We start from the raw sequence: 131,060 nt of genomic DNA on the forward strand, positions 1-131,060 counted from the left end.
GCACCGCCGGGCTGCCCGCCAGCCCCTGTCCCCGTGCCCCCACAGCCGGCTGAACGGGAATCGTGTCAGGCTTTGCCCCAAAACCAAAAGGGTTCGGCTCCAGGCGTGCGTCCCGCTGCAAGCGTCTCCAAAGGCAGGATGTTTGGCTTAAAGTCCTGAAATCAGGGCGCATTTTGAACCACCACATGGCATCTTCCCATAAAATAAAATAAAATAGAGTGATGTGGCAGAAACAGCCAAATTTTGACTTTTTTTGAGCCACGTAAACAGCCCCGGGGCCCCGTGTTCAGCAGCACTGGAGGAGAAGCCCAGTGCCTCGGCCAGGAAAGCGCTGCCGGCCTCTGTGGGACACGTGGGGACCGGTGCGGCTCCGGGAAGCTGGACCAAGACCCGAGCCCCCAGCTGGGCACACGCTGGGCACTGGGGCAAGCAGTGGGCTGGCAGCCACGCGCAGGCAGGCTCGGGAAGGTATTTTCTGCAGCAGTGATCTCAGCCCCGATCAGATGCCTCCAAACGTCTGCGCAGCGGGCAGCTGCCCGTGTCCAGCCCGGGGACATCTTCGCTCCTGCAGTAAATTTCCAGACCTACAGCAGCAGGGAGGGACAGGTCCGGAGCTCCCCAAGGTGTCCACGTGGTCGTGTAGCAGCCCAGAGGGGGCTTCGGGGAGAATCCTCCCTCCTGGAGCCCCTCAAGCAGCAGGGGAGCTGCAGCAGGTTGTGTCCCCCCAAAGCTCCTGCCCCTCATATCTCATGCACCCCGGGGATAATTTGGGGCCGTGTTCCCAGAGCAAATCACCTCCTTCACCTGCCTCCCTCACGCTCCTCCCCATGGCACTCGTGGCACAAAATTGATCCCAGAGGCGATTGTTCAGCCCGAGACCGAGCTGAAGCGCCTGTCAACCTTTGCTGTGAAAAAAAATAACTAAATAAATAAAGATGTTTTCCAGGAGTTTAATCACTCAGCCACTCGAAATGGTGTTGGCTGGGAAGTCAGGACGACATTTATCAGACAGGATTAAACACAAAAATACATGAAATACGAGGCAGTCCGGGGGCCGGGCAGCAGCGAGGGGTCGGGGTCCAGGCGGGGGGTGCTGGCAGAGCCCCCCTGGAGGCTCTGGACCCAGGCGCATTTGCTGCGGGCAGGAGTTGGGCCCTGGGGGAACAGTTTGACGTGGGCTCAGAGACGGGGGAGGAGAAGGAATCAAAAATAAATAAATAAATAAATAAATAAATAAATAAATAAATAAATAAATAAACCCATGTTTTCCTCCTTTCCTAGCAGCCCCAACCCCTGCTGCCTGCGTCTCTGCCATCAGCAGAGCCTGACACCATCCCCGGCAGCCGCCGCAGCGTGACGGGGACGGGGCAGGGACGGGGCATCCCCGGGGAGCACCCTGCTGCCAGCCCCGGCTCTGCACCAGGCTGCCGAGATCCCTGCACCCTGCCTCCGGGGCTGGACGTGAGCGGCGTCTTCACTGCTGGCAGCAAACCCACCTCGTGGGCTGCTCTGGGGAATAAGGGACGCGGGCACGCTGCGCGGGTGCCTCGGTTTCCCCGTGGGGTGAGAGGTTTGGCTGCCCCCCCCCGCAGCCGGTGTCAGCTCGGGTTAGCCGGGACAGGCTCTGGAAGAGGAGCTGGCGTGCGGCGAGCGCTTCCTCGGCGCCCCGGGCTCCGGATCCTGATTGTGGCTCCCAGCACCGCGGCCCCGCAAACCTTAATGGCAACGGTAATCGGAGGAGACTGCGCCCAGCTGCGGGCGGGAGGGCTGCCGTGCCCCCCTGCCCTCGCCCCCCCTTTACTGGAGCATCCCCCCCCCAGCCCTTGCTGCCTCAGCCACGTTTCCTCGCTCGGCGGGGAGCTCCCGAAAGCCTGCGCCAGCTTCCTGAGAAGCCAAGGCAGAGCCCAGCAAGGCGCTGCCAAAATGCAGGGCCCCCCTCTCGCCCTGGGGGGACCCCACACCTCTCCTCGGGGACATGGCTGGCTGTCCTGCACGGGTCCCCGCAGCGAGGGCTTTTCCTAGCCATTAGCAGGGTGTAATTAATACGAATAAATGAGACGAGCCAGGCGTGATGAAGGGAAACCTGAGCGGCGTGTCCGCCGGGAATCATTTATTCTGCGCTTTTCCCTTTTGAAATCCTATTTCCTTCCCTGCACGTTAATCACAGGCTGCCTGGGCCCAGGGGCAAGGCTCTGCGGCTCCGCAGCGAGCCCGGGCGATGCCAGCCCGGGGGGCGAGCAGCTCCCCAGCCCCTGCCTCAGTTTCCCTCAGCCTGCAGGCCCCGCAGCCCCCCGGCCACGCACAGCCCACCGCCCGCATCGCCTCCCAGAGCCCACCAAGGGATGGGGCTCCCATCTGCTGGGCCTCTGCAAAAAGCAAGCGCTGGGCACCCAGTGAAGGGTGCTGAGCCCCTCGGGGGTCCCAACCCTTGTGGGGCAGGGGAGAGCTGGACCAGCCCCTAAAAAGGCTCCCCACGGCGGGGCAGGGGGCAGGGCGCTCAGCCGGACCCCCCATCCCCATCCCATCCCTCGGTCCCATCCCGCTGCTGCTCCCCGGGACACCCCACCACGACCCCCAGCTCCCGACCCCGCACCCCGGGGGCCCGGCTCCTCTCCCCCCAGCCCCGGGGGTCCCAGGGGAGGTGTCCCCCCACCCTCCTTTCCCCCAGGACCGCCCCGTCGGGTGCCGGTGCCCGGCGGCGCTTCCCCGAGCTCCGGGACGGGCGGAGAGGGGGCGAGGGGGTGGGCTTCGGGCTCGGAGCCCCCCAAAAAACGCTGGAGGGGGGCCGGGGGCGGGCGGCTCCCCAACGCCGTGCCCGCCTCCTCCCCCGCCGCACCGGGGAAGCTCCGCCCGGCTCCCGGTGGCCGCAGCCGGCCGGCGCCCACCCCGCTCGCCCCGGACTATGAGGAGCGGGGCCGGCCGGGGGAAAGAGGAGGAGGAGGAGGAGGAGGAGGAGGAAGAGGAGGCGGCGGCGACCCCGGTGCTGCGGGATCGGGAGCGGGGGAGCCGCCGCCGCCGCCGGCCGGGTCATGCCCGTGAGCCCGGGGCGGAGGGGCTGCTGCGGGCTGCGGGATGGGAGCGCTCCGAGCCGGCGGCCTCGCCTTCCTCCTCCTCCTCCTCCTCCTCCTCGGCTGCCTCCTGCCCCGGCGCGGCCCGCTCAGGTGAGCCCCGTGCGCCCCCCCCCTCCCCGGTGTCCCCCGGTTCTCCGCCGGGACCCCCCCCTCCGGGCTTTCCCCGCCGGGACCCGCAGCCACGGCCCCAGCCCGATGGCCCCTCCGGGAGCTCGATGTCCCCCGGGACACCCCTGGGGACACCCCTGCCACCGGACCCTTCCCGTGGGGCCCCCTGAAAGCAGCCAAGCCCCCGCCCCCCCCCCGGAGCAGGGCACAGCCCTGGTGCATCACTTTTGGGTTTTGTATTTGGGGGGAGGCTCAGGGCGGTCCTGCCTCAGCCCCCAGGTGGCCCAGGCCAGTGGGTGCCCATGGGTGCGGGAGCAGCCCCCCGGGTGCAGGACCCAAAGCCCCCAAATCCCTTTGTCCCCTCCCCACCAACCTGGGTGCCACCGGGACGGGGTGGGACGGGCAGGGGGCTGCCAGGGGCCCCGTGTCCCTGGGGAGCAGGGAGCGGGCTGGGGGGGCTGCGGTGCCCCCGGGGCTGAGCCCACTCCCCGTCCCAGCACTCGGTCCCCGTCCCAGTACAGCACGGGGGGGACTGCAGTGCTTGTGGCGGGGAGGGGGGGGCTGTATCCACATGTCACTGCTGCACAGGCACTAATTGCCGGGATCAGGATGTTCCTGGGTGGCTGTGAGCCTTCTCCAGCCCCCCCAGCACAATGGTGCTGAGCTGTGGGGCCTGGCAGTGCCCTGCTGGGTCAGCAGCAGCGTCCCCGGGGGAGGCAGTGCCCCAAAATCCCAGCGAGGTGCCCAGGGGAGCTCCAGGGAGAGCCCTCAGCTTCCTCCCCAGCGGAGGAGGACACGGCTCACGGCCGTGTGGCTTAACTCCTTGCTACCTGCCCTCCTGCAGCCCTCCTCCTCCTCCTCTTCCTCCTCCTCCTCCTCCTCTCCCAGCCCCAGAGGCTCCGAGCTGCTGCAGGCACAATTTCTCCCAGCCTTTTGCTCTGGCCCAAGCCCAGACCCAGGCACTCTCCACCGCCCGTCCCCAGTTAAGAACGGGAAAACCTGCACGGCCAGCTCATTTTGGGGTGGCTGTCGCGGCTGGTTTTGGCCAGCAAGGCTGCACACAAGCCCCTCGGGATGCCCCCTGCTCCCCCGAGCAGAGGTAGGAGCACGGTGTGGGTTTATCCTGCCCACGATCCCAGAGGTTCCCGGCCCCCAGCACGGTGCCGTGCTTGTGATAAGGGGTGCGTAGCCCCGAGCAGGAGCAGGACACACCAGCAGCGCTCTGAAAGCTCCCTTTGTGCCCGGAGGTCTCCAGCTCATTCCTCCCCACCGCAGCCGCATGCCCGGCCATGTGGTGAGCGGCTTGTCTCTCGCATTGTGCCTTGAAATGATCGGTGGAGACTGATGGAAGGAGGGAAACTGGCAGGCTGCGAGGCGTCCGCCAAAATATCCCCTCCAAGGTCAGCTTCAATAAGCCTCCATCATCCCCGGGAGATGCGTGGGAGAGCTCCTGGCAGCTCCTCGTGCTGCTCCTCCTGGCCCCAGCTGGGCTGCTGCTCGATCCGAAGGGATCCCAGAGGCTCTTCCCAGCGCCCAGAGCCCACGGCACGGGGCCATCGCCGCCGTGCCCCATCCCCACCGTGGGTACCCGGCCCCAAACAGCCTTCCCGGGGGCTCCCACCTCTTTGGGGCACCCCAGGACATGGGTGAGAAACGTCTGAGCGGCCTCCTCCGCCCCGCAGGCTGGTCTCGGGGAGGGAGGAGATCAAAGCTGCCTCCCGCAGCTCGCCCCAGCCCATGTCGCCCTCTGATTTCCTGGACAAGCTCATGGGGCGAACGTCGGGGTATGACGCCCGGATTCGACCCAACTTCAAAGGTAAGGGCAGGGCGGGGGGCTTCCAGACCCGACAGCCGCCCCCACGCAGCCGCTCGGCCCCAGGGGACGGGCACGGACCCCGGGGGCTGTCCCCGGTGGGCTGTGGGGGTCCCCACAGGGTTGGGGTCCCTGCCCGCGTCCCCGTGGTGCTGGGCTCTCCGTGCCAGCCGCGGGAGGTTGCTCGCCGCCTGCTTGTTTTCCAGGCCCGCCCGTCAACGTGACGTGCAACATCTTCATCAACAGCTTCGGCTCCGTCACCGAGACCACCATGGTGAGGGGATCGCCGGGGGCTCCTCTCCCCGGGGTGCTCTCCCGGGGAGCGCGCGGGGCCCGGTGCTCACAGGGAGTGCTGCAGGAGGCGCCTCGCCGCTCCTCCTCCTCCCCTCCTTCCTCCTCCTCCTCCTCCTCCTCCTCGTGCCCTGCTGATGCTGTTTCTCTGCCCCAGGACTACCGGGTGAACGTCTTCCTGCGGCAGCAGTGGAACGACCCCCGCCTGGCCTACCGCGAGTACCCCGATGACTCCCTCGACCTCGACCCCTCCATGCTCGACTCCATCTGGAAGCCCGACCTGTTCTTCGCCAACGAGAAAGGGGCCAACTTCCACGAGGTCACCACCGACAACAAGCTGCTGCGCATCTTCAAGAACGGCAACGTGCTCTACAGCATCAGGTGCCGCGGGCTCAGCCCCTCTCCTCCGGCGCAGGGCTCGAGGGAGGGAGGAGAAGCTGTCCTCGTGCCCCCCGTCGGGCAGCTTTCAGCGAGCCCCTCCTTTGGTCTGCCCCCTCCAGGCTGACGCTGATCCTGTCCTGCCCCATGGACCTCAAGAACTTCCCCATGGACATCCAGACGTGCACGATGCAGCTGGAGAGCTGTGAGTACCTGGTTCAAAGCCTGTTTCACCCCACCCCCATCCCATCCCATCCCATCCCATCCCATCCCATCCCATCCCATCCCATCCCATCCCATCCCATCCCATCCCATCCCATCCCATCCCATCCCATCCCATCCCCATCCCATCCCCCTATTTCTAGGGGAGGTGAGGGTGAAGGAGGGGCCATTTGGGGCGGGGGTCGATGGGTGCACGTCCCCCTGCCCCACGGCTCCCTCCGTCGCCTCCCCAGTCGGCTACACCATGAACGACCTGATCTTCGAGTGGCTGGAGGAGCAGGAGGCCGTGCAGGTGGCGGAGGGCTTGACGCTGCCGCAGTTCATCCTCAGGGACGAGAAGGACCTGGGCTACTGCACCAAGTACTACAACACAGGTCAGCACCCCGGGGACCCCCCCTGCCGCCCCCCGGCACGGCACGGGGCCCCCCACGCCCATCGGGGCCGTCTATTCCCCCGCAGGCAAGTTCACCTGCATCGAGGTGAAGTTCCACCTGGAGAGGCAGATGGGCTACTACCTGATCCAGATGTACATCCCCAGCCTGCTCATCGTCATCCTCTCCTGGGTCTCCTTCTGGATCAACATGGACGCGGCGCCGGCGCGGGTGGGCCTGGGCATCACCACCGTGCTCACCATGACCACGCAGAGCGCCGGCTCCCGCGCCTCCCTGCCCAAGGTGAGCGCTGGGGACACGCTGGCGGCCCCACGGCCCCGGGGAGGGGACAGCCGTGTCCTGGGGAGGGGTCCCCAAAGCCTCGCCGGCTGCGTGCCGGTGGGGGGGACGCGGTGCCGCTTGGGTGGACGAGCTCTGGCACGCGTGGTCCTGCAAGTGGTGCTGCCAGCAGAAACATTCGGGTTTTTAAGACCTCTGCAGGCAGCATCTGCACCCCAGCGCTGAGTGAAACACCAGGAAAAAAACTGATTGCAAGCCAAAACCCCCAGCCACATTCCCCTGAGTTTCTGGGCGTGCCGCTGCAGGGGACGGCCTCTGAGAGCTGGGCATGGTGTCACCCAGCGAGGAGGGCACGGGGGCGGCAGGAACAGTGCCGGGCCGTGGGGACACCCCCGTTTCTAACCCCCCGTCCCCTCGCAGGTCTCCTACGTGAAGGCCATCGACATCTGGATGGCCGTCTGCCTGCTCTTCGTCTTCGCTGCCCTGCTGGAGTACGCCGCCGTCAACTTTGTGTCCCGGCAGCACAAGGAGTTCATGCGCCTGCGGCGGCGCCAGCGGCGCCAGAGGATGGTGAGCGCCTCCCCGCCGCTGCCACCACATCCCCGGGGGCTGCCGTCCCCGTGCCTGTAGGGCCGTCCCCTCCGGCACCTCGCCGCCCCGTGGGCACGGAGCCCCTCTGCCCGCCCGCAGACCCCCGAGCATTTCCCTGCCCCGCGGGGCTGAGGCACGCCGAGCTCCCTGGGGCAGGCAGCAGAGGCAGGGCAGGGAAACAGCAGCAGGACCTGGTGGCACCGGGGCTGTGCTGCCCGGGGACAGGGCGCCTGGGGCCAGGCTGTGTGGGTTCGGGCACCTGCCCCGTGCCCCGCTCAGGGAAGGCAGGCGGCACCCTCCTGGCACGCCCTTGGTGGCACCGCTGGGCACGAGCCCTCCTGCTCCGGGGGCTTCCTCTGCCCCTCGCGTCCCCGCGGCCGGGGCAGGGCCATGGGTCACCCGCTGTCCTTATTTCTGTTTGGTGCGCACCAAAAGGGCCTGAGCAGCGGGACGGCCAGCCTCGAGTCCCTGCAGCAGCTGAGCAGCCAGCACAGCGGCGAGCACACCTACGCGACGCTCTCGCAGCTCTCCAGCTCCAGGGTAAAGCACAACCCTCGGGCAGCCCCCCCCCGGGCAGCGCAGCGCAACCCCACCGCCCCCCCACTGCCCCAAAAGGAGCCCCCCGGGGAGCTCTGCCGGCCGGCGGGGGTGCGAGGAAGGAGCAGGGCCGTGATCCACGCAGGGCACGCGGCCGTGGGATGGAGATACCCGTCCCGGGGCTGAAAGCAGAGCTGAGAGGGAGGGGACGTGGCAGATTTTGCCGGCTCCCTGGGGACACCCAGCTCCGTGCCTCAGTTTCCCCTTCTGTAAAATTTCTGTAAAATGCAGTGGCATGAGCCAGGCTGGGGTGATGGAGGGAGCCGGTCTTAGGCTGCTCCTCGGCTTCCTGCCAGCCCCCAGGGCAGGGCACCCAGCGCAGGCAGATTCGGGGCGTTTCCTCCCTGCAGTGACCCCACTGTGTGTGTGTGCTCGGGCCACACGGGCACTTGGCAGCCGGAGACGTGGGGAGGAGACCAGGCAGGGGCAGGGGCACAGGGCAGGCTCCCAGGCTTGCGCTAGGACGCTTGGGGACAAGGACATCCAGCCTGGAGCTGCCCCAGCCCCCTCTGAGCCCCCCCACGGCCAGCCCCACACCCCTGCAGACGCAGCAGGGGTGAAGCCCCCGTGCTGGTCCCGTTGGGGTTGGGGAATGGCTGCGGCCCCCCAGGGGCACGGGGCAGGCAGCTCCATCCGTCAGGGGAGCGCACACACCTCAGCTGCTCACGAGGACTCGTCTCAGCGATTTAAGCCTCTGCTGCTCTTCCCACCGGGAAATCTTGCTTAGCCGGCAGATTGCAGAGATAAATAAAGATCTGTGGCCGCCGGCTCTCCGCATGAGAGCCCCCCTGGCCGGCCGGGTGCCCACGCAGGCCGGGTGCTGCCCTTCACCCGGGCCCCTCGGAGGGCAGCACTCGGAGGTGGCACCCACGGTGTGTGGGCACGGAGCGAGGATGGGGCTCTGTGGAGAGCCACACGCAAAGCCCCACAAAGGGTGAACGAGCAGGCTGGCGTGGCTTGCTAATGAAGCAGCTTGCTAACGAAGCGTGGCTGTTGGGGAGGAGTGCGGGTGCTGCTGGCCAGGACTCCACCTCCCCCAGTTCACCGCCGAGAGCCGGGCTGCCCAGGCACGCGGGTGTGCTCTGGGGGTCCCTGTGCTGGGCTGCAGGGCTGGTGGGTGCACCTGGAAGCCTTCAGAGCACCCTCGCACCCCCATGTGCCAGATCCCAGCCCCGTGAACCACCACACCCCTGGGTACCCCTGCCAGCCCCGTGCTTCTGCCTGCACGCTCGAGGCACCCACAGGGGCGTGCAGCGGGGCTGGCACACACGGGGCTGGCACACACACACACACACAGGGCATCCATCCCCTGCTCACACCCGCTCCGTTTGCTGCCTGGCTGACGGCGCTTTCCCCCGCCAGGAGGAAGAGCTCGTGCGTGAGAGCCGCTTCTACTTGCGAGGCTACGGGCTGGGCCACTGCCTGCAGGCGAAGGAGGGTCCCGGGGAGGGTCCCGGCATCTACAGCCCCCCCCCGGGCAGCGCGCTGCTGCGGGAAGGGGAGACCCTCCGGCGGCGCTACGTCGACCGCGCCAAGCGAATCGACACCATCTCCCGAGCCGTCTTCCCCTTCACCTTCCTGGTCTTCAATATCTTCTACTGGATCGTCTACAAAGTGCTGCGCTCGGAGGACATCCACCCGGTGCCCTGAGGCCCGAAAATGAGGGACTGCCTCTCGGCCAGGCCCCGCTGCGTGCCTGTCCCTCTGGGTGCTGGGGGCAGCCCCCAGCCCAGCCTGGCCATGACCAGGGCCCCTCTGGCCCCCTCCCAGCCCCACGGCTCACCGAAGGGTCGGGGCCAGGCAGTTTCCCTGCTGCAGAGCCCAGCGCTGTCCCTATTCTAGGGCACGTGTCCCAGGAGCGATGTCTGTGACGTCCTTCCCCGTCCCCGACTGCCACCCGCCCTGCCAGGGCCCCGGTCCCACGGATGGAGAAGGAAGGCGGGTGGCACACGCAGCCCATGGCAGGAGCTGCTCAGCACCCTGGGCAGGATGCTGAGGGGGGGTTTTGGGGTTGGAAGTGTGGGGGCAGCTCAGCTGACCCCCTTGGAGGAGCAGAGCCGTGGTGGCATCTCTGCAGCGGCTGCCACCACAGGATGCGGCCGTGCTGCTCAGGAGGAGGTGGTGGCACGTCACCACGGTGCCAGCAGCAGAGAGCAGGAGGTGAAATCGCCCCAGCCTTGCTGACCCCGGCCCCCAGTTACCCTCTGTCAGCCCCAGTCCACCCCCCAGGTGTGGTGTCCCCGGGCAGGTTCACCCCGGCTGCTCCTCCACCGGAGAGCACCCAAACCCTCGACTTCAAACTCCAGCAAGGCTTCCAGCCCTCCGAACCCGGATGTCCTCCGTGCTTAGCTGGAAATAAAAGCAGTAGGCAACGTTTCTGTAGGTCCCGCAGTGCGAAATGTGTTGCTGCTCTCCTTTCCCCCTGCTCACATCAAGCCCAGGCGGAGCTCGCGTCCTCTGTGGGGTGGTTTGCTGCAGCCCCCCGGCATCCATCCCCCGGCAGCGCCAGGAGCAGGGCACAGGCAGGGCAGGGCCCACCAGGACGGGCTGGGATGACTCCAGCCCATCGCCACTGCTGGGTGCCCCCCACACTGCTGTCCCACCTCAGGCAGCCTTCAGAGACTTGTTTTTTGGGGGGAGCCCATAAGGAGGTGATGCCGGCACGTGGGCAACACCCACAGGTGTTTTTAAACAGCCTCCTCGGTCTTCCTGCACAAATAAACCCTTCCTGGGATTTTCAGCGGTGTGCTGGGGGTTTCTCTCTGCCCAGGACCCCGTGGCCTGATCCGGCTCCAGCTCCCGGCTGCAGGAGGGATGCAGGGACGAGGATGCTCCAGCCCTGCAATTCTGCCCAGACCTCGTTACCCCCATGGGTGATTTGTCTGCTGGGGGTCTGCCTGCGGGACGGGACCCCAGGTGTGTGTGTGGGGACAGATACGGGGTCAGGGGGGTCTCCAGCTCCACGGTGGAGCTCGGACACCCCAATACATCGAGTGTCCCAGCCTCCCTGCGTGTCCTGGGCCGGTGCCAGCCTCAGAGCACTGCCAGCTGTGCCGGGGGCTTACGCCAGCCCCGCGGTGCCACCCCGGGCCAGCGCTTCTGTCCCCAGCTGGCGTGGGGGCAGGCAGAGCTCGCAGCTGACGGCCGAGCTCGCAAGCAAGCATCAATCTCCCTCTGTGCTCCTGGCCAAGTCGCACAGATCGGCTCTGTTGGGCACCCCGTACCTCGCAGCCCCATCGCCCCAACGGCCCCCAGCGAGGGTTTCTGCAGTGGGGAGGGGAGCAGGCAAGGCGCAGGCAGACGGGCTGGGAGCCTGGGTTGCTCTTTTGCTGGGAAAAAACAAACCTGCGATGCTCCTGTGTTCCTCCCTGCCTGGCCTCGCTGCTCTCCTTTACCGAGCAGCAGGTCAGGGCGCATGGGGTCTGTTTGGGTAGAAAAGCTGGGGTCGGCCCTAAATCACCCTGATTCCAAGAACTGGTGCTTCCCAGAAAAATGGAAAGAGTAAAAAACTGACACCGCAAGATGAACTGCATCGACTCTGGTTGCAGCCAAGCAGAGAGGGCCCTCGCTTTTGGCACCATGCTGGTGAATGTTTAGGGGAGCACTGCCACCCCACGGCCCCATGGGCACCCCAGGAGCATTTTTGGGGCCAGCAGCAGCCCTCAGCCCCTGCCCAGTGCTCCCAGCTTGAGCCAGGAGCCACCAGGACACCCTCACTGCTGCTCTGGTGTGTCCCTATGCCTGGGGGCAGCAGCAGTGCCCAGGCTGGGGGTGCAGCGCGGGCAGCAGCCAGCCCAGGAGGCTCCATCCCGCAGAAAGCCCACAGACCTCAGCTGGGGCCATTTTTCCCTGCCCTGCACGGTGCTGCATGTTCGGGACACGTCCTGGCTGCTGCAGGAGGCAGCCGTGGGCATGGGACCAGCAGCCGTGGCTGAGTTAATTGCCGGTGTAAATTGAAGTTAATGGAGTAACACCGGGTTAACGTGACTCCCAGACAGAAAAATCAGCATAATGGGTGCCGGCAGCTCCCTGCCTGCCTGCCAGCACGATGCTTACAGCCCCACTGCCACGGACACGTGTGACCTGCCTCCTCCTGCCCCTCTGCACCCATGGGTGCTGCCGCCTCCTGCCCTGCTCCCTGCCAGCCCCGGGGCCCAGCACCCTGCAGGAGGACCAGCAGCACCATGTGGTGCCTGACTCTGCCCTTTTGTTGATCCTCACCCCAAAAAGGGGCTGGGGAACCCTGCTGGACCCACAGCACCCACCCAGCCACCTGCCTCGCTGCGGGGACGGTCCCAGGATAGTGAGGAGGGGTCACACAGGGGACCAGGGGTGCCTGCTGGAAAAGCAGCCCTGCTCCAACAGGGAGCTGTGGGCTGTGGGATGTGGGTGGCAGGCACGGGGGCTGGCAGGGACAGACAGACGGCTTTTGGGCCAGACTGACCACACCTGCAGGGCATGGTCGAGGCACCGGGACTGGAGCGGGGTGGTTGTGTGGGGCACAGCGGGATGTGGCCAAGCTCCGTCAGCGGGGACAGGACAAGGGGCGCTGGGCACAGAATGGAGCCCAGGAAGCTCCGCAGCAAACGGGACAGAAACGGGACCGTGAGGGGCGCTGGGACTGCTGCGCGGGGAGGCTGTGGGGGCGCCTCTGGAGGTGTTAAAATAGGGAGGGCTGCGGGACATGGTGGTGCCTGGGGGTCCCTCTAAACCCTGGGGGCCCTGCATTTGTGTGATTGTGTGACTTTGTGACTGTTTTTACAACAAGGCGAGGACCCCTGCGCTCAGCTCGCCTCAGGCCCCGCGCCTGGCACTGCCCGGCCCCGCCATGGCCGCGAGGCCCCACACGGGGCAGCGGCGCCCCCTGGCGGGAGGGGAGGGGGGGGGCGGGTCAGGCAGCGCCGGCCTTCGTCCCACGTGACCCCCCTCGCGTCACGTGACCGCGCGGCTCCATCATGGCGGCGGCCGTGCCGGGGCTGCTCCGGGCCCTGCTGCTGGCGGCGGCGGCGGCGGCGCTGGACAACGGCGTGGCCAGGACGCCGCCCATGGGCTGGCTGCACTGGGAGCGCTTCCTCTGCGCCACCGACTGCAGCGCGCAGCCCCGCCGCTGCGTCAGGTACGGACACGGGGGGGGGGGGGAGCGGGGGTGACGGGGTCCCGGTACCGGGGGTGCCCCGGGGTCCCCCGGGGTCCCGGTCCCGAGGGTGCTGGTGTCCCAGGGTCCTGGTCCCGGGGATCCTGGTGTGACGGTATGCCGGTGTCCTGGGGGTCCCGGGGGTGCCCGGTGTCCCAGGGTCCCGGTCTCGGGGGTCCCGGGGTCCCAGAGGTGCCCGGTGTCCCGGTCCCGGTGGTGCCCGGGGTGCTGGTGTCCCAGGGTCCCAGTACCGGGGGTCCTGGTGTGACGGTGTCCCGGGGGTGCCCGGGGTCCCGGGGGTCCCAGGGTGCCAGAGGTACCCGGTGTCCCGGTCCCGAGGTGCCCAGTGTCCCGGTGTCTTAGTCCCGGGGGTGCTGTCCCGGTGTCCCGGTCCCGAGCCTCGCCGTGCTCCTGCCCGCAGCGAGCAGCTGTTCACCGAGATGGCCGACGTGATGGCCGCAGAGGGCTGGCGGGATGCGGGCTACCAGTACCTGTGCATCGACGACTGCTGGGCGGCCCCCACGCGGGACGAGCGCGGCAGGCTGCAGGCAGACCCCCGCCGCTTCCCCGGGGGCATCCAGCGGCTGGCGGACTACGTGAGTGAGCGCCGGGAGCGCGGCGGGACCGGGAGGCCGGGGGGGAAGCGGCCTCGGGGCCGGCACCCCAAGCCCTGGCCTCTGTCTGCTCCCGAGCCCAGGTGCACGCGCGGGGGCTGAAGCTGGGGATCTACAGCGACGTCGGGAACCAGACGTGCGCCGGCTTCCCCGGCAGCTACGGGCACTACGAGCTGGACGCCCAGACCTTCGCCTCATGGGGCGTGGACCTGCTCAAGTTCGACGGCTGCAACTCCGGCTCGCTGGAGCTGCTGGCAGAAGGTGGGTGCATGGGCAAGGTGCTCGGCAGTGGTCCCGAGCCTCTGGGGATGTGCTTTTCCCCAAGCTCGCTCGTTTGAGGGATTTGCTTACAGAAGCAGGTAGGAGGCTGTGTGCCCGAGCTCAAGGTTGCTCTCTCCGAGGCCGCGAGTTTTGCTGGCCCAAGTGGTTTTTGGCTGCTCAGCCTCCCCCCTCCTGGAGCTTCGCTCGCAGGCAGGGCTTGAGGCAGCAGCTGCCTCACACCAGGGGCTGCGTGCTCCGGGGGCTCTGTGCAGAGTGCTGCATCAGCTCTTAGCACCACAGAGGCTTTGCCCTTCTGCAGTGCCTTCACTGGAGAGCTCGAAACACTTCACACACTTAGCCCTTAGTCCCTCAGCGAGGCCGTGCCGTAATGGATCAGCTGCGCGCCAGAACAGCTTGCGTCAGCTGCAGAAAGGCAGTTATCAGGGCTTTTAACAGCAAAAATTGAAGAGAGTTCTGGCGTGAAAAACCTCCTGGGGCTCGGAAGATGGTTTTCTGTTGACGGGGCTCTCCCTGCTGGCACAGTCAGCACCACAGCGTTGGCAGCAGGAGCCCTACGGTCCTGGCTGGGTCTGGCAGCAGGAACCTGCCCGAGTGACGGTCCCATCACAGCTGGTCGGGCCTACGCTGGCTGCTGGGGCCAGGAGCTCAGCTCAGCACCGCAGGCAGCAGCTAGGCTGGAAGCTGCTGTTGGATGCTGTGTGTAACCCAGGTGCGATCCTGAAGCGGTTCCAGGAGAGAGAGCGGGCTCTTCATCCCCTCGCTGCTGATTAAAAGGGATGTAACAGGGCCGTCTGGGGACAAGGACAGGACAAAACTGGTGGCTTTGCATTCCTGCCCAGCCCATATGGCACAAGTCCTTCCTAAGGACATTTTCCTGCAACATTAACCACTGCAGCTGTGCCCAGCAGCTTGATAGACACCAACGTGTATTTCCCAGGAAAAAAACACCACACAGCAAAACTGCAGCTTCTCCCCGGGGCTCTGTCCCAGCCAAAACCAGGAGACAAAGTGATCAGTCTCAGAGCAGCAAGGCACTGAAGCTCGCCTTTCCCTGCGAGGCAGGAGGCTGGCTGCCTCCTTCAGCCTTGATTTTGCAAGAGTTGAACTGAAACCCGAACCTGTGACACTGGCTCAGTTCTCCGTGACCCAGGGGATTGTGTAACCTGTCCGCTCTCTTCCCTCAGGTTACAGGAGGATGTCTCTGGCCCTGAACAAGACTGGCAGACCCATCGTGTACTCCTGCGAATGGCCCTTCTACCTGAGGCCCATGCAGCAGGTGAGGAGCGTGTCTCAGGGCTGGCATCGCGCGGTGGGAGGAACAGGAAAGTGCTATGAGTGCAGAGCAGCCTCCCAGGGAGCTCGCTGCTCTCTGCTCTGACAGGGAGCAGGACTGCGAGGTGGAGGAAAAACACTGGGTTTTTCCCAGAGGTGCACCTGAGGCGAGTCACTGCTCTGCTGAGAATTCAGCAGGATCCTGAATAGGACGGCCTATTTCATAGGAATCCTCCGTGGTGGTTATGAACACGTTTTTGCCAGCCAGGGTCTGTGGCTGATGCTTTGCTCTCCACCCACAGCTGGCTCCCCCGCGCTGCCAGGACAGGATGTGGCCATCGCTCCCACAGAGATAAACGCGTTAGTCACCGGAGGGTGTAAACCCGAGACACTGCAGTAATTAGTAGGATGTCACACCTTAGTCCCACTGCTCCCGTCCCACCTTTGGTGAAGTCTGAGGGGATTTTCTGACAGAGCTCGGTGGTTCTGCCACCAAAAATATTTAGTTCTGCCCCAAAATAGTGCTGATGCTTTGTGTACGTTCCTGACCTTGCGCAGACAAGCTCTCTGGCTAATGACGCTCGTTGTTTTGGCAGCCCAATTACACGGAGATCAAACAGTACTGCAACCACTGGAGGAACTTCTTTGATGTCTACGACTCTTGGAACAGCATCAAGAGCATCTTGGAGTGGACAGCGCTTCACCAGGACAGCATTGTGAAGATAGCTGGGCCGGGGGGCTGGAACGACCCTGACATGGCAAGTAGGGCAGCACCACTAAAAACTCTTCTCCTCGGCTGCAGGCAGAGGGAAGGATTTGAGGGAGAAATACCGGGGTAAAAGGCTCTGAGGGGGCCCTGGGATCGAGCACCCGATGAGAGAATTGCCACCCAACGGGCTGGTCTGGCTCCTGGCCTACCTAACTGCTCCCACCCTCAGCATCCTGTCATTTATGGGTGCTCAGCGTGGCGGCCCAGTTTCTCCCGGGCAGGCAGCATCACCGGGCACCTTTTTGAATTTCCCGTCACAGCTGGTGATCGGGAACTTCGGGCTGAGCTGGGACCAGGCGGTGACGCAGATGGCGATGTGGGCCATCATGGCTGCTCCCCTCTTCATGTCCAACGACCTGCGGCGCATCAGCCCCGAGGCCAAGTGGCTGCTGCAGAACAAAGAGGTGATCGCCATCAACCAGGATCCGCTGGGCAAGCAGGGATATCGCATCACCAAGGTACGGCCGAGCTGTTTTGGGTGCACGGGCTGCTGGCCTCTTCTGAGAGCAGCCCAGCCTCCCCTAACGCACGCCTCGGGGTTTGTTCCCTCCTCGGCAGGACAAAAACTTCGAGCTCTGGGAGCGGCCGCTGTCGGGCGGCGCCTACGCGGTGGCGGTGCTGTACCAGCAGGAGATCGGGGGGCCGCAGAACTTCTCCTTCCCCCTCGCCTTCCTGGGCAACGGGCTGGCCTGCAACCCCGCCTGCTCCGTGCGGCAGCTGCTGCCCAGCAGCAGGGACTGGGGCGTGCACAGCTGGGTGTCCTCGCTCAGCGTGGAGGTGAACCCCACGGGCACCGTGCTGCTCAGGGTGGGCGCGCTGTAGGAGGAGGCACGCAGACACAACAAACAGCCTCCAGGCAGGGTGCCTCTGTTCTGTCCTCGTTCTCCACTCAACTGCTTCTCTGAGGGTTGCTCCTCTCCTATTTATTTACCCTTTCCATGGTATCTGGGGGATACAGGGGCCCCAGCTGCTGGCACCCCCTGCCCAAAGACACTGAGGGCTGATGCGGTGTCCTACGGCTCCCCAGGCTCAGCGGGGAAATGCAGCCCAGCTGCCTTGCTGCTGCTTTGCAAGCTGGGCTCTACAGGGACACTCAGCCCAAAAAAAAAACAAACCAAAAACACAGAAAAGCTACCAAAGAAAGCCCACCCCCTCCTCAGAGCGTGGTTATCACTGAACTCAGGGACTGGCCTGGCTCGCTGCAGTTGTTGCTGTCTGCTCTCAGCGTTGAGGGCTGCTCCTTACCCCAGGAGCCCCCTACCTGTGGCTGGCGCTTCCCTCTAGACAGCAGCTCCCCTCCCTGCTCCTCACAGGGCCCCTGGGGGCTCCTTCCCAACAGCACTGCCCTTCTTTTGCTGCTGGCAGCAGTCTTTAGGCTAAAGTTACGCAGGTTCTTATGCAACTACCGTGTATGCGTGCTCTCTCTGCCTGCCACACGATGCAGATGCCTTGATTTGTTCTGGTTGTGATTACAAACTCTAATTAAAGTGCTCCCTAAGAAGGGTGAAGGTTTTTCATAGTTCTCCTGTGAGTGGGTTGCTGCCAGAGTGCAGGACAGCCTGTCCTAAAGCACACCACACTCTGCTGCTCAGCAGTCACTCCTCGCTTGATGCTGACGTGCTGTGCTCAGGATTTTTCTTGTAAGGAAAGTAACTCAGCGAGACGGGAGGCAGGCAGCTGAAGCCTGCTGTGCCAGCACAACACCCGGCTGGGGGAGCCAACGTGCATGGATCAGCCATCACTGCACAGCCACGAAGCTCGCAGCCTCCACAGGCAGCTCGGAGCTGAGCTGCGGTGAGTAACCGCTGCCTGGCGGTGCAGAGGATGCTTCCTCAAACACAGCCCCTGGTGCTAGCCGCTGGCTGCAGCACAGCCCAGCTGCTTGTGAGAAGCGTGAGGGCTGCTCAGGGGAGCTCAAGTTACCCCAGTTCTTCCTGGGTCAAAAAAATCCCAACATCACTGCTGCAAGGAATCTCGCCTGCCTCCCTTCCAGGCCAAGCGCTCAAAAAAAGCCTATCGGGGAGCTACACAACTGCAACAGGCACTTTAAAGCCTTTTTCCAAATATTGCTTCACCTACCAACAATTCAGACTCACCGCAGAGGCTTAAAGTACTCCTAAAACACAACTGCTGTGATGGAGGCATGAACTATTTACAGGAGACAAGCTGCAAGTTTAGAAGCAGCCCTGCTGAAGGCAGCATTCTGCCAGAGGTCCTCGTGTCAGCCCGAGGAGCACCCCCAGAGATGTTGCTGGTGCACCCATCTGCAGAGCCTCGGGCTCAGCCATGCTTTATGTACCTCTTGGAACACCCTGAGGAGGTGCCAGCCGTGGGCAAGGTTTCTTCAAAACCCTTCCTAAGCAATCCAATCCAACTGCTCAGCTTTGTTCGCAACGCCTTCCAGCTGGGTTAAGGTACTCACAAGTCCCTCCCCACCAAAAGCAGGAGACAGACAGACAAACAACAAATCTCTTCCAATTCCTTTAATACAGTCCAAACTGGGGGATGGGGCTTAGAACTGGATCACCTGGCCCTGCAAAAAGGAAGAGACAGCGAGTTTACTCCACTGCATCTCACCCTCCCCCAGCTCTGACAGTGCTCTCCCACAGCCCGTCCTCACCCTCCGCCGTACCAGCCGTTGGGGGCACCCCAACATTCGGGATACCCCAACATTCGGGGTACCCCAACGTACCTTTCTCTTCTTGTCTCCTCCCAGCTCAAAGTGTTTGCACCTCTTAATCGCCAGCATCCGCTTGGACCTGCAGTTGGGCTCCACGCACTCCAGCCTCAGCACGATTTTCTTCGTGGTCTTGGCCTGGGAGGAGCAGAGCAGCGGGTATGGGTGAGAAGTGCACCGAAGCAGGGGACAGCCACTCCTGGGGCAGCCCGTTACCTGCACTGCTTTAGATTCACCAGCTCATTCCTCAAATATAAAGAGGAAACCAGCAACGCAGCTGGGCTGCCTCTGTTAAACACAGCCAGGTACCTTAGAACACCAGTAAGAGAACTTAGTGATCTGTGCCTTCACCTGCTGTGGCGTTTTGTGTTTAGAAAGCACCGAGGAGCAGCCCCTTGTTCAGGGTGCAGGATGACAGCCCCGGCAGCGTGCAGGGAGTTTGGCAGAGCGCCCACCAGAAGAAACACCCGAAAGCTGGCAAACCTTCCCCTGCAGGAGCAGTGATGTGACGTGCTGAACGCAGACCTGCAGCTACTGACAAGAGAGCTGCTGCTCGGAAGGCTGCGGAGGGAAGAACCCGAAGCTGTGAGGCCGCTGGAGCAGCGGGACAGAGCCGCAGCCTAGTGAGAAACCCCAGCTGCTCACCCCCACGGCGCTGGCTGGAGGGAAACAAATGGGGACAGCAGCGTGCAGCAGGGTGCCAAGCTGGGAGCAGTGCTGCTGCTTCGGGTACCCTGCTTGCAGGAGCATCTCCTGCCAACTCTCCCAGCTTAAAAAAAACACCACCCTTTTTTCTTCCTGGTGGAAGCCTCCAGCAGAACAGCAGGGCTTCCCAGCAGCTAGCCAAGTGGCTCTGTAAGCACAGCTACACAGTTTGCACAAGAACTTTTATAAATCTGTCAGGTTTTGCTTCCCTGCTGTAAATTTCAAGGTTTTTTGTCCCCCATCTCCTAGCAGAAGGGGCACGCAGAGGGGAAACACGCAGGAGGTCTACAACTCCAGGTACCCCGCAACCTGCAGAGGGAGGATGGCAGCAGCACATCGCTCTAATGCACCGCCAACAGAATGCACCACGCTTTCCACTGCTGCTTTGAGACTCTCAGGAAAACAGCAGCTGTGATTTGCTGGCTCAGTGATATGGATTTCTTTGGAGAGCAGCCTGCAAGGAAAGCATTCTGCGTTCTGCAGTACCCCCAGGAGCTGGGAACTCTTCACCCCATTGTACCCTTGCCAGTGAAGGCAGCCTGGCTGTGCAGAGCCTCACAGGCCTGGAAAACAAGTTCCAAAGACAAACTAGAAGAGACTAAAACTTTGAGAACATCTGGAAAGCTAACAGCAGGCTTTCTTTCCCTTTATCGTATCCTTTAGCAAGGGGGAAAACACTCCTTTCATTAAAAGCACCACCCCCATTAAGGCCGTGTTGTCCTCAAGCAGCAGGATCCCTGCAGCAGCTGCTCCACAAACACAGGCTGCATCACTCCAGCATGATCAAGGAACGTCTCAATGAGACAGAGCAGCTGGGGCAAACAGCAGGCAGGGGTGGGAATTGAGTTCTTACACTCCTTAGACACCACTACCAGCACAGAGCTGCTGTAGCACTGCTCGAGCACACACCCAGCCCGCGGCCGAGCAGGCAGATGTGTCCTGCTTCAGCAGGGTGTGAGGGCTGTGAAGATGCCACGGCTCAGAGAAGCCGCACTGACCTTCTTGCGGAAGATGGGCTTCGTCTGGCCGCCATAGCCGCTCTGCTTCCTATCGTAGCGCCTCTTGCCTACAGGGGGAAACGAGCACATTGAGGCAACAGCCAAACACACGCACCCCAGCCACGTGAACGCACCAGCTGCCAACCTCAGCCCCCAGCTGCCCAGCAGCAGCCCCGCTCCCACCCCAGCCGCCCCCGGGCTCACCCTGGGCGTACAGCGAGTCCTTGCCCTTCTTGTACTGCGTGACCTTGTGCGGCTGGTGCTTGCCGCACTTCTTGCAGTAGGTCCGGCGGGTCTTGGGCACGTTCACCTGCGGCAGCGGGGAGAGGCCCGGCGGTCAGCACGGCCTGGCCTGGCCTGGCCTCCCCCCCCCACAAACCCCATCCCCATCCCGCCGGGACAGGCCCCGCGCCCGCCGCCTCCCCCCGCCGCCGCTTCCCCGAGCGGCCCCCAGCACGGGCAGGGCCCCCCGCGGCCGCTCCGAGGCGCGGCGGGGGCGGATGGCGGCGGATGGAGCCGGGCCCCCCGCCCCCGGCCTCCCGCACCCACCATCTTAGCGGCGGCACCCGAGGAGAAAGAGCGGGCCGGAAGCGGAAGGAGATGGGGGGGGGGGGGGAACCATAGAGAGGAGGGGAGCGGGGAGAGAGCGCCCCCTGCTGGAGGGAGGGGGCGGGGGCGGGGGGACATGGGGGCAAAGGGATATGGGGTGCAGGGACATGGGGACAAAGGGATATGGGATGCAGGGACATGGGGAAATAGGGACATGGTGTGCAGCGATATGGGGACATGAGGACATAGGGACATGGAATGCAAGGACCTGGGGACATAGGGCCATGGGGTGCAGGGATATGGGGACATAGGGCCATAGGGCCATGGGGTATAGGGACATGGGGACATAGGGACATTGGGTGCAGGGATATGGGGACATGGCATGCAGGGATATGGGGACTTAGGGCCATGGGGACATGGGGTACAGGGACATGGGGACATAGGGTCATGGGGTGCAGGGATATGGGGACATAGGGCCATGGGGTGCAGGGATATGGGGACATAGGACCATAGGGCCATGGGGTACGGGGACATAGGGCCATGGGGTGCGGGGATATGGGGCACGAGGACATGGGGACATGGGGTGCAGGGTGCATGGGGACATGGGTGGCCAGGGACATGGGGTGCAGGGACAAGGTGGGCAGGAGGAGGCCCCTGCCTGCTGTTCGTGCATGTCACCCTGCTGCCCACCCCAAATGCCAGCCCCACACCCCAGCCCCATGCCACCACCCTCAGCCCCTTCTCCCAGACCCCAAATCCAGCCCCGCCACCCCTCCGTGCGGCCGCCCTGCTGCTGCTGCTGGCTCCGCGGAGTTGGCCCCGGCCATCTCCAGGAGGAAACGCAGCTGCTGCTCTGAGTGAGAAACCCCAAAAAAAAAAAAAAAAAGGGGAACCGAAAGGGTGGGGTTGGCCGGCCGCGTCCTTCCTCCCTGCGCGGCCGACCCCACCATCCCTGCGTCGTGTCCCAGCCGCCCCGACCCGAGCCGAGCCGCGGGGCTGGGCCGCTCGGGGCGGGCGCGGGGCAGTGGGCGCAGCGGGACCCCGGCCGGCTGTAGGGCTGGCCGTAGGGCTCGGTGAGTGTGGGGTGCCGGGGACACACGGCCCTACTGCCGCGTGGCACGGGGACAGCCAGCGAGGGTGGCACGAGGGCTCCCGGCCTCACGCCTCCGCCGTCGGGCGGCGGGGAGGTGCTGGGGGGTGTGGGGTCGCGCTGAGAGGGGTGCCGGGGGGGTTTGGGGGTGCTGGGGGGCTTGGGGCTGTGCTGGAGCACGGTGTTGGGGTGCTGGATGGGTGCTCGTGGCGCTGGGGCAGGGCGCTGGGGAGGTGTGGGGGTGCTGCCGTCCACGTTCCCTCCTCCGCCCTCCCAACCTTCGTTTTTGCCACCCTCCGTGCTGTGCCCGAAATGAGGGGTTGGTGTCGCCAGGCCTGGTTTGGGGGCAAGGACACCCCAGGCCCCTTCCTCTCTGCCCTACAGCGACAGGGACGTTCCCAGCCCGCCCCGTGGCCACCCGTGGTGGCCGTCGGGCTGCCCGGCAGGCCGGGGGGCACAGCGCAGAGCTCGGGACGGCCCCACAGCACCAGGCACGGGGTGTGTGTGTGTGTCAGAGCACGCCTGGCCGAGGTGTGACAATGGCAGGAAGCCACACCGGGGACGGGGACGGGGGGGGGACGCTCACAGCCACCCACTCGCCCCCTCGGCTGCCCCAACGAGGCAGCGATGGCCGAGTGGGGAGGTAGGTGAGCCCCGCCGGGCAGGGATGAGCCGGGCAGGGACCCAGGTGGGACATGGGGACATGGAGGCATCCCCCTGTGGCGCTCACCGTCCTTCCCCGCCCGCTGTCGCCGTCTCAGAGGACGTGGTGAGGAGCTGCCCCATCTGCCCCCCACTGCTGGCGGTGACGCAGCTGCTGCGGCCCAAGGTAAGGCTCCCCGCGCCCCCACAGCTCAGCACCCCCGCCACAAGCACCCGCCCCGGCCCCAATTCCCTTCACCCCCATTCCCGGCTCAGCCAGAGGCTGCTGGTTCTTCTGGGAGGCTCCGAAAACTCAGCATTTCTGTGGTGTTTTGTATAAACCACCCAAATAGCCCAAAAGGATCCAGCAAGCGGGGCCGCTCCCAGCACCTTTGGTCCCTGCCGTGAGCGGGTTTGGTGCCCGGGTGGGCAGCACGGGGCTTGACCCCGCTGCTCCGGGATGAAGGGAGCAAAGCAGAGCTGAAGGGGGAGCAGGAGGTTTATGTGCCCCCCGCGAGGTGCAGGCAGGATCAGGGCTGGTCACAGCCTCAAGGGGTGTTGGAAACATCCGGACACATCCCTGGGGAGGTTGAGGAGGATTCAGGCACCTCTGGGTGCTGGCTGGAGGCAGCGCTGTGAGCCTGGCCCCCACTGAGAGCTGCTGACACGGTGCAGGGAGCTCAGTGATGTCTGCGTGCTCCTGCAGCTCCACGGGCACAGGGGAAGGTGGCTGTAGGGCCACCCTGTGCTCTCGGCCAGGACTTTTAGGGCTTTCAGGACTTCAGAGCCTGAGCTTTTAGGATCCTGTCCCCGCAGCTGGCCCTCACGCGCTGCCAAGGCGGCACGGCCACAGCAGGCAGAGCCTGGGTGAGCAGCGGGAGGAAACGGCCCCCACAAACACCGCGGTGCCGAGGGGAGGAGGCAGGGTGCTGGGTGTCGCTGCTGGGCTCCACGCTCCTCCCCGAGGCGATGTTTCTCACAGCCTCCCCAGCTCCCTCCCTCTCCGTCCAGCCAGCCGCGGGGACCCCTCCGGCACCCCGCTGGAGCTGGAGCCTGCCGGGGGGCGGCTGGGTCCGTGGCATGGCCCCTGGAGGGGGAAGTGACAGCCAGAGGTCACCCTCTAAACACCCCGAACGTGCGTGAGGTCTGGCCGTGGGCAGGTTTTCGGCTGAGCGAGCGCCGTGTCGGTGTCACCCTGCACGCAGCACCCCGGGGAGCACGGCGTCGAGGCAGCCGGGGTGGCCGACATGGCCAGCGTCATCCTGGAGAGCATCTTCCTGAAGCGCTCGCAGCAGAAGAAGAAGACGTCGCCCCTCAACTTCAAGAAGCGCCTGTTCCTGCTGACGGAGAGCAAGCTGTCCTACTACGAGTACGACTTCGAGCGCGGGGTGAGTCCGGGGGGCCGCTGGCCGTCCCCCGCCAGGACGAGGGGTGGGACGAGGGCCGGGGGCTCAGCAGCTCTCGGAGGTTGCTCAAAGCCAGCCCGTCTCTCGCAGCGCCGAGGCAGCAAGAAGGGCTCGGTGGACATCGAGAAGATCACCTGCGTGGAGACGGTGGTGCCCGAAAACAACCCCCCCCCCGAGCGGCAGGTCCCGGTGAGGGTCCCCGCTTGTGTCCCCCGTCCTCTGGCTGGGGAGGTGGGCAGCAGCCCGGCATGGGGGTGACGGGAGCTGGGGACAATGATCGTCTCTGCCTCTCTCTTCCAGAAGAAGGGGGAGGATTACAACAACATGGAGCAGATCTCCATCATCGAGCGGTTCCCCTACCCCTTCCAGGTGAGTCCTCGTCACGCCCCCTTCACCAACCTGCTCCGCGTGGCTGCGGGGGGCCAGGGGCTGGCACTGCACCAGGGTGAGGACAGCGAGGAGGACACGGGGACAAGCACAGCATCATTTTGGGGATGCCTGTATCCCGCGTCGGGCAGGCTGGAATTGGGCAGCTCTCTTGAAGGGGCGATGGGAAGCAGCTCCAAGCTTCATCCCGCAGCTTTCGGTTCCCTGGCCGATGCTGGAGGGATGCTCCCTGCCCGCTGCTCGCTCAGCCCCCAGCCCAGCTGCCCGCCCTCGCTGGCACCCCAGCACACCGAAAGTCAGAGAAGGAAGTGGAAAGTCTCGGGGGAGGGGGCTTATTTATAACCTCCCTGTCATGGTCCCGCGAGCACCATGGGGCCCGCGCACACCGGCGCGGCTCGTGCTCTGCACCGGCTGCCCGCGAGCCCCTGCTGCCCCGCAAGCCCCCAGCCCCGTGGACGTGTGTTGCCCGCAGGTGGTGTACGACGAGGGCCCCCTCTACGTCTTCTCCCCGACGGAGGAGCTGCGCAAACGCTGGATCCACCAGCTGAAGAGTGGTGAGTCCGGGCCGCCCCGGCTCCCTGTAAGAGCGATCGGGAGCCGCCGGCTGCGCGTGCAGCGTGACTCAGACTCTGGGTTTCCGGGGGCTCGCTGCCTCGTGGTTACTTTATCCCATATCTGCGGAAGAGCGAGCTCTATCAGAAGCTGCTCCCATGATGAGCGCAGTCACGAGGCCGTGCCCTACGTGCAGGGTTGGTAACGTCCCCGCGTTGGCACGAGCTGCCCCCCGAGGAGCTGGGCGCTCGCCTCTGCTGCCCGCCGATCCTTGCAGCACCACGGCCACGCTGAGCGAGGCGCCTTGCCTTCCCACAAACCTGCTCCAAATCAGCTCGAGCAGCCTCAGAAGTTGCTGAGGGCAGGAGGAAATGGCAGATGTGGCCGCACTGCTGCACCGGCACATGAGGGGGAGGTAGAGCCCTCGGTGCTTTAGGAAGGGAACGAGGATGAAAAGCCTGAGTGGAGGCCTGGGAGCGTTTCCCAGCCCGTCCCGAGCCTCGCACGGTGCTGCTGAGCTGCTGCTGAGCTGCAAGGCTGCTCTCCCCTCGAGCTGAGAGCACGCCGAGGCAACAGAGGGGCTGGGGTGCTTGCGGTCGGACGAAATCTGATGGAGCTGCCCGTGTGTGCCTCTCGATGCGTGCGTATCTCCTGCGGCTTCGTGCTGCCGGGGTTAGATTAGCTGCTCGAATTGACACGGGGAAGTTTGCCCGAGCGAGGCGGAAGCAGAGCAGGCTGATAACGGGGAAGTCAGTTATTTCATGCCAGCCCTGCTCTGCCCCAGCAGCCGGCCCCGGCCACACTTCCCTGCTCGAGGAGGGGTTGCTGCAGCTGCTGAAGCCTGGCAAGGGAGCAGCCACCCAGCAAGGGAGGTCCCCGAGCAGGCAGGGGACGGTGGCGGCATCCTGCTCTGCCCACAGGCAAGCCAGCTCCATCGCTTTTGAAAACTGGGCCTCAAAAGAGCTGCAAAGCACAGGCCTCGACAGCCCCGGGCACATTTCAGCTGGCAGGAGGACTGGTCACAGCGGGAGCTGGCGCTCCGAGCGCGTTTGTGTCCCTTTGTAGAGCTGCCAAAGAGCTTTGATCAAATCTGGGAGGAAAGGGCTGGCCCTCCCTCGCTAGGAGGTTGTTGTCACAGGGCTTGCATCGCCGTGGCACTGAGACAAAAGCAGTGCACTGAGGGAAACCCAAGCAGCAGAGCCACACGGCTGCGTATCAGGGGCAGAGCAGCGGGTGAAATGATTTATTGGGGCTGATTCTCTGCACTGGGGGAGCACAAAACTCTCAGCAGCGGGCTGGGGATGGAGCACTGGGTCACACACATCTCCCCTCCTCTGCCACAGTGATCCGGTACAACAGCGACCTGGTGCAGAAATACCACCCCTGCTTCTGGATCGACGGCCAGTACCTGTGCTGCTCCCAGACCGCCAAGAACGCCATGGGCTGCAAGATCCTGGAGAGCAGGAACGGCAGTAAGACACCGGGCACCCTCCCCTTGCCTGGCCCCAGCCCCGGGGACCTCCCCGCTGCCCAACACAGCTCTCACCTTCATGGTTCTTGTGTTGTGAAGGTTTAAAAGTTGGGCGGTCACATCGCAAAACAAAGAAGCCTCTTCCCCCTACTCCCGAGGAGGACGAGGTAAGGGACAGCAAACGTGGGTGTTGAAGGAGAGGTCAGCCTGGGAAAAGCCAACACATTCACTGAGCGTGGCTCAGAGGTTTGCAGGCTGGGACTTGGCTCTGGAGAGAGATGGAAGGGGAAGGAGCTTGAACCAGGGGATGGAGCCCAAAGACCCAGAGGAAAGTCAAATGATCGCACCCCTGAGGGTCCCCCAGGGGAGCTAGGGAGAGAGAGAAACCCTGATATAGGGTGGGGGAGTCACGGGTTAAACCCAAAGGTACAGAGAAAAAACTTATCTTTGGTGAAGACGCCTCCAAGGAGGAATTGTTGCAATAAAAGCAGTGGGGTGGGTCGATCTTGGTGGAGTTACGTGTGGGAGCTGAGACAAACGCTGTGCTGACCCGGCCAGTCCTGGGGACAGCCTCAGCCAGCAAACAGTGTGCCTGCCTGCCTCACCCTGTGCCCTGCTCTCCCTTTCCCTGGGAAAGATGGTGATGAAGCCCCTGCCTCCCGAGCCAGCCCCCGTCGCGGCGGGCGAGATGAAGAAGGTGGTGGCCCTGTACGACTACCTGCCGATGAACGCGCAGGACCTGCAGCTGCAGAAGGGCGAGGAGTACTTCATCCTGGAGGAGAGCCACCTGCCCTGGTGGAAAGCCCGTGACAAGAACGGGTAAGGGCTCCAGCACCTTGTGTCCCATGCCAGCGTCATCCCTGGGGTGGCCCCAGGGACCCCCGCCCAGCACTGGGGATCCCAGACTGGTCCCAGGCTCTCAGACTGGTTGGTTCTTCGCTCCACGGGCTCAGACAGGCTGCCTGCCTGCACGCTGGGCTCCTGCACCAGCTGGCACGTGAGGAGGGGAAGGGAGACACAGCAGGCTGTGCTGGTACCAGCCATCCCCAAGCATGAACACCGCAGGGTTCCTGCTGAGGTTTTTGAGCTTTTCTGCTCAGATTTCTGGGGCAGGAACCTCCTCCATCGGTGCATGACCGTCCCCTTTTCCTCCTGCAGGAGGGAAGGATACATCCCCAGCAACTACGTCACCGAAACCAGCAATTCCCTGGAGATCTTTGAGTGAGTAGGGGAAGGCACGGGGCCGTGGCACGTTGTGCTGGGCCAGGGCCTTTCTACGTTCAGTCCTGGGTCAGCAGGGCTGGGGACAGCGGTGGCTGGGGCACGTCCCTGACAGCTGTGTCCCTGCCCCAGGTGGTACTCCAAGAACATCACCCGGAGCCAAGCGGAGCAGCTGCTGAAACAGGAGGTAAGTGTTGGCTCACGGGGCTGGGTCCTCCACGCACGTGGCCTCCATGGGCTGCTCTCAGCCCTTCCACTGCAGGTGACAAGGACAGAGCTGGGTAGCTCTGGCCCAGAATGACTTGGGGGGCACGCCAGTAGGTGTTCCCCGGGCAGGAGCTGGAAGCAGGACTGCTTTAACTCATTGCACCACCTCCAGACACGCTGTGGTTGTCCCTCTATTTTAAGTCCCACCTCCTGCAATCACCCCCTTGCAAATACCCGTTCCCCTCTCTCTCTTTTAGGGTAAGGAAGGGGGCTTCATTGTCCGAGACTCTACCAGCAAGACAGGGAAATACACTGTGTCCGTCTATGCCAAGTCCTCTGTGTAAGTGGATGTAGGAATAGCTCGTTCCTGACTGGGAGGGCCTCTCCGGGCACCTCTCGCCCTCCAACCCCGCACGCTGTCTCCCCAGAGACCTCCAGGGCATGATCCGCCACTACGTCGTGTGCTGCACCCCGCAGAATCAGTACTACCTGGCCGAAAAGCACCTCTTCAACACCATCCCGGAGCTCATCACGTACCATCAGCACAACTCCGCCGGTGAGCGCCCGTGGGCACGGGCAGAGCTGGCAGCTGGACCTGCACCCAGTGCCCTTCACCAGCTGGGCTGGCTCTGTCCCCCTCAGGGGGCACACTGACCCCCGCCCTGGTCTGGGACAGCCCAGCTGCAGCTTCAGACAACTCGTTCACACATCTCTGCTCAGGCATATCTGCAGCTGCAGGGACCTCACATCCCCCCGAGCATCCTTTTCCCTGCCTTCCTGCAGCAATGGGCTGTAAACCAGGCTGCAGGAGGCTGGGAGCAACCTTGTTCCTTTTTATTGATCTGGACAAAAGCAAAACATGAACACATCCCTCGTAAGCCACCCACCGGCACGGGTTCCCAGCTGATAGCACCTCTCAGGCAGGGCAGAAGGAGGGGAGGGTGCAGCCCAGGGAAAGCTGGAACAAGAATCTTCCAAGCTGTGACAGTCTCAGAGAGAGGACAGGGCCAGAGCGAGGCCACCAGTGCTTTTACAGACACCTTCCTGTGTTTCAGGGCTCATATCCAGGCTGAAGCATCCCGTGTCTCAGCACCGGAAAAGTGCCCCTTCCACAGCTGGCCTGGGCTACGGTAAGCTGCCCCGGGCTACCTCCTGCTTCCCTGCCCGTGGGGCCCGAGGGGCACCCAGCACGGGCTCCCTTCCTTCTGTAACCTGCCAGGGCTGGGATCCCGGCTGTCCCCTCGCAGCAGGGCCCGCAGCATCCCCAGGGATCCCTTCCCTGCTCCCACCGGCCCTCTGGGGTCAGTACCGAGAGACGTGCAGGCTGCTTTGCTCCCCATCCCCTGGAGGAACACGTCCTGCACGTTAGGGATTTTTCCTGATGGTTTTTCAGGCGTGCTTGTGATTTTTCAGGGTGATTTTTGGGGGGGCAGCACGCGTCTGTGAGCTCCTCCTGGACCAGCTAGATGAGATGACCGGGAATGTGCTGTGGGGAGGGCACCCGTACCCCCCTCACCCTCACGCTCTGTCCTAGGGTCGTGGGAGATTGACCCCAAGGACCTGACCTTCCTGAAGGAACTGGGGACGGGGCAGTTCGGCGTGGTGAAGTACGGCAAGTGGAGAGGCCAGTACGACGTGGCCATCAAGATGATCAGGGAGGGCTCCATGTCAGAGGACGAGTTTATCGACGAAGCCAAAGTCATGATGTAAGTGTGAGCAGCCCCCAGGGGGGCGCAGGATGCGTCCTGTCAGGGTGCCTGCACTCTTTTTGGAGGGACAGCACTGGGCAGCCTCGCACACCATAATGCACCCACACTGCAAGAGATTTCTCCTTTTGTGCTCGTTTGCCACTGAGCTTTCCACCAGCAGCTGGGGCAGGAGCACTTTGCCAAACTCTCCCTCTCCTTACCCAGCGATGCTTTTGCGGCTTGGCCCTGCGGATGCTCAGGAGTGCCCTTCTTGCCCCCAACATAGGAACCTGTCTCACGAGAAGCTGGTGCAGCTCTACGGGGTGTGCACGAAGCAGCGCCCCATCTTCATCATCACCGAGTACATGGCCAACGGCTGCCTCCTGAACTTCCTGAGGGAAACACGGCGGCGCTTCCAGCCTGCCGAGCTGCTGGAGATGTGCAAAGACGTCTGTGAGGCTATGGAGTACCTGGAGTCCAAGCAGTTCCTGCACCGAGACCTGGTAGGGATGTGGCTGAAGGACACGTCTCCAGCTCAGTGGGAGCCACAGCACGTCCTAGACAGGGTCCAGCTAGCTCAGCGTGAGGATAGGCAACTCTGCAGCTTCTTCTTCAGAATCTTCCTGAGCTTCCCTGCCCACCTGAGCACAGACAGCGTGCCCACCACGGCACGTCTGGAGTCACTGCTCCGCAGTGAGCTAGCAATTGCAGAGAGGGCAGGGCTGGGCAGCTTTCCAGGGGACTGGAAATGCATTTTTAACTAGGGCAGGGCTTTGCATCAGGCAGCATCCCTGGCTCAGATGCGGAGAGGGGGAACTTCAACCTCATGAAAAGCTGAGCCTGGTTCATCGGGCCTCTGGCTGGCACTGCCAGATTGCGGTGCTGCTCTGTGGGGTGTTGGAGGGAGTCCTGGTGCTGTGCCAGCACTGCTCAGCAGTAGACAAAACACTGGTGTGACAGCAGTGCTGTTCTCGCTCCCAGTGCAGAGCACAGCACTGTTTGGGCCAGTGCAGGGAAAGTTACCTCCATCCCAGCCAGACCCAGCACAGCAGTGACTGCCTCCATCTCTCCACCCACAGGCTGCTCGCAACTGTTTGGTGAATGACCAAGGGATTGTGAAAGTCTCAGATTTTGGCCTTTCCAGGTCCGGTAGCCATGTCTGTGTCACTTTCCTGTCTCAATTCTACATCTCCAGTCTCCCCCGCACTTTAGTCTTTCTCCCCCACCATTCTCCAGCTCTGCTTTTCCTCTGCTTTCTCCCAGCTTTCATCTACCTGGCTCAACCTTCCGCCTCTCCCCTTTCCAACATCCTTTTCTTACTTCCCTCATCCCCGTTCCCCTTCTTGCCACTTCTTTCCCCCGCCTCTAATCTCCTGGCTGCAGCCACATCCCACATCCCAGTTCTGCCTCTTGTGATGCTGTGTCACTGGAGCCCTTCCCCAGCCTCGACTAACACGTGCTTGTTTGTGAAGGGACACTTTCGCCTGCTCAAACCCACGCAGAGCACAAACTCTGAAAGCCGTAGATTCCTTTTGGGGTCGATTGGTTGCATGCAGACAAGTGAAACCAGGGACGGCTGCCCTGACCCGTTTGTCTGCTGCAGATATGTTCTAGACGATGAGTACACGAGCTCCATGGGGACAAAGTTCCCAGTTCGGTGGTCCCCTCCCGAAGTGCTTCTGTACAGCAAGTTCAGCAGCAAGTCCGACGTCTGGGCTTTTGGTAAGAGCGCAGCATTAACCACTCAGGGGTGGCCCAAAACCAGCGAGCTCCTCCACAAACCAACATCAGGCACAGACGTGGCCGCACCCTGAGGTGTCCCCCATTTGCCACCACAGGCGTGCTGATGTGGGAGGTGTACTCTCTGGGGAAGATGCCCTACGAGCGGTTCAACAACAGCGAGACGACGGAGCACGTCATCCAGGGCCTGCGCCTCTACCGCCCGCAGCAGGCGTCGGAGCGGGTCTACGCCATCATGTACAGCTGCTGGCACGAGGTGAGGCACCTCCATGCCCCCAAAACCTGCAGCTCCCGGGGGCGGCGGGGCAGCACCCCACGGCTGCCGTGTCGCCCCCACAGAAAGCCGAGGAGCGCCCCACGTTCACCGCGCTGCTGGCCGGCATCCTGGACATCACGGACGAGGAGCCGTGAGCGCCGGGCGGGCTGGCCCCGCTCCCCCACCATCACCACCACCATCACCACGACCACCACGACGCCTTCCATCACCCCCACAGCCCCCTCAGTGCACAATAAACGGCGGCAGCGCCGCGAAGCCCCCCCCCCAGCTCCTCCTCCCCGCCTCCCTCCCTGCCGCCCCGCCATAAGATGGCGGCGGGGCCTGCGCAGTGCTCGCGGAAGGGGCCGGGGCTGGGGGAGGAAGGGGAGGAAGGGAAAGGAAGGGAAGGGGCGGGCGGCGGCGGCACCACGCGAAGGTCGCGGCATGGAGGCGCCGGGAGGCGGCGGGCTGGGGGGGGCCGACCCGCAGCTGCAGCGCTTCATCGAGGTGGAGACGCAGAAGCAGCGCTTCCAGCAGCTGGTGCACCAGATGACCGAGCTGTGCTGGGTACGGCGCGGGGCGGCGGGGACGAGGAGGAGGAGGAGGAGGATGAAGGGGGTGAAGGAGATGAAGGGGGTGAAGGAGATGAAGGGGGTGAAGGAGATGAAGGGGGTGAAGGGGATAAAGGGGGTGAAGGGGATGAAGGGAAATGGGGGGGGTCCCGTCGAGCACGGGGGATGCCCCCGGGGTCGCGGTGCCCCCCGAGAACCAAGGGCGGCCCCCGCTCCGCTCCGCTCTGCAGGAGAAGTGCATGGACAAGCCGGGGCCGAAGCTGGACAGCCGTGCCGAGACGTGCTTCGTCAACTGCGTGGAGCGCTTCATCGACACCAGCCAGTTCATCCTCAACCGGCTGGAGCAGACGCAGAAGTCCAAGTCGGCCTTCTCGGAGAGCCTGTCCGACTGAGCGCCGCCCGCCGCGCCCCGTGCGGCTCCACGCTGCGAGCCGGCCGTCCCCAGCGAGCCCAGGTCACCTCTGGGGGGTTTAGGAGATCGTCTTGGGAAAGGTGCAGCCGGATGAGAGCCCGTCACAGGTACGCACGCTGCTCCTCCGCACGGCGTCGTGCTGCTCCCGTCCCCGGCCGCCGGGAAGGATCCTCGCACCGGGACGCGGATGCAGCGCACGAGGTCCGGGCGGTGGGGACGCCTAGAAGGAGGGGTGGCGATGCTCACCCCAGGGCTGCTCCCAGCGCTGAGGGGAACCTTACCGCAGGGCGAGGCGAGCCCGTGACCGCTGCCTTAAACGGTGCTGCACCCGCGTTGGTGGCGCAGGACTCAGCTTCCTCGCTAGGTGCTAACGAGCCTCGCGCTTCCCATGGCCGCGCGCTGCGACTGGAAGGAGAGCAGCAGGACTGCACCAGCACGGACACCCCCAGCCCGGAGAGCTTCCTGGGTGTAGGCAATACCCCGGGCAGCGACACTACTGGAAAACATTTCAAGGCTTCTGCAGGGTAAAGTCCTTCATGCGGCCGAGTGGCAAAGTTTCAAATTGCAGCACAGCTCTCTCAAAACTGACTTGCTCCGTTCCCTGCTTTCCCCTAGACGATGTAATAAATGTTAACTGGGTCAATTTTTAATATGAGGTTCTCCTTTGTTCAGATCACTGGGAAATGAAAATCTGGCCGCTTTGTTCGTTCCCAGTGATTCTATTTATTGCAAAATCAGAAGGGAAGGGGGAGTAGTTATCTTCTGGCTAGACAGCCTGCTGTGAATTCTGATTTGTAGCTCAGTGAATTTGGTTCCATGAATCAAACCTCATGTTTGAGGCCTTTGTTCCTCTTCCCCAAACGGGAACGACACCTGCTTTCCTGAACGGGACTAGTTTCTTCAGAGAGACTAAAATTGCAGAATAAATGTAGCCAGCTACTTTATAACCAGCTGCACCCTTATCTGTGATCACTGGAGGGAGGCCTGCGGCCATGTCTTCTGGACTTTTGCCCCTAGGAAATGGTGTGGAGCTTTTAACTGGAAAAACAACAAACGGCTACTAATCCACCCCCTGAAACACAGTGTAGCGTTTCAGCAATAGGGCATGGCTCTGGGAAGCACGGAGTGACCCACCTTATGAACCTGTGGTGGCTTGGAGCCCTATAGAAAACCTGGTGAATTGGTTCTGCACACAACAATGCTGTGGGTGGTTGGATGGGGCGTGTGGGGTGCCTAACACAGGTGTCTTGGAGCCAGCAGCCTTCCTGGAAATAAGTTCAGGACGTGAAATAGAGCTATGTGTATACAAACCTGTGTAAGTGAGGGCGCAGCTATCTAGCTGTCTTTCAGAAGTTTACCTCAATAGCTAAAGACCGTTAGGTCACTCCTGTTCTCACCACGAGCCATTGCCCCTCCTGTCCCTGCCTTGCATTTCTCTTGGGCACCCACGCTGTTCTTGCAGTGCTGCAATCCTTCGTACCTCTCAGTGCTGGCCCAGCTCTCAGTACAAACGTACCAATAGCAGCTCGGTAACAAATAATCTGTTTTTAATACTGTAAGCAGGTGCTTCATCAACCTGCACAACAGACATTGCACAAAGAGGTTGCTCCCCCTGTAAGCGCCACAGCAGCACATGGCAGCACCGTTGAAGTTTTCCAGTTTTGGCTGTATTCTGTTCTTGGATGTGAATCTGTAAATAAATTCTAGCAGAGTGAGCAGAACGAGTCCTTTTACGGAAGAATTTTTGAATTAGTACTCTGGCTACATCACCTTTGGAGAGAAGACAGCTGTCTGGCCCTATGTAATCTTAGCACCATGTTAGATTACTTTGTAACTGTTAATCTTCTAAGTATTCTTTAAAAAAAATGCTCAGAGGCCTCCCCTATCATGTGGCCTTTGCATTCAGTAAGGGTCAGCACTGTGTTAGTGCCGCAGACCTCTGCACAATCAAAGCCTGTGCCCTGACCAGGGCGGATTGATTCTTCGTATAAAAGAGCAGGTAAGAGGCACTAGATCCTGGCAGTGGGGCTGTTCCCAGAGCTTGTGTCTGTAGCTGCAGGAGGCTGCTGTCCCCATCAGCCTCCCAGCAGCGAGAAGTCACTGATCATGTGCCCCAGGCAGGTAGAAGGTCACTGCTGACTCCCACAAGCACAATAACTAGCAGCATCTGATGCAGCGAGTTCACCCTTGCCAGAGGAGCTGCTCGCTGGTGGGAGCAGAAAGCCAGCACTTCAGGGGCTTCCTCACACGCTTTCACCTTCCCCCTCTTCCTCTTCTGCACTCTGAGAGTCTTTGTCCTCGGAGGGCAGAAGAGGCTGGTGCTGGCAGGACTGATGCCTGTCTGCGCTCCTCCACGACGTGCGCAAGTCTGCCCTGCCTTGCTGCAGGAAGAGGGGCAGGAGGTCGGGGGTGAAGGGCACGTCCCTGAAGGCGTGCAGGAGGAAGATGCCGGACACGATGGTGAGGAAGCCGCTGATGGTGCCGATGATGTTGTCTAGCACCATGTGCTGCCACTCCTTGAAGAGGATGGCAGAACAAGTCATGACCGCTGTGGTGAACAGCACGTAGTAAATGGGTGTGACCACGGACGTGTTGAAGATGTCCAGGGCTTTGTTCAGGTAGTTGATCTGGACGCTGATGCAGAGCACCAGGCACACCAGGAGCACCCAGCCCAGTGGTTCTTTCAGGACTGGCTTCCCGGCAAACAGTTCTTTCAGGGCAATCCCCAAGCCTTTGACACAGGATACAGAAAGCGAGCCGATGGCGGAGCAGACCAAGACATAAACCAGGACGTTGCTCCGTCCGTAACGGGGTCCAGCCACAAAGATAAGCAGAAGGGAGCTCACCAGGACACACACAGCAAACACAATAAATCCTTTGGAGAAAGAAGAATTAAGGGCTCTGTCAGAATGGAGAACAGTAGCACCAGTGACAGACATAACTAAACAGCAAGTAGGGACAGAGGACAGGCAGGCAACTGCCCTGTCGGTCCCTCTTTTTAGCTGTAGGAACCTGGGCTGGGAAGCAGAGGGGGTCTCCAGCCTGAGAAAAGCTGCCAACACAAGCAGTTGTCTACAGTGCTGATCAGCACTGCCCCACAAGTCTGCCTGTCAGAGGGATACAGATGTCTGTGGCACAACCAGGGTCTATAGTATTGGAGGTGGGGCCTGATACCCCCAAAGAAGAGGGGACAGAGCTCTGCAGGAGGGCAGCAGAAAGGTTGGGAAGCACTAGCTGAACTCAGCAGGTTGTGGTGGGATAAGGAAGAAAGAACTGCTTCAGAGGAGTTCAGTCCTATCCAAGCTGTATCCTACCTTCTACTGCCATTTCCAAGCCTGAAGTTGCCAGAGCCCCTTTTATTTAAGTACCTGGATCTTTCAGCTTCTCTGCCATTGACTCCAGGCTGGAAACCTCTTCTTCCTGGGGAGCGTGGATTACCATCACCGTGGAGCCCAGAATACTTAGGAGGCAGCCAATCTTGCCGTGAACATTCAGCTGCTCATTCAGGAAGGTGGAAGAGAGAACTGCACTGGAAAATAATAATAAAAAATATATATATGAGCCAAGGTATGGAGTATCTGAGGGATGGGACAGAGGAAAGCAGAGCAACTGCTTCCACCATTTAGGGTGGAAGATAAGGTATATTTCTGAGGTCGCTTACCTAACAAGGACACTTAGAGCACCCAGCGGAGTTACCAGCGTTGCAGGGGCAAAGGCATAGGCAGCAAAATTTGCTGCTTCTCCAACTCCCACTGCAAGAGAAACTCTGACAGGTAAGCATCAAAGCGAGGAGCAATTCAGCACAACACTAGCTTGAGTGCAGTGAGACGAGAGCCTTGATCACCACCTAAGTGTCCCATGTTTGTCTGAGGTATGTTGTGCAACCAGGAGAGGACAGTGTCAGCAAGAAGAAGCAGAAGCCTTTCCTTCTTGGAAAGAGAAGGCTTGTGGTTACACGTGGTTATCCTTAGTCCTACGTGGCTATCTAGTTAAGCAGCAACAACATAAAAATATTTATGTTTTCTTAAAGCCGAGAGGAGTTTAGACATATTTCTAAGTTAATCTTTTCTCCTAGAACAGGCTTTACAGCTTTTTACAGGGTAAATTGAGTACAATCACTTACTAATGTCACATCTGAAAAGTGTACAGTAGAACCTCTGAAAGTGCTGTACACCCTCCCTGCTGGACACGGCGTTATCTGACTGTGGTGTCCGGGCAGGCCATTTCAGAAGCACTTAACCCGACCCAGTCAGACCAGTTCCTCAATTCCTACATGGCAGAGGAGCCTGGCGAAGCACGAAACTTCAGAATATTGCAGAGTTGCGATTAGATCAGCAACATCCCCAGAGACAAAAATCCAGCCGTTAAACAACAACCATCACCATAATAAAGCGTGAAAGCAACTGGAAACGATGACAAACACATTGTGAAGCGACAAACACATCCTGAAGCATCCTGCTGCAGTTCGGGAGCAGCTACATGTACTTACTGCACAGCAGCCCTGCCCACCACAGCCACTCTCGCAGGTACGCGTGTCCTCCTTGCCCTGGGGGAGAAAGTAATGGGAAAATTCAGGTGAAACCACATAAAAAGGTTCAGTTACGCTGCCAGAAATGCCTCTGAGAAGCGGGTGGGAACTGCCTGGTAGGCTTTAAGCATGAGGCTCCCTGTGTCCTGCTGGCCTTGTTGCAAGTTGGCCTGCCCCAGACGTGGCATGACAGCAGGAACAGGTTTGTGTACCAAAGACTTTATCCCTGCTTCTCGGCAGCTCCAGGAAACACGCGAGCAGGCACAGAAACACCGCTTTTTACCGCTTTTTGCCACTTTTTGGCTGGGAGAAATTCCACTTTTTGAGCCAAAAACCACACCAGGGATAAAACGCGCTGTGCTCTCACCCCTTGACCCAGAACCGACCGAAACCATCCCGGGTTTGCCTCGGGCGACCCCAAACCGAGCGGGCCGGGCCCGGCGCCCCCCGAGAGCTCCCCCCGGGTCTCTCCCCCGGTTCCCCCCGGGTCTCCCCCCGCTCCCTGCCGCCGGTACCTGCCCTGGCTTGGCCGCGGCGGCCCAGGCGGAGCAGCCCCTTCTTCTTCAGCACGAAGCTGCCTCCGATGAAGGCGCTGGAGGCCAGGGCGAGCCCCAGCCCCAGGTAGAAGCCGGGCCGGCCGCCCGCCGCCTCCCCCCCCCCCATGGCGGCCCGGCAGCGGGCGGAACGCAGCGGCGGGGCCGCGGGGAGCGGGGAGCCGGCGGCGGCTGCACCGGGCCGGCCCCTTCCGTACGGCCCCGGGCCGGGCAGCGAGGATGAGCAAGAGCAAGGACGACGCCCCCCACGAGCTGGAGAGCCAGTTCGTGCTCAGGCTGCCGCCGGTGGGGGCTCGGGGGTCGGGAGAAGGGGTTTGGGGGGGCCGGTGGGGGGAGCAGGAGGGGTGGCCGCCACCCTGTGCAGCCCCGCTCCCCTCAGGAGTGCTCCGTGCAGGGTGCTCGGAGGGCGGGTTGCAGGTTGAGAGGGGTTTTCGAAGAGGGTTTTCCACCCCGGGGTGATGTTGGGGTGTGAAGCTGGGGTGGGCCTGTTGTGACCGTGTCCCCCCTCCCCAGGAGTACGCCTCCACCGTGCGCAGAGCGGTGCAGTCCGGGAGCGTCAACCTGAAGGACAGGCTGACCATCGAGCTGCACGGTGAGCGTGCACCCCTAAAACCTTGCTGATCGTCCACAGGACTCGTGTGTGGCCTGCTTTGGCTGTTTGGCAGCAGCCGGGCAGGCTCCTCTGCAGCACTGACCTGCCCCGTCTCTTCCCGCAGCCGATGGGCGCCATGGGATCGTCCGCGTTGACCGGGTGCCGCTGGCAGCCAAGCTGGTGGATCTGCCCTGCATCATCGAAAGCTTAAAAACCATCGATAAGAAGACCTTCTATAAGACAGCAGATATCTGCCAGGTATGGGCTGTTCTTCTTGCCTGCCCCAGCAGCTCCTTTGCTCGCCCCCCCTCTCCAGGAAAACCCTCGTACGCTTTGGCAGCCTGGCACCTGGTATAACGCGGCCAATTTCTGTGTTGTGATATCGACAGCTTAAAGTTCCCTACTTCTGCTTGGTGGTTGGAAATCCCTCTTTTGAAGCATAGAATTTGATGTGTGTTTAGATACAAACTGAGCTGGGTGTCAGACATCATATTTCTGATACCCCATACCTGTGAATCCCCCTGGCTAGCTGCATGCAGTAGGCAGTCACTGTCCATTTACCAGAAAAGCTTTCACAGCCTTTTGTTCTTGCATTGCAATAAGCAACCTCTGTGATTATGTGGGGATTTCAGATGCTCGTTTGCACCGTGGATGGTGATCTCTACCCCCCTTTGGAAGAGCAAACTGTGAGCACTGACCCCAAGGCAAACAAGAAAAAAGACAAGGACAGAGAGAAGAAATTCATCTGGAACCATGGCAGTGAGTAGAGGCTCTGCCAGCCCCCTCCATCCCACCACCCCAGTGTCCCCACAGCTGTGCAGGGCACTCACCGCTGCCGTGTCCTGGCTGTGTTGTTGCTCTGCTTTTAGTGCTCTCTGTGTTCCTGGAGGGAACTTCTCCCCCTTGGCAGGTTGGGTTTGGCAGACCCAGCTCCCCCATTAGGCCATCTGCCTGACACATGCAATCTGTTTCCTCTGTCACAGTTACTCTTCCCCTGAAAAATGTACGAAAGAGACGATTCCGGAAGACAGCTAAGAAGAAGGTGAGTTGTTTCTCCCTCACACTGTGGAGATGCAGGAACAAAGGGATCAGAAGGCAGGGACATTAGAGCTGTAACTATCAGTCCTGAAAACAGGGTGTCTTAACAAAGCTTTACATGTTTCCTTGCCAGAGGTGGGGGAGAAGGGAGGCTAGTAGCTTTAAACACTTCCACGAGTGCTTCTTCCATGTTTTTCAAAATGCTCCTGAGGTGGGAACATGATCTATACTGAGAACTGCTGGACTCTGTTCTTGTGGTTGCTTTGTTGTAGCACATCTCTTCCTGCTCACAGAGACGAAAGGGTCATGTGGAAATGAGACCACTCGTTCCTGCTTTCCCAGCTGAAATCTCTCTATGCATGGCTCGCTCACATCCCCAACAAGCAACACTACAAATAGAATAACTGTTATTTCAGCTGGGGGAGTGACAACAGATGGAGCTCAGAGGCTCTGTCTCTGTGGAAATGCTTAAGCCAGGAAAGGTGTTGGGGAGATGCAGCACCGTGAGGTGGGGAGGATCTGTTCTTCTCTGCTTTGCAGTTTCTGAGAACACGGTGGAGTGATATTTTGCATGACATTTGGGAGACAAATTATTTCAAACGGTCTCATAGCCCACAGGAGAGATTAGATGTCACTGCCTTAAGATCCATGGCTAATTTAAAAGTGAAAAATGAAACCTCCTTTTGCGTGAGATGGGAAGGATTGCAATTGACCATCCATCAGTGAATGACACCTTGAGCGCTTTCAGTACACAGAAAGAAAGTCCTATTTCATGAGCACTATTGATGGGTGCCAGAGTGGTAGAAAAGCGAGAGCATAGAAACCACCAGGGAGCTCTGTGCAGAAAAAGATGGATCACTTTCTGGAGGTGCATAAATTACTTTTTGGGCGGAGCGTGAGCAAAGACCAAGCAGAAAGAATAAGAGAAGAGATGCTTGAGATAGGGCTCTATGCAGAGGTTGAGGATGGGAGCTCACCCGTGCAAGTCATCTAACAGGTTGTCTGTTCTCTCTCCCCTCTCTGTCGCAGTACATTGAGTCTCCTGATGTGGAGAAAGAGGTGAAGCGTCTCCTGAGCACAGATGCTGAAGCTGTCAGTGTCCGTATCCTTTTAAGAGAAAAAAAAAAAAAAAAAAAAAAGCTCAAATTGGGAACGAGGCAGTATGCATGATCTGGGGGTTGTGGAGAGGAGAGGTGAGCTCAGCTGCACGTGGGGGTGTGAGAGGTTGGGAGATAAGCACGTGAGAGACACTAAAGTTTTAGAGCTTTATTTTTGCCTTCTTTAAAGCTTATTGTTTCTTCATGGTGACCTTCCTTGTAGACTGTGTTATTGCACTGAACAGGAATGTAAATAACAGTAAAGGGCTGCTCTTCAAAAAAGGGGTGTGGGGTGGTTTGTCATTGATATCCATACCTGCAAGGCTGTACCTATCAGAGGGGGCAGTGATCTCCTGCAGTTTTCACCTTCTTGTCGTTTTACTGCACCTTTCATGCTCCTCTTTTTCCCTTGACTCATCTGTTCCTACTGTCAGGCTGGGAAGTCATTGCTGAAGATGAAACAAAAGAAGTAGACAACCATGGTTCACTCACGAGCCTGGACATCTCCTCCCCAGGGATGTCGGGACATAAGCAAGGCCACGGATCCTCGGGTACGGTGGGGAAGGTTTTTTCCTTCTTTCTAGCTCCTGAGTAATCAGGTGGGCCTGTTCTCTGCAGGGCAAGCCCTAACCAGAGATTCCACAAATGGAGGCTGAACAGCGTTGGCTTGGGTGTAAATAGGGGCCAGTGTGTCACAGTGCTGAAACGGGAACCCGTTTGCCATAGCAAAAAGATCCCAGCTGCAAAGAAGATACTGCACATGCTGCAGCAAGTTGGGGTGGCAGTGCCTGAGGGAGAGAGGGCAGTGTTGAGACAGGCACCCTGTATTCACAGGTCCCTCCCTGGTGGGCACAGGGTGCTGGGTGGTTCATCACACGTGGTTTTCCTCTTCCCTTTTGCACCCTTCAGAACATGACGAGCTGCGGGAGATATTTAATGACATCAGCAGCAGCAGTGAGGATGAAGATGAGCGGGATCATCACGATGATGAAGACCTGAACATTATGGACACCGAGGAGGACTTGGAGAGGCAGCTGCAGGACAAGCTGAATGAGTCTGATGGGCAGCAGCAGGAGAACGAGGGGTCCAACCAGATAGGTGAATTGGGTGGCAGAATGCTGCAAAATCACAGGGGTAAAAACCTCTGCTGCTGCTGTAGGTCTCAGCTCACTCTCTCTTCCAGTCATGGGGATCCAGAAACAGATCGACAACCTGAAGAGTAAACTCCAGGAGACCCAGGACAGGAGGAAGCGCCAGGAAGATCTTATCATGAAAGTCGAGAATCTAGCCCTCAAGGTGAGAGCTCTTCTAGTCTTGTGCTTAGAACTGGCTTGCCATTAGATCCAGCAGATTCAGCTGCTGCCCTGGAAAATCCGTGTCTTTGCATGCTGGGTTGAAAATAAATTTGGTGTGACCATATTCTCCAGCATTTCCCTGTGGAGGTGAAACTGCAGGAGATAAGAGTCAGTGCAGTTCAGAGTTTGCTGCACCATTTGACATACTGTACTGGCAGCTATTAACTGAGAATGTACTGGTAATTGTTGTCTGGTGTGTTTGTCTCTGCAGACCCGACTCCAAGCTGTGCTGGATGAATTCAAGCAGCAGGAGGAGCGAGAGAAGCAGCAGGTGAGTAAGCTCCCACAGTGGAGGACAAAGGACTGGGGCATAAGGCTTAGTTGTTAAAGACAGTTCTAGGGCTGGCCTCTGACAAAGTTCTGAATATTGTACCGTGCCACCTGCTTCAAAGCCCAGTATTACAGGTCAGGTGTGAGCTGTACCTCATCCCTGTCGGGGGTAAAACGTGACATGAAAAACCACTGGCACCCACATATAAGAAGGGTAGCAGCTATGGGTTCTTGGCAGATTTTCCTGGGCAGCTCTGTGGAGTTTCAGCCAGGTACCAGGGCAGGAAGTTCCCACTCCCAGATTCCCTCTGTTGCTTCACAGTGAGGGCAGTGCTCAGTTCTGCCCCAGAGGTGGCTGCAAGGCAGCTGTTTGCCAATCTAGCTCTTGAAAGCAGGCCCACATTGCCCTGGCACAGCTCCCTGCAGTGTGTAGGCAAAGCAGCCACTAGTGTAGGTGGAAGATCCGCAGAAACTCAGAAGTGCTTGGGCTTGAAATGCAGTCCCAGCTGTGCCTTACTGTGACACCTTACTCCCTCTTCCCAGATGACGTCTCTGCAGGAGCAGCTGGAGTCCCTCATGGAGAAGTGAGAAGCGGGCCCGGCCTGAGCAGCAGGTCTTTGTGCATACGAGCAGGGCTGGAAGTGTTCATCCCCATGCTGACGTTTGAGAAAAGAATTAGACTGCACCTGTGAGAGCAATGAAACCACTGGGATTTACTGTAAATATTTGGGACCACTCTCCCTGAGGGAATTGGTTCTCCCTGGGCCAGCTCTCTGCATCTCATTGAGTCTTGGACTTGATGGGCTGTGGCCTGGTGGGAACTTGTCCCTGTGTTTGGGAAATGCTTGTGTCTGCAAACCAGGCTCAATAAAGTACCCTTTTCTGTTTCCTCCATGTATTGTTCTGTCTATGTTCTCCATGTTCTGTTTCCAGCCCTTTTCTGTTCCTCCACGTTCTCCAGGGGACAGGGTAGCGCTGCCTCTTGTCAACTCATGCCAGTGTAACTGGGCTCCTTCCGCTGAAATGCTCCTGGCATGGCTGGGTCAAAGGGATATTGCGTGAGAAGGGGACCCCGCACGCTCCCAGGCTGCGGAAGGAACGAGGCTCTCCTGATTAGGGAGCTTCTTTAATTCCTCACAGGCTAGGCAGGCAAATCTCAGATTAACCTGGAAGGGTGGGAAGAGGATTAGAAAGGCAGTTCCAGTCAGCAGCTGGCAGAACACAACAGAAAGGCATCACGGGCTTCAGCAGGGGTGTGCCACAGGGGGAACCTGTCTCAGAACCTGAGGAGCAGAAGAAGGGGAAAGGGCTTCCAAGTGCTGCCACGGCTTGGGGGCACCTGGCACGGAAGGCAAAAGGTGAGCAGCAGCCCTGGGAGATGATATGTGTGTCCATATAGTCCAGAGAGGTAGATGTCCTGAGGACAACACCGAGCTGAGGAAAGGCTGGAGTACGTGCTTGTGTATGAGCGCATGACCCGCTCCTGAGGGCTGGCAGGAGCAGCCATGGAGGAAACGTACCTGCTGAACGTGGAAGGGGTCAAAAAGAAGATCCTGCATGGAGGCCAAGGGGAGCTGCCAAAATTCCAGGATGGGAGCAAGGTAAATTGTGGTGGTAGCTACCCCAGAACCCCGAGAGAGAGGGGAATGGGTCTGCCACCTCCCTCCCTGCCCATTACCTGAGGATTAGGTTCTCTGCTTGTGAGCCGTGCTCCAGGCTACAGGGAGATCCCATCCCCAGCAGATCCCTCATGAGGTGGGTGCAGGTGGGGCTGCTTTGGGCACAGGCAGCCACATTGCCTGCTGCATTCACCCAACGTCAGTGCTGTTCCCTGCCTCTTCCTCTGCTCTTCAAGGCACAGTGGAGCTCAGCAGCTGCGCTGGGTTGCTGGAAATCCTCTTCCCTTTCCCGACGTGTCAAACATGAGTGGAGGTGCCAATGGGGAGCACCGTGGGGTTTCTGGGGTCCCCAGACCACAGCTATGGACAGATCGGTGTGGGTACCACGAGGCCCTCACATGGGAGTGCTCTCTGTCCTGGGCTATAAAGGGGTTTTCAAAGAGAGCAGCCAGATATAGCAGCGATGGGCGTTAAGACGCTCCGCCATCTGCTTTCTGTCTAAGATGAGCTGGCAGGAGGCACAGTCTCCCTGCTGCAGATGGAGAGCTGCCAACCCAGCCCGCACCTTGCTGGGAGCAGGCTCATCCCCACGTCCTGGCCCTGTGGCAAAGGGGGTTTGGGGTTGGCGAGAGGACTGAGGGCTCTGACCACACGTTCGTGCCCTGGACACTGCTCTTTCTCCGGGGCAGATCACCTTCCACTTCCAGACGCTGAAGGACAACTTCGAGCGGACGGTGATAGATGACAGCCGGGAGGCCGGCATCCCCATGGAGATCATCGTGGGCAAGATGTTCAAGATGGAGATCTGGGAGACGCTGCTCAGCTCCATGAGGGCCGGGGAGGTGGCGGAGTTCTGGTGCGACGCCATCGTGAGTGAGGGGCTTTGCAGGCCCCATGTGCAAGCGCAGGGGTGTGGGACGAGCTGCTGGCTGTCCCCATCATGGTGTCACGCAGCCGTGGCACCCCGGGGGCTGCCCCAGAGGAGGGGGTGCAGGCTGGCCCCACATGGCTGAGCGGGGTGCTCCCCTTGCAGCACACCGGCATGTATGCCCTGGTGTCCAAGGGCATGCGGCGGATCGCGGAGGGCCGGGACCCCCTGGAAGGGCAGAAGCACCGCTGCGGCATGGGCAACATGTTCGACTACCACAGCACGGGCTACGATGACCTGGATGAGCTGCAGCGGACACCGCAGCCCCTCATCTTCATCATGGAGCTGTTCCGGGTAAGGGGGGATGGCGGGGACGGCTGATGGCCTGGGGAGGGCCGGGACAGCCGGCTCAGGACCCGCTGCCCATGCAGGTGGAGGAGCCCTCGGCGTACAAGCGCGACACCTGGGCCATGAGCAAGGAGGAGAAGCTGGCCGCCGTGCCCGTGCTGCACAGCGAGGGCAACCGCCTCGTGCTCCGCAAGGAGTTTCGGCAGGCGGCGGAGAAGTACCAGGAGGCCGTCATCTGCCTCAGGAACCTGCAGGCTAAGGTGAGAGGAGCCTGGCCACCTCCTGCCGTCCCTGCTGGGGTTCCTCCCGTGGGCGCTGGGTGCCCTGAAGGGGCGACCGCAGCCGTGATCCCCCCGCTCTGTGGGGCAGGAGAAGCCGTGGGAGGAGGGCTGGCTGAAGCTGGAGAGCCTGGTCACGCCGCTGGTGCTCAACTACTGCCAGTGCCAGCTGGAGCTGGGCGAGTACTACGAGGTGCTGGAGCACACGACCGAGCTCCTCCAGAAGCACAAAGGTACCGTGCCCTGCCTCCCACACACACACTGGGCACCCTGCCCTCCACAGTGCTGCTCGTCCCACGTCCCTGTGTCACCGTCACCCGGATCCCCCTGCCCACTCGTGTCCCAGCTGCCAATGCCTATAGCATTGCCCACATCCTTGGTTTCCCCCTGCCCACGATGACACCTGCACCCCATGTCCCCTGGTCCCCCATCCCACAGCGGCACCCACCCCATGTCCCTCGAGTCCCTTGCCCACCGCAGTACCACATACCCAGCCCCCTGTACCTGATGGTACCCGCTGGGCTCCGGCTGCAGCTGCAGCACCCCGGTGGGGGCTGTCCTCTCCCACAGACAACGCCAAGGCGTATTTCAAGCGGGCCAAGGCCCACGCTGCCGTGTGGAACGAGCGGGAGGCGCGGGAGGACTTTCTGCGCGTGGCCCACCTCGACCCCGCCATGGCAGCCGCCGTGAAGAAGGAGCTGAAGCAGCTGGGGGAGAGGATGAGGAAGAAGCACGTGGAGGATCGCAAGCGCTACCAGGGGCTCTTCCAGCAGCCCCAGGGGCCCAGGGCCGGCAAAGGGGCTGCAGAGGGCAGCGGGGGGCAGGAGGGGGAAGGGGAGAGGCGGCAGGGGGAGGTTGGGATCCTGGAGACACACGGAGGGGAGCAGGGCACAGGAGTGGGGCCATCAGGGGCTGATGAAGGAGAGCAAGGAAACTTCAAGGATGGGCATGAAGAAGAAGCACCAGGAGGAGACACAGCCCCGGGGGAGCCTGCGGAGGTGAGGGTTGGAATGGGGCAGGGAGAGGAAGAAAACCTGGGCACCTGCAGGGCAGAGCCAGGGAGCTGTGGGGCAGGGAGGGGGACAGGAGAGGAAGACAAGGAGACAGCGGAGGAGGAAGAGGAGGAGGAGGAAGGCAAGGGGACAGTGGAAGAGGAGGAGGAGGTGGTGGTGGAGGAGGAAGAAGGGGAGAAAGAGGCAGTGGAAGAGAAGGTGGTGGTGGTGGAGGAGGAAGAAGGGGAGAAAGGGACAGTAGAAGAGGTGGTGGTGGTGGAGGAGGAGGAGGAAGAAAGGGAGAAAGAGACAGTGGAAAAGAAGGTAGTTGTGGTGGAGGAGGAAGAGAAAGAGGTGGTTGTGGAGGAGGAAGAAGAAGGGGAGAAAGGGACAGTGGAAGAGAAGGAAGAAGGGGAGAATGAGACAATGGAGGAGGAAGAAGAAAAAGTAGAAGAGGAGGAGGAAGTGGAAGAGGAAGAGAACCCAGCAGCAGAGCTGGAAAAGCTCTCTGTGGGGCATCAGGGGGCAGCAGAGGAAGCAGGGCTGGTACAAGGGCTGGAGCAGGGAGCTGGGGGGGCAGAACAAAGTGGAGCAGGGAACATGGCTGGGGACGAGCCAGGCAGAGCTCCAGAGCTGGGGCCCACATTTCTGGACCAGGGAACATCCCAGGAGGAGCAGGGACAGGGGAGCTGTGGGGGGCACCGAGCAGGCAGAGACAGCTTGTCCCCAGCCATCACTGCTGGGGAAATGCTTTACGCTGGGCCCTCGGGGGCAGACCAGGAGCTGGCAGGGGGGGCAGAAGTGCCTCCCTGCCCCACACCAGCCGGGGAAGGGGCTGGGGCACCCCTGGGGCAGTGCAGGGAGAGCAGGGAGCTCAGGGCCACCACATTGGGGCACGGGCAGCCCTGAGCAGGGCTGGATGGGGAACAGGGTGCAGGGCTGCCCGTGTGGGGGCACAGCCTGGTGGGCAGAGGGGCTGCAGTGCCCTCAGGACAAGCCCCAGGGCCCCGGCTCCCAGCAGCTGGGGCCTGGGCAGTGACACGGGAACGATGCTGTCCTCGCCCTGCCGCCACCAGGCCTGGCAGCCCCGCTGTGCAGTGCTCCTGCTGCCTCCCCTGCCTCGCCTCACCGGCTCCAGCGGCTCCCAGCCGGGCCACGCTGAGCTCTGCTGGCTGAGAAATAAAAGCTCTTCCCTGGCACCATGTGCTGGATCCGTTCCTGGACGTGTCTGGCATCCCTGATCGCAGCCTGCAGCTCCTGCCCTGCCCTGGAGCCCACAGAACTGGGATGGGGACGCGGTGTTGGCCCTGCCCTTGGGACGGGGAGGCACAGGGGCTGGATTTCCTCTTTCAGGTGTCACAGCTTTGGGCTGAGAGCTGCCCCAGCACTCCCTGCCACAGCCCAGCCCTGCACGCATCAGTCTTTCACTGCCTGCCAGGGCTGGGCCCTTGCTGCAGCACAGACACGGAGAGCACGGGCAGCAGGTGTGATGGAGCACCACCGAGAGGGGCTGCAACATGAAAAAGGGGAGGGAGAGGCCTGCCTGCAGGGCATCCTGCTGCCATCCGCTCCTCTCCAGGCTGCAGGAGCTCCCTGACAAGGCAGAGGGCCTGTCGCTGCACAGCCAGCCTCCTCCTAGCTGCCACACGGACCTGAGCAGCCTTGCTGGAAGAGGATGAATGCAGAGGATGGTCAGGGCATGCAGCTGCACCCAGGGCAACACCACGGGGAATGTCCTCGTCCCCACAGCAAGAGGTGGCAGCAACCTGCCGCAGGATGGCCAACAGGAAAAGAGCACGGAAAGAAGAGACCAGCGCACCCACGGGGGTCCCAGTATAAATACCAATTTATTCTCTTTCCAGAGCAGAGGTGGAGAGAAGCAGCCAGGGCAGCAGCACCGCAGTACATGGTTACCAGAGCATCAGCCAGCCCGCTCCCCTCCCGGCCGCCTCCCAGCACAGCCCCAGCCTTCCCCGGGCTCCCCGGGCACACAGCTCAGCCACTGCCACTCCCCGCAGCGAGGACCTGCACCAATTTGCCCTAATCCTGCCTTTTTCTTCCTAATTTCATGCAGTCACCGTGCTCCTGCAGTGCTTACCCACTCAGGACAGCGTCCCCTCCCTAATGCCACCAGGACAGCAGGGACGGCACCCCACACACCAGCACGGGGCCCTGGCACCAAGCACATTTAGCACTCCGTGATACGGGCACCACTGCCATCGTGGCAAACATCTCCCTGGTCCCAGCCTCCCCAAAGAGCTCACCAGCACACAGCCAACAGCCCTGTCCCTGCAGCTCGGGACACACAGACACAGCGTTCCCTGCACCCTGCTGTGCCCAGCGGTGTGGGCATCTCCTCTCTCCGCCACCCCGGAGCAGCAGCGGGGCTGTGCCAGCCCTTCTCGTGTCCCGGGGCACCCTCAGCACCTGACTCCGCAGCTTTCTCGACGTAACGCAGCCTGAGACAGCCAGCCCGAGGGAGCCTGAGGGACCCGGAGCCACCGCCAGCAGCCCTGGATCCAGGGCAGCGTGGGGAAGGATCCCGCAGGAGAGGGAGCCGGGCTGGGCTGGAAGGGAAGTGCAACTACACTTCGTGTTAGGGTTTAATGGCGTGAGTCCGTGAGAGTATTTCAGTACAGAATATATATATAATATATAGAAATATATGCAAATTAAACGATAAGGCTCTGTTATAAAGATCCTCTCAGGATAAGGCTACCAGCTGGGCTGAAGCTCTGGTGTGGACTCGCCCCGACCCCACCAACCTGGCAGCCTCTCCCCCCGGCAGCGCGTGCCCCACCGGCAGCAGCGTCCAAACCATAAGGCGGGCAGCTGGGTGCTGTCAGAAGGAGTTCCTTTACACCCCAAGAGGCCTTTTGGTGGCTGCAGAAACATTTCAGTGCCCACCGACCTGGAGGACCCCGGGCAGAACTGGAGAGGAGCGGGATGCTGAGCTCTGCGCCCCGTGGGTGCCAGGGGACACACGCAGCTTCCACCACTTCAGCTCTTTCTTCCGAGCCTTTCCGTGCAGTCCAACGAGTCCAAGCCTGGATGCTGCAGCTGAGCAACCCAGCCGGCCCCCGGGGAGCCCACAGCCCCGCTCCCACCTGGCCAATGTTCCCCTGAGATCTCCTGGAGCTGGCAAGCGTCCTGCCTGAGCGAGGGAGCCTGCCGCGGCACGGGGAGCACGGCGGGGAGAGGAGGAGGAGGGGAAGCAGCCAGGCAGCTGGTTAGGAAAAGCCTCTGGCTCACGGGAGGTGTTAGATAAGGGAGGTCATACCTGGAAGAGAGACGGAGAGGTCAGCAGAACAGCGCCTGGGGCCAGCTGGTTAGAAGGGGACTGCTCAGGGGTGGCAGAAAGCGGGCGAGGGGCTGGGTGGGAGAGGGCTAGAGCCTGGGGTAGAGCTAGCACCAGGTGACAGTGCCCTGGGCGCACACGTGTGAGGGATGGCGCTGAGCACGCAGTCACAGAGCATCCCCGGTCACCATCCATGTGGGATGAGCCATCCACAAGCAGCCAGGAGAGCTCACACCACTGCTGCTGCTCTGCCGGGTGAGCGGGGCCTCCACCTCTCCGGAGATGGGCAGAGGGGGCTCACGGCGGTGGCTGCAGCCTCGCTGCCATCAGTCTGTCTTCGCAGGAGGGAGCTCATCCAGGACTGAGCTGCTCTGTCCTCTGCGCAGCTCTGGCCGCCTGTCCTTGCAGGTAGGAGAGCTCCTCCTCATCCTCACCAGTGCCTGCAGCCGCCGCGCTCCTGGCCGTGGGTGGCGGGGGGGATCAGCCATCACGGGGAGGGAGGGATCGGGGCAGGGCTCCGCCGGGAAACCTCATCTGAGGGAGCAGTAGGAGGCCAGAGAGGGGGATTTCGCTCGAGTACCTCGAGAGCTGGGGAAGGCGCTCCGCAGCTTCTCCATGATGTCCTCCAGGCACACGCTGACCTCTTGCGTCTTGGCCTCCACCTCATCTGCAGCGGGCACAGGGCTGGGGTGAGCGGCGCGTGCACCCGGCTAAACCGGGGGCCGGGGGGACAGGCGGCCTCCCAGAGCTGCCATCCCGGAGCTCAGCCCCCATCCGACCCTCCCTCACCTGCAGTTTCGGTGTCGGGGGTGTCGTGCTCCTTCTCCTTTGCCTGGCTGCCTTCGGACTGGTGCGGGGATGAAGCCAGGGAAGATGCTGCTGAGCCGTTTCCATCTGACTCTGCCGGCGGCTGGAGAGAGAGGGGGGCTTGTCGCGGTCCTCTGTCCTTGTCCTGCACCCTCTGGCCACCCCTTCCTGCCTCCCTCCCTTGTTATTTGCTCCGTACCTGCAGCAGCAGCTCTCTGAGCCGGTGCAGCTGGGACTCCAGCTGCTTGTTGTGGTCCTCCAGGATCTGCATGCGGGTCTCCAGGCGGCTCTTGTGCTGCCGGAGGATGCGCGCTTCCGCCAGGAGCTCCTCGTTGCGGGGGTCTGGCACCAGCTCGGGGGAGCCCGTAGCCAAGGTCGGGGACTCCACGGCCTCGTCGTGCTGCCATTTCAAACGCCTCAGCTCTCCCTGCAGGATCCTGCGGGACAGCCCAGGTCAGCACCACCGTCTCCTTTCTGGAGACTCAGAGACAAAGCTCCAGCGGAGGCTTTGCCACGGGAGAAGCTCGAGGAGCAGCTCCTGACCGTCCCTGCACCGCGGGGTGGCCTGCCTGCAGCTCCTCCTCATTTGGGTGGAGGACAAAAGGCACACGGCTGCTTCCTAGCAGGCTGAGAGTAAGGCAGGGAGAGAAAAACCCTGTGCTGTGCTCAGACAGCACCTCCACCATTCCACAGGAGCTCAGGGAGAAGACAGGCAGCTGTGCCCTGGGCTCACCAGCTCAAGAGGGGCTCTTGGGGAACATGTTTTGGGGATAGGGATAAGGATTCTGGGGAACGGAGCCTTCTCCCTTCCTTGGCAAGCACTGAGCCCAGCGCTCCCATGTGGGCTTCAGGGCTCAGCCTCCAAAGCAGGCTCCACCCTGGCTCTCAGCCAGGTTTCTCCAGCCCCTTCCCTTCGACTCAAGCCCCCGCTTTCAGCGCTGCCCACCTGTTTTCATCCTCCAGGTGCGCCAGGATGCGCTCCAGCTCCCCCTTGTCATCCATGGGCAGGCTTCCTGGGACCTGCTGGCTGCCCGCGGGCTCTCGGTCGGTGATGGGGCTGGAGTGGCGCAGCAGGTACTGGTCCTCATCCCTGTTGCAGCAGATGGAGGAAAAAAACAGGGAGAAATGTCAGGATGGGGATTGCTGGGCCCTCAGGGCTGGAGGGAGGTGGTTTTGTGCGGGAGTTCCCCACGGCTGCTCCAGGTCGTGGAGCTCAGAGGTGGCTCCAGCACCCCACGTAGCTGTGCACAGGAGCCTCAGGCTCCAAGGGCTGGGAGGGGGAGCAGGGATGCCCTGGGTAGGTGGGGAGGGAGCCACAGGAACCTGGCTGCAGAGAAGCAGGGGAAGGAGGCAGAACTCACAGGCTGTCATCGGGGGACAGGCTGTCGCTGAAGAAGGAACAGTTCTGGTTTTCCATCTCTGCAAGCCTGGAGGAAAGAGAGCTGGCTTTAGACACGTTCAAAGGCTCCTTGAATGTCTGCTCAGCGCACCCTAAATGCAGCAGCCCTGCAAGACCTCTCTGCAAGACCCCGTGGCAGCCACGCAGCGTGCTGGGAAACACCCGTCCCCAGACCCCTCTGCCCCACAGCCCCCAGTGGTGCCCGGTGCCGCTACCTGCTGGCAAAGTGCTCGATCCGGGAGTGGGTGTCAGCGTGCGGCAGCATCGGGGAGGAGGCTGGGCTGCAAGAGACGCACACTGGTCAGCAAGGATTGCAGTCCTCACCCAAAACCAGGGCTTGGAGGGGCTGCCCTGCCCACCCCAGCTGTCAGGGAGGCTGAAATCTGCTCCCCCAAAGACTCGGTGCTGTCAGCCCCGAGCAAGCTGCCTCCAGGCAGCATCCCCGGGGGTGCTGCTTCCTCGGGCAGGGTCGGGGCACTCACGTCTCGGAGAAGTCAGCCTCCAGCACGGACTGGACGGGCAGGTAGCCCCTCTGCGGGTGCTTGCTGAAGTACTGCTTGGAGCGAAACTTGTTCTTCAGCGTGGTGGCAAAGTCCCGCATGTTCTCGCTGGAGGTGGTCTGCGGAGAGAGAAAGAAGCATTGCCCTGGCGGTGGGCAGAGTGGGGGATCACAGGCTGGCCTCCTGGGACCTGCGAAGCTCCCTTCAGGCCGGGCACAAGCCCTCCATCAGCAGAGACAAGTGGGGGAGCGAGGGGGGCACGCGGCTGCTCCAGCAGCACGAGCCAGGCTGGGCATGCTATGGATGCCACATCCTGCTGACCACGAGCCCCAGAGCAGCAGGGACACCGACAGCCCCCAGCAGGGACACCGACAGCCCCCAGCACACAGAGGGGAACAAACACACGCAAAGCAGCCACCCTGGGGCAGCCCCAGCACCGTGAGGCCACTGCCCTCGATAGCCAAGCGCCGCCCGGCCCCGTACCGGGGTGTAGTACTCCATGATGGGGTAGTGCAGCTTGTTGCCCTTGCTGGCTCGCCCGGTGAGGAAGCAGGTCTGGCAGATATCCACATTGAACTGCTTCAGGCTCCGATACCTGCAGAGAGCGGGAGGCCAGAGGGAGAAGGGAGAGTCGGCAGAGCTGCCGTGTCTCAGAGCGCGGGGGATGAGAGGTTTGTGTGGCTCTCGCGCCCCGCTGGCCCCACGGTGCTGGCAGCTGAAGTCCCCGCGTCCCCTACCTGAAGCCCTTGATGGGGCACTGCCGGCAGACGGAGCACTTGGTCTGGTGCTTCACCTGCTCGGCCATGGTGACGCGGTGCAGCACGGCCAGCCACACCATGGACTGCGGCTCCAGGTTGGCCCACTCCAGGAACTGGGACGCCTCGATGGCAGACTTGCCGTGGCTCTGGGACGGGGAGGGACAGGAGGAGAGGCTCAGAGCAGGACCCAGCCACCTCGGGACGCTTGTTCTTCGCTGCAGGCATGGCCACGGAGGGGCCACCGTGGTACTCACGAATCGGAAGCAGCTGCGGATGCTGGGCTCCACGTTGCTGCCCCCGAAGGCTGCCACCTCCCCGAGCTGCCGCGGGACCTGGATGGCCTCGTGGAGCAGGACACCCAGGTGCCGCTGGTCACACAGACCCCCAGCATTTGCCACTTGGCTGAAGAGGTCTGCGGTGGGACAGAGAGGGAGACAGCCCATCAGACATAAGGCTGGTGCCTGCACAGGAGGCAGCTTAAACCGGAGGGAAAACACCGAGCTGTGGTTAAATAACCATCACCGGCATCCTTCCAGCTCCCCAAAGCAGCAGTTTAGAGCCTTCCCGAGCCAGAGGTTATGGTGACAGCACTCTTATTTAATCCCTGGGTGATCAGCACCCCCGCCCCCAGCATCCTGTGGCTTAAAACACAGCAAAAGGGGCTTCCTTTAATTTGTCTGACCCCGACTGCCCTGCCAAACACCCCCAGGGCTTTCCTGGAGAAGCACCGAGCAGCTGCTGCCCCTTTGCCTTCGCCACCCCGCCCCTGGCAGTGCCATGCAAGCAGGACCCCCGCAGCAGCAGTCACTGCCAAAATGCCTTCTAATTTAGGCGGCGTGGGCTGGGGGAGGGAGGAAGGGGTGGCGATGCAAGCAGATTAGTCACCACACGAAAGCTGCTTCTCCGATCCTGCCGGGCAAAGGAGGGCGAAGCTGGGAAACGAAAGCACTCCCGCCTTCCCCGGGTCGCTCCGTGCGGGGGACTCACACTGGAATTTCTCCTTGACCTCCGTCCCGCACAGACATGCAATGCCCGTCTTGAAGGAGAGGGCCCTCATCTTCCCGCTGCGGCCGCTGCAAGGCGAGATACGGCACAGGGGTGGGTTTTTTTTTGGTGGGGGCTCAGCAAGGCAAGCTGGCACCAGCCACCCCATCCTGAGCGGCTGGGGCACCGAGGCTTTCCCCCGAGCACGGCGCCGTGGGGCTGGTACCTGTCGAAGACGTTGAGCAGCCAGTTGAGGCTCATGTCGACGCAGAGCGGCACGTTCACCAGGATGCCCCGCTCCTCCTCCAGCCGCTCGTACAGGGCGGTCAGGCAGTGGATCACCTCCACCACGTCCATCGCCCGGTCGCTGGGCTGCAGGTCGTGCTCGTTGAAGATCTCCAGGGCCGTGGCCAGGGTCACCATGTCCACTGGGAGGAAAGCAGATACCTGCACACGGCTCCGCAGCATCCCTCCCTAGCCCTGAAGCTGGGTTTTCAGCTCCCCTTTGTCTCTGGAAGCAGTGAATCCCCTCCTGCCCCCGCCAACCCGCCTGCTTTCTGCTCTAGGTCTCTCTCACAGCTCCTCCAGCCTCTCCCGTTGCTGCCGGGTGACCTCCTGGCTGCTCCAAAGTTTGTAACTCTGCTTTGTCCCTTTGGTCTCTGATGGCTTTGACTCACACCTGCCCTGCAGCAGTTCCACCCTAACCCAGAGGCAGTGAATTTGCTGCTTTTCAGCCACGGGCTCAGCGCTTCCCCGGTGGGCTCCTGCCTCTGATGTGCTGATGAAAGGCCGTGTTCGCTTAATGCCTCTACCCAGGGAGCCCCAGCGGGAGGGCCGTGCTTCCCACACTCACATCGCAGGGCTTTCTGCACCCGCCGCAGCTTCATCGCTGTCCGGTACGCCGAGAACTTGATGTTGTTCAAATCCGCTGCAAGAACAGAAGGAGAAGAAAACCGCAGCTGAACACCCTTATCTGCAGGGCAGGAAGCAGCTGCTGCCCCCAGCACAGGCCTGGCCGCACGCAGCACCCATCTGGGGTTTGGACCCTTTGGGGGGAAAGCACAGAGAGGCCCCTTTTGGGGCTGGGGGCATCTCACGCTGCACCCCAAAAAGAGGTTTTGTGGCAGCCTCCTCACCCAGCGTCTGGTACAGCTCCGTCATCTTGGGGTGGTCCCAGCACGTTGTCTGGGCCTGGTGGCTGGGAGGAGGGAAGAAAACCTGGCGTCAGGCTGGGAAATCCCTTCCAGCCGCGTGCCCGCCATCGGGCAGGCCCGAGCCCCGTCCGTGCAGGGCAGCACACTCACTTGATGTAGTAGGGCACTTTGTTGGGGGAGATGGCTCGCTCCCAGGGCACCTGGACCGAGGCTGCAAGGAGAGGAGCAGAGGTCAGAAGCCCCCGGTGTCCCTCAGCAATTTTCCCTCACCATGGGCAGCTGGAAATGCTTCCACTGCTCTCGGGTGGAGGAGCAGGGCCTCAGGGACACCGGGGCCAACAAACCCTGCAGCTGGGGGGCTGCCTTTCCCTGCCTTGCCCACCCTGTCCCCGAGGCTGGCACTGTCCCAGGGCCACCCGGCTGCTGCTGCAAGCATCGCAGCTGCAGTCCCTGAGCGTCATGCACCACCACGGGCACTGCCCCAGCCTGTGGGAGGGCTGGCAGCCCGCAGGCAGCGCCGACGGGGGCACCCGTCACGTACAGGAGAGGAAGTGCTGCGAGCCCGGCCCGAAGTCCCGGTGGGCATCCTGGAGCTGCTTCAGGCGTTCGTTGATGGAGGCCTGCAGGAGGGGACAGCAGAACGCAATGGCAGCGTTTCCAACGAGCATTTTGGATCACAGCCCCCTTCAGGAAGGCCTGTGGATGGACTTGGAGGTGCCCCAGCCACCCAGGTCCGCTCCCTCCCGTGGATTTGCATTGCCCAGACGGCTCCTGCCTGGCCAAGCCTTAATAAATCGTCCCCGAGGTTCAGCTCTTCCCCTTCACCCCCTTCCCTGCGGGGTGGGGTTTGCAGGGCCCTGACCCTTCCCCACCTGCAGCTGCTTCCAGCGTGTGTTGATGTGCTCCAGGGTGCGGGAGTTCTCCATGGAGAGGTGGACGTCCGAGATGGCGAGCTGGTGTGCCAGGTCATTGACCACTTTCACCCCGTCCTTCATGGGAGAGAGCTCGTCCTTGAAGAGCTGCAGCCCCGTGCCCAGGGGAGCAGGCACAGGGCAGGGGGAGGAGGAGAAGGAACAAGAAAGGTGTCGGTGCCCAGCTGTGATCCCTCTGCTACAGTTTCGGGTGGGCTGTGCCCGTCCCCGAAGCTGGGAGCCACAAGTACCTTGGTGGACTGGATGTGCTCTGGCAAGGAGTCGATGAAGAGGTCCCCAATGGGCTCCCAGGTCTCACGCACGCTTTCAGCCTGGTCCAGCGTGGTGCTGAGCTCCTCCATGGCCCCTTTGATCTCCAGCAGCTGCTCCAGCGTCCGCTCGATGTGCCGGTGCTGGTCCACACAGCGGGCCGTCAGCTTCTCCCACAGCTCGCTGGCCACATTCGCCTGCTTCCAGACGAAGCGGCTGATGTTCTGGATGCGGTGCCGGGGAGAAACATCTGCGAAGGCAAAGCAACGAGCAGAAATGAGAGCCTGGGGCAGAAGCACAGCTCTGTGCTGGTCCCGTCTACTTCCCAAGGGCTGGGCACAACCTGGTGTGTTATGGCAAGAGGCCGAGCACTGCTGTGCCACACCAGCCGCCTGCTCCATCCCCCTCCTAACCAACCCAGGAGGAGCCATGGGAGGACAAGGAAGGGGGAATTGAAGAGGGAACTCAACAGACCTTTGCTTTCTGAAGTTGGCTCTTCCAGTTCCTCAAACGGATGCTGGGAAAGGAAAGCCTGTGCTGACTCCAGGACAGAGTAAATATACGGCCCCCGGGACTTCACTTCTTCCATGAAAGCCTGGAGAGGAGAGCAGAGCACAGAGAGGAGACGACAGGCTGGGCTGGAGAATTACGTCCTGCTGCCCTTTCGCCGAGGGCTGCCGTGATTTATGCATCCAGTGCCCAAACGAACCACCCACGGTGACATCAGGGAAACGCTGCCAGAGGAAAGTACCCAGCCCTCGCTGGAAACGCAGAGAGGAGTTAACAGAGAAACACTTCTGCAGTGCAGGGGGAACGAGGAGGGGAGCAGCAGGGTGCCCCAAAGCCCATTCACAGCCGGTTGGGGTTGGGTTTGGGGTTGGGGTGCCCTCTCCTGCTCCACCAGCTGCAGCCTCTGTGGTGCTGCCTGCTGGATCAGCGATTTGTGCTCCAGGAAGCGGCTGGTGCCGGTGAGGACGAGGGACAGCAACCGTAAGCAGGGTGCAGGGGAACGAGGGAACGTACCGCGTGCGTCTCCTTCTCCTGCTGCACCAGCAGGACGTCCCCGCGCAGGGGCAGCTGCGCCGACAGCTCCTCATCCTTCTGCCCCAGCCAGTCGATGATCTCCTGCAGGGGCACCTGCAGCTTCCCGCTGTGGTCGGAGAAGGCCTCCAGCCGAGCCCTGGCACGAGAGCGGGGACAGCACGGGGGTGCTCAGGGGGAACCAGGGGAACCCGCAGCCATCCCAGATGCAGGCAGGGAGGTGCCGGGCAGAGGGAGTGCCACAAACACCCCAAAGCTCGCGGCCAGCAGCAGGGATGGAGCCACTCTGCGTGCACCCAGGTCGGTCTGGGCTGTGCTCTGGGTAGCACGGGGGGCTTGGCTCCGTGTCTGCGTGGCTGGGCGGCTTCCAGCAGCCAGCGTTGAGGCAAGAGACAATTAACATGCCCCAGTTAAGCTCTCCGTCATGCTGCCACCGCTGCAGCTGCGACCTCTGAGGGTCTGGATAGCCCTTTCCTCTGCTCAGCTGGAGAGGGCTCCCAGCAAAAGGGCAAGCATGGAGGTGGGGGGAAAAGAGGTGAGACATGGAGGTGGCAGCGGGGAGGATGGAGAAGGCAGCAGTGAGCAGGGATGAGGATGGGAGGGGGAGAAGGAAGAGAGGGGTGGGCATAGGGAGGATGCAGTGCATGGAGAAGGCTCAGAAGTCCGTGCAGAAGAGGAGACAAAGCCAGGGTCGCTGTGGGTAACGCAGGGACGAGCTCAGCCACCTCCAACAAGCACGCGCGGCCCATGAGGCTGGCAGGCCAGGAGCTTGCCCCGGGCAGGGACTCTTACCGAAGGCTGTGGGATTTCTTTTTGATCTCGTTCCAACAAAGATTCATCTCCAGGGGGTTCTGGGGCCCAGCAACACTGCTGGGAGCCCGGGGGCTTACACACGAAGGTCCCGCACCATCCTGAGAGCCTTTAACCTGGGCAGAAACAGACAGAGCTGAAATGCTGCCAGCGCTCAGGCACCTGCCTGCCTGCACCGTCCCCTCTGCCATCACCGTGCCAGGGGGCACCCATCCCCTCTGCCATCACCATCCCTGACTTTTCAGCTCTCTGGGTGCTGCACCGCTGTGCAGGGGGCTGCTGGCTGCTCCAGGGAGCTCGTGGCCATGGCTGGAGAAGGGGCACAGTGCCGGCTACGGCAGCACTGCGAGTAAAGGTGGCACTTCCACGCTTTGAGAAGAGGTGGGCACAGCAGGCTCCACCATTCCTAGTGACCAAGGGGACCTGCCAGCCTCTGCTACGCCACCCTCAGCTCTGTGGCTGCCACCTGCTCCCCTGCAGAAGCACCAGGCTATATTCTCTGCCTGCACCGCAGATTTGAGCTGATCCCCGCAGATGCTGCTTCTCCTCCGCACCACCCCGGAACCAGCAGTGGCACGAAGGATGCTCTGAAGGGCTGGGGAGCAGCCGGCAGCCAAACCTGAGCCGGTCCCTGTGCAGTGTGAGCACCTCCAGCCCTGCCCTGCCAGCCAGCAGCTGAGCCAGACACCCCCAGGTGCCTGGAAAAATGCGTGCTAATTACTGAGGAATGAACCCTTGGTGGGTGGGGAATCCTGTCCTAAGCCTCTCGCGCCGCATCACGCTTCTTCCCCCTTGCAGAGGCAGCGAAGGCATGGTGCTTGCTGGCCACCCCAACACACTGGCAGGACTGAGAGCATCGCACACAGGACTTGGTGAGCGAGCGGGGATCTCCTCTCCAGCAGAGCAGCCCGGTGCACAAACACATTGTAATGCCAAGTGGGATGCGCTCTGCTGAGGAACAGGCAGTGTTTCACTCTAATGCTACTTTGATATTAGAGCTCATTTGGGGTAATTATCCCCAGGTGATTAATCAACCGTAATTAACTGCATTAGCACTTTCTAAACAGTACATGCAACAGGCAGCCTTTGCCGGGGAAGGGAAGGAGCAGACGCAGCTCGCTGCCTGCCCACGGGCTGCCCGAGCACCCCAGGACAGGCGCAGGGGAGCAGCAGGCAGGAGGAAACCAGACCCAGAATTTGGCCGTGCAAGTGGAACGATGCCCACCCCGTGCTGGCTCCCAGGGAGGAGTCAAACGCTCAGCGAGTGCTGCTAAGTCTTCTTCATCTAAAAACATCTAACGGCAGGCTGTTCTCTGCCCCCCACACACCCTGCCGCTCCAGGAGCATCAGGAAAACAGAGAAAACCATCGCCCACAGAGTTCACAGGAATCTCGGGGCCATGAATAATGAATCACTCAAGCTAAAACTGCCGCTCGCACTTAGGAGAAAATAAATAAAACCCTACAGTCTGCGTGTGCAGCTCCTCATGCCACCCAAGTAGGTTAGCCCCACAGCACTGCCCAGGAGCGCCCGGCTCCCCGCTCCGTGCCTGGGGGTGCCAAGGAGAGGATTGAGCTCAGCACAGAACAGCTTTCCCAGCCCAGTTTAAGACGATGCTAAAAGCCCACAACCCGTGGACTATCACCTGCAGACGAGCCAGGGATGGTGGCCAAGCACGGGCCAGGCATTGAACACCTGCCCCGCTGCGAGCGAGCAGGGAGCAAGAGCAGCACCTTCCCCCCGAGCATCCCCTGCCCACCCCATCCCCAGGGCTGCAGCGGTGGCAGCCTGGATCCGACCCCCTCCGCCCTCAGCAGGTTTATTTTCGGGCCCAGTACACTCACGCGGGCTCCTTTCCGCCTGTCCTCGGTGCAGCAGGGCTGCTCGGAGCAGCCGGTGGAGCGGGCATCGCCTCCTGCTCGCTGTGCAGCACCGGCCGGCAGGCAGCAAACGCTGCTGTGAGCAGGGCTCGGGGCTGTCCCCGGCACTGACCCCCCAGGAATCTGCAGGGGGGCGGCCGTGCCTCCTCCCGGCCTCAATCCCAGCTTTGTCCCGCGGCATTCCTGCGGCCTCCAACCTGCCTTAACCCCGGGGATGCCGCTGCTGCGGAGCCCCTCGCCCGCTGGTGCCCTGCAGGGTGGGCTCTCAGGGATGGGCTTTACCCAGGGACTGGTCCCAGCAAGCTTTGGCTACCCTAAAGGTAAACCTGCCCTTGAGACGTGACCCCAAGGAGCCCAAGGTGCCCTCCTCGCCCCATCCCAGCCCTTGGTGCCAGCACGGCTTCTCCTGCCCGTCCGGACTGGGTGCAAAGAGTTTGTTTTTGCCAGCAGGCTCCGGGCTGGCTCCCCGTGTCCCCCACAGCGCTGCCGGCCAGCATTGTTCCCATGCTCTCCTCCACCTACGGGAGGGAATGAAAAGCTCCCTGTCTCCCTGCCTCTCCCTCCCTGCACATCTGACCGCTGGTGTCCCCAGGGCTGGCAGTGCCAGCCTCCCCTCCCACCACCCCGTCCCCTCCACGTCCCCAGCCCCAAGGGGTGCAGAGCTTTCCCCTCTCCGCCCCGTGTAGGTGAGCAGCCTGTGCAGAAACACCCAGGGAAGAGGGGGGGAAACTGATAGGTGAGCACCCTCCGTTCCTCGAGCAAACCAGCCCAGAAGGAGGCCGGGCTCCTCTGCCTCGCAGCATCTCAGCCTTGGCTTTCACCGAGGCCTTCCTTCTGAGCTCTGCTCCGCAACCAGAAAGATTAGCCGCAAACCTTTCAGCAAAAGCTGACATTCCTCCACGTTTCCAGGAAAAAAGCAAACCCGACCAGATAAGCAAGAGCTGCGGGCGGCAGCCTCGTGTTCTTTATCCTGAAACCCAGCTCTGCGGGTTGCCTGCCGTGCTCTACTTCGGGAAACGCTTTGCAGCCAGAGCGCTGGAGGAGAGCTAACGTCCTCATTAAGCGCCAGACAACGGGGTGCTGAGGCTAAGAGCTTTCCCCCAGCAGGAGCCGAGGTCCCGGCGTGCTCCCCAGCCCTGCACAGCCGCAGGAGGAGGGCGAGCAGAGCAGACCTTACCTGAGGCAGCGGGTGGGCAGCGCCGCTGTGCCGCGCCGGGGCCGCGCCGTGCCACTCAGGACATGGTGGGAGGACGTAAGGCCATTCCTGCATCACCAGGGGCTGCATCAGAGCCGATGCTCATGGGGATGGAGACGGCCTCGGGCGCCAGCACCTGAAAGGCAGAGGGAAAGGTTTGGGGTCAGCACCTCCCCATCCTCAGCGCGCACCCCCGGCAGAGCCCAGTGGCTAAATGCGGTTCTTTGCACCGATGCTGCAGTCTCTATTCATGCAGGTCCAACTCTTTTTTGCATCTAGTTCTACAATTTGCTGTAACAACGTCCCGTGTGTGTGTGTCCCACAGCTGCGCCTTAGGGCTGGGTTTCCTGCAGGGCAGGGGATGCACCGAGTATAAAAGCAGAGGGCAGAGAGCCTCTGCACTCCGGACACTGTCACAACCACTTCTGTTTGGACATAAAAAAACAAATCCCAACAACAGGCAATATCTTCCAACATAATATTTTTTCCTTTCATATTCAGAAACAAATTTTTCTAGCACCTCAGTCCCTCACACACGCATCTCATATAGCCAGCTACCTTTTTATGTGTTCTTACTCGTTATGAATTACAAAAGTCCCATTTTTATTCAGTTTTAAAAACCGTAAGACCCAGAAAACCAGTGAGCAGTGTCCCCTTCGTCTGTTCTACAGACCTCAGTAAAACCCCTGGTCATCTGGCTGGTTTCTTTTTTTTGCTGTTTGGAGTCTGAGCCAAAACAGTGATTTTTCCCATCGCCAGCACCAATTCCAATTTACACAGAGCCACGAGAAAATAAAGCCCAGAGGGAAAGGTGCACGGCAATGATTTACCAGAACCAAGCGATTTCCCACCACAGAAGCACGATCCCAGAGCTCTACGTGCAGCCGGAGCCAGCAGAGGAGCCGAGCACAAGCACGCTCTGCTTCCACACCCCTCGCTCCCTCGCCCGAGCTTCCACTGCCTTCCCTCCTCCATGACACACGCTAAGAGAACAGCTTACCCTGTTACGATTTTGTTAATCCCTGAGCAATTTCTACCGCCGTAATGCTCTCCGTCTCCGGCAGAACAGCCTGTGCTGAGCTCTCCAATACGCCGATAATCCAGGGGCCTGCGCTCTCCCCTTCCTGCCACCTGCAGAGATGAGCATCGCGGACCGTGCAGCGCGGCATCCTCTGCTCCTCTCCCAGGGCTGGCAGGGTTATCACGGCACAGCAGCGCTTACAACTTGCAGGGCCCACAGAGACCCCCCCCTTATGCAACACCAAGGGTGTGGTGGATGGTTTCTGCCTTCGACAGGAGGGAATATATCCTATTACCCCAATGCTTGTGCTCTTGGTGGGCCTTTCTGCATTCTACTCAGGGAAAAGTCTCCGTGCAATTCTGGAGAAGGGGAAGGGAAGCCTTGTCCTACAGGTGCCCATGTGTAGGGCGAGTGGCTCTCACCAGAAGAAGAAAAGCCCTTTTGGCACCTCCAGGTGCCAGGCCTGACCTCCTTCAGCAAAGACAAGGTTCTTGAGGACACAGAGCCATGGCGCAAGGGAAAGGAGCCCGTCCAAGGCAGCAAAGCCCAGATGCGGAGAGCCCAAGATGATCTGGAAATAGCTCAGCTGTACAGCAGCCAGCACAAAGGCAGACATTCAAGGGGAGAGACGACCAGACGGTGAGGCTCGGCTGCGAGCAAACCAACATATGATCACTTCGCCAAATCCCCAGCGATTACAGGAGAGGGAGAAATGCTCCCGCTCTGCTGCTTTGCTGTGGCACACAGCAACTCCAGCTCTTGCACTTGTGGAGTAGTGGTGCCGCCAGGCACTGTCGGGCACTGCAGCACGGGCAGCAGGTTGTATGGATGCTTCTGGGCTAAATGCTTGCTGCTGGTGCTTCCCTAGCTCCGGGGCTGTGACCCCCCTCACCTCTCCCCCACCAGCATTCACCTCAGGCGTGCTACTGCCAAGCGACACGACCAGTCACAGAAATGTTGGCAGCTGAGCCAGCCTGGCTCAAAACGTGTGCGGAACAAATGCAGGCATTCAGAGGGGAGGCAGAGGGCACGGCACAGGAGGGGTGCCACTAAAGGCACTGCTGCCACGGGGTGAGAGGCAGAAGCCTCTCCCAGGAGCTGGAGCAGGGCTGGGATGCAAGAACTGAGCTGCAGTCCGTGCAGGATGGCTGATGCCACTGCGTGGGAGCACAAGGGGATGGTAAGGAGCCTGGAGCTGCCCCATCCCATGTCAGCCCTGGGGCACTGCAAAAGCATCCCAGGGGCTCCCAGGGGCTGTGGCCAGCTCTGGGCCTTCCCACCATCTGGAGGGAGGCCCCAGGATGTGATGCTCACCCTACAACAGCCACTTATCAGTGTCCATACCCGCCTGCTGCAAGAAGCGACCCCACAGCTCCAGAGCTGCAGTTCCCACAGCCCACTGCAAGCAGCCATTTGTGAAGGTGTTGAGGCATGAAAAATGCTCCTCCTGGCCCTCTGCAACCCTCAGGAGCCATGTGGTCAGGCAGTCCAACCAGAACTAAAGCCAGGCTGACCCCCGGGAACATTTCTGTGCAAGAAGGGAAACATCTAGCCCTCTGCAAGCAGCAGCAGGTGAAAATTGCACGTGAAGACATCATGAGAAGCTGCCTGGTGGGGCACCAGGGCACTGCACCCTTCCATTTCAGGAGCAAGGAGTGAAACTGTGCTGGTGTGTCCCACACAGCCAAACCTGGTCTTGGCTGGAGGTACCCCCTCTGGGCACAAAGGTGACGGACCCTGAGGAGGATCGGGTGCAGCCTTCTTACATGAGTTTTTTTTTGCATCTTCCCCCATGAGAACACCCAGCGCTTGCCTCTGCTTTTGGTATGCATCTCACTGCGCTGAGTTACAGCCACCAAACACTTCAGGAACCAAGCCACAATGCTTTAGCCTAGCTTGAGACGGCGATGTTCCTCTAGGAAAAAGAAAAAGCCCAAAATCTCAACGCTACACTTCAACAGCTGAAAGCAGCTGCGTTCGGGTCTATTCAGAACAGAACGGCTGCCTTTTTCCTCTCCCTGGATGAGCTGTACCTGCCACAAAACCCGCACTGCTCTCCTGGGGAGGCAGCTGTGGCTGCCTTTGCCCAGCCTCACCCCAAGCAGCAGCGGAGCTGTCTGGCTGCTCCACAGCTCGTGCCCTGGGTCCTGCAGCAGCTCCTCTCCATCCCAGGCACCAGCAAACCCTCACACCTGCAGGCACCAGTATCCAACAGCTTTAATCTGCTGTTATTTAGAAACCCAGACCCAAACTCCCCCAAACATCAGGGGTTGTGCTGCAGCTGTCCCTTATCTCTGCAGGACAGGAGGCTGCCCTGGAAGCTGGAGTTCCGTGCAGATGTTGGGATCGCAGCTCCCTCCTGCACAAAACGACAGCAAACAGGGCAGGAGGTCTCTCCATCACAAGGCTCACGCTTTGAATTGCTAATTTCCTCCAAGACATTCTTCCCGGGCTGAAACTTTCCACTTCATATCCTGGCCTATCAGGAAAAAATATGGCAACATTTTGAGGCAAGGCAGCTCAGCCTTTATCCCACAAGGGGGATGGAAATACAAACACACTCCCTGCTGCTGGAAATGTTAATGGCTTTGTTGTTGTTTAACTTACTGTACAAGAGAAGTAATAACATTTTAGCTCAGCATGCTCAGTGTCCTTTAAGGGGAAAGGTGGGAGGCTTGCGGATGTTTCAAAGTTCAGCTCCCATCCACACGCTGACAAAGGGAGCGTTCCCAAGCTGGCAGGCAGCAGGACTCCCTCGGTGGTGCAGCAGCACATCCTGTTCCAGCAAAAGTTGTTTTCTGCATCTGCGAGTAGATAGCTTACATCTGAGAGCTAGGGCCAGCAGACCGACTTCCCAAGACCCCACTAGGTCAAGCTTTGGTGAGAGAGAAGGAAGAGAAATCCTCGTCCCACTGGGACCGAGCTTAAGGACAACACCTCTCCCTTCATCTCTCTGTATACACCAAGAGCAGATACCTGAACACGCTGCTTCAAGACCACCCCGCAGCCTCCTGATTCCCAAATTTTCTGGTGCACAAGGAAAGGGCCAGCAGCAGTCTCCCATACAGGCAGACCCTGAAAGCGTTCTCAGTCCCACGGCTCCAAACCCAGACTCCAAAGCTGCAGCTCGGCCTGGCGCTGCTGGTAGGACACCGCACCGACCCTCTGCCCCCGCAGCAGGACCCCATGGGGCTCCTCCACCTCACCACCAGGTCCCCTCATTAATTACAGCAAAGGGCCCCTCAGTTAAGCAGCTCTTCTTAAGAAGTAGAAGGAAATCTCTGGTGTACCAGGTGGTGAGCACGTGGCACAGAAGAGACCTGATTCAGCAGGCGTGGGTGAAGCGGGCGCTCTCCCACCTCACAAGCTGCGTACTGAAATGACCGCTCAGATTTTGCACTTACAACCAACACGTTCTTTAAATTCAGGGGATAAGCAGGTGACACAGGTCCTAATAAATCAGCAGGGTCTCTTCTGCTGGCTTGCTCCCTCTCCATTTTCCCGAGCAGAATACACGTGCACACACACAAAAGCTCAGGCTGAAAAATGTCCCCAGTTACATTCCTTGACCAGGGAATCAGGACCCCGATGTCCCCGGCCAACGAGGTGAGCGTGGGTGCATGCCCACAGCACGGCCACACAGAACTGGCTGTTCCTCTGTGTAAAAACAACTCGTGGCAATTCAGGAAGACTGAAATCTGAATTTCTGTCACATGCCCTTCCCGGCTCGCAGCTGGGTTTTGAGCTGCTCTCTCCAAAACTCGCTTTGCCGAGGAATTCTTCCCGTCTCTCCTCCTCCTCTTCCTCCAATTAGGCAGCACTACATGCAGTTGCCCTTGCACCTTGAAAGCCAGCTGTAGGCACGCAGCGCCGCTGTGCTGGACACAGAAGTTGCTGTCTGACAGACCTGGCAGACAAAAGGAGCGGGGGAAGAAGCCGGCATCGTCCCCACCCACAGAAGGGCCAGCAGGGGGTAATAACTTGCTTAATGGCCAAGAGAAGGTTGCAACAACCTTAAAAACCTAACCTAATTCTTCAGAGACTCGGTCATGCTCTGCAGCCTCGAAGCCTGGCTATTTAAACCCACTGAAAACCCCGAGGCTTCTCTTTGTCTGCCTCTGACAACCCGAGCTTTCCCTTCCCTGCTGTCAGCAGAGGAAGGAGCCTTGCTGCAGTGTGAAAAACGCGCCCAGCAAAAACCCAGGCAAGGCTGTGCTAACTCTCAGCTTCCTTGATGCTTTGTTTCTCATTCCCAGTGTTAGGAAACCACCTGAATACTCTGCCTCCGCCCCACGGGCTGGTCCTTGTGAGCTCTCCGGCCCACCTGAGGCAAGGTGTGGACCGAGTGCCATGAGTCCCGTTTCCTTCCATCCCTTCCCCAGGATGGATCGGAGCTACCTCATTTTTATGCTAGGGGAAACAGCGAGATGGAGTTATTTTGGCTCAACTCTGAAGAGCCCCGCTTGATCTTTATACACCTGTGAAAATGAGGTTTTTAGAAGAGTGAATTCGTCCTGCTCAGGAAGTCTTAGCTCACGGGATTTGTAATTCCACTTTCATACGTTTATCACAGGCATCCAGCCTAAAGCAGAGGCCTTGAACATACTGCTCAAGATAGTATTATAATCACAAATTCACCGTATGTCTCAAGAAGGCAGGCCTTTTGTTTGAACCCATCCATTTAATCCCTTCGCTATCTCACTTTGTTTAATTTTGAAAAGAGTCACTCTGCCCTGAGCAACCCCACTTCCAGGCACAGCCCTGGACAATCACAGTGGGTGTGATAAGTCTGTCTCAGGTGTTAATTAGAGAGGTTCTATCCTCATCTTAATTTTCACCTGGAATTATCATTTTTCTCCCATTCAGGAGTGCCATTACCTACTTGTCACCTTTCAGAGCGGGGAACTGGCAGGTGGCAATGTGAGATGGACTCAAAATCAAAAACGCACATACACATCTGGCAAAAAAAGGGAAACCCTCCTGCTGCAGCCAAACCTTGCAGCTGGGAGTTTGCGTGGTAATGGTGTTGTAGGGGACTCTGGTCAGGCAACAAAGACCACCAGAAAGAATAATCACACAACAGCTCTCATGGTTCTGGAGAGATGAGCAAGTAGCAGACGGCTCAGGGAGTACAAAGGACCTCGTATTAGGGCACAGATAAAACACGGATGCACGGAGATTTGGCTAGATCATTTTTTCAGTGATAAAAACCAAAATCCATCCGAGCCATCCCTTTGTCCCACGGCCAGCACGGGGCAGTGGCTTCACCCCCATGTGGCAGAACTCAGGCAATCCCAGCGCAGAGCCCCTGCGAGGGCAGTGCTGGTGATTTCACCACACACCGGTGGTGCCGTGCAGAAGGGGAGGCTCGAGGGACCATGCTGGGCACCAGCAACAGCCTGCCGAGCCGAGCACTCACTTGTGGTCACCCTGCCCCTCAGGGAGCAGGATGCACGGTGCCCAGCCCTGGGGAGCCAGCAGCATCCTGCCAGCCCCGGGTGGCTCTGCCCGCATCACCGGGGAGGTCAGGAGTGGCAACACAGGGCCTGGAGGGAGGAGGAGGAGGTGGAAGGAACTGGGGGGAAGCTGGGAGAGGGAGGGTTGAGACATAAAAGAAACAAGGCTGCACCGGGCAAGGCAGTGAACAAAAAGGACAGAGCTGGGACGAGAGCCTGATCGCAGCCTGCTGCTCGGAGATATTCCCCACTCTGCCTTGCCCTGCAGCCAGAGCCTTGCAGGAGAACGCTGGAAGGCCAGCACGCACCCTGCGCCGAGCGGTCCTTCAGCCCAGCCGAAAACACTGCCAGGGTGAAGGAGCCTTCAGCGTGAAAAGAACCAGGGCTCGTGGAAGGGATGCTTGCTGCTATTGTTTGCCTTGGGCATCCGCATCACTTACCGCTCCCTGGTCTCTCCCCCGTGCAAGCACCCTTGGCTGCCCTTCTCTCTGCCCACGTCCCCCCGCCACCCGTCTTTTCTTCTCGGCAAGTTTCCTCGCCTGCACTCACACGGACAGCACCGCTGTGTAGGGACACACACATGCACACACGCACTGGGCTGTATTTCCGAGGTTAGCCATCTGGATATTTCCCCCTTCCCAGCACGGCCGGGCACCGAGCGGGAGGCAAATCCTGCCTTGGCCTACCTTCCGAGTCCGCCAGGTCTGAACCGCGGGCAGCAGCCGTGCGTCGGGAGCAGGGGCTGTGAATCAGCAGAGAGGTGCCAGTGACAGGGATGCATGCTGAGGCTGAGCGCTGCGCCCGCCGCCTCGCCTCCTCCAGCGCCCCGCTGCTGTGTTGCTATGCGATCACATCCCCGGGAGGAGCAGCATCTCTGCCCGCACCAAGAGGTACCCCTGGCTCCGCACGCCGGGGGGAACGAGGACGACCCCGCGCCCCTTGGAGGTCCCTTGGCGATCGGCCCCAAGGAGAGGAGGGAGAGGAGTGGAGATGCAAAGGCAGACACGAGCGCGGGAGGAGGAGACAAAACACACATGGAGAGAGAAGGGAGAAGGTGGGGGGGGAAGAAAAAAGGAGGGGGGGTGTATTTCCACTAGCACACAAAAGGAGCCGTGGGCTGACCTCCGGGGACCTGCCACGGGCTGCTGGGCTCGGACACGCTTCCCGACGCTTGCCGATGTCTCCCCGCCGCTTTTTGGGAGTGACAGCTCTCATTTTAGGTTATATACGGCCGTGTGTGTGTGTGCTGGAAAATGCCAGACACATTCACCTTGTTTCTTAACCGCAATTTGGATGTCTGGCGTAAGATTTAATAAGTTTAATTTTAAAATGGGCTATTTTTGTGTCAAGAAGCAAAAATAAGACAAGCACGTAAATTCAGATATGCTTCCTATTCTCCTTAGAAAAGAAAAATAAGTAAAGGAAGAGCCAGTTCTCCAAGCTGCAGAGAAAGCCTCATCCAAGATTTTTTTAAATGTCAGGGTATTTTGTCTGAGACAGAAGGGTTTGGGCTGCTAACTTGGCTGGGGACATGAGCAAACCTGGAATTTGGATTTTAGTCCATATGTAACAAACAGTCTGTAATTTTTTGGATCTTTCCACCCAAAGATCCTGAACTCTGCTCAAGATGTCAGTGATGCTATGCCCACATTACCCAAGCAGAAACAAGAGTTCGGTGACTTGGTCATTCAGACCTGACCCTAGTCCCACGCTGTAGCTGCCAGAGCGTCTCAGCCTCTCCCTGGGAACATTTAAGCTCAGACAGCACTAAGGTCTGGTCCTTGTCAGAACAATCTCCAAGGAGCCTCAGCCTCTCTCCTCACAGGGCTTTTGGTGGACTGCGTACAGATGAAGGTTGGTGAAGGAATGGCCACTGGCCTCAGCTGCCCACCTGTTGGGACATCAAGGTTACCTGTCAGTCCATCCGGGGGCCTGACTTTCTAATCCCACGACACCGTTGGAAGGTGGATATGAATGGATATAAAGCTTTACCAGGTTACCAACTTCAATCTGGAGAAGTCAAAATACAGCTGATCTCCGGCAAAATGCATTTGAGAGAGTCCTCAGGAAACCAGCACGATCCTCACAGCGGTTCCAGTGGGAGTCTCTGGCACGGGGGTGACCGACTCTGCAGAGCTCCCATCCAGGTGAGTCCTGAGTCAGGCACACAGCGAGGCGAGGTGCACAGACACCTCATGTAGCTGCACTGAGCAGAGGAGTATTTTTAAGTAGCATCTTTCCTGTGGTTGGTTCCAAAAGGAGCAACACAGCATCCTTCAAGTATCAACCTGAGAATGGGTACGTACTCCACACCTCCTGCTTTCAAAAGCCTTTTCAATAGCTTCCACTTCTACAACAGCCACAGCGATGCAACACAACTTGTTCTGAAAAGCTGTATTTAGACCCAAAGAAATAGATATGGGTAGGAAAGCAGAATAGAACTGTCTCTCTACAGGGCTATTTTTGTGCACACTTACACACACACAAATAACTCCTGGGTTAACTAAGGAGACCAAGGGGAAGGAGAGAGCAGAGTGCCTGAAGGGCTGCCCAGGCAGTCGGAGCACACTGCCCTGCAGAGCCGTGACCGACCCAAACCGCAGCGTGTCTGTCACCGACACGGCGAGGAACGTGACAGCTCGGATAAACACAGCGAGCACGCATCAGGCCGAGGTACACATGCACACGAGACAGGCGTCAGCACAGAGACACGAACAGACAGCTGGAGCCACGCAAATAAGGTACTTTGCAGTACACGCATCCTAAATTATTGATAGTTTAGGGACGGCAAAATGCAGCGGGAGGAAATCTCTTGTGTCAGTTTAACTTAAATTTTGAGACAAAGCAGTATCTCTGGTGAAAGACTTGCTTCTACGGCTGGGAGCATCATCCTAGGTCCCCCAAGTACCTTGTGCTTTAAGGACATAATTAGGACAAACAGCCCAGCAATTCAGAACTCAAAGGGAATCAAGGAGACAAACTCTGGTTTGCCATAAGCCCAGCCTTGCATATCAGCACCACAACTGTATGGAGTATATGGGAAAAAATATGAGAAGAAACACTCAGTTTGATGTGCTTTAAGTTCTGCAGATAACCCCCAAAAAAATCTCTCAAGGAACTCCAAGAACCCAGCTTCCAGAAGACACATTGGTACCTACCACACGCCTTTCCCCAAGAGAATATTTCAGACATTCATGTCCTACTACATGGCAAAGATGTACCTTGCTAGCAAAATTAGGAACCTCCACCTCTCTGAAGGGACATGTGCGCAATCCTAAATAAAACATACAAACATACAATAGATAAAATTGAGGTGGATTTTATAAGACACAAGCACAAAAGTGAAATCGGATTCTGATTTATACCAGTAACACTCCATTTAAAACACTGAAGTGTAAATCAGTTTAAATCAGTGAAACAGATTCTGATTTACACTTGTGAAATCGGAATCAGCCACACGGGCTAAATATACAAAGCCACAAAATACCAAACGCCCTGAATACAAATGCATTTGCTGAAAATGACTGGTGAAAATTGAGCTCTATGGAGATCTATTAAAACTACTTTTAGTTTGAATTTTTTTTTTTTAAGCTAGAAATAAGAGCTGTGTCTGATGTGACCCCAAAGCTTTTACTATTAGCTCTTTATTCGAAATCAATATTAATTTGGCTGAATTACTCGGAAGATGGAACTTCCCTAACACTAAGTACCGTGTGTTACCAACCAATCAAAACATCAAACGAAGTTCTAGCATCCGCATTTTCAGCAGGGTATTTCAGATGCTGATATAGTTCAAGGTTATTATTTTCACTGTTTTGCTTCCCATAACCCCCACCTGTTAAATACCTCTTCTAAAATGTCCCTCATCTCAGAATTGCTTCCTGAAACGTGTGCTCACTCACTGTCCTCAAACTCTGTGTCTTTCTTCCTCTGAAATTTCATATCTCCTGAAAGAAGAGGAACATTTTCCCTCTTGTATAGAAGAAGAAATGCTGTTACCATCCTCTGTAAGCTTTTTTATTATTATTTCCCCTCGTAAAACTCAGAATTTCTTTCCACTCAAAATTTTTATTGTATGGATTAGAGAAAGTTCCTTCAAAATAATCCTTCTTCCCACTAAAAGCAATATCCTCAGAACAGATGTCTGTTCCTACTCCCATGTTTCCATAGTAGTTGCAAGTATTTTCCCTTTGTTTTATTACTACTGAAATCTAAGACCCTCTTCAAAATTCACGTATTCTTCTTTGGCTCCCACCTACCTTAATGAAATACCAGGCTGGGGATCAGAAGCCAACTAAGTTTGTGGCTCTGCCATTGGGCTGCTGAGTCAGCTAGGACAGATCACAAAACCTCCTCCCTGCCTCCTGATCTGTGAACTGGGACTAACATTTGTAAGCAGCATTTCCCGTGTGCTCCAGGATCTATTGATGAAAGCACTGTGCAAGAGCTAGGTGCTGCTGCTGCAAGAATTTATTCATTCAGCTAACCTGAAACTGTTCCTCAGATATGCCAGCTCACCCAGATAACCCATTTTTTTAAGCCAAGCATATGCTACGCAGCCAAGGAAGCACCTGTTACACCAAGTGGTCTAGAGAGGTCTAGAAGCCATCCAGGTGAGTGATGCTGATTCAGATTGCCTACAGAGAAATGGGCTGATTTAGAGTATTAGAGTGACAGAGAAGTTTGGGATCATGATTTATCCCGATTAAAGTATTTTAGAGAACGATGCTTTACCTAGGAACCTATAGAGTGGATTGCGTAAGGAAGATTACAATTCACTGGCAAGGAATAAATTCTCCGAAATCCCTCATAAAGAGCAGTACTTAAACACAGAGAATAGTGAAGCAAGGCTGCGGGAAGCACAATGCCGCAGCAGCAAGGAAGACAGCAGATTAGAGCACGTTCGTACGCCTGTGTTCAACCCATCTCTGCCTTTCACAAAGCACAGGGAATTTTTTCAAGTTACCTCTGAGAAGGCACCCGCGTGATATTTTGTGTGGAGAGGCAGATGGTGCAGCCCGATGGGGCTTAATTCCCAACTTAGGGCTGGAGAAGCTGTTGGAGGCCATGGAGTTCCTGCGTGCAGGAACACATCATAAACACCCTGACAGCCTCCCAGCCACAGGGACCTATAACACAGACAGCTAGACACTGACTGAGGGTGCATATGGACATGCACACTTGCTTACAGGAGAATACAGGAACAGACAAAGAGCATTTTCCCAAGGGCCAAACACTGATTTATTTGTGGATCCTGCTGCTGAAGAAGGGTTTGGTGAAAGGCTTACGAGTGGGGAAAACATCCCTGATGGCTCCAAGAAATTCTGTCTCCTCCCAAGAGCCTACAGCCCTGCTTTCCTGAGATGCAGGGCTCCCTCATCTGGGTCTCCGCTTAATTGAAATAACAGATGAGGCTGAATTTTGCCACAGCCATACATTTCAAAACAGTAACGTGCGTTTGATGCAGGATCGTTGATCAGAGTGGTTGTGCTGCGCCTACCTGCAGAGCGAAAGCCAGGAGGAACAGATCCTGCACAAAGGGACAGAGCTGCCTGTCAATTCCGGCACATTAGACAGCCAAGCATGCTTGGGAGTAGAGCACAAAGAGCCTTTTTTCAATAAAACTAGAACCAGGGGCCCTAAATTCGGCTTGAGACGAACCTAAGAACGATTACCCAGACATCATACCGCATTGTTCCTTCGTCTGTTTAAATAACTGATGTCAAGTAAATAACTGCCTCCTTCGCTAGCATCAATGAGCAGAGAAATCTTCCAAGCACAGACTCTACGCTGCCTAAAGTGTTTAGAAAAACAGCAGGGTAGTTTCTAAAAGCATGACACCTGGGGTGAGGAGGAAGAATAGGGAGGGAACTGATACAGGCAGGCAGCTGCCGTGCACTCAGAACGAATCCCCCTTCTTGCTTGTTCCTGCAACGGGGCCTGAGACAGTCCTGCCCCAAGGAGAAAGGCCGCAGGGAGGGAGGAAAGCTTTCCAGAGCATGAGCACCGAAAGGATGAGCGGTGGGTGTCAAAAAGAGAGTAGAAGAACTTGAGGGAAGGATGAAGAGGCAAAGGAAAGAGACAAAGGAGAAAATGAGAGGAAAAAAAAATGCAAAAAACATGAAGGAGAGAGAGGGAAGGCAGACAAGCAGTTTTCAGGGGCTTTTTTGTTCTTCAAAGGCTGTCAACACGTTTATGCTATGCTTTCCATCCCCCTCCCTACTTACCGGGCTCTGCACACAAAGGAGCAGGAAGGAGATCATGCAAGAGCTGCTGGAGATTCACTTAGACGCAGAACAGAGGTGCCCTGAGAGAAAGGAAACCGCTTAGTGATCCGTGTACAATGAGCCACAGTGGGAATGTTGCAGGCCTGGAAAGTCTAAAGAGAGAAAAAACCTGCAAAGAGAAACCTCTTCCTGGGGAGATCACCCTCAGGACTTACAGGCAGTACAGGTATCGGAGAAAAGAGAGTCAAACGGTATGAGGATGCAGCTTACAGACTAAAAATATATTTATACACACACACAAAGCTTACCACTGCTCCTTAAGGGAAGAGCCCAAACGATTTTGACAGACAATAAAATTTTCAGGAGTATCTGTTCCAATCTGCATCCAAACCCAGTGCCCGAGGCTCGGGAACTCGGCGGTGTTCTCGTGCCTGTCATATCCCACCTCCCAGCCGGCACCAGAACACATTTTGTGTCACGTTTCTGATAGGCACCAAGCTTGGCTGATGAACGTTAATTCATTAGGCTGCAGAACGGGATCACGTCTAAGCCTACAGATTTCTAAATGCTGCCAAGGTTAAAATAGTGTCTTGAGCCCATGTAGGGTACCTGCAGCTTTTTTTGAGGACTGGCTATTTGAACTTATGTTTGTGCAAGACTGTAGTGAGCTTGAAAATGCAACTTAGAGTCCATATTAAGGCAATTTTTAAGGTATCTTGCCCTCCGCTGTGAAAGCCTCTTACTTGTAAAGACAGGAAATTGAGAAGGAGAGAAATAAAGCAGAATCACAAGGCATGCTCTTTACTAAAGCCACCAATATTATTACTTCAGGGCTTGCCTTGACAGCTCTAGGAGGAATCCTGTGTATAAAACCACATGACTTTATGATCTTATGACCTAAGTCAAAAGCAAAATTTGGCAGAATCAAACCACCATCAGGCCAGAATCACTACTTTTACTCTGAAAAGCGGAGCTGCAATGAGGAACCATTAGTAAACCAGAAATCAGCTTTTCTGGAACTAAATATTTGGAGACTTCCAGAGCAAGCTTGTTACCGATACCTGTTGTTGTTCTCCCAGACTGGACACGTCCTCTGACTAAAGAGCATGTAAAGAGCTCCCTCACAACTCCCTCAGGAACCACCGTGCTACAAATAAAAGCAGGCCAGTGTGCATTATTAATGACCTGTTATCAGAGGATCTGGGATCATCGCCAGAGAGAGGAGTTCCGCTGTGCTCAGATGCGGTAGAGAAGATGAACTCTCAGCCAGGTCAGAGTCCTCAGTTTCCCTATTCTTTTGTCCTCTGGGTAAAGATTTGTGATAAACCCTTTTTTCACCACGGCCAGGAGATCGCCCTGCACTTACAACTGAGCTTTAACTTGGAGACAAAGGAAGCTAAGTGAGGAGAGGCTGGGTAGAAAGAAGTACAAACACACGTTATAGGGAAAGGGCGCAGAAGCAAGTTTTATTTTTGGTACCAGTTAAATGCTATTAGCAGGATTCAGACATACATATTGGCAGTTGTAAAAGCTGCAATACAAGCCTCAGAGGTTCAATTTTCTGAGTGGCTACAGCTGTACCACCTTCTAAATCCTTGGGTCCTGATTTATTCATGGCATTAGGAATGCAAAATGCAAGCAGAGGGAAGTAGGCCAACAAGAGAATAGAAAGCAGGGACACAGAGGAACCAGTTTCCTCATTCCAGCTGAAAACAGGTTGAAATTGTTAACTCCTTCAGAGCAAGTTGACTCTTTCTGAAAGGACAACACTTCCTGATGCATAAAGATGTACAAATGCTTCTCTTCCTACAAAGAAAAATCTTGATTAGTAGAAACACAAAGCAAACAGCTTCAGAAGAGGAATTCAGCTTAACTTGAGCCCGAGGCATTTGCATTTTCAGATGCATAATGCTCAGGCCAATGCATCTGACGGGGTAGGAGTTAACGGCAGTGGTTCTGTGAGCTGTGGACCAGATGTTCAGCTGGTGCAACTCACCACAGCGCCATTAGGAAGCGGTGGAGCTAAGCCTGCTTACCTCAGACAGGGCTCTGGCCCTCTGTACTCTGAAACCCTTATCTAGAGCCCAGAGATTTTTCTGAAGGGAAATATCTCCCTTTTTAGAAGCAGCTAACCAGGCTACTAGGAAGTTGAATACGAAGCTTAAACTTTTAATCCTGCATTCTTCTTATCAAACAGTACCACAAGACAGTTGCTGATATTATTTCACAGTGCATACGTACAACACACACCTTGTAACAGGCAGAAAAATGCACTAGGGACAAATTGCTGATTTCTTTTGTCACTTACCAGGAAATTGATAGTGCTTGACTCTCTCCATTGTATGATGCTATGGTCAGCCAAGACTTTGAGTATATGCTTGTAACAGCCAATTGTCTGCAAAATTTACCATGGTAGATAATAAAGAAAGAGTGGGGGAAAAAAAAGAGCTACAGCGGCACTTTTCTCCCTAAAATGACCATTCTTCCATGCAAGTGGAATGTCACTAGACATAAAATCAGAAAAGTCCAGATGTGAAAGAATGTCCAAGGCATTGAGATGTTAAGTCATCCCAAATGCCAGTAGCACTAGGCATATCGCTGCTACATGGAGAGGATTTTAAACAGCTGTCTTTACTGACAAAGCTGCCATTAAAGGAAAGTTATTCACCCTGTTACTTTTCTCCTGCACCTCTAAATGTCAATCCTGTGTACTCGAATAACAAAATTGTACAGTTTGTTTAGACTCAACACAAAAAAACTGATCATGCGATAGTAGTCTTCCCTAACATGATTCTGTCATTTCTGAAGCAAACACCAATCTCAAAGAAAAACTGACCTTGGGGACCAATAACTATACATGTACAACATTCAGCATATCATATAGCATTCTGCTATGAGCATCTTTAAATAAATCTACGTACACCACACATTAAGAACCTAGGCACCTTCCAGTCTCACTGGAACACTACAGAGCTCTGCTCCTTTCACAAACTCCTGAGAGCACCCAGGTAACAAGGAGTCCTTCTCCTTGGCTAGATCTAAGTGCTACTTGGAGATGTTCTGTTTGTTCCCTTCCTCACTGAATCAGCCTGCCGTACACAGATCTAGAACCGAGTCTCCCAGATTTTCCCAGGGCTCTCAATCCCTCCAGCCCTATTCCTAAACGGTATCCCAGTTAACAATGAAAAAATACAATTATCTTCTGTTGTTGACCAGGCTTCTATGAAGGACAAAGGCGAGGGATTAAGCTGTCTCTAAGAAGTGTAGTACACAGGCCTCCCAGAATAAGTGCTGACATTTTTAATACCTTTCTGAAAAGAAGACTGTTTAACATAGAAATTATTAAAAAAAAATAAATAAAAAAAAATAAAAAAAAAAGAGCCAAGGACTGCTAACTCTCCTCTTTTACTCAGCTAAGGACTGTAGTGCTCCTCCTTTAATCCTAAACTGAAACAGGAACATAAAACCCTCCAGGAGCATAACAAGTGACACTAGGATAGGGACTGCCAGCCAGTGGTGTTAGGAGGTGAGAGTTAGGAGAAGCACAAACCACCAAGCTGAGCTGGTCCAAAACTACAGTCACAGCTTCTAATAGTTACATTAGCACCACCTCTTGAAACATATTCACTTGGAAGAGTTTGTAAGCTGCTGAGTTTCCACTATCACAAGAAAGTAATCAGGATTTCTGAAAATACATTTCTCTTGACAGAAACTAAGCAAGCAGCACTATGCTAGCTGGAATAGTGCAGCCAGATGAGAAAAGGAAATACTTTATTCTGGGAAGATCTCTTTGCAAGTCTTTTTCTTTCACAGTCTTAGAAAGACTTTCTTATTCTCTGGAGAAAAAAAAAATATATGCATACACACACGTACATAAATCAGATCACCTAGTTGAACTTAAAACATCAGTAGGCTACAAAACCTAGAAGCAGTCTGATTTTGAGACAATGAAGAAACCAACACACATCCTTAGGGGCTCTGGAGTCACTCAGGACTGATGCAATTCCTTTACTGGATCAAAGTACAGATTCACAACACATAATTCAGTATATTGTCCCTCCTGTTGAGCATTTGCAACTTCATTTCATAGCAGAGAGACAACGTTCACTCAAGTGTTGAAGACCCGTGTTCAGCTTCTCCCAACTTTTACTCAGTGTTAAAACAAAGTGACAGAAGAAACTTTTTATAGCAGTTCCTTCAAAATGGCAGTTGGAAGAATTTTTACAGAATATAAATTATACATATGTACACATGTAATATACAACATGTACAGAGCTAAAACAAAAAGGCAAGCCACATGAACTTATTAATAGAAAATAGGGAACAGGTGGCAACGCTGTTCAGATGCTCAAATTATCAATAAACCATGAACTGAGCACTAAGTTTTCCAGCTAAGTTAAAAGAGAATTATAAGCAAAGCTATCAAGAATGTCCCTTCTGGAACCTTCATAATGAAAATGAAGTTCAGGAAGATCAATTTGGCCACCCTGTTAAGAGCCAGTATGCATGTGCTACAACAGGGAAAGCTTGTAGTCCTTCAGTCCAGTATATATACAGTGTCCCTGAAAGGCAGATTAAACTGTCTCTTGCTGTCAAGGAAAGCAAAGGAGGTCATGGATCAACACTATGTATTTGAAGGAGCAGTGCTTCGTGCAGTTTCAAATGCAGAACGTTTGTTCCTCAATCAAAGCAGATATTCCAACAAAGAAAAACAAGGATGCTACACAGCGTATGAGCTCAGCAGCCTCAGACCAAAGAAGTTCAGCAGAAGGCAGAAATAGTGGTCAGTGTTAGTGAACCAAGCCAGCCTAAGCATTCCTTCTGTATCTTCACTTTCCTAACACAGATGCCAGTAAGAAAATGCAGGCAAGGGTAATTGCTCTGTTTCTTTCCACCAAGGAAGGATTAGTGACACAGTCCATTATATTCTGCTTTTCTGTTCCAGAAGGTTCAAAGGCTCCAATGAGTCCCAGAGTCACACTTCCACATTCCTTGCTTTATTTTGAGAGGCCTGGGAAACACGATTGATACTGCTTTCAACAAAGAGCTTCAGGCCTTCTAAACCTTGTGCATAGAGATAATCCAGATACCAGTTCCACTTCTTTCCCTATAAAAAGAAAGAATAATCAGATGTGCAAGCCATACCTATGTCTTTCTTGAAGCAATCTGAAAAGGTCTGCAAATATCACCTGCCACAGTTTGACAACAGCCATCCCAGTCCACAAATACCCAGATATACAGGGGTCCCATTCTGCACCCAGACACACAAGCTTTTCACTTATGTATTACATGTTCTTAGCTTGACAAACCATAATAAATATAACAAATCATGATCTTTTTTAGTACTGAAGAGATTTATAAATCCCAGTTCTCAGAGAGAAAAGTCTATTGGATCAACAACAAAGACATCAAAGATTGAATGAACGTGGATATTGAAGTCTTCCTTCCATCACTGAGTGATTTTTCCAGATCAGGCTATATGTGCGCTTTGATACAGGAAAGGGAAAAAAATGCCACAGCAATTGCTCAGTGGAGGGCCACTGTTCAAAGCTGTAAAAAAAGCTACACATTCACCTCAGAAATTTAATATTGAATTCATTGATCATAGGAATTCTGCTTCTAGTACTCCAAAACAATTTTTTTTTCTGTAGTCTGCACAGCAAACAGCCTTGTCCTGATACTGCACTGACTCCTGGAGGAAATGTATAAAAATCTCAGATCACTGACCACAGCTGGCATAATTTCTCAGATGTTTGACGTGCTCGTGTTTGGCCCTGTTGAAAGACTGAACCTAAGTAGAGCTTGAATTTTCAAAATTTTTCTGGGTGAATCCTACCACCTCATTTCTCCTTATCTATTGAAAATTGCCTGTTTTCACTGAAACATGAAATCTTACCTTAATTAAACTGAAGTTGAAGGTGGGATCATCTGGACAGGCCTTAATGAGAAGAAATAAAAAAAACATCAATCAGATAAAAAACATACGTCCATTACTGAGCCTTGACTTAGTCACCTCCTAAATCAGGAATTGTAGGTGTGCAAATAAATTCAAAGATATTTAATTGTATCTCAGAACAAGTTTCCAGCATTATACTTGGCCAAAAAAACAAATGGCAAGACAAGGGGGAGACAGCCTTGCCCTGTGCTGCAACATTACTGGATAGCAACAGAGAAAATGTATAGATACCCTTAGCAACTGTATCTCCACAGAGTAAAAGCCATCCCTTCAAAACATCAGACAGATAATTCCCAACTAGACAGAGCAAGAAGAGAACATATGACATTTAGTTTACTGCTCATGTTCTCATAGTGTGCTGCAGAGCAGTGCCCTCTGGCGCTCAGCAATGAAGTGTTCAAGAAAAGATGGAACTGCAGGTAATTATGTTCTCTTGTCTTAATATACATCAGTGGTAGCTACTAAGCAAAATCTTTCCTGGTGCCGCAGTGGGAAGAATGCAAGAAATCTCCAGGCTTTTTTTTAAACTTAAAAGCTACAAGGCAGTGTCAGTAAGCTATCAGGAAGCATCAGAACAAAAAGGACCTAGACAAAAGATATGAAAAACTAATTCTGCTATAACAGCAGAAAGACCAAAGAAAAGTTGTATTTAACAAAAATAAAATAGTTTCTTCTGGCAAAGGCAAAACTTGAGTTTAAGTCAGCAGTTACAAAGTACCTAGATTCAAGACACTAAGTACATAAGCCAAGGCAGATTTGTGAAGTGTTCCTAACCAGCATTCTTTCACCTTTCACATCAGATTTCCTAGGTTTCATTCCAAGAGCATCCTTGCTGTCTGCCAGCAATCCTTGTAACAAAATGGCAGCTTTGTGCACCTCTTGGATAGCCTACAAAAGCTAATTTCTCAGAACATTATGCACATCTTGAACAGTAACAACTCTGGTAAGCTGCTCCCTCCACTGTTCAGTAGCTGCACCAAACACGAGAGCACTTGGAACCTTCAGCTACTAGCAGAACTCCTCGGACAATACTATACACCGTGATATCCTACTTCTGTACTTGAAATAGCTGCTTGTATTTCTTTTTAATAAGTGATTCTCAAAAAGTATTCTGCTAAAAGTTCTGCTATGGGCACCTGAATACAACTTAACTATGCATTTCTTCATGTGCAGAAGTTTAAAAGTTTAGGTCATGCACTGTATTCTATAAGGCGGAATGTACTATTGGAAAGCTTTTACTGAATTAGCTAAATAATGAGAAAATCGACTATTTTAGTTCTGTTTTCAGAACGATAAGCACAAATTCACATCTAGAACCATTTTACTCAGACACTGAGTAGACTTTACTCACTGAGAGACACTTCTTTAGAGAAACTGTCAATATAGAACATCTGGTGCTGCCAAAGGCCTACACCATTACCTGCTGCAGGAAGTGGGCAGCATAGCCCATCATAGCTGGGTGGTAGACAATGTTAAAGCTGTTTTTGAATTCCTGCACTCCGGTTTTCTTCAGCAATTCATCATCCAGACGAACACCCTGAGGATGGTTATCCTTCTGGAACACGTTGGATGTCCACAGACAGCCCACCATAGCTATTATGTACTGGTTGTATTCTTGGTATGTGTGGCTACTGAATTTGAATTGCTGCTTTTTCTGAGGGACAAGAAAATAAAATCAATAAATAGCACCTTCAAAGCCGTTATGTTCTTTCCAGTCCTTAAAAAAGAGCTATCAAAACACCTTCCCTCCATTCAACCCAGTTCCTTTCTAAGGTCCATTCTAGCACATAGCAGTTACCTTCTTAGTCAGCTCATTTTCTTTCGCAGCTACCAAGTTGGTTCGGTACCTCAAAAAAACAAAGAAAAGAGAAAGTTAGATGACTGAAAATTTTACGACCTACCAGTGCCGACAAACACTGGAAGAATGTTTACACAGGATATTAAGAAAACTTTTATTTTCAACAAGAGAGACCATCAAACTTTTCTCCTCTTTAAAAAAAAAAGAGAGGCAAGAAAATTAATTCAAAAGGACTTAATCACTTGACATGTTTTTGCTGGGGAAGGGTGGATGAGTCTGGTAAGATTTGTGTCTTGGACCAGCTTACCTGGTACAGTAACATTTATAAAGGCTATATGCAAGAATTTGCACACAGGTTTGAAATCAGCAGAAAAGTGCTGTATATCTTTAAGAAGGGAGACTTTCATTCACTAAGCAGAGAAATGGAAGCCACTGGAAGTAACGCAACTTGACAGTCGCTCTATATAATAAGCACTAGCTCCTCTCATTTCCCAGGGACCGTCTTGTCATGTTAATTACCCTGCAGACTCCTTAGAGGAATAACCACATGGAGAGCCCTACGCCAGCTGTCAGCAATTGGCTACTCTTCTTCTCAAATGCAGCCACTGGAACTAACAAGGCCAAGAACAGCAGACATGTTGGTGGATCCTGCTGAGAGCTAAACAGTGCTGTCTTTGGACCTGCAGGCAGCTCAAGGCAGTCCCAAATTCCCACAGGGTTGGGGGGTGGCAGAAGTGCTTCCTACTCAGCACATTACAGAATTTGCAAGGAAAAGCTTAAGTCTGGTGGTCAGAGCACAAGACTGAGAAGTTTAATGGTTAACTACTAATGATTCCAGCTCTTTGTTGCTAGGTGACTTAAATTCTCTCAAAATATGTGAAATCCTTCCTTCACCTATCAAAGCTATGGAAATAATAAAAGGAAAGAGGTCAGAATCTTGCCATTTGGAATAACAGAGTGGGGAAAAAAATACGAACTACAGCTATAAAACACTGTATCAAGAATACTTGGTACAGCTGGAACATTTCACCTTTGCCTTATGCAATAAGAGAAAGTATAGATTTCAAATTCAGGTTTTACAAAGTAATTTCATTTCCAAAAGATCAAAACAAAAGACAAGAGGATTCCCTACAACCCACACCATTTGTAGTACCTGTACATAATGTAGCAGAGCTGATTCAAGCTGACAGAATCCATACTAAGCAATGCTGGGTAGAAAACTCCAGCAGGAGGCATTATCAACAAAGGCAAATTGTACTTCAGATACATGTCACACACCTGCAAGAATGAAGCAAATCTAGGATTATTATTAGTGCCATTCACAAACCCCCAAACATTTAAGAGCAAAAGAGTGTGATATTTCATTCCCACCACTTCTATCAGCTTCATCTAGGAGCTAAGACCAGGGTGAAGCAATTCTATTTGTTTCTTGCTCAGTACAAGACAGCTCACATCCCAGTATATTTCAACAGTTTTGGGTATACCATTACAATGGTAATTGGTTACATTCTGGGTCAAATATATCCAGATCCTGCCTTTTTTTGTGAACTCTGATTTTTTTTTTTTTTTTGGATCATTACTAAGTATGCAGCTTGGCTTACACTTGATCAGACCTTGTTCCTAGCCTAAGTTTGCTGATAAATAGCAAGCCAAACTCATCCAACTGGGAAATTTATTCTTTCTTTTTGACCTGGCTGGAATTTCATGACTACATGATAAAGCTTTGCTCTAAGAAAAGATTATATGGACATAAACCACAAATTTATTATCAGGCTAATTTAGAATTTAAGGTTGAGCTTCAAGTAAAAAAGGCATTTTAAAATTTTTGCAGATTTAATAAGATCTTCAGCTAAAATGACAGCCTTAAAGTATGGATAAATAATACAAAGCAATATTGCTGTAACTTTACACGTTACTGTCCTCTATTGCTTAGCCACACTAATATTCCCAAGCATAGGCTGTTACACTTCTCTTCAGGAAGATACGCATTGTTCTCAGAAGATTAGTATCCTAAGATCTAGTAACGACAACTCAGATCATAGGCAATTAAGCTGTGGCAGCCCAACAGAGAGAAAATAGATACTACTTAAATTGTATTCAATTAGGCACCGTTGTTTTAAGGTTCCTCTGCTCTAATACCATAAAAAATTTTTCACCAAAGACTATTTGTGAGGCCTTCACATTTCCTCTTGCCCTCAGTACAGCAAATACCACATAGATATAGGTAGATATCTGTATGTAATTGGGTTACTGGTATTTTCAAATATTTAGACTCTTTACTTAGTATCTCAGCTGCATGATTTTAGAGATCTTTATAAAACTGACGAGTTCTGAACACATCAGTGAAGTGTAAATAAAAACATCTTAGTTGCATGCTAGAACACCAGTAACCTAAGGGTAGATGATTCTTGGTATATTCCTATAAAATGATCATTTACTTATTTTAAACACACTATCTTATGCAAATGTTGTTGCCTGTTAGTTTTGTGCATTTTTAATGGACATTTTCGTTACAAGTAGTTCCCAGCACTATCGCTGCTTTTTTAACGCTTCATATTTTCATCCAAATTGTAGGAGAAGCATGGCTAGAGTTCACATAGCAGTAAACACATCTACAGAGTTGATTTAGGGAAACTAGAGAGTAGGTGTATGCCTATTTGACACCGCTTTATCTATAGGATAAACTAGGAAAAAAAATGATTTTTTTTAAAGGGACATAAAGAAGAAGTCAGGATACGTTGTTTGAAATTGAACTAAACATTTTTTTCTATAATTAGTATTAAAAAAGCATCATCTGTTATGTTATGCCACATTTTTACTTCTCCATGAGCAATGCAACTCTGACTTAATTAAGAGCAAGCACTCACTGGTAACTTTTATTTCTGCCTAGGGATGCAATAGCAGTAGCTACCACTTGTAGATCTAGCAGATATTTGGAACATTCTGGCATTTAATCACAAAGTTCTGTAAACTATAACAAGGAAGGTGATTCCATGCTATAGCTGAAAAAAATGCAGTTGACCTCAGGGAAATGGGATTTTGAAAGCCAAAACAAATGGAATACATACGATTTCATAGAAGTCCAGGATGAAGTACAACAAGAAGGTACAATTGTTTTCTAAACGCAATGCAACAGTAGAGATCCATCCAACAAAGTGGATTAGTTCAGCTATCCCATCCACTAGTCCAGAAAGGGTGGTATTCCTGCAGTAATAGACAGACACAACATTAGCATACATACCTCTTCATAAATGCTAAAGAGGAAACATGGTAAAAAGCCATGGTAAAAACAGAAACTAGAAGTTATCCTTCTGCCCCACCACCCTCAAGCATCCAGCAACATGTATTTGGTCTTGAATATATCCAGTATTACATTGTTACCAACATTATTACAAAAACGACCCAGCTGTTAGTCTCAAGAATCTTGACTTCGGACTTTTCAGTGTCAATAGAAATATTTTTAAATTAAGGGTAAGAGTAGGATTGACAAGGTAGCTTGCAATATAGCAGAAACATTACGGCATTACTGACTGGTCTTCATGGTAGGTAAACAGGCATATCTAAACACTTGTGAACAGTGTACAAAACACCACATTATATTCACTTTGGACAAACTTACAGAGAACGAAATTGATAGTCGGACTCTGAATCCAGCCGAACCACGTGCCAGTTCAACCAGTTCTGCAACAGCTCTTTCAAACACTCAAGAACACTGCACTGTAAGAGTCAAAAAGAAAACAGGTTGTTGACAATTTACATAAGTGAATGATACTAAACAAAAAATGCCATGAGGATTAAAGCATACAAGTAAACATATGAAGAGTTTCTCAGGACCACAAAGAGCATTTAGATAATTGCAGTATCCACTTAAACCAGATGTATACATTACATAGTTTTTTGCTGGAGAATGTAAGCTTCAAATAGTGACTCAAAATTGCAGTAAAAAACTGTTGTCTTCTGTGCTATTACATAGTTCTATGTTAATCCAGTGCTTCTGCTTAATTCCAGTCAAAAAAAGAAAGTATCTTGAAGGCACTCAAATTCCCCAAGAAGTTACATCATAAATACATATTTTACCCTCACTTCAGCACAAACTCCCCCAAAAGAAGTCCTCTGTACAACCCCTCAGATTGTTGTACCTTATACAAGTGCAGATAACAGTACCAACTAGAAGGAAACAGCCACTGTACTCACTTAAATTACCTTAAAATAAAGCGAGGATGTGAAAAAGAGCTGTGCCAGGGGATCACAGATGTGTGATTTCATTTCTGAAATAAACAAGAAAGCAGCATGATATCTGAGCACAAATTCTTCCCCCCAAGATCAGACACTGCCCAACTTTATCCAAAGGATCTGCAACCCATACCAGAGAAGCTGCTGAGGGGGATCCAACTCATGAGTCTGAGGATTTGTGATCGGCAGCAGGAGCCATCCCAGAGAGGAAGGCTCCTGCACAGGAACTCCTCACAAGAAGAAAATCCTTCCTGCAGAGCAGAAGGTGAACATTCAAAAATTCATCTCACATACCTGAACTTTGCCATGCTCAATTCACCCTGGAGAAGAGGCTTACGCCTGCTTCCTGACATGCAGTTCTCCAGGACACTCAAATTATCATTCCTGCAGAAACCACGGCCATGTCCAGAATATTGGAAAATGTACATTTATTATTCTTTTGTCTATTTGAGACACTGCAATTTTTAAGAGATACTGCAGGAAACATGCAAGTCCCAAATGCACTTTAAGGGAAGAATTCATGAAATCTTTCGTTTCCACAAAATAGGCCCTCACCTGCAAGAAACATTCTGCCTTGTAGATAATTTCCAGGAAGTCCTTGAATTCTTGTTCATATTGGCTATTTTCAACCACACACCAGGTACACTCTAAACAGGAGAGAAGACTGCGTTTGAACACAAGTATAGCAAGAATAAGCACAATTAAAAGCAAAATTCAACTCTTCTTCAGTATTTCTTTTAATGCTATATGATTACCACTATAAATCTGAATAGCAAAGTGCCATTACTGAATGGTGAAAAGTTCAGTCTTTTACCTCCATACCATGCCATGGTGGTTATGTTAAGTTCTTACCTTCCTGAAGAGTCTGTCCCATCCAGTAGTAGAGCCTCAGGTAAATAGATTCATCTTTGATGCAATTCATGTAATGAAGCAATAATGGGTTTGTTAACACTGAACCCATCTGGGAAGGAAACTGCAAGAAAAAAAAAAAAAGAAAAATAGTTATTCTGTGTTTAAATCTAAATAGTGCTAGAGAATCTCATACTATCAGAGTTGTCCAACCCTTTTATTAGCAACAGGAATGTCTCCAGGAGTCACACTCATCACCCTCAGGTAGGACTACATGCTTTGTCAGAATTAGGTAACCCACATGCCACTCACATATAAACAGGGCATAGACAAAAATCATTTGATCTCTCCAAATCCTTCAGTGAGCTTGCTGAGACCTTCCTGCCACTCACCTCTAAACAATGGATATTTTCTACGAGCTGGGTAAAGGCCTGCAGCTGCTCCACTGGAAAAAAATCATTTGCGCTGTTCTTTTCACTGTTCCCTACTAAATTTTGTGCGTTGGCACTGCTTGCAGGTATAATCAACTGGGCATTCCATTTCTGTAGAAAAGAAACACAAATGAAGAGCAGTGACTCAGCTTCCAATGCAAACAAGTATGCTTGTGACCAACATGCCCATAAAGACTCCACTTTGAACAAAAAAAGCATCTAGGCTTTCATTATAATGGGAATGCTGTTTCCATATAGCTATCCCATCCTTCCCAGTGTTGAAATAAAGCTCAGCTCTCATTACTTGCCGTTAATCAACATGAAAACAGCTGTTTGGCACCTTCTGGCACCAGGGGAGGTTTAGGTTGGATACTGGAAAAACATTTATTCACTGAAAGGGTTATGAGGAATCGGAACAGGCTGCCCAGGGAAGTGGCTGACTCACTATCCCTGAAGGTATTTAACAGACATGCAAGTACAGCAGTGCTGAGGGGCATGGTTTAGTGGTAGAACTTGGCAGTGCTAGTTAATGTTTGGACTTGATGATCTTAGAGGTGTTTTCCAACCTAATTGATTTTATGATCCTAGAGTCTTGAGGCCCATAACCTACTCTTTTTCGTGACTGAGGTTGAGTTGTGCCTAAACACAGTGCTTGGGAAATTGGAGAATTTGCCTGGTTTCTTCGCCTTACAGCGTTGATTGCTGCTTTCCATGGAGCCTCTGAATTCTTGAAGTAAGTCTGTAAACACAAATCAGACACGTATGCAAGAAGCCAAAGTAGGATAAAGTGACAGAAAGACCAGTTTCTATTCCAGTAAACATCAGTGATGTGTGTGAAAACAGTTAAAACCAGAAAGCACATCAACAGGAGGATATAGGTAATCCTCATAAGGATAAAGGAAGATCGTTCCATTTCAAATCATCTCAGAGTGACGAAGAGAAAAAAATGCAAGGCAAGGAATCCTCCTCTAAACCTGATTTTACTCAGTGAAAAGAGGCAATAGAATTCATCTTCACTGCTTAATCATGCTATTGTTTAAACAGAAAGCTCATCACAAATAGTGTCATAAATACCAGTTCCAAGTAGATTAAATCTAACTCCTTACCTTCATCTTCCCAGGAAGGGTTATGGACATGAGCTCGGGACGGAAGACCTTGTAAAGTGATAGCAGAGCCTGCAAATGAGGCTGCATTCCCTGTCAAATAACAGAACAAGTAACAACTTGTGTGATATATTTTTAATATAAATATTGAAGACTATATTCACAAAGAAAAAAAAAGGATTACTAAAAGCTTTCAGAAGTACATGTCAGTAAGCAACCAGAGATGCAAAATGAGCAAAAGAAAAATTGTCAACAAGAACAGCATAGGAAGGGGATTGAAGAACGAACTTTCTGCAATCACAACTCTAATAAAAAGAAATTTAACAATCAAAGCCATTAAAAATACAGTTCTCCACTGACTAAATGCTCCAAAAAACGTGTTATTCTAACTACATAGCTCCATCTATATTTCTCTAGCAACTTAGAACTTACTACTCGTGACTGTATTTTTTTCCTTATAGAAAAGGCAGCAAGATCCTATACATGCTTTTATTTTCCAGTCATTTTTGATACTGCTTGAAAAAGGAAGAGTAAAATTAAAGAAAGTAATAGAAAAATTAAAAGAAGCTGCTCTTTACTTCAGATATTTCACCATATGAGTCTATAAAACATAAAGGTGTTTTTTTCATGTCACTGCACGTGCTCACAAATTAACACATGAGAATTCAAGATGCACATGCAAGATATACCAGCTCAGATGTTACAAAGACTACAACCTACATTTCCAAGTCTAACCCCATCCTGAGCTGCTAGCCTCTCCTCCATCTTGTAAGAACACTTATAAGCTGCAGCATTAACCATTGTTCAAACTCTACAAAATTAGAAATGAACTTGCCGTTTTTGCTTGGAGGTCAAGCAGTCTCCTGACTCGAAAAGGCTTGACTGGAAAAACAGTTAAGAACATCATGAGTTTAAAAAACACATTATTTAACATTCAAGAGAAAATGAAATATCACTTTTATTGTAGGAAGTCATGACAAAGCAAGCAGAAACAAGTAGTCTTACTTCTGTGCTAATACGGGTTTCTGATCCAGAATGTATTGCACAAACCTGACTGAACTGCCACTTAGGCTTCCTTGCCTTAAAAGCATTGCCTTACCTAGTCATTGGAGTAGCTCCATTTGAAGAAATGGCAGCACCGGGAAACAGAAGAAACAAAAGGCCTTTTTAACTCATACAATTGGATAGACTTACCATTTTCTTTCTTAGTCAGCAGGTAGAGCAGGTGGCAGACGTAGGGGCACTGCAAAGAAAAAGCAGCAGTGAGCTACCCTGCCGATACAGACTGCTAACTATGATACATCAAAAGCGACACCCTTCCAGAAAGGCTTCACAAGCTGATATTGCTTCATTCAGTTGGCTGCCTCGAGTCATCATGGCATCCCCACTAGGGCAGAGCATACCTTACTTCTTGTAGCAAGCAGCCTGCTTTTACACGTCACTTACATCAATTTTAAGTAGATACATTATCTACATTACAAGCTGTCCTTATAGTAATAAAGTTATTCAATGAGCTTTCGTCTTGTTTTGGGGAACATGGTCTACATATTTCAGAGATCAGCAGTGAATGGGCAGTAACATTTTCCAAAGCAAAGATACCCTTGAATCAAAATATTAGAGCTTCTAACTACAGTGAGTCTGCAAGGGTCTTAAATTGGGTTCAGCTGCGTTTTCCAATTGTCCCATCATGCCTGAATAAGCTACAGAACTTAAATCCAGTTTTATGGAAAAAAGGTTATAACTAGTGTTAACCCATCCAAAACTTTGCAGGAAGCATAGCTCAGAACTTCAGAAATTTGTCTTGACCACAAAATATTCTGAACTGAAAGAATATCAACAATTTCATACCTATCTAACATGATTGCCAACTGGATCTTAATCTGAATTGAATCTATTTCAACATTCCAGCGCCCAGATTTTACAGATATCAAATAGCACAAAACTCCTGAATGTTTGCCCTGTTCTAAGCTACATTTCAAAGAAATTAAGTAGAACAGAATTTTGAGTTTTTAATCATTCTATAAACATTGCTCCTAAAGGTTTTTTCTTTTTGCCCAAGGTATGCAAGTCAGTTTCTTCTCAGGGACAGAGGACTACACCTGCTGACATGTCACATCAAAGGTAATTTCAGGCACTGCAGTGTCACAGCGTCTCTTAGGAATTTACATGAAAAATACTGTCTATCTGTTCAGATGTTACAGAGTGTCAATGCTTGGAAACATGTTTAACCAAACAGATCACAGTACCCACACTAAAATAATCCAACAGTACTTTCCCATTTCCGAATCAGAATTATCCAGCAATCTTAGAACTCAAAAAGAAAAAAGGAAACTAAGTTCTACCATCACATCGTCTCTCATACACAGCTATCTCAGACTAATTTTTAGTACCAATACACACACTACTAATGAACGTTTAGGTTTATTTTGTGAATTCTGTATATTCTTCATCTCTCCTTACCAGCTTCTCATCATGAATGAAGGAAAAGAAGAAGCCATAAAGGGCATGAAGTTGTTCCTTGCGATCAATGAAGTCAAACATTGTGATCAGCCATCTTAGAAAAAGCAGCTGCAGACAGAAAGAGAGTCATCTTACATCAAGTAATAGACAAAACCAAGACAGAGCAGTCACTAGCCAGTTTAAGAGACATCATCATTAAAGGACACTCAAAGACAACCAGATAGCTACAAGATAAGCCTGAGAAGAGCTCCAAATTCCATGCTGTAAGAGAGAAAGCAGCCCTGTTCCAAACGCGCGATAACCCCCAAATATGATGTAAACCTTTCAGCCATCTACATGAAGACCAAAAAGACCATTTCACTAATCTTAAATTATGATGCCAAGGCACACAGAACTTAGGTGATACGTTGCTGAGGTGGATGAATAATGCCTCACACAGCTCAAGTCATTCACAGAAATTAATTCCTTAGGAGAGGCTTCTCCACTAGAGAACCTTCCTGTTCTGTAACTGTGCAAATTCCCACTCACAATCCTCACAATCTCAGCTTCCACTCCCTTTCCATGTACAGGTTTCTCTGCCAGTCTTTCTAAAAAACAGCAGCTTAAGCAAGAACCTTGCACGTCAAAACCCCAGCTTCCTGCAGATAATCTGTCCTCATCATTCCTGTGCTGAAGCAGTAACTACCACAAACATTTATGAAGTTACCTGGACATTGCTTGTGCATTTGCTGACGCAGAGCCAAGATACAGATGAAACAACAGAACTTTCTGGTATTACTGAGGCTGGAACTAAGCTCTTCAGTAAACGAGTATTCACTGTATCAGCTGGAAAACAAACGTTTTAAAATTGGATGCTGCTCACAAACCAGGTTCTTTGACACAGTTTGGCAGTTCAGGTTAAAATCCCCTCTGGACAAGATTATTCAGAGCTTTATTGCTTACAGGAACAGCACACAAGAAACCAGTAGGGATTTATCTAAAAAATATGAGAAATATTTCTTTCCAGGTTAAAGAAAATGGCATATGTATTATTCCAGTATAGAAATAGCCTTTAGGCTCTTGGCAAGACAACCAACAGTAACACAAATTTCTGGTAATATTAACAACCAATTACTTCAACAAATGAGCATGTGATTATCAGCCAAATATTGGCAGATTAGTGTCTTGGAGATAAGCCAACAAATTTAAACCAAGAAAAGAATTGAATTGCTTGTATAACGGGGAAAGAATCCCGTAACATCCTCTTAGACTAGAGGGAGTGAAAGGTTTATTTTTTTTTTAATTGAATATTTCATTAGTTTCAAAATTTAGGTGATGGCCACCATTTCAAAGAAAGCAGCATGAACTGATTGCTAGTATGACACTAATTTTATCAAGTTTCACAATACAACTATGACAGTTTGTTCAATTATTTTGATCCTGGGAAGAAGAAACCTATGCAAATAGTTACAAGAAGGAAAAAAATATAATGGTTGCTAAGGACACTCTTCAAGCCTTTAAAGATCTGCAATTAAGAACAAAGAAAATAAGCTTTTCAAAAAAGCTTTGTAACAAGCCATAATATTCTTCCCTATATCACTCACCTGTAACAAGAACTGAAGTTATTTTTAGCATGAACTCAGTTTACACTGGAGCATGCCAGAAAGACTAATTTTATGCTAAATTGCCTAACAATACAGTTGCCATAAACACATTATCTCAAGCAGGTTTGATTAGAGGGAAAGGAGAAGTTCACAGAAGACTTGTTAGCAGTAAGCATTTTACCAAGTTTGCCACTGAGTGCCACGGTTAGTAACGGATCAAACACTTCAGGGGGTAACCCTCTTTCCAGGCCAATGCTTTCCACAGTAGACAAATGTTTCTGCAAACCTTCACTCTTTTTCAATGAAACCCGGTCTTGAACTAGGGGAAAAAAAAATAGATGACAGTGATGAAACAACTTGTGAACTGATACTGAATTATTTTAAACTTCTCTGAACTTTTCCCATATATAGTCCATCTTTTTGGGTTCTTTACATAGCAATAGAAAGCAGAAAAGCTTTCAAGACACTAAGGAGTTACCGCGAAGTTCAGATATTAGAAGAGAGAAAACGGCAGGTGAAATTTGATTTTTTTATTGTTATTTTAAAGAAATTGATAATCCTTTCAAACCTAGTTCGTTAACCTTAAAACTGTCCTCTTACCTTTCTCAAAGAATCTCACAGCTTGCTCAAGGGAGTTGTGCTTGCTGTCATCACTTGGAGACTGCTGATTTTGTACAGTTTTTTCAGTATTAATACTCCCTTCTTTTCGCCATGCAGAGAGGTCGGTTTGATTGCTATCGTGAACACGGAGAGGCTGCTTTGAGTGCTTAGAACTCTGTCTTCGCTGCATTTTTTTCAGGCTGCCAGCTGAGACTGGAGAATTTCATTCATTTGTCATGTGAGTTCCAGTCCCTCATTACAACGATGGAAGAAAATAGATGATCCTCCAATTGATGAAGAACATCAGAGAGACAGTTTCCTGCAAAAGAAAAAAAATATTTTTCTGACAAACAGACTTTAGAGGGATCCTGCATAAGGCAACTTCACAGCAAGTCATTTACAGCTGTCTGCCCCTAAACAATCAGACAATATGCTCAGAAGCTGTGCATACAGTTGTGCTATGAATTGAGAAATTCAATTCTTTCTTACATTAAAAAAGGGAAGAAAAAAAATCAAAAGTAAAAACTAAAACCAACTCCTTTCAAAATAAAACTTGTCTGATAAAATTTTATATAGTATTTTGATCCAAATTAACATAACCAGAAAGCCAACAGTATGCAATCAACAATTTCCTTTGCTGTCTATTTTATTCTTTATCAGTTCTGTTACTTGTGCTGTATACATCAACAGGTCACAATTTTCTGTGGGGGTAATGCTCAGATTTTACAGGACCATAAAAACACTTTTCTTCCTATTTTACAGAGTTAGATTCCTATATAATATATTTCTACATAGTAGCTGAGATTTAAAATATATATGTTTTGGTAAATTTCCAAGTGAAGTACAAGAGCTACTAATACTGTCAAACTGCCTAGCCCTGGCTGAAATACAATCGTGAGAAGTGACATTTTCTCTGTGTGTTAGAGAAATCAAACTTCTACCCCGAAAATGTGACATGTTGCTACATTGTACCCATGTTCCCATGTTCCTGGGTTTTGCAGAGTGCATGTGCATGCCCCTGAGCTGCTGGAGCAATTGCTTTTGCTTCCCAGCTTTCCCATCACAAGAAAACAGAAAGATTTTCAGCTCACGCTCCTCTTCAGCTCTCACTTACTCAAGACATTAGAACTTTTTCTGTTTCCCTTTAGCTTTGTTTGACATAAACTTCTGCGACCAGTACAGCAAAACCAAATTTCTGGCTAGCTACGTTAAGATCTCTTCCGCAGTACCATGATACTCACCGAGGTACACACAATGCTTTCAAATAACACCTACCAGCTCCAGCAGAGCTGCGTAGCCTCGGTTCAGATAACACCCCCAAGGCAATCACAGCTCGCAGAGATGCAGGGAGGTGACGGACACTAACCGAGATGTTCTGAAGCAGCGAAAGCTGCTGGTGGTGACCTTACCCCGAGTGCCCCGGCACCCTGCTTGCACCCCGAGCCACAGTTTGGGACGAGGCCTGAGCCAACAGGCGCCAGCTGCCACACGCAGCCCCCTCACAACGCCCTCCCCTGGCGCAGCAGAGGGGCTGGGCAGGAAGCGGGACGCCGCCAGAGCCCACACCAACCCGACAGGGCCTTTCCGCAGCACCCCCGGAGGCCGGGCCCGCTGGGGAAGAAGCGGGTGCAGGCCTCAGGGCCCGGTTGCCACGGCTGCAGCCCCCCGGTTGCCATGGCTACGGCCCCCCGCCGCCATTACCTGCCGCCCGCTCCAACCGCCCGCAGTTCAAACCTCCGCGCCGCATCCCGCGCATGCGCGCCGCCGGCGCGCCCTCCCCTCCGCCTGGTGCCCCCGGCCCTGCCCGGCGGCTCTGAGCATGCGCAGTGGCCCCGCCCGGGCTGCGTGCGCCGCGGGCCGTTGGCGCTGGGCGGGGAGGGAGGGAAGGGGCTGAGGGGGGGGCGATGGCGGCCGGCGCCTCAGGGCGGCCCCGCGCCTCCGGGCTGGGAGGGGCTGGCACGGGAGGGTCCCCGGAGGGAGAGTGGGGGCTTGGAGAAAAAGAGCTCTGAAAAGAAGGGAGAAAAGCGCAGGGGAAAAATGAAAAATAAAGTGTATATTGGCCTAATGTGGTGTTACGGAAGGATTCAGTTAGCTCCTGCCACCTCACCGCCTCCAGCAAGTAAAGATGAGTTCCAAAAATAGCTTGGTAATGCTGGGGGTCAGCGATGGAGGTCAACCCAATGCAGATATTCTTATGTATCTATATATAATAATATATAAATATAATATAATACAGAGTTCTTGGATGCACAATGTGTAGCTGCTGGTGTGGGCAGTAATCCATACTGCTGCAATAAAGAAAGGTGGACATGGGGATGTTCTTCAGAATTCCCTTACAGTCTGCAGCTGGAGTACTTACAGGGATGGTCTTTGCTGTACCAAATATTCTACGGTTATTTTATTATTATGGCATCCATACGACTTCTGGTAAAGGAAGTACAAAAGACTAATGCTTGTTTCCAAAATTTTAGGGAGTTGGAGATAAGATGCACGTGGGAATGGTAGCTGGCCACAAGGTTGCTACGATACAGTTTGTGAGGACTCTGCAAAACTACAGTATCAACTGGATATACCGCATGTGAGCATCTATCATCAGTTTTCGCAGTGATACAGTACTGACATCTTACTGAGGTTTTAGTATCTTATCTCATCACCACATTGTACTGAAGCAAAAATTCATCCGAGACTGTTTCGTGAAAATTTTCAAATGCTTGTAGTTATCACTGTGTGGCCCAATGTTGTTCAGATGGCTTCAATCCTACATCACCTTGTCTTTCTCTGAAATTCCTCTAACATGATTCCGCCTGCTTTTGGGCTTTTTCTGTATTTGAGCATAGAAAAAAAAAAAAAAAAAGAAATTTGTTTCTATCACAACATTTTTCTCCAAATTTCAAAAAGTTTATTTTCATGAATAATTAAGAAAATGAGGAAAAACTCAAAACAGACAAACATCAAGAAAAACAAACAAAACTCAGAGGTAAAACACACTTCTCATGACACTCCGTAAGATTTCAGATATAACACAGGGATTCAGGCTCTTGTGAGAGGACTTCCCCCAGCTCACTGAAGCTGTATGCGAGATGCACCATGAGGTACCTGGACAGGTTCAAACCTTCATTAGCAATAACCAGTGATTCCATGAATTTGCAGCAGTTGTGAAAAAGGATTTTTTTTTCCTTGAAAGAAAAGAGGTAGTGTGATGCTTTTTGCCAGCAGCAGACAACTATTTTGAAATATGGGGGTTCATTACCAGACTAAACACAATTCTTCAGGCAGTTCTGCTTCCCATCCCCTCAGCAGGGATCCTTACCCTCTGCTGAGGGGTAGAGATACCATTGCTTCAAAATGGAAAAAAAAAAATAGCATTAGCAGGCCATTGTCCCAGTTTTAAAGCCTCTGCAAAACGTGTAACCCAGGAAGATGCAAGTAGTGTATCACAGGTTTTCCCTGCATAACCAGTCCACCAAACAGACCGGTCACAGAGGCAGCAACAGCTAAGGAACCCTCCTTCAAATACAAGTAGCATTATGCTCAGGAGGGTCCTTTCTTCACCTGACTGTGCAAAAAAAAAAAAAGCCTCCATTTGTGGCTGGGGTAGCTCTAGGAGGTGGGCTGCACAAGGTCACTCTGGTGATGTTCTTTTCTACCCAGCAGCTGTCGCAGAGGCTGCAACACAGCAGAAATGCATCCAGCTGGGGTTAAACTGCCTTTCAGATGTGGGTCTCATGCTCAGGGACTAATCCCCCTGCTGCAAGAGTGCCGAGCTAACATGACAAACTGCCTAAGTCTTTGCCCACACTCTGGTTTTGCAGCTCCTACTGAAGAGACCAATGCTAATTCCAGCCAGGTGCTATCTGCCTCCAAACTGTCCTGTTTAAAGCTAGCTCGTGTTTTCCTATGTTACAGGGAAGCAGCAAAAGCAAGACTACAGTGTAGACGTACCACATGTCTCTCAGACCCCACATGAAACTTTATTTAGACAGCCAAAAAAATATAAATAGTTAAATAAAAACAAAACGACAAAATAAAACACCAAATTTTCTGGGTGCTTTTGGAGAGAGCTGCCTCGAGGGTCCGTATTCCTCAAACACACCTAACTAGGATACCTTCACTTTGCCTTTCTCAGGAGCCGCCTCATGGATGAGTGGCTGCTCATCCCCATTTACCGACAGGATCCTCTTTTCTGGCGGCTGCTCCTCAGGCTGGCGGGCGATCAGCAGGCGACAGGTAAGCAGGATCCCAAAGACCAGGGCGTGGGCGTAACGCTTGAGTGGATCCCCCACTAGCTGGTGGAAGAAGAGCACGGCCAGCACGAGGAGGAGCAGCAGAAAGTTGGCCACGTCTTTGGGGCGACCAGGCACCAGTGTCATGACAATGCCACACGCCACTTCCAGGGCACCGATGCTCTTGCGGAGAAGGATGGAGCTGACTCCCATCTTCTTCAGCATGGGAAGGGCCCGCACGTAGCTTTTGTAGGCTCGTTTCTGAAATCAAGCAGTAATAGCATAGAATATGACAATGTAAGAAGGCAAACGTTACTGTCACTGAAACCAATAAACATGCAATATGTTATGAAGATCGCTTCAATCCTCATAGACCCCTCTGGCATGACACCCAATCTGTACTCCTAAAGCTGCTCTTGGAGGGATATTAACACACCATCAACCTGCAATTCCCCCTTTACAAGCTATTATCTCCTAGCTGGAAGACAATTCTGCAATCTAGCACCCATCTTTTGAGCTAGGACTAAGCCAAGCGTACCTTTTCCTCTCTAAAATTAACAATGCAGAACCACATTGTTATAATAATAATAATAATAAATAATAATTTAAACAAGTTCCTCTCTAAGAGTAGCATGCCCTTTATAATTAAATAACACACCTAGTCCTTGCAAAGCCAAAGCACGGAAGGCAGAAACTGAAGTCTCTTTCCATCTCAAAACAATTTAGAATACTCCGGGGTTGATGTGCAGTACAATCATAGCAAGTGACAATATATCAAAGCTGAGATTTAGCAACCCTACTCCTGTCCTTATATACCTTGATGATCCTTTCTTTCCTCAGAAAAAGCAAGTAGACATCTGACATCCTTGCTCTCTGGTTTATGCTGGATTTAGAAGCAGTGTAAGTTACAAGGCAGCCTCCTTACACAGCTGCCTCCTTGTTTCAGGGAAGAAAACCCTGTCCTTACATCAAGTTCTTGCATTTGAGCATTAGGTATAGGTAGGTTCGGGGTTTTTGGTGGTGGTTTCTTTCCTTTTTCAGTCAAGTGTTGCCTTTTTTCTTTTATATTATAATAAAGCTCCTAGTTATTGGAACGTCTGAAATTATTTCCATCTACACATGAGCATATTATCTCTGCAGGTATTCTTGCCCTTGTGTTCCCTAAGCAAGGAGAGGGAAATGGAAACCAAATCTCACACGCAGAGTCGTTCTGCTCTCACAGGCACTAATCAGACTGCAGATTGACTTCCCGTGTAATTCTGGAAACTTGCGTTATGGGCACTCGGAACTTTCCCACTTCCCTGTAAATTTTTCTCCTTCTTCTAAGAAAAGCTGATGACACCTCACAGGTAGTCAAAGAGTCATTTTTGCTACTGAAAATCCCATGACATGTTTATACCAAGTATGTGCATTCTAAGGATGCACTTTAGACCTCCAGTGAATAAAAGCTCTCCTCAAAGCAGTGGTTTTTAACCAAACGTGTAGGACACAGCTTTATAATGAAACGTAACTAGTAGTGTGCCCTAGAGCACTCTGGTATTCCAAGTGTTTTAATACACAAAGTAGCGTGCATGCTTTTTTTGCTGAATGAAAAAAATCCCTGCAAGTTTGGCGTTGTGGGTAGATAACAGAGGTGCTCTGTTTGCTTGGGGCGAGATAAGATAACACTTAGCGATTGGCGAGATCAAGCTTTCTCTCACTGTCTCCATTATGCTACAGCCTACCCTGGTGTGCAGCACAGTGAAAACATAACCTAACGAGCCGTGGCTGCGGTACAACATCAGGTATTGGGAATGATGTTGCTGTGCCTCTGCTTTTTTTCCATAAAAGATGGAAATTGCCCCTACCTCTTGGCCTGATTCTTGGCAAAGCAGACAGGGAGCACGGAGATGCAAAGCGCTACACAGAGGATTCTGCAATGCTCCTCAAGCCTCAGCGCTTTTTTCCTTTAGCTGACGTAGCTCGGGAGCTCTGTTTTCTGGACGTTTTGTCCCCTCACCTCTCACACCCGGACCATTTTGCGGTTCTCCTGCCAGCCCCCCGTTGTCACCCAGATGCCATTTGCCGGCAAGGCACAGCAGGTGGGCAGGTGCAGCGGCGGGAGAGGGCAGAATGTGCTGGAAACTTCCATCCCCATCCCTGACGGGCCCGAGAACCCTCACCACAAATACCCAACACGAATGGAGGGGGCAGGAGAATCACCAAGGGGGGGACAAGACACGGCATCGCTGAGGGAGCGAGGGGGTGCCGGGCACCTCCATGAGGGCTCCATCCCCCTCCGCGCCCCTCACGGCCCCGACCCCCGCGGCTGGAGGCTTCTCCCCTCCTCCGGCCTCACCATCTCGTTGTAGGCGTCCCTGCTGAGGCGCGGGGTGAGCTTGATGGTCCCCATGAAGACGAAGAAGAGCCCCAGGGCCACCGAGAGGGCGACGATGGTGATGGTGCGCGGCGACGCCATCGAGCCGCCCCCTCAGCGAGGCCTCCTGGCTCCGGCTGCCGGCCCGGGAGGGAGGCAGCGGGTGACCATGGAGGGCGAGGAGGAGGAGGAGGAGGAGGAGGGGGATGAAGGCTGCGGAGGCAGCGCCGCTGACAGCCGGGAGGACGCGGCCTCCTCCGCCCAGCGCCGCCGGGTCCTAGCGCCCGCCCGGCCTCAGCCCCTGCTGCAGAGCCCTCGCCTCTTCCCCCCTCCTCTGTCCTCTGTTTCGGGTAAAAACGGGGCTGGAATCACACAAATCCGTCCAGCTGTGAGCCGACAAAACCATGCTGGAAAAGTGCACCCCCCCGTCACTCAGGCAATCGGCGTGCAAAGCCTCAGGCAGTAGAAGGGGAAGGGTGAGGCTCCCTGTGCCCCCCAGGGATCTCCCCCTCACCTCTGCACCCCGGCTGCTGCAAGAAGCCCCCCACACCCCAGCCCCATGTATTTTAAGCCCCCAGGGGCTAAAAACTGACTGGTGGTGGCTGGCGTAGTTCCAGGCTTACGGCTTCTTAGCACCCGCATTAAGCGGCTGTGAAAAATGCCTGGGGCTGGAGCACTTCAGGACAGGCAGCTCTTCCTCTTTCCTCAGGAGTTTGGCCCCTTTATTCACCTTTATTCAGTGGAACTTCAACAGAACACAAAATTAAAAAAAAAAAAAAAAAAGCCCCTAAAGCAAGGTGGAGTTCTGGAGTTCACAAAATGAGGAACTCTGCTGACCAAGACCTACCTCCAGCTTGCAGCAGCTTCATTTTTTGCAGACCTGGAGAGAATTTCATGCAGCACTGAGGTTTATAGCTTGCCAGCCAATGAGAATAGCATGACATAAAAAATATACCTTATTTATTTATTTAGCTATCACAGAGCAACCTAATGAGAAAACTTCTTATTGCTGACTTTTCTACAGGGCCATTTATATTTTAGTATCAGCAAGCATTAGCAGGGACAAGGAAAGTGGCTATGGAAGAAGAGACACTGAAATCTGTTCTTTTTTTTTCCCCATTTCATTTTATAGAAATCTATCTAACTTATCTATGTGACTGACAGGGATTCAGTATTACTACTGAAGTTCATACAGGAAATATCCCCCCATCCTCACCACAGTCAACATTCTCCCAGCAAAGCGTGAAGATTTAATCAGCATCCCAGAACGGTTTAAAGGGGAGGGAAGGCTGATGAAATGCTACAGACAACCTTTTCACCCCAGATATCTGAGTGCTTCCATACAGAACAGAAAAGTTAGGCAACTCAAGAGCAAGAAGAAAATAATTTATTTCTTGAAAGTTGTATAAAAATAAACTAAAAACATAAGTACATCCACTCCAGCCTTAAGGACATTAGGAGGTTGCTTTCCAAGCTCTCTGAGCTTGCATACCTGCCTCCTTGTCAGCGGGAGAACAGCAGCACCAGCTCACAATGAACAGTATGAGGAAACAGGTCAAAAGGTATGGCCAACACAGGGGCAAACGGCTCTCCGACCAGCTTCTTCCCTGGGTCAGGGGGACAGCACAGCCTGTAGAAAGCAGTTGTGTTTGAAGGGCATCCTGTAGACCAGCAGCAGAAGCCTTCCCACTGTCATCATCAGCACAACAGCACAGAGGATGCATTAAGGAGGTATCTTTTGTTTGGCTAACATCCATCTGCAGATGACACTGACTGAGATCTAGAACCATCTATACAGAATCACAAGCCAGCCCTGGAAACACTGTGGGCAAGCTGAAGGCTCGGTGGGCAGGCTTAAGGCTTTGATTCTCACAAGCCATCCAGGCTAAAAAGACACTTAATACCATTAGGAAATAATCCTCAGTTTTGCATCTGCCCTCATCGGTTACCTGTTACCATCTCCAAGTGGGCCTGCCCAGATAAGCTCTTAACTAGGTAGTTAACACCTAGTTAAGCAGGTGACTGCTAATCCCAATACCAGACTTTGCTTGCTGGCTAGGGGCCCACCTTCCAGCAGTGAACCCAGGGGACTCGGTATCCCACACCCTGACACTGTTTTGTTGGGGAGGGGTTGTGCACAATGCAGATGTGTTGTAACAGCATTATTTTCTACCCCTTAATGATGCACAACAGCATCCTGCTGGCTTGTAAAGCCGAAGGAATACCCGCTGTCTCAAACCAATGAGCGCAGCCTGCAGGTATACCCAAGGTAGAACAGAAGCATGAACCACCTCTGATCATGCACTGATTAGACCTGGATCCCACCTGCAGAAGTAACCCAGTAAAATTCAGTCACAACAAAAACTTTCCTGAGCTAAGGCCAGTTATTTGTCCTTGTCCTCAGGGCACACAATAGTGTCTGTCACCAATGTCAGTGGAAAGGAAGAGAGGAAGGTGCTCACTCAAGAAAATTCCTCATGGCTTCGCCCTCTGGCTTGCAGGAGATGTAGAGCAGCCTTCGGATGGCCTTGCAGTTTCGGATGGCTCGCACAACCCTGTAATCTGCAACAGCAGACATCACGTTTTCCCAACAATCTACACCTCAGCGAATTCTCCTGCTGAGCAAGCATCACCGAATTGCACTGAACTGCAGGGAAAAAGAGAATCTATGCATTTTGCCATGTCCTGTCTCAGACACAAGGTCTTAGTAGACTGGGGATGTGAACCACACTGCTAATGCCTCAGCTGATTCTGGCAGGGTAGAACAGTGGGAAAAGTTCTCTCTCATCCTTAATTCTGCTGAGAAACAGAGGAACAATCGTCACTCAGTCAGGCAGAGGCATGAAAAACCTTCCACACACGTGAGACAGCATCTGGTCACTATGTCCAGTTCGGGACTTCCCAGTACACGCTGGTGCAAGCCCTGCAGAGGCCACTGATGTGGGCAGAGGGCTGTAGCACAGCACATACAACGAGCAGGGCAGCTGGCCTTTGTGCCTTATGCAAGGCCAGACTCTCCCCAAGTGCACAGGGAGCCTGGTGCGGTGCAGCACTGAGGCCAAGTTTGCTGACTGCGGGATTTCTTACCCCTTCTGAGACTGCTGGTTCTGCCTGCTGTCAGCAAAAACGTGAGCAACTAGAGACAAACCAAGCAGAGGGCTTGGAGCCAGCATAACAGTTCCCACAAAACTTGTTCAAAATTCTCTTTTCAAGATTAAAATAAATGGCGTATTCTTACGAATCCCAGCTCGGGATGGATTCACCACAGCAACAAGGGGTCGGGTGTCTTCCCAAGAGGACAGCAGTTGTGGTAACACAGCCTCTGCCTTTCCACTGTGAAACTCACAGTTGGAAATTCCTGTGAAGCAAAAAGCAAACACGTGAACTAAGAACAGTCTCAGACATTAGTTCTAACAAGATGTACTACTCTTTGCTGAGTGGACAGGGTCGTTCGGAACCCTCCCATTGCTTTTGCTTCAGGTTTTTCAGCAGTTAGTTTGAAACCTTCTGCAACAGTGAGTTTGAACTCACCGTTAAACGCAGCATTCCACCTGGCATCCTCTATTGCCTTCTCCACTATCTCGATACCAATAACCTTGGACACGTGGCGAGCCAGAGAGAGACCAATTGTGCCTGAAAATCCAGGATACAAAACCAATCTGTATTTCCATGCATAAAGCGAAGCATTTATATAGCAGGGATAGTTTTCAACATGCAAAATGCCAGCCCTGTCAGAGCCTGGTTTGCATGGCCACTGCTCACCTGTCCCGCAGCAGACATCAAGGAGGACGGTGTCTCCATCAGCCTGGCTCAGCTCCCCAACTGCCCGGTACAGAGTTTCTGCTCCACTCGTGTTCACTTGGAAAAAGGCATCTGGAGAGATGCGAAATTTCAGGCCGAGCAAATCTTCAAAGATGTGTGGCTCTCCATAAAGGAGCTGGAAGGGTGACTGCTCATGGGAACAGCGCGTCATGGTGCTAAAGAACATATAAAACAAAGACCTTGTTAGGAGGCAGTGTTTGCAAAGAGGTAGCTGACTGCCATTGCCATTCCTGGTGTGTTTGTTTGCTTTTATTTCAAATGAGCATGGTAAGCCCATGGAAAGAATTTTGATTCTTTGTAATGAATATTTAACTTGCACAACCTAAAATAATAGGATTAAAATGACTTCATATAAGGCAGTAGCCCTAGAATATATTCCTGCTTTTGCTGCTAACATGATTTACTGTTTTGCGAAAGTCACTTTAGTTTTTTCCTATAGTTTCCCAGGCTCTAAACTCCCATGAGGCAGAACCATACTGTATTAAAGTATTTCAGAAGCTTCACGATAAACACAAGGTGTGACTACCTTAAAATCATGTCTGGAAGAGACATCCAAACATCTGCCATTCTCTTGAAGCAACTCGAGTTTCATCAGAGAGGGGTGAGAAAAAGGGAAAAGCTTTGTTTTCAGTCTTCCCCATGGCCTTTCCTCCACATCACAGTGCAATTTTTACAAGTGTCAGCACATATACCTCTCTTGGAAGTAAAGTGAAGTCAAGGCACATCCTGCTCCAGGTCCAGAAGCGAAGAACTCCTTGAGCAATGCTTTCTGAGTAGCCAGAGCCTCCTGTTAAGAGAGAGAAAGGAAAAGTGGAGTGTTTGGGTAATCTGATCAAGCACTTTTCCCTAGGCAGTACCCCCAGCAAGCCCCAAAAGTGTACCAGTAGGTGAAGTGAGACAGCGTTTGCTGGCCTCAGGCTTTGAAATCTTCTGTGTAAAAGGCTGCACTCTGCTGACATCTCTAGTCATGCAATTAACAGGACCAGACCCCCAAGGTGCTTGTTCTAGGGGCCTGTTCTCCTCACACTCACCTGGCCCAGCTCCTGGGGGTGGAAGGTGACGATAGCCATGGTGTGGCCGTGGCTGGTGGTGCGTACCACGAGCTCTCGCCAGTGTCCACCTTCGTGGAAGAGAATGCAGGAGTCCAGGGGGGAGCGACGGATGAACTCCTCATAGCACTGTGAGGAGGGGAGAGGGAGCCCATAGTACAGTAAGGAAAACTGCCCTCATCTTAGCATGATGCTGTGCACACCGAACAGACGACATTTCCCCCAGCATCAACTATTTTTCATACTTCATTTAAATATCAAGTAAGAGCTCCTTCCAAGTTCTGGAAAAATAAGGTATTTTGATCATTTAACATTGTGGTTTTTGTGTGTTTTACTAGATTTGCAGGAATTAATTAGCACTTAACTATTAACTTCACCCTTGGGGACAGTTTTGAGGTTCCAACATTAAGTCTTAAAAAATACCAGTCCATCAGCCAGAGTCAGGCCTGAAAATCTTCAGAACATCAAAACGGCCTTAAAAACCCAGCATAACTATAAATATGATGTTCTCCTAAGTAAGAGTTATGGCACTCTTTCTATTTCCCCGTCAAGAGACAGACAGGACTTTTTTTTTTTTTTTTTTTTTTTACCTGGGCTACTTGCTTGTGTTTTGAGGGTACATTCTTCACATGGTCAGCTCTCACACAGACAATATTTCTTGCTGGAGAGACAGGTATTTAATTGTTTCATTTCAGGGTACAGTAAAAGAGCGTAGCATCTGACGTGATAAGCTATAGAAAAGTCATTCCTCTGACTTGTCCCATCATGCAAAAAAAATAGAAAGAAAAAAAGAAAAAAGGTATTTAAGTGCCCCACTAGCCCCTGTGATATTCAAGTAACCACATTCTGTGGGACCCGTCAGAATGCTTTGCTGCCTGTAGAAGTGCACAAACACCCACTCTCTCCCTGGTCAGCACAGGCTTCTGGAGCTGGCTGAAACTGCAGGAACAGCAAATTAAAAAGCAGATAAATCTCCAAGGGGCTGCTACCAGAGCTGTTTTGTTTACTGCTGTATTTAGTAAATTACAAACCGGCATTTATTAAGAAGCTAATGAACTGAGGCTTTAAAATTGCTGCTCCAGATTTAATGGTGTTACTGCTGGCATCCCATGGGATTCATGCACTTTGCTGCACAGCTCAGGTGGGAGCTGTTTCAGCAGAGCACTGCCCAGGACCCAGCACACCGCAGCGGGTCTCCAGCCAGTTCCTTGTCCTGCACTGACCTCTGCCAGTTCCCACGTACAATCCCACAGTTTTGGGGTTTCCATCTGGTCCTCGGTTCACAGAGAAAGTAGATTTGTTTCGGTAGCCGTTAATGACAGGCTAAGGGAGAAAAGAAAAAATAAAGCCTTGTATTACAGGAAAAAAGGTAATGGAGGAAAGCCAAAACCCAGTCTGGATGCTCTGCTGGTAACACAGGAAGATAAACACAAGCGCGGAAAGCGCATTAACCCAGTGTGTGCATGAGACCCCAAAACTTTACATTGGGAAGAAGAAAGTGTTCTCTAACAACGAAAGGTTTATCAGGGAGGACTAGGACATGAAAGAGTTCCTAACCACTTGGTTTATTTCACTCTCTGGCAGTCAGAAAAGCAGAAAGTAACAAGGGCCACAGAGCCTGCCCTGAGGACATTCTCTAGAACCAACTAATCCCCACCAAGAGCCTTTGGGAGCCAAGTGAGGGACTGCTGGGGGTTCAGGGCTGACGGGATTCCCACAAGATACTCACTGAAGGGACTACGGGACGGAGAGGACAGCAGAGTTCACCAGGTTTCTGCACATCTACACCCAGCTCCTGCAGACGTGATGCCAGTGTCTGTAAAACCTTCCTCTGGCTTTCGTACTTGACCTGCAGAGGAGTCCTAAGCCAGGAACGCTCTCACAGGACCACACAGCAGTGGGCAGCAGTTCATCACCCAGCCAACGTGAGGCAGGAGTGAATACTGTAATGAGACACAGCCCTAGAGGAACTCTGCCTGTCTCATCATGCTGTACACTGCAGTTGCTTGGAGCAATGGAAAGAAAGAGGAGGAGCTGCGTCCGTGGTCACCAAGCACAGGTCTGAAGCTCTTGGTCCAAAGGAACCATCAGAGGCCCTGAAGGCCCAGTTACCCAGCTGTCCTGCACTGGACAGGATCCAGATGTGTGAGTATACCCCTCCTGTGCTGCTCGTTATCATGTACACCACCCAGAGAGAACCATGGAGCACCTTTTGTCCTTCAGAATAACTCCAGAAGGAAAGCAGCGGTAAATAGGGTCAGAACAGGCTGTAGCAGTAAGGGATGGATCACCTTACTTACGTGAGCAAATATGGGTATTTGCTCACGGGGGTGGAAGGGACAGCTGGGGCAACACAACAGAGAAAGTCCACGTGAGCACATCCTACCTGCAGCTGCTCCCGGTAGGGAAGTCTCCACAGTGGAGTCACTGCATCTGCTAACCTGGAAAGCACAACACAGCGCTAGTGCCTGGAGCTATCCACCTCCTGAAACAACCGGGCTCATGTCTGCATGCTACGAGACGTTCTTTACGGCACAGCGTGCCTGCTGCACATGGGCAGGAGTGTTCTGGTACAGGCTCTGCACCAGAACTGGCTGTGACCACTCAAACTCCCTGAGCAGGGCACTCGTTGCTGGAAGGACCCAGGAACCACAACCACAGGACACTGAGCCTGGGGCAGGAGGCTGGGCAGCACTGCCTGGGTGCCCTGAGTAACCCTGGTGCCTTTCTGAGTCCCCTTTCAGAGGACGGGGCCAGGATCAGCTTCATCTCCCTGCAGGTTTCCCCTAGAAGGGCAAGATGCTTTTCTCATCACTTGATGCCTCCATCCCGCATCATCTGCTCATGTTTCCAGCCACTGTTACATCTAACGCTGTGCCAGATTAAATTCACCACGGTAAAATGCGGTTTATGTGAGTACAAAGGGAATTACAGCCCCTCCAGTGGCAGCTCAGGGACAAGCCTTGGAGCTTCTCAGTACTTGTACCTAAAGCAAGGCAGGCACGACCAAAACATGCCAAATCTGCTTTTTAAAGGAAATCAGAGAATACAGGGTGAGGTGGATATAACCCAAACTATTGTAAGCACCCAACAACTTCTTGCTCACTGAGCTCAGAAAAACTCACCCTACAGCTGGGCAAGCTGCTTTTATTCCTTACTGGGATATTTTTGAGTGGGATTTCTCCCCCCCAGCTACTTCTCATGACTGTGCACCGAAGGGAGCAGCCCTACCTCTCTCCCCAGGAGGAGCCCGGCAGGCTGCAGCCCTCTCCAGCATTTCCCTTTCTCCATGTTACTGTTGTCCTCCCCGTCAGCAGGTTGCCGGGGAGGGCAGGCTGCGTGCCCAGCCCAAGGCGCCGACACACGGGGCTCAGCACACAGCACAGCGCCATGACGGGCAGCGGCACCCCCCCCGACATGGCGGCCACCCCCTCCCTCCCGCCATGCCCCGCGGCAGCGCCATGGAGCGGGCGGAGGGGGCGTGGTCACAGTGGGTGTGGTCGCGGAGTGGGCGTGGCCGGGCCGTGGGGCCGCGGGTTCGATCCCCGCTCCCGGTGCCGGAGGGTCGCGGGTTCGATCCCCGCTCCCCGCTGTCGGTGCCGCAGGGGGGCTGTGCACCCCCGTAACTGCCCCGAGCTCTGTTTCAAGCCCCAAATTCAACCAGCAGCCCCGTGAGGGATGCACACACCATGTCAGGGCTGCGGCAGTGTCCTCTGTCCGCATCCCCGCAGGGGCAGAGCAGCGTGCCCGGATGCTGCCCCCCGAAAGGGCAGGGGGTGAGCAGCAGCCGCCCGCCTCGAGCCCACCCGCCTGCCTCCAGCGCGGGGGGAACAGGATACAGCAGCAGGCCCCTGCTTCTCAGAAGCGAGCGCAGCCACCACCAGCCCTGCGGCTTTCTGTAGTGCAGGCTGGAGGCTTCCGCCTGCTCCGCTGTCAGCCCGCACGCTTCCTCCTGCCTCCTGGACCCCAGGGCCCCCATCTCCCTCCTGCACCCTCACCCAGCTCGTTCCCCCCCGAGGGAAACCTGTGCTGAGCCCACCCGGCCCTCTGCCCCCACCACGGGATGCTGGCGTTGTGCTCAGCGAGGGTTTCTGCTCTCTGTGCTGCTGCTCCCGCGGGGAGGCGTCAAGGGATGGGGCTTCATCGGGGGAAACTGCCTGCAGGAAACTGGGGGGGGCCTTCCTGCAGGCTGTGTGGCACACACTTATGCTGGCCTTTCGATGCTGAGGCTTCTGAACCACGCAGCATTTCTGCTTTGACTCTTGTCAGTGCTGATCGGAAAAGGAAAACAGTTTTGTGACATTTATGTGCAGCTTTCCACAGGAAGAGCTTGGCTTTCTGTATTTCCCCCCACCTCTGCTAAAGAAAAAAATATCCTTTCCTCCTGCTCGTAGTGTGCTCAGTAGCAGCGACAAAAGAGGACAGCGAGGGGTGTCCTCTGGTTCTTAGGGTGCTCCTTCAACAAAGCAAGAAAGCTACCGTGAGGTTTGGGGTTGCTCACACCTTGACCAGAAAGACCAGAGTATTCAGTCTTTAAGAAAACATTTTATTCTCCCAAGTATTATTCAAGTATTTGAGTTCCACAGTTAATTAAAGAAATTCACAGTCTGAATGAAAATCCTCCTGGCTCTTTACGGCCTGGGCTTTTCTACCTGAGGAGTGAGTGAAGCAGGCTGCTGCTCCAAGCCCTCAGTCTCCTAAGAATAAGTGAACAAACGAGGTGAGAGCACATAAAAGGGAAAAAATACAGAGAAGTATCTCTTCTGAAGGAAGGGAATGGATGCTGAAGACTAATCAAAGCAGGAAACCTTGCATATCCCTTGCAGGTTCTTTTTTCAGAGCCAATGCAAAATAGCAGTGCTTGAGCTGAGGACCTCAGAGCCAGCAGCTCACGTTTGGTGCTCATGGGTCTCAGACGAGGCACAGGCACTTCTGTGCTGCATCCCCTCTGCCTGTTGGACCCCTTCCTGTAGCAATGACCCTGGCATGGTCCAAGTGCCAAGCAGGTGCTGTGCAATGGCCAGGTGAGGCTGCCAGCCCTCTGTGAACATGCTGGCGAAATGGGCAAAGGAACAGAGCTAAGAAAGCCTGGAGCTGCCTGTCTGAATCTCTAGAGAGGTGAGGCCGAGCCAGAGTTACACAGACTGTGGTAAGAAGAGAGTAACGGTTATCGTTGCCATGGTTTGGGGTTACAGGGTCTGCACATTTCCTGGCATGCCTGTCATACAAGCTGCACACCGCTGGGCTCCGTCGCGGAGCAAAACATTCACCCGCTGCACAAATAATGCTCTGGTGAGTGTCTCCCTCACCTTTCCCTAATGCTTTTGCACTGCATCGTCTCCCCTCCCCTTCCCTTTTCTGCTCTCTCTGGTGTGGAGGTGATGTGTATTAACAAGACTTGCAGCAGGTTCCTGTTCCCCTCCCTCCGCTCCCTCCACTGAAGGAGCCTGTCTCTGCCCAGGGCTCTGCCCCTGCCCTTCCCTGGGCTGGCTGGAGATCCTTGGCCAACGCTGGCTCTCCTTTGGCTCTTCCAGCTTCATTCTTCCTAGGAAATGTCCTTCAGCTATGCCAGCAGAGCTGGGGCAGGAAAAAAGTAAGGTCCCAGTTATCCTTTCCTCTTTGCTTCCCTCCCCCATGATGCTCTAACCCGGCTGGCGTGAGGGGAAGAAACATGAAGCGGTTCCAGTTTCTTTCTCCATCTTCCCAGCAAACCTTTTCCCATAAACACCAGCAGCCAGAGCAAATCCGTGATGAGAAAATCCCATGCCCAGGACCTCGGCCCCGCAGTAAAGCCTATATTTCTGTCACGGACCGGCTGTGGTTCAGCTTGCCCTGGTTCCTCATGAGAGCTCTCTTCAGCCTGCCCTGGAAGGTGCAGAGCACAGCCCTCCGGAAACTGCTGGACAAGAAAAAGAAGACAACTGGGTCAAGGCAGCTGTTGAGGGCTGAGATGCAGAGCACGAGCTCGTTAGCGAGGTGGAGGCCCTGCTTCCAGGACAGGCTATAAATGACCTCGACTTGCGCGAGGATGTAAGGGACGCGGACGATGTGGTAGGGGGTGAAGCATACGATGAAGATGATCAGGACTACAAAGGTTTTGGTGATGGCTCTCATGCTGGTCTTCTTGTTCAGCTGCTGAGCCTTCACCGAGGAGACTCTGTGGAGCTTGGCAAATATCTTGCCATAGAAGTAGAGGAAGAGCAGCAGCAGGATAAAGAAAATCACTACTGCGGTCATGTTAAAGGCTGCTGCAGTGGTGCTTTTGTTCCTGAAGTGGAAGCACTTATAGTCACAGGGCCCTTCTTCTCTGGTCTCAAAAAAGAAAGGCATCATGAAGGCTAAGTGCACCAACCAAACCAACCCAGAGGCCACAGTGCTGCAGGCCACAGTGTGGATCTTGAATTTCTGGAGGGGCCGGATGATCTTCAGGTAGCGGTCCAGGCTGATCAGGCTGAGGAAGGTGATGCTGACGTACATGTTGAGGTAGAAGAAGGCCCCGACCACGTTGCAGAAGATCCAGGGCTCGCTCTTGTTCTGAAAGGCGATGCGGAAGGGCAGGCAGAGGGAGAGCAAGAGGTCGGAGAGCGCCAGGTTCCTCATGTACACCGTGATGGAGGTCCTGCGCTGCGCGCCGCACGAGAACACCCAGAGCGCGAGGGTGTTGCTGAGCAGCCCGACGATGAAGATCAGCGAGTACATCACGGGGAGCGTGACGGAGAGGAACTCATCTCGGATCTGGGAGCAGGAGTTGCCCAGCCTGTGCTCGGTGACCTCGCTGGTGGGCAGGACAGTGCTCAGGGAGTCCATCACGAGCGCACGGGCCTGGAATGAAACACGCACGGGAGTTGGAACGGGCATTGGCACGAGCTGGAGGCCTCAAGGCATCAGGATGTGTAGGTATTACAGCCACCTGCGGTCCCTGGGTGCCCCAGGTCACCAAAACCACGACCAGGCTGTCACACAAAGGGAAAATGGGCTGGGGAGCTAGAAGCAGGTTCCTCCACAGGTCCATCACTGGCTCTGGGCCAGGAGCGGGCACTGCTTTCTCCCCAGCCTGTAGGGAAATATCCACAGGGGATCTTAAACCCTGGTGGGAAAGCAGAGCCAGCCCCTGCCCCAGTAAGTGGCTCCTGTCCTGGCTGCTCACAGGCTGCTGGCCGGGCTTGGCTGCAGCGTGCTGGGCTCCACAGCAACACCTGGCAGTCCTCTGGGGGGAAAAGCACCTCTCTGATTGCCCACGAGCAACAAAATGGGTACAGCCAACATGAATTCAGGCCACAAGCCAGCACGATGCTCACAGGTATCTTGGCATTGCTAAGGGGCACTAATGGGATCGGTCAGAGCTCCCCACCACCCCTCCGAGGCTGGGAAACCAGCCCCAAACTGCTGCTCTCACACCAGCCACAGGTCAGCAGAGCCCTGCTGAGCTTGTGCTGAGCAGAGACCCAGTGCTGGGCACTTGGACATCCTTTACCAGCACCTGCCTTGCTGGGACTGACCGCAGAAGCACCTCATGTGCGCTTGAGCTCGTGCATGTCCCGGTGTCATCCTCACCTTCCCGCTTGCCATGACGCTGAGGGACAGCCACTACTTGACAAGCCACTACTTGACAGCCACTACGTGACAAGCAACACACTTCTCTGCTCCCTCCACACAACCCCAGCAGCTGACAGGTTTGGATGGAGGCAGCAGAGCTCTCTGGGTTTGCTGCCTGCGACTCGCAGCGCTTTAAAACCACCACGGCTCGAGCGCCTCGCGTTTGTCGTCCCTGGCTCGCCGCACGGCAGCCTCCCCGCTCAGCCCCAGCTCTCCCACACCCTGACGGCTGGTTGCCTCAGTGCCCTGCTGCCCCCCGCGCCCGCAGCTGCAGCAGAGCTTCTCCAGTGCCTCACAGCGAGAAGAGAAGCCACCCGCAGCCACTCACCTTGCCTGGCGCTCCTCTGCTCCTACAGCTGCTGTGACAGAGGTTCCTGCTCTCGCTGGGGCTCCTATAAGCCCTTGGCTGGTGACACACCTCCCACCCGTGACAAGCGTCACCCTGCTCTCCCTGCTCCTCCCACGCGGGGTTTTCCCCCCTTGAAGGGGTGAGGGGAGTGTTTTGGGGGGCTCCTGCTGGTGCAGGCTCTTCGGCACACCTTGGTGCACCAGAGACAGACAGAAAGGGGCTTCTGGTGCTGGAGGGGTGAAAATGTCCCACAAAAGGGCTCCGCGCACCTGCACCCACTGCCCTCGGGACCAGCAGGGATGCTGTGTGCCAGCGGAGGTGGGCACAGCACCACATCACCACCCACACAGGCAGGAGCAGGGGAGATGCCCCGAGCCCTCCTCCTAGCCCTGCAGAGTCAGGATCTGTGGGCAGATGCTGAAATAAATGCCTCCAGATTCCGGTTTTCCACCCCGGCGCTGTCTGCGTGAAGTCTCCCACCCCAGCTGGGGTGGTGGGGAGAGCCCATGGGGGCTGAGAGGTGAGGGTCTGGGCAGCTCGTCCCTCAGCCCTCACCCTGACACCGCTGCGGCACCAGCCACGTGCCCGCAGCAGGTCGTTCTGCAAAAGTTTCCACCCCACTGGATTTAGCTCGGCGAGCAGCGCGAGGTTCACCCACGCAGATGCAAATAGCCATGGTGGGCAGGGGAGGAGGGGGCTGGGGATGGCAGTGGAAAGGAGAAATCCTCCCATGAGCTTTCAGCAGCCGCCGCAGCGGGGTCCGGCTGGGGCCGAGAGAGCAAAGGCAGTGAGCGGTGCACGGCTCCCAGCCCCACGGCAGGCCCCAGCAGCATGTCTTTCTGCAAATATTTCTGTCCCTCACCACCACACCGCTCCGTGTGCCCCTCAGCCCTGTGCCTGCCTGGTGGGACCTGCTCTCAAGGTCTCTTCATCTACCACTCATGTTTCGGGGTGAGCCTCAAAGGGCAATGCACATAGCGGGTCCTGAGGGATGACTCAGTCCTGAGGCTGCAGGCAGCCAAATGTCAGCCGTGCGGGGCTCCCACAGGCCCACCACGAGGGATCCCCTGACGTTCAGACCCCTCAGCAGCAGCCGAAGCCACCATACGGGAGTCACACGTGCACGTCTTGGGAAGGGACATGTGTGGGAAGCCTGTGGGCAGGCACTGCCAGGGCAAGCCACCCTCCTGCAGCGATGCCATCCCCCAGCCCAGCATCAATTTGCTTCTCAGCACCCCAAATTCTGGGAAACAGGAATGAAATCCAGTGTGATTTACCAGCTTGTGTGTGGGGCTTGGCTCCAAACCCCTCAGCTGTGCTCCTCGGACACTTGGCTGCAGCATCATCCCTTCCCAACGGGGTGAAAGAAATGTGGTTGCCCCGGGCAGGAGCAGGACATGTGTTAGGAGGGCAGCTGGTTCCAGCCGTGGGAATCCCAGAGCCCGGAAAGTAGAAATCAGAGGCTGCTGAGCCCCAGGTTTCCCCACCTTGGTGCCTTGTGCTGCATCAGTCTCACCTCCAGCCCTTGCTGAGTAATTACGCAAGACGGAGCCAACCCAACCTGCCAGCCAGCGAGTGGAGAAATGACTGTAAACCAGAGAGCCCGGGGATCTGAAAGGGCATTTCGACGGTATCAGCTCGCTGCTGTCAGTCACTGCAAGGCATACCTGCAGGTCACAGCACTCACGCAGGCAGGAAGCACATCCTCCATTCCTGACCAGCCCTGTGGAGTGACCGGGCATTTAAACAACCCCGCTCATCTCGTGGGGCTGGGAGATGCGGCCAGGTTCGAGCTGCAGCAAGAGGGGAAGGAGGCTGGCAGGGCGGAGGGGGCTGCTGGGACGGGGAAGAGAAAAGGGGTTTGCAGTGCTGAGGGAGGGGTCGCCACGGCCCCTGCACGGTTATGGGTGCAGGAGGCAGGGCGTGCACCTTCAGAGCACAGCAAGGTGCTGGCAGCCTTGTGGTTTGGTGGCCTGCAGGGGAGGCCGCTGGTTGTTATGTCACAGCGTCGTCACCTCGGGGAATTTTCGACTCATTCTGCAGCGTGGCAGAGGGATGAGTTACAGTATCCATCGCATTTCGGTTTCACTCGCTAGCTTTGCGGTCCGCCGGGTGAGCTGAGAGAGCGGGGTCAGAGCGGGTGGTTTCTTAGAACCCCGGGGTGTTTGTTGCACGCGCTGCGCTCTGCCCCGCGGTACGGGACGCCGAGCTCTCACTGCACTTTCAGGCAATGACACCTGCGCTGCCCTCGGGACGGGACCATTACCAGGGTGCCTTCGGGACTCGTGTCACGGCACCGTGCGGCTGCCCCGTGCTCATGGGGGACAGCAGAACACCGAGCGCCTGCTGCCATCGCACCTCCGTGACGCCACGTCCAGGGCTGGGGAGGCAGCAGGAGGGCGCGGAGGGCCCCGCGGGGCTCTCCTCGAGGGCAGCAGGGGCTGAGGGGCCGCCCTGGGGCCCGGGAGAGCCGCAGCGAGGAGCCCCGGGGGTCCCCGGCCATGGGGTCCCGCCGGGTGCCCCCGGGCAGCGGGGCCGGGCTGTGCGCCCCGTCGGGGCCGGGGGACTACGGGGGCGGGGCCTCAGGAGGGACACGCCCACAAAGGGGCGGGGGCATCACGATGGGTGTGATTGGCCTCGCCCACGCCGCGCCTTATTCTGCAGAGACCACGCCCACTCGCACACAGACCACGCCCTCTCGCTTATGAGACCACGCCCCTTCGCTAGAGGCCACGCCCCCCTGTCCCAGGAGCGGGCGCCGATTGGCCGGCCGCGCGGCAGCCCCGGGGGCGCGGCGCGGCGCGGGCGCGTCACTTCCGGGCGGCACGCGATGCTGGCGGCAGCGGCGGGCGGCTCCGGGCCCGGCGGGGCGGGCGGCTCCGGGCCCGGGCCGGGCCCCGGCGGCGGCGGCGGTGGTGGCAGCGGGGACGGGGACTTCTTGTCGCGGTACCGGCTGGTGTCGGCCAAGCTGCGGCGGCGGTTCCTGCGGAAGCCGAACGTGGCGGAGGCGGCGGAGCAGTTCGCGGCGCTGGCGCGGGAGCTGCGCGCCCAGGAGAGCCTGCCCTACGCGGCCTGGTGCCAGCTGGCGGTGGCGCGCTGCGCGCAGAGCCTGTTCCACGGCCCCGCCGAGGCGGCGGCGCTGGGCGAGGCGGCGCGGCTGTTCCTGCGGCAGGAGCGGGACCTGCGGCAGCGCCTGGCGCTGCGCGGCGGCTTCGGCGAGCACCTGGCGGCGGCGCAGAGCTGCGGGGCCTTCGCCGCCCGCCTGCACCTGGAGCGCGGGCAGCCGGCGCTGGCGGCCGGGCTGTGCCTGGAGCTGGCGGCGGCGCTGCGCGACACCGGCCGGCCGGCCCGCGCCGCCGCGCACTTCCAGCGGGCCGCCGAGCTGCTGGCGGCGGCGCGGCTGCCGCTCGAGGCGCTCCGCTGCCTGGCCGAGCGCGCCTCCTGCCTGCTGCTGGGCCGCGACTACGCCGGGGCCCTGGCGGCGCTGACGCGGGCGCAGGCGCTGGCCGGGGCCGGGGTCGGGCCCGGGGGGGCGGCGCCCGGCGGCGCCTTCCTGGACGCGCTGGTGCGCTGCGAGGTGTCGCGGGTGCTGCTGCTGCTGCTCCTGCAGCCGCCGCCCGGCAAGCTGCCCCCCGAGCACGCCCGCACGCTGGAGCAGTACTGCTGGGAGGCGCCGGAGGGCGGCGCGGGGGGCGGCGGGCTGCCGGCGGCGGCGAGCTACCTGCCGGCGGAGCTGTTCCTGCTGCTGCAGTCCGCCGTGCTGGCCTGCCAGGAGAAGGACGCGGCGGCGCTGCAGGCGCTGCAGGCCGAGCTGTGGCCGCTGCTGAGCGCCGAGCAGAACCACCTGCTGCACCTGGTGCTGCACGACATGCTGAGCCCCGCGGGGCAGGGGCTGTGAGCGCCGCCGGGACGCTGCGAGGCGCTCCTCATCCTCCTCCTCCTCCTCCTCCTGCTGCTGCTGCCGCCAAGGACCGGGACGCGGCGCGGGGCTGTATTAAAGCTGGCGCTGGCTGCACCAACCCGCGTGTGCGCTGCCCGCTTCTTGGGGTACGGGAGGGAAGGGGTTAACGGAGGGGGCGTGGCTTTTTGTGGAGGAGGGCGTGGTTTATGGAGGGGTGGGGCTAAGGGGAGGGCTGTGAGGGGGCGGGGCTTTGTGGAAGGGGCGTGGTTATGGGAGGGGGCGTGGCCACTGTTCCGCGCATGCGCGGCCTTTCGGCTCCCCGCGCGGGCGGCAGCACGCGGCGCGGCCATGGCGGACGGGGACGGTGCGGGCCGGGGGGGGGGGAGCGGAGAGGGGAGGGGGGCACCGGGAGGCCGGGAGGGACCCGGGGGGAGCCCGGGGGGCAGCGAGGAGGGCGCGGGGCCGGGCTCGGGCTGAGCGGGGCCCTCCGGGGCCTGCCCTGAGCGCCTCCGCCCCGCAGGTGGCAGCGCCAAGAAGAAGCGCAAGAAGGAGAAGCGGGCGCTGCTCGACGAGGACGTGGCGGTGAGTGCGGGGCCCTCAGCGCCCCGGGGACACCCACACCCCCCCCCAGACCCCTCTCCGGGACCCCCCCCACGGGGCCTCGGTCCCCTCCCGGGGCGGCCACGTGTGTGGGGCCCCCCCCGCCGGCCGCTGACCCGGCGCTGTGCCCGCAGGACATCCAGCACACCGGGGAGTTCCTCATCAAGCCCGAGTCCCGCGTGGCCCAGCTGGACACGTCGCAGTGGCCGCTGCTGCTGAAGGTAGGGGCTCACGGGGGGGTAGGGGCTTGGCCAGGCGCCTTCCCTCTGCTCCCTTCGGGTGCCCGGCTCTCTGTGCAGGGTTACGGTGCTGCTCGCTGCCACGTGCGGTGCTCACAGCAGGGCCGAGCCACGTGCGTGCAGAGATCAGGCTGCAGAGCTCGGCTGCTGGCGGTATCTGGGTGCCTGCTCTCACTTCATCGCCTCCTGCAAGCACTTGCAAAAAAAACTTCATTAACTTAACTTCAGCCTCATGGGCCTGTGCTCCTGTGTGCCCCCAAGCCATGCATATAGAATATGTGGGGCATGCTGCAATTATTCCACAGTGCAAAAGTCAGCTTTCTGCTCCTTCCCCACCTCTTCTACCTAGAACTTCTGATCCTTCCTCTCAGGAAAGCATTTCTGCAGTTCTAGCTGCAGGTTGGTTGCAGTTTGGAGGAGGTTTTTTCATTCAAATGTGAACCGGATGTGGAGTAATTGCGGAGATGCGTTAGGGCAAATACTCTCCTCGAGCTCAGTTGAGCTTCATTTTGCTTACAATAAACTTTTGTTTGGTTTTGTAGAACTTTGACAAGTTAAATGTGATGACAGCACACTACACACCCCTGCCTTCTGGTGCTAACCCCCTTAAGAGGGAGATCTCTGAGTATGTAAGGTGAGTGCAATAAGCTCTAAAATGACTTAATTTTCTTTACAGTTAACATCTTGAAAGCATGTTCTTTTCTCTTCAGCCTGCCAGGCTTTGAGGCTGCTTGGAACGTGTTTGCAGTGTTTGGTTTGTATTAAGGACCGAGTACTGATAACATTATGGAAAGAAAAGAATTACTTGCTTGTGCAGAGTATGACCTGCCTTTCAGAGGAGCAGTGTGCAGAGCAGCTTGATGCGTGCTCAGGGGGAGCAGCTGTGGGCTCAGCTCTTACTTGGCTGTTCATTTAGAAATTCTTTTCTTTTTCCATACAATGGCAAGTCTCATCAAGGTTTTCACACTACTGCTTCGTTTGTCCCAATACTTAGGCCTTAATCTGTTGCTTTGTGCCATAGGTCAGGCTTTATTAATCTCGACAAACCTTCCAACCCATCTTCACATGAGGTGGTCGCGTGGATCCGGCGCATCCTTCGGGTAGAGAAGACCGGGCACAGCGGCACACTGGACCCTAAGGTGACTGGGTGCCTGATTGTGTGCATTGAGAGGGCAACGCGGCTGGTCAAATCCCAGCAGAGTGCAGGTATGTTTATTGACATGGGACCATTTTCACTTGAAGTGACTTGGAAGGTGCAGAGCTCTTTTGGAGACAAGATGGAGACTTCCAAGGGCTGCCCTAGGCTTGCAGTGCCTTGAACTCAAGGATCCGTCTTGCTCCAAGCCAGTGAGGGTGCACCCGTGCTGTCTCAGGTGTTTTTTGATTGTTTCTCTGTGTCTGGGACTTGTGCCGTCAATGAAAACCCTTCTGAAAGACCAGTTTCATGTGTTAACTGAATTTAAGGCACAAACCTACAACTCCAGTGAAATAATGCTTGGTGAAACAACAAACACAGAGCTCAGATGATTTTCACTGTGAGGAGAACCAGCTGGATAATGGGTTGTGTGCACTTCTCAGGAGATGTTTGTGAAAATACCTGGACTCCCTAGATGTGTGGCTGTGTAGCAGCGTGCGCCTTGAGATCAACATTAAATGCAAGTGGCCGCTCCTGACTGCTCTTGTCGTTCTTTCAGGCAAAGAGTATGTGGGAATTGTTCGGCTGCACAATGCAATTGAAAGTGAGACTCAGCTTGCCAGGGTAAGTCTCAGCACACTGTTAGCCACTTGACACTCAAAGGGTTCAGCTTCTGTGGGATTTGAGAGGGTAGGAATGGACATCAGGCGTGCTGTGTGTGAGGTGATGATGAAGTTTATCCATTCTCTGAGTGCAGTGGCACTGCCCTCCTGCAACACCCTGACTCCTGTTCTAGGGTTTGGGTGCTGTGCAGCCTCCAGACACCCTCCAGCCTCCCAGTGTCCTACTGGGGGCTGCTGCGGTGTGTGGCTGGCTGCCTGCAGGAGCAAAGCAGTGCTGGCAGGGTCAGAGCCCCTCCAGAGAGGGGCTCTGTCCCCACTAAGACGAGGGATGACGTCTGATTGCACACTGCCACCTGATGGAAAAAGCCAGCTGTACCTCACTGGCAGTTGGGGTAGCGTTTTGACCACATCAGTGGTTCGTAACAGCTTTCTGAAATACAACATAACCAAATGGTGATGGATCTTCTGTGTTCTTGCTCATGGAAGTGGCCCTAGTTGCTGGACGTTCTGTGGTGCTCGTATGTTAGCTCTGCTCATGGCCCAAGTTAAGCTGTTGTTCCTGTTTCTGCTTCCAGGCAATAGAAACTCTGACAGGTGCCCTGTTCCAGCGACCTCCCCTCATCGCTGCTGTCAAGCGGCAGCTGAGAGTCAGAACCATCTATGAGAGCAAGCTGGTGGAGTATGATCCTGAGAGAAGATTAGGTAAAATGGGGGTTTTCTGCCTTCTTTCGATTCAACTCACAGCTGATAAAATTTCCATTGAAATGGGCTGCTTCCTGTCATTTTTAGACGAACTTAAGACAAATCCTTCCCACCATCAAGCAGTAACTGCTTCCCTTATTGCTTGTGTGTGCAGAGAAGCAAATCCCACCTTGCATCCTTGACTGACGAGCCAAATGATGTCAACTAGATGGCATTAGCACTTGGTGCAAAGATGACCTTCATCTATCACCCTATGCTGATGGCTCTGAGGGGTTGAACACAGAGCTTCTAGATGTGACTCATTTCTAGACACCTATTTAACTAACCACCTGTCCTGCCTTGTGTTTCAGGTATCTTCTGGGTGAGCTGTGAAGCAGGCACGTATATCCGAACGCTTTGTGTGCACCTTGGTCTGCTGCTCGGTGTTGGGGGCCAGATGCAGGAGCTGCGGAGAGTGCGATCTGGGATCATGGGAGAGAAGGTAACGGTGGCTCTGATTATAACCAGCAGATTAGGAATTGTCGGAATGGCAAGAGCTCTGTGCAGATGTGCACTGACTGGGAGAAGTTTTGTGAATAGCCCTGAGAACATGGAAGCTCTTGGCCACAGGCAGTCTGTAACCAAAGTGTTGAGTTCAGTCCAGGGCCCTCTCCCTGTTCTGGTAATTAAACTTTGGAACAGTGAGCGACTGGGAAATGCACCACGGTGACTGAAAGTCTGTTTTACGCCACCTGTATTTCTCAGCCTACAAAGCATGCACGTGCCAGGAGCTCAGGCACGAGCTGAGCTTTCTGCATAGCAGCTTATGACCGCTTGGTGTCAGGGCAGGACGCAGGGAGCGTGCCTGTGGAGGGGAGCTTGGGAGGTGCAGTCCTATATGATCTCGAACAATTCCCCAGTGTTTTCTGTCTGGTCATTGCTGGATCCTGTTGCTGGTTCAGACTCCAGGACTAACTTCTCTCCTTGCAAATGCAGGGTTATGAGAGTGATCACTAGCATTCATTTCTGAATTCCAGGTGATGGATGCTCGCAGGTGCTTCGATAACTTATTGCAGGTCACAGATTGGTGAGCTGCTTGCTTTAGGCTTCTACTCACTGATGTTCTTTGTCTCAAAGTTTGAGGTGTTTAAGTGTGAGGCACTTCTGAAGTGTAGGCAGGGTCTACCCATTAGATCCAAGCGCAGCATGACATGAGGAAGGTTGCAGCCTGCAGTAGCAGAGATTAGGCTGATCTTGAGCTGTATACTCTTGAAAGTATTTGTCCTTGCCTCTTCCAGGTAATATTTGTTGATGATTGTGAATTGTGCATCTGGTTTTGCTCCCTTTCAGCACACTGTTTGCTATTAGGCTTCATTTTCTTTTATGTGTTTTGAGCTGGTGGCTGGTAGGAGATTTCAGAGGGGTTGTGTCTTTTTCAGGACAACATGGTGACGATGCATGATGTCCTGGACGCGCAGTGGCAGTATGACAACAACAAGGATGACAGCTACCTGCGAAGGGTGATCCTGCCCCTGGAGAAACTGCTGACTTCCCACAAACGGCTGGTCATGAAAGACAGTGCGGTGAGTTCCTGAGTTAGAGCCAGTTGATGTAGCAACTGTGAAGTGCTGTCCCATTTGTATAGCTAATAAAATAAATGAGGAGCAGGATCCTCACGGAGTACAGCAGGGTCCTGCTTGAGAGCTTTGTAGGACCTTGTGTGGACTGCTGCAAGGTCACAGCAGTAAGATTGGAGAGCCCAGAACCAAGCATCAGTTGGCTCTGATGGGTGCTTTCTTTTGTTTGCTTTTCCCAAAGCACCCAGGTTTTATATGGTAGACAATGAGAAACAAATATGTGGAGATGTTATTGTTAACAGTAATGGCAACAGGAGGCCAAAACATCAGAGGCACTTCTTGCATTGTTTTTATTCTCCAGTAGCTTATAAGCCCTCTCGTTCCCCACCTTTTTAGGTTAATGCTATCTGCTATGGAGCCAAGATCATGCTACCTGGTGTCCTGAGGTATGAAGATGGTATTGAGCTTAATCAGGAGATTGTTGTCATCACCACAAAAGGAGAAGCTATCTGCCTAGGTATGAAACTCCTCATTCTTCTTGTGCCCATCTATTCTAGCAAACGTGTAACAGATGAATCTCCGAGCACAGAAGGTTTAAATAGCATTTCCTGACAGAAATTGTGGGTTAATATAGCCGAGTGAGCCAGGCTGCAAGGTGGTTGGCATTGAGCAGGATGTTAGGAAGCACCAGCTGCATCAGAGCCAAGCTGTATGCAGGGTAGGCTGTTGCTTGCGTTGCTGTCAGAAGTCTTCTGTTATCCCTGTTACCTCTTGCTGCCTGGGATATGAGCTGCATGCTTTCTTCAGAGCCAGTCCTTGGTGACAAGAGTTCCTCAGTCACATTGCAGCTGTGTGGTGCTCAGGCGTGCTGTGTGTGAGGTGATGATGAAGTTTATCCATTCTCTGAGTGCAGTGGCACTGCCCTCCTGCAACACCCCAATTCCTGTTCTAGGGTTTGGGTGCTGTGCAGCCTCCAGACACCCTCCAGCCTCCCAGTGTCCTACTGGGGGCTGCTGCGGTGTGTGGCTGGCTGCCTGCAGGAGCAAAGCAGTGCTGGCAGGGTCAGAGCCCCTCTCTGGAGGGGCTCTGTCCCCACTAAGACGAGGGATGACGTCTGATTGCACACTGCCACCTGGCACATCACACGTACCGAGGATCAGTACCAACTGTCAGCTTCTGTGAAGTGGTTTGAGGCAGTGCTTTGTTCTGACTGGCGTCTTCATCGAAGCTGTGTAGATGGCAGGTGGTGGGGCACTGTAGGATGGTCTGTCTGGTGCTGCCTGGCCTCACTGATCTTCTGGAGTAAACTGGAGGGGCTCGTGCTCCTGTTGTAGTCAGTCCATGACACAGATGCTCTCGCATCTTGCAGGGCAGCTCTCTGAAGCTTTAGTTCAGGACTTGTGTCCAGTAAGATTTCGGGGTGATACGGCATTGCTGGGGTATTTGCCTCCTCTTTGTGCTGCCAGAGGAAGAGCAGGCTGAACCCAACAGGTTCCTGCATCTGTCCTGTCACAGTCTTGCTGTTTTGAAGTGTTCACGAGCTCCCTGTTGCTTCTGCAGCTATCGCCTTGATGACCACTGCAGTCATCTCTACCTGCGACCATGGCGTGGTGGCAAAGATCAAGAGAGTGATCATGGAGAGAGACACGTATCCCCGCAAGTGGGGCCTTGGTCCCAAGGTGAGCAGCAGGGGGTGTTGGTGGGAGCCCAGTGCTGGGCTGTGGGCACCTCAGGTCTGTGCTTGAACCCTCCTGTGTTAAAGAGCCACATGATGTGAAGTGGATGGCATTAGCACTCTGTGCAAAGATGACCTTCATCTATCACCCTATGCTGATGGCTCTGGAGGGGCTGGGCAAGGAGCTCTGCAGTTGGAGTGGGTCACCTGAAATGTGGCAGGTCATAAAGCTGCGGGGAGAAAAGCACGTCAAGGATATAAGCCCAATTACACGCAGCTTTTGCTGTTAGTTCCCCGCCCAAATTAGCCCTTATTTCCTGATGAGATGCCTTCTGACTACTCCCTGTCTGTGACTTGTAGGCTGCTGTGCAGCAGATGTTTTCTCTGAGTTGTCAGAAAGTCCTTAGAGAAGTGTTCAGTCAGTGACCATGTGGTTCTTGGCTTGGCTTGCTCATAGATTATCTCCTCTCAGGATGGGTGGCTGAAGCCCAGGGGAAGGTTTCTCCTCTGTGGAGCTGCAGTCTGACTTTTTTGCACTCTCAGGCCAGTCAAAAGAAGATGATGATCCAGAAGGGTCTGCTGGACAAGCACGGAAAGCCCAACGAGAGCACACCAGATTCCTGGAAGAAGGAGTATGTGGATTACAGGTGGGTACGATTTCAGTTTCAGAATGATGGCACAGAGAGCAGGCGGTGTGCAGTGAGCACTGATCTGGGTGCTGCTGCTCGTGCTCTCAGGTGTGTCAGACCTGGCCAAGGTGTATTTGCTGTCTGGGCCCTTGGTGTGCAGTGTTCTCAGAGTTACAGGGACCGTGCTGGTGCTGGGCAGGGCTGGAGCAGAAGGCCCTGAGCAGACGGTTATCCCTCTTAGCCTGTGCCTGTGGCTTTAGAGGGAGTCAGTCTGCTAAAGGAAAGAGGGGAGGCTTTGCCACTGTCCTGTCCAGCTGGCACTGGTGCAGGCTGCGGGTCTTCCCCACACTGAGCTCCTCCACCTGATGCCTTGCAAGGGGGAAGGGGCTTTGTAGTGGTGCAGAGCAGTGCCAGGCAGTGACTGTCCTTCTTAGCCTGGTGTCTTCTCTTTCAGGGAGACGTCCAAGAAGGAGGCAGCTGCAGTTCCCCAAGCTGTATCAGAGGTGGAGAGGGCTCCAAAAGTGAGTATCGCTGCTGCTGTCTGGCTGTAAGGTTGGTTGGGCCCTGAAGACTTCTAATGTGTGCCTGTTCCTTTAGGCAGTTGGTATCAAGTGCTGAACTGTGGGCTGCTTTGTTTGCTTGTAGTACGTGGGCAGTGTTTCATGTTCCGGGAGCTCAGTGCCCACTTTGTTGTGGTTTTGTGGTCTGTGGATTAGCAGTAGAGTGACCTGTTTATGGCCTCAGCCCATTCATGTTTCTCTCTGGCAGTCTGTAGCTCACCCTCCTTTTCAAAGCGTTGCTAACCGAGAAATTTGAACTGGGCAAAGCAGCCGTAAGCTTGCAGACAGCTTTTCCATCCCTTGAGCCCTTTTGGGAGATGGCCCGGCTGACCGTGTGCTCTCCTAACAGAGGAAGCGGGAGTCGGAGAGTGAAAGTGAGGAGGCCGTGACCCCACCATCCCCAGCCACTCCACCACCAGAGGAGCTGAGCAAAAAGGAAAAGAAGAAGAAGAAGAAAGAAAAGAAAGCCAAAGAAGCAGCTGAAAGCGGGGGAGAACAAGTAGAAGTGGTATGTAACTGGGTACTGCCGTGGTAGGGACCAGGCGTTGGGAAGGGCTGCTGTCTGTCCCCCACACCCCCAGGATAAATGTGGCAGCAGCCCGCTGTGTGTGTCCTCAGCGTACCAGGCTCCCCACAGGGGGAGGAAGGTGCCTCAGGACAGGCACATTCACAAACTGGACTGGTTGTGAGGGAGGGGGGGATGGATCTGCACTGGGGATGGACGTGAGCAGCGGGTGATGCCTCTCATTCCTTCCTGACCTCTCCAACCTCTTCCCAGACCAGTGAAACCAGCACCAAGAAGAAGAAAAAGAAGAAACAGAAGGAGGTAGAAGAGAGCTCAGAGTAAGCGACTGGATCTATCCAAAGCAGGCGACCTCATCGTTAGAGAGGGAGGAGTCTGAGGCCTTGAGAAACCAGGACTGGCTGCATGGCAGAGGGGCCAGCAAGTTCCCAGTTCCTTTTCTGCTGTGCATAATATGAGTGAGGAGGTGTGTTTGCCCAGGATAAGCCCTGCTCATGTACCCCTCCTCATCCTGTTTTAAGGGTAGCCAGAGGAGGGGGTACCTGACTGCCCCTGCACTGGATTGCTTTGTGAATCTGGACGCCTTGATGCCAACAGAAATGGCATCTTCAGGGAAACTGCAGCTCCTTGCTCTTAGGTGTATTCATTTTCACCACGAGAGGGAGGAATGGCACTTTCCCCCTGCTCTTGTCCTGCCTCTTCCTTCCTTCTCTTCCAGGGTTGGAGCTGTTACCTGACAGTCGCAGAATGTATTGGTGGCTGGAGGACTGGCCTCGCCACGGCCCGTGGAAAGGGCTTGGCATGGGGACAATTGAATCAGTTATTTGAAGGGCTCTGTTGTTTTTTTTGACCTGGCCGTTTGCTTGGCTTGACCCTCAGATAATTGAGAACAAATGTTCCAAAGGTATTCAATACCTTCTAAAAACTTCTGTCATAAAGGATTAGAACATGAATTTCCTGCTTTATGCTTCGTAGTATGGGGAACCTGCCTGTTAGTTGTCAGCTGATCCCAGACCCAGTGTCCCAGTAATGTTGCCAGTGTCCACCTCCTGCTGGCTCCATCCTGGTGGTTGGAAGGGGACTGCAGCACTCTCAGCTGCCTTCCCTTGTCTTGGTACCTAACGTGCTCTGGAAGCTTCCAGTGGGGATGTGGCTGTGGGGCAGAAGCAGTAACAAGAAGGTGGCTGCCCAGGATCTCTAAAGGGCTGTCGGGACTGCAGAGCTTGTGAGCAGTTGGCCAAAAGCAGCTCTGCAGGGGGCACTGGGTGTGGAGCTTGAACGGTTTCATAATGAGTTGTCCTAATATCCTTGTCTGGGGTGGCTCACTGGCAGTAGGAGGTCTCTTCTATCACAGGGATAGTGCTGAGCCAGGGTTTTAGCCCCTTTCGATGGGGAAGGATCCAGGCTGTGTTGTTCTGAGCTTCTGTCCCTGCAGAGGTCCTGTAACGTTTGTCTTACCTTAATGCATTGCTTTAATCTGACTTGTCTGACCCTTTTCTCCCCTCTAATGCTAGAGGCGCAGGCAATGGTGCCAGCAGCTGGTGACTGTCAGAACCTGAGCAGATGAAACGTCACGTTTTTATTCTTTTTTTACATAATAAAAGCCCTATTTTTAAATGGGTGACTTTCTTGCTTATCTGGCTCGATAGTGATCTGAGAACACCGACCTCCTAGGTCTGTCTGTGGGGAGGGGAGGTGGTTAATGTGTGCGTGCTGCAGGTACAGAGAAGTGCTTGAGTCTACTTGGATCCCAACTAGAGAGGCCTCTGGTCATCTGGACTGGATAGGTGAGTAGGGGCCACCCTCTGCTTGTAAATCCCAGTGGGATATGCCTGGAAGCTTTCTTCCTACTGGAGAGGTCTGGCAGTAGATGGAGAACTGCTCGGCCCTGGCCTGCTTTACCTCAAGTGCCTCTGGGTCAGGGAGGTGGAAGGCTTGCAGCTGGGAGCCCCTACGCAGCCCGAGTTAAAACACCAGCCACGGCGATGTTTCAGCACACGTTTATTGCTGCTCATTGTTTCCCTGCAGTGGATCAGAACAAAGGTCCCTATTGCACATCAACAGATCTTATTTTTGGCATCCTTAAAACAAAACAAAAAAAAAAGATTGCACAAGACTTGTTAGCCCCCTTCCCCTAGCTGACTGCTGAACACACACGATATTCTTGCATGGAGGTGATGGCTGTGGTCTGCCCGGGAGCCACCACGATGCTTCCTGGGCATGGTGGGGCTGGTGTATCGATGCATTCCACCTTCAGGAGGAGCAAACCCCATTGTGGGGGTGCCTTTTAGGTTAGCATATGGTGTGCAAGGCACCCGGGACTGGAAAACATGCCTGGATGATCTCTTTAGAGACTGTTTCTACTGCATGCAACGGATACTTGTGGCTGGATCTACTTCACCCATTGAACTGCCCCTCTGGGCTTTGGTCCGTAGGACTTGCTCAACTGCTGCTGAGTTTTTCTGGCCAGCCAGTAACAATCCAAGCTGCACAGTGAGGATTTAAATGCAGGGAGTTTTTACAACTACAGTTGCACAGGGTGAAACAGAAAACCCAAACCTCAGAATGCAGGCGTGAGACCTGCCTGGGGATGGCACGTTCCGTGTCAAATCCACACTTGCCTTTTTCTGGCTTTACTGGCTTGTGAGGGAAAACCCTTGGACTTAGGAGCCCTGCTGTGGTCTGAGAAGCCTCCCAAGCTGTGGGCTTGTCAGGGGCTCGAGGTCACCACCCAGGCTTTCAAGGTGTTTGGTGCAGGTGCAGGGACACCTGCCTGGACGGCCCCTGCTGTGCCACGTCCCTCGGGGCTGACGCAGAGAACAAGACAGGCTGGGTGCTGCAGGATTGTGCTTTCCCTCGCCAGGTGAGGCGGGGGGGCTGTGCTCTGAGCTGTGGGGATGCCGTGGGCTCTGCTGCAGCCCCGTTTGAGTGCAGCGGGAGGCGGCTGTTCCTTCGGGCAGCCTCTGGCCTGCATTCCCTGGCAGTGGTGCTCTGGAGACCCTGTGTGTGTCGACCAAATGAGACCGGGTCCGTGGGGCAGCAGAGGAAGGGACTTGTGCTGGGCCGGGCGGCGATCAGGGGAAGCTGAGGAGGAGGTTTCTCTGCTGCAGGATGGGTTGATGGGAAGCGGCGGGGGCTGGAAGCCCTCTCAGTACACCCAGGAGACGGGCACCCACTGTGGAGAGCTGCAGGCCTGCTCAAAGGCTTCCTCCAGCAGCTTGAGGCTTTCCTCCACTCCGTTGTTGACTATGGAGAGGTCAAAGTAGTGTGCGTAGCGGCTCCGGATGCTCTCGGAATCCTTACGGAGTTGCTGCAACGCCTCCGACTGCAAGGAACAGGAGAGCACGCTCAGGAGGGGGATTCACAGCCCAGCTCAACAGGAAAGCTCTGTCCCGTCCCCAAAACAACTCCGGCTGTTCCCAACCTGAGCACAGAGCAGCGAACAGGCCAGGAGAGCTGTTGTGCAGCCCCACGGGAGCATCAGTGGATTTTAATTGTGCTTTTATGCAATGCTGGGAGCATCAGGTTACCTGCTAGAGTGAGGTCAGCTCTGCTTAGCCCTGTATTTGTCTTTAAAGTGCCTTGTGGCAGCTCCCCAGGATGAAAAGGTTCGCCTAGCAGCAGGCTGCTCATTGCTACAGCTCCCCAGCTTGAGGCCTGGGGCTGATTTAAAAGCAGGAGCTCTGCAAGACGATCCCTCCCCGCTGGCCTGTAACCAGCACGGGCCGACAGCCCCACCAGCCTCCCTGTCCTACTGCTGTCTCCCTGCAGCCTCTAACTGGACACCAAGCACCTTTCCCCAGTGCAGCCCATGCTGTGAAAAATTGAGCTGGAGCCTAAAACGCATGCATCCCTCTGCCTCTGCACAGAGGGGGGCTGCCCAGCAGTTATTGGGGTGGGGGGGACACACTGAGCAGTTTGCCTGGGTCACACGAGCCCTGCTAGGTGACATTTTGGCTCTTACTCCTGGAGGAAGCAGCTACCTGAGCTGCGGCAGCTGGCTATATATAGAGCAGAGCAGTGCGTGCAGCAGCAGGGCTGGCCCTGCCCACTGCGGCAGGGATTAGTGCCTCTGCCTGGAGCCAGCGCAGCCACGGGGCATGGGCTGGGGGGAACGGGCTGCCCCCAGCGTGAGGTCTGGCCGTGTAACACTGCACATTAATGCCTGTGTGATGCTACAGAAATCTCCCCCTGCAGCCTGCTGCACGCTGTACAACCCCCAGCTAATGGTCTGGGCTGGTGCAGCAGCATCAGTGCTGCTTGGTCCTAATTTTGGAGGGATGAGCACAATGAGCCGAAGAATGGAACGCTGCTGTTCGCCTGTCCAATTTGCATAGCTGATGGCAGGAGAAGTGTTCCTGCTCTGCAGCACTGCTACAGCTGGAGCTGGTGCTGGGCTGTGCAGCCAGCTACGTGCTAGTGGCTCGTGGTGCTGCGGGGCTGATGTGGGCTGGGGTCTGTACGTGGCAGTCAGCCTAAGGCTGCAGGAATCCCCCAATCCTATTCCTTAGCTCTGGGTTAATGAAGCTTCCCTGCACCACAAGAAAGATGATGATCCTCCTTACGGAGCAGGAGGGAGAGCCCTGGGCTGCCACAAGGTTTCTGCCCCCAAGTGCCATGGGCTCCTCACCACCCCCTGCCCAAATGAGAGGAAACTCTGCACCTGCCACCGTCACTCACCTCCTCTGCCTTGTCTGTTGGGGCGATGAAGACTATGAACGGGGAGAGCTCTGCCGTGCGGACGATCTTCAGGGTCTGTGGAGAGAGCAGCATGTGGTTAGGGGGATGCTGTGGTGCCTGTGATGCAGCTGTGAGCATCCATCCCCATCCCTGTGGTGCACCCTGCTGCTGGGCTGGCTGTTGGATGTCACTTCAAAAAGCAGCACCCCCACGGCTGGTGTCTGACAGGGGACAGGGTCCCTGTCCCAGCCAGGGACATGCAGTACCCACATCTCGGGCATGGAAATGCCACCCCAATGCTCCTGGGCTTGGGGAAGGCTTAGCTGGTCACACCCAGCACGAGGGTGGTTCGATGCACAGCAATCCCCATCCCACTCCCTGTTCCCCTGCTCCCTACCTGGGGCTCAATGTCCAAGATAGCGACTTTGTCCTGCTGGTGGATCTTGTGCACTGTTTCAAACTTGGTGCCGAACATATTTCCCTGGTAGCTTCCAAACTCCAGGAACTCGTTGGCTGAGATGTCCCGGGTCATCTCCTCGGTGGAGACGAAGTAGTAATCCTTCCCGTCCACCTCGTTCTTCTTCGGGGGGCGCGTGGTGTCTGGGGAGAGAGGGCAATGCTGGCACGTGCTGACCCCAGAAGGGCTGGGGAACTGACCTGGGGGGTTTCTGGTCCCTTTTTGAGCATGGGGCTAGGGCAAGGAAGAGCACAGAAGACCTGTGTACCTCCCGTGAAGGTCAGAAGGTCCAGGCCCCCCTGCCCTGAGGAGGAGGTGAGGAACGTGCCACAGGGGGTGCCAGGGCAGGGCTGTGCTCCCTTTGCCCTGCTGAGGTACTTACGAGGAGCTGGGTACATGAACTTCTCGGGGTTGTTGCTGAGCAGAGCGTTCTTGATGTGGCTACGGCCCACTCCGCTGGCTCCTGCAGGGAAGGAGGGATGGACGCTGGAACCGGGCTCAGGAGGAGCCAGGGCCCCTCTGCAGCTCCACGTCTGAGGGACAGTGCCAGCACTCCCAGCACCCGCTTTCTGAGCAGGTCTGTGGTGTTCTCCAGCCTGGAGGAGGCTCTCCCTGCATCAGGTGCTCTTGCCTCCAGCAACCAGGACGATGTTTAAGAGCCAGAAACTCTCCCGAACCCACTCCACCCCAGCCCTGCAGTGCAGGTGGCAGCCTACATACAGATGTCAGCCTGCTTGGGGACTGCTGCAGGCATAGTAAATACCCCCCAAAGCTCACAAGCTTTGAAGGGCAGCCCTGCCCCAGCCCATGTTCAGCCCCACAGCCCCCAGCACGTGCAGCCCCCGCGCTGAGGACGCCTGGGGCAGGGCCTACCGATGAGCACCAGGGTCTTCCTCTTGAAGGCGGGCAGCCTCACCACCTCCTCGTAGGAAACCACATCCAGCTGGTCAAAAACTGGAATGGAAGAGAAACAAGACAGTCATTAGCACCGGCCTGGCTACCACAGCTGGGCTGTGCGTGTGGGAGTGCAGCCAGATCCTCTGGCAAAGCGAGGGGAGCGATCGAGATGGGGCATTTCTGCCCAGAACAGTAGGACCCAGCAGCCGGGTGAGGAGGCAGCGGGAAGCTGCAGAGAGCTTGTTGCTCGGGGAGCTTTATTTATCTTGCTGATTTATGGCCCTGTTTGTTGTTGCTCGGAGCTACAGGTCGGGCCAGCAGCCAGCACGTCCTCAGCCCGCTGCTGGCCCAGGGCAGGCCGAGCACGGGTTAGCTCGGGGTTTACACAAGCAGCTGACAGGCACGCTCCGTGTCCCAACAGGACACTGACCTGGGGTTTTGTGGTCCCTTTTTGCTGTGACTGCTTCCCGAGGGCTGAGCAGCAGCAAGGCCAGCGCCTGCCCTGTGTTTTACAGCCTGCAGAGTTTGGGGCTCACACTTACTTGAGCTGTGCTTGGCCAGGTATTTGTCTTTGCACTTCTTTTTCTTCCCGAAGGGGCTGCAGCTCGGGGCTTCGCTCTGACTGGACTGGGTGGTGCTTGCCACACGCCTGCCGAGAGAGGAGGACACCAGTGAGGCCCGGCTGCCACCCCGAGGCCCTGGGGAGCACTGGGATCGTCCCTCAGACACACAGGGGCACCCACCCTAAGGTCTCACCCTATTCCTGCCAGCACAGCAGAGCTCCGTGCCCCAGCCGTGAGCTGGGGATGGGGCTCCCAGTCCCACAACCACATCCATCC

General features: G+C 55.2%; 16 protein-coding genes and 5 non-coding genes across 26 annotated transcripts in view; 13 read left to right on the forward strand and 8 right to left on the reverse strand.

Moving 5' to 3' along the window:
- The first annotated feature begins 2,937 nt into the window (after positions 1-2,937).
- On the forward strand, positions 2,938-9,471 carry LOC116494394 (glycine receptor subunit alpha-4). Of its 3 annotated transcripts, XM_032196271.1 has the most exons (10): positions 2,938-3,161; positions 4,862-4,995; positions 5,199-5,266; positions 5,441-5,664; positions 5,784-5,866; positions 6,117-6,257; positions 6,343-6,557; positions 6,975-7,124; positions 7,581-7,685; positions 9,105-9,471. In XM_032196271.1, exons 1-10 carry the CDS (start codon positions 3,073-3,075, stop codon positions 9,390-9,392), a joined length of 1,497 nt encoding a protein of 498 aa, XP_032052162.1. In that variant the 5' UTR covers positions 2,938-3,072; the 3' UTR covers positions 9,393-9,471. The 3 variants fall into 3 exon arrangements, with proteins under 3 accessions (XP_032052162.1, XP_032052163.1, XP_032052164.1); XM_032196272.1 differs by lacking the exon at positions 7,581-7,685 and having other exon boundaries at positions 3,144-3,161; XM_032196273.1 differs by lacking the exons at positions 2,938-3,161; positions 7,581-7,685 and having other exon boundaries at positions 4,858-4,995.
- A 3,226-nt stretch (positions 9,472-12,697) lies between these two features.
- Positions 12,698-17,318, forward strand: GLA (galactosidase alpha). The gene is made up of 7 exons (XM_032196424.1): positions 12,698-12,858; positions 13,298-13,472; positions 13,574-13,751; positions 14,957-15,048; positions 15,641-15,802; positions 16,074-16,271; positions 16,372-17,318. The coding sequence occupies exons 1-7, from the start codon at positions 12,698-12,700 to the stop codon at positions 16,633-16,635; spliced, it is 1,230 nt and encodes a 409-aa protein (XP_032052315.1). The 3' UTR covers positions 16,636-17,318.
- A 963-nt stretch (positions 17,319-18,281) lies between these two features.
- RPL36A (ribosomal protein L36a) lies at positions 18,282-20,790 on the reverse strand. Its single transcript, XM_032196231.1, has 5 exons — positions 20,743-20,790; positions 20,398-20,503; positions 20,194-20,261; positions 18,506-18,628; positions 18,282-18,346 (listed from the first exon to the last, which is right to left on the reverse strand). The coding sequence occupies exons 1-5, from the start codon at positions 20,743-20,745 to the stop codon at positions 18,326-18,328; spliced, it is 321 nt and encodes a 106-aa protein (XP_032052122.1). The 5' UTR covers positions 20,746-20,790; the 3' UTR covers positions 18,282-18,325.
- Positions 20,791-22,616: 1,826 nt separating this feature from the next.
- Positions 22,617-31,677, forward strand: BTK (Bruton tyrosine kinase). Its single transcript, XM_032196275.1, has 19 exons — positions 22,617-22,661; positions 23,680-23,862; positions 23,971-24,069; positions 24,181-24,249; positions 24,740-24,821; positions 26,163-26,291; positions 26,390-26,457; positions 26,928-27,109; positions 27,449-27,511; positions 27,644-27,698; positions 27,976-28,058; positions 28,147-28,274; positions 28,774-28,848; positions 29,253-29,424; positions 29,693-29,909; positions 30,486-30,550; positions 31,010-31,128; positions 31,245-31,402; positions 31,486-31,677. The coding sequence occupies exons 2-19, from the start codon at positions 23,722-23,724 to the stop codon at positions 31,555-31,557; spliced, it is 1,977 nt and encodes a 658-aa protein (XP_032052166.1). The 5' UTR covers positions 22,617-22,661; positions 23,680-23,721; the 3' UTR covers positions 31,558-31,677.
- Positions 31,678-31,839: 162 nt separating this feature from the next.
- On the forward strand, positions 31,840-33,036 carry TIMM8A (translocase of inner mitochondrial membrane 8A). Of its 2 annotated transcripts, XR_004253882.1 has the most exons (3): positions 31,840-31,969; positions 32,205-32,493; positions 32,673-33,036. XR_004253882.1 is itself a non-coding variant. In XM_032196459.1 (2 exons), the coding sequence occupies exons 1-2, from the start codon at positions 31,847-31,849 to the stop codon at positions 32,364-32,366; spliced, it is 285 nt and encodes a 94-aa protein (XP_032052350.1). In that variant the 5' UTR covers positions 31,840-31,846; the 3' UTR covers positions 32,367-33,036. The 2 variants fall into 2 exon arrangements, 1 of the variants encoding a protein (XP_032052350.1); XM_032196459.1 differs by having other exon boundaries at positions 32,205-33,036.
- A 282-nt stretch (positions 33,037-33,318) lies between these two features.
- LOC116494508 (magnesium transporter NIPA2-like) lies at positions 33,319-37,577 on the reverse strand. Its single transcript, XM_032196425.1, has 5 exons — positions 37,430-37,577; positions 36,876-36,932; positions 36,048-36,138; positions 35,755-35,915; positions 33,319-35,261 (listed from the first exon to the last, which is right to left on the reverse strand). The coding sequence occupies exons 1-5, from the start codon at positions 37,575-37,577 to the stop codon at positions 34,630-34,632; spliced, it is 1,089 nt and encodes a 362-aa protein (XP_032052316.1). The 3' UTR covers positions 33,319-34,629.
- An 80-nt stretch (positions 37,578-37,657) lies between these two features.
- Positions 37,658-42,709, forward strand: TAF7L (TATA-box binding protein associated factor 7 like). Its single transcript, XM_032196179.1, has 11 exons — positions 37,658-37,753; positions 37,982-38,060; positions 38,185-38,318; positions 38,693-38,819; positions 39,044-39,102; positions 40,128-40,200; positions 40,630-40,746; positions 41,105-41,293; positions 41,379-41,491; positions 41,762-41,821; positions 42,364-42,709. Exons 1-11 carry the CDS (start codon positions 37,688-37,690, stop codon positions 42,406-42,408), a joined length of 1,062 nt encoding a protein of 353 aa, XP_032052070.1. The 5' UTR covers positions 37,658-37,687; the 3' UTR covers positions 42,409-42,709.
- A 616-nt stretch (positions 42,710-43,325) lies between these two features.
- LOC116494509 (aryl-hydrocarbon-interacting protein-like 1) lies at positions 43,326-48,638 on the forward strand. The gene is made up of 7 exons (XM_032196426.1): positions 43,326-43,421; positions 44,129-44,308; positions 44,473-44,661; positions 44,739-44,915; positions 45,025-45,166; positions 45,504-45,931; positions 48,624-48,638. Exons 1-7 carry the CDS (start codon positions 43,326-43,328, stop codon positions 48,636-48,638), a joined length of 1,227 nt encoding a protein of 408 aa, XP_032052317.1.
- DRP2 (dystrophin related protein 2) lies at positions 47,754-68,388 on the reverse strand. 3 transcript variants are annotated; one of them, XM_032196131.1, is made up of 24 exons: positions 68,096-68,388; positions 60,915-61,068; positions 57,840-57,973; positions 57,030-57,186; positions 56,481-56,601; positions 55,988-56,256; positions 55,698-55,844; positions 55,367-55,445; positions 54,976-55,036; positions 54,808-54,869; positions 54,525-54,599; positions 53,898-54,099; positions 53,675-53,760; positions 52,942-53,099; positions 52,667-52,833; positions 52,413-52,524; positions 51,912-52,048; positions 51,645-51,710; positions 51,392-51,457; positions 50,977-51,120; positions 50,230-50,467; positions 50,013-50,133; positions 49,804-49,890; positions 47,754-49,680 (listed from the first exon to the last, which is right to left on the reverse strand). In XM_032196131.1, the coding sequence occupies exons 2-24, from the start codon at positions 61,020-61,022 to the stop codon at positions 49,550-49,552; spliced, it is 2,928 nt and encodes a 975-aa protein (XP_032052022.1). In that variant the 5' UTR covers positions 61,023-61,068; positions 68,096-68,388; the 3' UTR covers positions 47,754-49,549. The 3 variants fall into 3 exon arrangements, with proteins under 3 accessions (XP_032052022.1, XP_032052023.1, XP_032052024.1); XM_032196132.1 differs by having other exon boundaries at positions 47,754-49,205; positions 68,096-68,387; XM_032196133.1 differs by lacking the exons at positions 60,915-61,068; positions 68,096-68,388 and adding an exon at positions 59,702-59,805.
- Positions 68,389-77,605: 9,217 nt separating this feature from the next.
- CENPI (centromere protein I) lies at positions 77,606-94,399 on the reverse strand. The gene is made up of 21 exons (XM_032196584.1): positions 94,351-94,399; positions 92,650-92,968; positions 92,231-92,368; positions 91,173-91,291; positions 90,467-90,574; positions 89,201-89,249; positions 88,842-88,888; positions 88,010-88,099; positions 87,514-87,642; positions 86,865-87,014; positions 86,476-86,596; positions 86,179-86,270; positions 85,757-85,874; positions 85,594-85,658; positions 85,010-85,107; positions 84,459-84,594; positions 82,544-82,668; positions 81,391-81,439; positions 81,013-81,246; positions 79,533-79,574; positions 77,606-78,743 (listed from the first exon to the last, which is right to left on the reverse strand). Exons 2-21 carry the CDS (start codon positions 92,837-92,839, stop codon positions 78,612-78,614), a joined length of 2,232 nt encoding a protein of 743 aa, XP_032052475.1. The 5' UTR covers positions 92,840-92,968; positions 94,351-94,399; the 3' UTR covers positions 77,606-78,611.
- Positions 94,400-96,597: 2,198 nt separating this feature from the next.
- Positions 96,598-99,683, reverse strand: TMEM35A (transmembrane protein 35A). The gene is made up of 2 exons (XM_032196486.1): positions 99,211-99,683; positions 96,598-97,133 (listed from the first exon to the last, which is right to left on the reverse strand). The coding sequence occupies exons 1-2, from the start codon at positions 99,328-99,330 to the stop codon at positions 96,747-96,749; spliced, it is 507 nt and encodes a 168-aa protein (XP_032052377.1). The 5' UTR covers positions 99,331-99,683; the 3' UTR covers positions 96,598-96,746.
- Positions 99,684-100,665: 982 nt separating this feature from the next.
- On the reverse strand, positions 100,666-107,518 carry TRMT2B (tRNA methyltransferase 2 homolog B). Its single transcript, XM_032196427.1, has 12 exons — positions 107,331-107,518; positions 106,486-106,540; positions 105,829-105,948; positions 105,323-105,422; positions 104,690-104,760; positions 104,082-104,228; positions 103,743-103,837; positions 102,991-103,205; positions 102,760-102,861; positions 102,467-102,586; positions 101,691-101,790; positions 100,666-100,858 (listed from the first exon to the last, which is right to left on the reverse strand). Exons 1-12 carry the CDS (start codon positions 107,516-107,518, stop codon positions 100,732-100,734), a joined length of 1,440 nt encoding a protein of 479 aa, XP_032052318.1. The 3' UTR covers positions 100,666-100,731.
- A 2,374-nt stretch (positions 107,519-109,892) lies between these two features.
- LOC116494512 (probable G-protein coupled receptor 34) lies at positions 109,893-110,906 on the reverse strand. Its single transcript, XM_032196428.1, has one exon. It carries the CDS (start codon positions 110,904-110,906, stop codon positions 109,893-109,895), a length of 1,014 nt encoding a protein of 337 aa, XP_032052319.1.
- A 3,968-nt stretch (positions 110,907-114,874) lies between these two features.
- LOC116494513 (40-kDa huntingtin-associated protein-like) lies at positions 114,875-116,014 on the forward strand. The gene has a single exon (XM_032196429.1). It carries the CDS (start codon positions 114,875-114,877, stop codon positions 115,940-115,942), a length of 1,068 nt encoding a protein of 355 aa, XP_032052320.1. The 3' UTR covers positions 115,943-116,014.
- Positions 116,015-116,252: 238 nt separating this feature from the next.
- On the forward strand, positions 116,253-125,808 carry DKC1 (dyskerin pseudouridine synthase 1). The gene is made up of 15 exons (XM_032196445.1): positions 116,253-116,309; positions 116,466-116,527; positions 116,680-116,766; positions 117,327-117,418; positions 117,806-117,990; positions 118,479-118,543; positions 119,118-119,244; positions 119,595-119,725; positions 120,663-120,806; positions 121,197-121,317; positions 122,361-122,479; positions 123,019-123,122; positions 123,559-123,625; positions 124,014-124,172; positions 124,443-125,808. Exons 1-15 carry the CDS (start codon positions 116,294-116,296, stop codon positions 124,509-124,511), a joined length of 1,548 nt encoding a protein of 515 aa, XP_032052336.1. The 5' UTR covers positions 116,253-116,293; the 3' UTR covers positions 124,512-125,808.
- On the forward strand, positions 118,638-118,885 carry LOC116494638. The gene has a single exon (XR_004253886.1). It is a non-coding gene; the product is annotated as a small nucleolar RNA SNORD17 (small nucleolar RNA).
- Positions 119,434-119,509, forward strand: LOC116494641. The gene has a single exon (XR_004253888.1). It is a non-coding gene; the product is annotated as a small nucleolar RNA SNORD83 (small nucleolar RNA).
- Positions 119,865-119,997, forward strand: LOC116494644. Its single transcript, XR_004253891.1, has one exon. It is a non-coding gene; the product is annotated as a small nucleolar RNA SNORA36 family (small nucleolar RNA).
- LOC116494637 lies at positions 121,675-121,922 on the forward strand. Its single transcript, XR_004253885.1, has one exon. It is a non-coding gene; the product is annotated as a small nucleolar RNA SNORD17 (small nucleolar RNA).
- On the forward strand, positions 122,564-122,639 carry LOC116494636. The gene has a single exon (XR_004253884.1). It is a non-coding gene; the product is annotated as a small nucleolar RNA SNORD83 (small nucleolar RNA).
- A 363-nt stretch (positions 125,809-126,171) lies between the features above and the next one.
- Positions 126,172-131,060, reverse strand: part of MPP1 (membrane palmitoylated protein 1) — a 13,964-nt gene continuing 9,075 nt past the window's right edge. The window contains exons 7-12 of the mRNA XM_032196521.1: positions 130,764-130,870; positions 130,198-130,278; positions 129,707-129,787; positions 129,265-129,467; positions 128,868-128,942; positions 126,172-127,512 (exon numbers count right to left, since the gene is read on the reverse strand). Of these exons, the coding sequence (XP_032052412.1) occupies positions 127,336-127,512; positions 128,868-128,942; positions 129,265-129,467; positions 129,707-129,787; positions 130,198-130,278; positions 130,764-130,870 (724 nt within the window). The 3' untranslated portion in view covers positions 126,172-127,335. The remainder of the gene's footprint in view (positions 127,513-128,867; positions 128,943-129,264; positions 129,468-129,706; positions 129,788-130,197; positions 130,279-130,763; positions 130,871-131,060) is intronic.

The sequence above is a fragment of the Aythya fuligula genome, chromosome 13, assembly GCF_009819795.1.
Source record: "Aythya fuligula isolate bAytFul2 chromosome 13, bAytFul2.pri, whole genome shotgun sequence".
Classification (NCBI taxonomy): domain Eukaryota; kingdom Metazoa; phylum Chordata; class Aves; order Anseriformes; family Anatidae; genus Aythya; species Aythya fuligula.

What these genes read in the sequence shown, in the direction of transcription:
- LOC116494513 (XM_032196429.1), top strand. Translation starts at nt 114,875, where the DNA reads ATGCTGGCGGCAGCGGCGGGCGGCTCCGGGCCCGGCGGGGCGGGCGGC.
- DRP2 (XM_032196131.1), bottom strand. Translation starts at nt 61,022, where the DNA reads ATGCAGCCCCTGGTGATGCAGGAATGGCCTTACGTCCTCCCACCATGT. An exon ending in CTGCCCACCCGCTGCCTCAG is followed by an intron (nt 57,974 to 60,914) that starts GTAAGGTCTGCT and finishes GTTTCTGCCCAG; the next exon opens with GTTAAAGGCTCTCAGGATGG. An exon ending in AGGAGAAGGAGACGCACGCG is followed by an intron (nt 56,602 to 57,029) that starts GTACGTTCCCTC and finishes TCTCCTCTCCAG; the next exon opens with GCTTTCATGGAAGAAGTGAA.
- TMEM35A (XM_032196486.1), bottom strand. Translation starts at nt 99,330, where the DNA reads ATGGCGTCGCCGCGCACCATCACCATCGTCGCCCTCTCGGTGGCCCTG. An exon ending in GGGACGCCTACAACGAGATG is followed by an intron (nt 97,134 to 99,210) that starts GTGAGGCCGGAG and finishes GCTTGATTTCAG; the next exon opens with AAACGAGCCTACAAAAGCTA.
- TRMT2B (XM_032196427.1), bottom strand. Translation starts at nt 107,518, where the DNA reads ATGTCGGGGGGGGTGCCGCTGCCCGTCATGGCGCTGTGCTGTGTGCTG. An exon ending in GTACGTGGGAACTGGCAGAG is followed by an intron (nt 104,761 to 105,322) that starts GTCAGTGCAGGA and finishes CTGTCTCTCCAG; the next exon opens with CAAGAAATATTGTCTGTGTG. An exon ending in TCCATCCCGAGCTGGGATTC is followed by an intron (nt 101,791 to 102,466) that starts GTAAGAATACGC and finishes CTGCTGTTGCAG; the next exon opens with ATTACAGGGTTGTGCGAGCC.
- CENPI (XM_032196584.1), bottom strand. Translation starts at nt 92,839, where the DNA reads ATGCAGCGAAGACAGAGTTCTAAGCACTCAAAGCAGCCTCTCCGTGTT. An exon ending in GGCACTCAGTGGCAAACTTG is followed by an intron (nt 91,292 to 92,230) that starts GTAAAATGCTTA and finishes TTTGTTTTCCAG; the next exon opens with CTGATACAGTGAATACTCGT. An exon ending in CCCTTCCTGGGAAGATGAAG is followed by an intron (nt 87,643 to 88,009) that starts GTAAGGAGTTAG and finishes TTGTGTTTACAG; the next exon opens with ACTTACTTCAAGAATTCAGA.
- GLA (XM_032196424.1), top strand. Translation starts at nt 12,698, where the DNA reads ATGGCGGCGGCCGTGCCGGGGCTGCTCCGGGCCCTGCTGCTGGCGGCG. An exon ending in TCCAGCGGCTGGCGGACTAC is followed by an intron (nt 13,473 to 13,573) that starts GTGAGTGAGCGC and finishes TCCCGAGCCCAG; the next exon opens with GTGCACGCGCGGGGGCTGAA. An exon ending in GCTGGAGCTGCTGGCAGAAG is followed by an intron (nt 13,752 to 14,956) that starts GTGGGTGCATGG and finishes CTCTTCCCTCAG; the next exon opens with GTTACAGGAGGATGTCTCTG.
- LOC116494512 (XM_032196428.1), bottom strand. Translation starts at nt 110,906, where the DNA reads ATGGACTCCCTGAGCACTGTCCTGCCCACCAGCGAGGTCACCGAGCAC.
- BTK (XM_032196275.1), top strand. Translation starts at nt 23,722, where the DNA reads ATGGCCAGCGTCATCCTGGAGAGCATCTTCCTGAAGCGCTCGCAGCAG. An exon ending in CCCCCGAGCGGCAGGTCCCG is followed by an intron (nt 24,070 to 24,180) that starts GTGAGGGTCCCC and finishes TCTCTCTTCCAG; the next exon opens with AAGAAGGGGGAGGATTACAA. An exon ending in GTCTATGCCAAGTCCTCTGT is followed by an intron (nt 28,059 to 28,146) that starts GTAAGTGGATGT and finishes CTGTCTCCCCAG; the next exon opens with AGACCTCCAGGGCATGATCC.
- DKC1 (XM_032196445.1), top strand. An exon ending in GTGAGACTCAGCTTGCCAGG is followed by an intron (nt 118,544 to 119,117) that starts GTAAGTCTCAGC and finishes TTCTGCTTCCAG; the next exon opens with GCAATAGAAACTCTGACAGG. An exon ending in CTGGGATCATGGGAGAGAAG is followed by an intron (nt 119,726 to 120,662) that starts GTAACGGTGGCT and finishes TGTCTTTTTCAG; the next exon opens with GACAACATGGTGACGATGCA.
- LOC116494508 (XM_032196425.1), bottom strand. Translation starts at nt 37,577, where the DNA reads ATGGGGGGGGGGGAGGCGGCGGGCGGCCGGCCCGGCTTCTACCTGGGG. An exon ending in GTGGGCAGGGCTGCTGTGCA is followed by an intron (nt 36,139 to 36,875) that starts GTAAGTACATGT and finishes TTTCTCTTGCAG; the next exon opens with TGGGAGTTGGAGAAGCAGCA. An exon ending in AGAGAAGCTGAAAGATCCAG is followed by an intron (nt 35,262 to 35,754) that starts GTACTTAAATAA and finishes CTTTCTCCAAAG; the next exon opens with GATTTATTGTGTTTGCTGTG.
- TIMM8A (XM_032196459.1), top strand. Translation starts at nt 31,847, where the DNA reads ATGGAGGCGCCGGGAGGCGGCGGGCTGGGGGGGGCCGACCCGCAGCTG. An exon ending in AGATGACCGAGCTGTGCTGG is followed by an intron (nt 31,970 to 32,204) that starts GTACGGCGCGGG and finishes TCCGCTCTGCAG; the next exon opens with GAGAAGTGCATGGACAAGCC.
- LOC116494394 (XM_032196271.1), top strand. Translation starts at nt 3,073, where the DNA reads ATGGGAGCGCTCCGAGCCGGCGGCCTCGCCTTCCTCCTCCTCCTCCTC. An exon ending in CCCGCGCCTCCCTGCCCAAG is followed by an intron (nt 6,558 to 6,974) that starts GTGAGCGCTGGG and finishes GTCCCCTCGCAG; the next exon opens with GTCTCCTACGTGAAGGCCAT. An exon ending in CGCAGCTCTCCAGCTCCAGG is followed by an intron (nt 7,686 to 9,104) that starts GTAAAGCACAAC and finishes TTCCCCCGCCAG; the next exon opens with GAGGAAGAGCTCGTGCGTGA.
- LOC116494509 (XM_032196426.1), top strand. Translation starts at nt 43,326, where the DNA reads ATGGAGGAAACGTACCTGCTGAACGTGGAAGGGGTCAAAAAGAAGATC. An exon ending in AGTTCTGGTGCGACGCCATC is followed by an intron (nt 44,309 to 44,472) that starts GTGAGTGAGGGG and finishes CTCCCCTTGCAG; the next exon opens with CACACCGGCATGTATGCCCT. An exon ending in GCTCCTCCAGAAGCACAAAG is followed by an intron (nt 45,167 to 45,503) that starts GTACCGTGCCCT and finishes CCTCTCCCACAG; the next exon opens with ACAACGCCAAGGCGTATTTC.
- TAF7L (XM_032196179.1), top strand. Translation starts at nt 37,688, where the DNA reads ATGAGCAAGAGCAAGGACGACGCCCCCCACGAGCTGGAGAGCCAGTTC. An exon ending in AGACAGCAGATATCTGCCAG is followed by an intron (nt 38,319 to 38,692) that starts GTATGGGCTGTT and finishes TGGGGATTTCAG; the next exon opens with ATGCTCGTTTGCACCGTGGA. An exon ending in AGGAGCGAGAGAAGCAGCAG is followed by an intron (nt 41,822 to 42,363) that starts GTGAGTAAGCTC and finishes CCCTCTTCCCAG; the next exon opens with ATGACGTCTCTGCAGGAGCA.
- RPL36A (XM_032196231.1), bottom strand. An exon ending in GGACTCGCTGTACGCCCAGG is followed by an intron (nt 20,262 to 20,397) that starts GTGAGCCCGGGG and finishes TTCCCCCTGTAG; the next exon opens with GCAAGAGGCGCTACGATAGG. An exon ending in AGCCCATCTTCCGCAAGAAG is followed by an intron (nt 18,629 to 20,193) that starts GTCAGTGCGGCT and finishes TGCTCCTCCCAG; the next exon opens with GCCAAGACCACGAAGAAAAT.